General features: G+C 35.8%; 2 protein-coding genes and 1 long non-coding RNA gene across 5 annotated transcripts; 2 read left to right on the top strand and 1 right to left on the bottom strand.

The window, feature by feature from the left end:
- The first annotated feature begins 56,403 nt into the window (after window positions 1-56,403).
- LOC131045281 (uncharacterized) lies at window positions 56,404-60,302 on the top strand. The gene is made up of 2 exons (XM_057978839.2): window positions 56,404-56,765; window positions 59,933-60,302. Exons 1-2 carry the CDS (start codon window positions 56,609-56,611, stop codon window positions 60,082-60,084), a joined length of 309 nt encoding a protein of 102 aa, XP_057834822.1. The 5' UTR covers window positions 56,404-56,608; the 3' UTR covers window positions 60,085-60,302.
- A 37,409-nt stretch (window positions 60,303-97,711) lies between these two features.
- Window positions 97,712-131,186, top strand: LOC131045287 (uncharacterized). Its single transcript, XR_009105789.1, has 2 exons — window positions 97,712-97,810; window positions 130,815-131,186. It is a non-coding gene; the product is annotated as an uncharacterized LOC131045287 (long non-coding RNA).
- On the bottom strand, window positions 99,220-137,543 carry LOC131045286 (uncharacterized). Of its 3 annotated transcripts, none has more exons than XM_057978849.2 (7): window positions 137,348-137,543; window positions 137,031-137,109; window positions 136,675-136,801; window positions 133,370-134,273; window positions 100,951-101,026; window positions 100,585-100,644; window positions 99,220-100,438 (listed from the first exon to the last, which is right to left on the bottom strand). In XM_057978849.2, exons 3-7 carry the CDS (start codon window positions 136,740-136,742, stop codon window positions 100,014-100,016), a joined length of 1,533 nt encoding a protein of 510 aa, XP_057834832.1. In that variant the 5' UTR covers window positions 136,743-136,801; window positions 137,031-137,109; window positions 137,348-137,543; the 3' UTR covers window positions 99,220-100,013. The 3 variants fall into 3 exon arrangements, with proteins under 3 accessions (XP_057834832.1, XP_057834833.1, XP_057834831.1); XM_057978850.2 differs by having other exon boundaries at window positions 136,675-136,797; XM_057978848.2 differs by having other exon boundaries at window positions 136,675-136,797; window positions 137,031-137,543.
- Window positions 137,544-144,179: the final 6,636 nt, after the last annotated feature.

The raw sequence follows: 144,179 nt of genomic DNA, 5'->3' as shown, positions 1-144,179 counted from the left end.
AGGATAGACACTTTTCATCTCTATCATTGACTAGAACAGGAATAGAATTGCCATGTCATCTTGTTTTCACTGAATTGAAGAAGAATGCAGTATTCTTGTCCCCGGCTTGAAGCCAATCAATACAAACTCTCTGTTTCCAATAGATTTCCTCCCTAAGATCCCATTCCTCTAAATCCTTGACAACCCTGTCTTCCTCCCTAAGCAAGGCTTCAGACAAACCATGCTCTCTTATTTCCCTGGTAATGTTATTCAACACTAATTGAGCAACTTTCTTAGCATGAAAAATATTCCTGAAACATTGGCAGTTCCACTGTTTAAGCTTAACCTTAACAAATTGCAGTTGCTTGGCAAAAGTGTACATAGCAGTGCCAAAGGCTGCCCTCCCTGTCCTCCACCACTCCGCAACTTGATCTTGCAAAGAAGGATCTCGCAACCACATAAGATGGAATTTGAATGAAGGAGAGCGAGCAACTTGAGCTGAAGAAGACACCAACTTTATGGGCCAGTGGTCCGACCCTCTCTAGTCAAGAATCTCTGAACATTTGGACCACCCCCCACCAACCCAAAAACTAGAAACCAGAAAGTGATCCAACCTCTCCGCAATCCAATACTCCCCTACCCTCCTGTTGTTCCAAGTGAATAGACCATTACCAAGCTTAATATCAACAAGATGCAATGAAGATATATTGTCCCAGAGATGGAAAGAAGAAGGTTCCAGCTGCATAACACCACCCTTCTTCTCACACAACTCTAAAATAGCATTAAAATCTCCCGCCATAATCCAAGGATGAAAAGGGAATAGCCCTCGTATAAAAAAAATGTGAGATCATAAATTTTGCTTATCCTGAAGATCAGTGGGGGCATAAATGTTAGTAAACAAGACATATTCCCCAGTCTCAAGGCTAGAGGCCACCCTGGGCAAAGAAGATTTGGAAGCAACCCACAAAATAGGACAAATCCTCAAGGGGTTCCAAAGGGAGGTCACCTCTCCAGAGGAGCCAGTTGCCCCAACACACTGACACTCGCCTCATCCCCACACCCATCATACTTTCCACAGAAATTTTAGTTTCCTGCAGGAACAAGAAATCAAGAGAATGACTCCTAATAAATTCCCGAACAACTTTTTGTCTAGGGTTGTTGTTCAAGCCCCTTACATTCCATGATAGCATGATCATTTTGAAAGATTGGAAAAGAGAGAATCCAGAGTCTTTACTAACCCTGACTCAACAAAATTCTCCTCCATCAATTTGATCTTATCCAAATCCTTCTTTCTGTCAACCTTCGAATTCTTCTCTAAAGCACCTCTCTTAATATCTTTCTGATGAAGACCCAAGTGTACGGAGGTCTTATTACTCTTAACCCCAGCATGTTCCAATTTCTGAGTTGTCGAAGAACCCTCCCCCCCAGCCAAATTTACTTCTGCACCAGAAGTGGTTCCCAACTGGACCACTACTAGTTGATCCATCTCCATTTGTTGGCTTCCAACCACTTGCAGAGTCTGTGTAGAGTCCCTGATCACGCTACCTGAAACCACCCCTAAAGCACCTTGATCCAAAGAGATTAACCCCAGATTCACTTCTTGTTGGCTAAGGTCATCCAAGGCTTCGAATCTGTTAAAGGTATCCTCCTCCCAACTCTCTTGCAAGGACCTCTTTTGTCCTCTATTCCTATTATTTATCTTAACTAAGACAAAACCATCAGCACCCACTACCTCATTCGACATAGCAACCTTTCCTTTATCAAACTCATCTAGGTTATGGGTTAGCTGTTGAGGTTGGCAGACCACTAGTTTATATCTGGGGCACTTGCACTGAAGATGACCATACTCATGACACAAATGACACCAAAATGGTAAAGTCTCATAATCCAACTAATGAACCCAAGAATAAGAGCCCGCACACATATATATAACATCTAGTAAAGGTTTACTAAGGTCAATTTCAACACAGATACGAGAGAAATTCATTACCTTTATCCCCAGGGTTTGCGTTGAAGATCCCACTGGCTTCCCAAGCAGTGAGGCAAGCATCCGCAACACATCCTCCCAACAACATTTGACCGAAAAACGCGGTAAACAAACCCACATTGGAATGCTATTTTGGGAGCTCCTCCAAAGAGTTAAACCCCGCATGCCAAGGTTTGATGAACAACCCCACCTGGTTGTAAAAATGTGGGCCTCCTTCAAAAACCCTATTGCAATCCTCCATGCAGTTGAAAGTAACCATGAAGTAGTTGTTTTCCAGCAGCATAATCTCCATTTCCCCTTCCAGTGCCCAAGTCCTCTGCACCCAGTTTTCCAAAAACTGCAAAGAAACCCTCATCCAAAGAAAACTGCAATATAGCGAGTGTTTTGAAAAGTATTCAACATCTTCAGCTATCATTTTCGGAGGAATAACCAACCTCGGCCTCTCACTGCATCTCTCCAGACATCCATTAATCTTCGTAATCCGAGAGCCACCAGCACTACCAGACCCCGAGTCTGAGGAAAAAAGGTTATTATTAAAAGTCTTCATACTTTGGGATGGGGATTTTGATCCCACCGCAACATGAAAATCCATGGCAGGAAGTGCCTTCGAGGCCTCACCACCAATACTCGACATTGGGCCTCACACAAAAAATAAAAAACACACCCAACCCAAAGGGGCAAGCAAGAAGACCCAACAACCAAGGCCACACCCCTCCCAAACACCCCTGAAATACAGTGCCAACCATAGCCCCCTACCCCACTTTCCAACCACGGACCCACAAAAGAACCTAACCCCCAGCCACGTGCAGCACAACCCCCGCCCACAGCCCACTGATCAACCCCTAGCACCCGCAACACCACCCCTCCCTGCACAGCCTCCACTGCCATCCCCGCGGTGTACCAACAAACTATCGGTCGCCCATGAGCTAGGGCATCAATGTCCTAGCTCGACAACCAGCAAGCTCCCGCACGCACGACATCCTGCCATTTTGTGGTTGGATCTTTATTAGTCTTTCAATATTATTATTTTTATCACCACTTTTCACCGTATACATTTTGGCACGCTCGGTGGGACTCTTGTCCCTTCTATTTTGACATCTTGTTTGCATATTTTTGTTTATAAAAGTTGTAGGTTCGATATTGTGATGACTCTGCACTTTTCTGCGTCTACGATAGATCTAATTGCGTTTGTGATTTATTCCTATGCCTGTGATGAATATTTCCGTGTTTCTGATTTTGTTGTCATTTTACAGATTTGTCATCCCGAAGTCGCGTCTGTGTCAGATCTAACCACGTTTTTGACCTATTTTCGTGTCTGCATTTTGTTTGGCTATGTTTCTATTTTGCAAGGTTGATTTTTTGTTTTGCAGGTTGGGATTTTCGGAAGTTGCGTCTATGGTGTTTCTTTACGTGTTTATGTCTAGATCTTGCGTTTGGGCATCTCTGTTTCCGCATTTTTGTTTTATGTTCAATTTTGCAAGTTCAGGTTATCAGAATCACGTATGTGTTCTCTGCCTATGCATCTGCATCATCTTTTCGCATCTGGGTTTGGTATAACTATGTCTGTGATTTTTCATAATTACATTTCATTTTATTTAGGGTTTCCTAGTTTATTTATTCTTTTAGCTAACCTCTCTTGATCAGACTGACGAAGTGGTGTAGCTATTTGAAAAGGAGATAAACGTTTGTCGAAGGCCCCTATTCCACAAAGTAATTTTGGATTTCTAAAAATTTACCTAACTTGTGTGCTTGCGGGACAGGTATCATTTCAAAACTCCTAACAAGTTTGGTGTAGGACCTTTGGCAAAGATTTGATTTTGAAATTGCTTGTTTTGTCTTCTTTAGTCTAGCAAACACTTCAATTGGTGCTCTAAAACTAACAAGTGTCTTTTGTGTCTTGGGCAATAGGCTCTTTTTGTTTTACCTCTTAGAGGATCTGCCTCCCGAGTAGCCCATAAGGCCAAGTGAGAGGGAACGACCCAAGTGGTAACGGGCTAAAGCCAAGCTCTTCCAAGCCACTATAAATAAAAGTGTTTGTGACGAATGTTGCAACAGTTGTTACATGCTGCTATAACGACATTATGACTCCCCATAAACCCTATAGAGCGTAACCTCTATAGGATGGGAGGCCTTCCAATTAATGGAGTGTAACACGTTGTTGATTATAGCCACTCGAACGGATGCCCTTATTAGACATCTTTGTGTTAGAAGCCAAAAACCTTCTAGTTGTTGGTATAGGAGGTCGGACCTCTGATGTCGTCTCACATTCTTACGGTTCTTAGTAGAGATACAAAGTTCACCATGGGGAGTTTTTGTGGGGATTGGTGCCTGGCTGCCCCGAAGAAGTGAGTGTCATGGAGGGGAGCTAGTGGGGTCAAGCATCTAAGTATCCGCTCTGAATAAGCGTAGTTGGGAAACCAAGTGAGATACAACAACTATTGTCCTAGCCAGCCTTAGCATTTGTGCTTGTCTTCATTATCAAAGAATCAATCAAACATTTTCAAGCAAACATTGTGTCTACCGTGTTTTCCAACTACATCCAAAATAAATAAGGACATTTCACAATCATTATCACACTTGAAATTGAAACACTATCCTTTTTGGACAAAAACACTTTTAGACATTGGGTCTTCACTGGTTTGTTGTGTTTTCTTGCCACTAAAAGTCAAAACATTGAGATTTGGTCACATTCAACAACTTTACAATTGGATAGAATTGTAAAACATTTTCAAAACAACGTCTATGTCAGTTTAAGCTACGTCTATGTTGGTAAATTGTGTCCGTGTAGAGTAGAATCACATCTAGGTATCAGACAAATTTTTTGTCACATTTACCAAAATAAAAACTGTAAAATTGCATTTGTGTTGTCAAAAACTACGTCTTTGTTGGATTTCCGCATTTGTGCAAAGCATAATTGTGTCTGTGAATCCCAAGCTAAAAAGTATTATTATCAATAGAAGCCACGTCTGTGTTTATTGTAACTGCATCTGGGATTAGAAGTCACATCTCGGTTTATTAAAACTGTGTCTGTGTTCACAGCTGACAAATTATAGAAAATTGTCAAGAGAAAAAGGACTTAAGTTTTCAGACTCAAAGAGCTTCTAAGGCTACTTCTTATAAGGCTTCATTTTTCAATCAACCTGTCTAGGTCACACATAGTCAACCATTTTCCTTCACTTGCATTTCCCTCATACATATTTTCTAAATTTGAGTCAAAAGGTTACTTTGATTGTCCTCATCACACTTTGCAAACATACTACAACATAATACTAGGTGATTCCCGTATCAAGATCTATCATCGTAGGGTCTCATTTGGTCTTCTTGAGTCAAGGTAAACTTACCTCATCAAGAGATCCATCATCTCTTTGGAAGCCACACCTTACTCTAAAACATACATACTTTGGTCTTACACTTTTGGACATTGCAAGTTTACTCTAGATTCATCTATATTTCATACACCTCTTGGTCTTCCATAGTATTTATGTATTTTCATCCTACCTTTCATTTTGGTCAAGACTTTAGTCCATGGTTGAAACCCATTCACAAAGGTCTATAAGGGAATTCAAAGAAGCTTTAAGGTCTTTAAACATGAGTACCTGTGAGTTTGATGGAGACAAATTTTACAATCCATTTGACAATCGCAGTAATATACCAGATAATGACAATGACAATGCATCTATGTATTTTGCAGAAGTCGAGGAAACTATTATGGAGGCCCATTTTAACAAATTGGTTCAAGAGATCATGAAAAGGGATAGACAATACTTCTTCCAAGTTATGGCACAAAGTGGAACAAGATTACCCCATGATTTTGATATGTCACAAAATTTGGAGGATGATCCAAATCAAGCAAATCAAGCTAATAAAAGGCTTAGGAGGCCTAATAATGATGGTAATAGAAGAGAGCATCTCATGCTTGAGTCACCTTCCTCCTATTTCAAAAACCTAAAATTTCAAACACATACACTCATTCTCATGCCAGTTATGATAGAACCTCTCATGAACAACCCCGAAGTCAGCCTTTCCCATGGAGAAGAACTACCACTACACATGCTCGTGATGATACCCAAGATCATACCAATGCATACAATTACACTCAAGCAAACATTCAAAATCATGACATGAGGAGACCCCGTGTCAGATTTGGGGGCAATATTCAAGATCACTCTTATGATACCTCCTATCCTCATGGTCATGACATGTGTCGACCTAGACCTAGTGCTCCTCACTATAATACCATACCTAGTGGTCCATATGAAAGCTATAATTGTGTCCCTCCTCCATATGAACACATCTATGATCAATACCATCCATATATGCATTATATCCCTCCTCCTCTTCCCAGTGGCTCAGGAATGGGATTAGCTCAAAGAGAAAAGACACCACCCAAGAATGATTTGCAATAACAAATCAAGGATTTGCAAAAGAAAATGGTAGACATGAATACACCAAAGCAACAGTACACAATGAAAGATATATGTCCTTACCCATTTGATAGAAGCATTCCAATGCCTCCATTTCCTCCACATTTTGTGACGCCAAAATTTTACAAGTATAGAGGCAAAGGGGATCCTAAGGCACACATAAGATATTTTTCCATAGCTTGCATTGAGGCAGCAGCAGATGAAACATACTTGATGAGATTGTTCTCACAAAGTTTAGGTGGACAAGCTATGGAATGGTTCTCCCAACTTCCACCTGGAATCAAATCATAGAGTGATCTAGCAGAGGCTTTCATACAACACTTCTCATATAACATCGAAACGGATGTTTCAGTAACTACCTTGTGCAATACTAAGTAGAAAAATGGGGAATCTGCTTCATTTTTACAATGATGGAGAGGTCTTGCTAGTCGATGCTCTTGTGATATTCCACAAAAACAAATGGTAGAAATGTTCACTCAAAACGTCAACAAGGATATTGGATATGAGTTAAGAAAAGTTTGTTTATCTACCTTCAAGGAGGTCCTTCAAAAAGGATTGACAACAGAGAAAGTCCTTATTGAGCAAGGTGTCATTAAGATATTCAAAGAGAACAAAGAGGAATCAAATGGGAAAGACTAACCTCATTTTTGGAACAAGCATAAGAACACAGTCAATGACGGGGTAGTAGATGCAAATGTTGTGAAACCTAAGATAACTTTTCTTGGTGCAAGCCCATCCATCTCAAGCAATCAAGTGAACAATCAAAGGCAATAAAAACCTCAAAGGAAATACACTTCGTTGGGTAAACCGATTGAAACAACATTTAAGAAGTTAGTGGAAAACAAGCTTATAACAATTCCAGATAATCCACCATATTAGCCAAAATTAAAACCAAATTGGTGGAATGATGATGAATATTATGAGTATCACAAGAGCAAAGGGCATTTAACTAGCAATAGTTGTAGATTGAAGAATATTATACAAGATCTCATTGACAAAGGTGACATAGAAGTGGATGGCCATACCTCCAATGAAGAGCATGCGATGTTTAAGGAGCCATTTCCTAAGCATGAAAAGGGAAAAGCCAAAACTACAGATAATCAAGCTAATTGTACAAAGACACCCTGTAATTATGATTCTACTATTAATCACATTTCAATGGACAATATTGTTAACCATTATCATAAAGGACAAAGCTTTAGAGAGCTCTACCCAAAGGAGTAAAGTTGTTTTGAAAGGCATTGGATCATCTTCTTCATCCTCTAAAGATGAAACCTCTAAATGTAATGTCACAACTCATCAAGGTAAAGTCACCTTGCAAGGCATTCCATCTAAGACCACAGCTTCATCATCTACCAAGAATGAGTGTGACCTTGTAGATGAGTTAGGGAAGACATCCGACCTCATTTCTATCCTTGAGCTTTTACGCATATCCCCTTCACATAAAGCCATTCTTGACAAGACTTTGAGAGAGACTGATAGTTCTGATACTTAATGTAAGTACAGATCCAATAACCAACAAGATGAGAGGGGAGGGGTGAATCATACAAACTTAATCTTCCATAAAAACATCAGATTCAACCTCGGTAACATATACTTCAGTAATATAACCAAAACTGCTAAACATGCAAACTCAAAAGCATATAAACATCATAAACCTCATAACACCAGATTTAACGTGGAAACCCAAATAGGGAAAAACCACTGTGGGATTTCGGACCCACTAAGAAATATACTCTTCTAGAGTATGCTCCGTTAAAAGCAAATCCTGTTAAAGATTACAAACACATTGCTAGATGTGACCCGGTTAAGGGATTTCCCTCAGATCTGTTAGGATCTTCACCTTGTTAGAAGTGACCTTGTTAAAGGATTTCAAACACTCAATCAGAATGTCACCTTGCTAGAGGGTTTTACAAATAAGACTATTAAGTCCACTCGGTTAAGAGATTTTCTGTCACTTTCACAAAATAACAGTAATAAAAATCTATCTGCAACTTCACATCTAAAATGCTAAAGCAGATTCTTATTTGCTCAATACAATCTAGACATAGAACTAATCTTGTCCATCTGCTGGGCTTCTATACTCTGTTATTCAAACAGGTCTTCAAGCTTTTGTGCTTGGTAATCACTATGTAGCATCCCTGTGCATACATTTGCTCGCATACATTGTTTATCAATAGTTCCCTATTTATAAACAATTCGCCAACCTCTTAATCTCCTTGATCACATTTCCCATGATCAATCATAGCCATCAGATCTTCAAACTTTGAACAGGTTCAATGTATCCTTCGATCTGAAAACATTTTACCCTGCCTTGGAACTTGCATACATTTCTTGGAACTTGTGCTAGGGTATTGCGGTTCAATCTAAGCTGTAGATCTTCATGCCGATTTTCCTTTGCCATAGATTCATTAACAAACTTCATGCATGACATACCAATCATTTAATCAGTTCCAGCTCATCAGCTTCCTTCATTAAATAACGCATGTAACCATTTAATGTATTCTGTTACAGCTCGGTTACAACTTGGTAAATACTAAACTTCACTCGGTAAACATTCTGCCTTCATTAACCGATAGCGATAACCTTAGGGTTTACCGACTAGGTTCCTTAGGGTTTACTGACTAGGTTCTTTGCTCGATAACATAGTATAGTATTAACCTTACAATTTACAACATATGTATGATGTTAAAACAATCTAAACATCATGATCTCATCATTGTCTGACTCGGTAATAGTTGCCCATTGAATACCTTATTCATCCCCTTATTCATCATATTCTTTCTGTGTCTTTTACCAACATCTTTATACTCTTCAAATCTTACTTCTCAAGATATGGCAACATCATACTGAATTAGAAAATCAATTTCTTGACATCAATGACAAAATAATAATATCAAAACAGTAAACATCCTTAATCAGTTATTTCCATAATCATCAACAACCTTCTCAATATCCTTATTGAAATGCCAACAATCTCCCATTGTCTGTTATAATGCCAAATGTCAATAATCTCCCCCTTTGGCATTGATGGCAAAACCAATTGATTTGACCTTAAAAAGATTCAGATTGTTGTGATTCTGAAATGCTGAAATGCTCTCTTGTTGTCAACAGACTTCTCCTATTTTCTTCAATCTTCTCCCCCTTTTTTCAATCTTCAGTTTCAGTCTTTTTAATCAGTCTTCTCCCCCTTTGACAATAATGCCAAAAATTAAAGAACTAAAACATAATTTCTTCCTGTAGGAAGTGATTTCCTACTGTTGTGTATCAATTGAATCTCAGTCAGAGCATTTTGTCTTCAATTCCTATTCCCTGTATTGTATCCTGCATTATTTCCTGCACACCTTTAGAAAACATCCTAAAGTGTGTAAATCAGCATCAACTCTTAAAAGATATTCGATAGAGTCATTGAATTGATGCTTTCACCTAACTCGGTTAGTGAGTAGAAGATAGGGGTAGGACCCCTAACTTACTTTTGAGATATTCAAAAGTGTCCCTTGGTAGTGGCTTGGTGAAGATATCTACTATTTGTTCCTTTGTGCTAACATATTCCAACACCACTTTCTTCTCTTGAGCTTCTTCTCTAAGATAATGATATTTGATAGAGATGTGCTTTGTCTTAGAGTGCATAATAGGATTCTTTGAAATGTTAATGGCACTAGTATTGTCACAGAATATAGTTACTGGCTTGGTAACTTTCTCATTTATACCTTCCAACAGTTGTTTGATCCATGCTATGTTGGTACAATTCAATGCTGCAGCAACGTATTTAGCTTCTGTTGTTGACTGTGAAACACATCCTTGTTTCTTGCTAAGCCAACTCACTAGTCTTTCTCCTAAAAAGAAAGCTCCTCCACTTGTGCTTTTCCCGTCATCAATGTTGCCTGCCCAATCAACATCAGTATAAAATTTTAAATCAAAATCATTTCCTTTCTGATATACTAAGCCATAATCCTCTGTGCCTTTCAAGTATCTAAAAATTCTTTTGATTGTTGTCATGTGTGTTTCCTTAGGATCTGCAGAGAATCTTGCAACTATACCTACTGCATGTGCTATGTCTGGTCTGCAGTGAACAACATATTGTAGCTTTCCAATCATGGATCGGTAAAGTGTCTCATCAATAGATGCAGATTCATCATTCTTTGATAGTTTACAGTTGGTAGTCATAGGAGTACTTACTGGTTTTGAATCCTCCATTCCAAATTTCTTCAAGATTTCCTTTATGTACTTGGATTGAGTAATGAAAATCTCATTTTTCATTTGCAATATTTGTAAACCTATAAAATACTTTATCTCACTGATTAATGACATCTCAAATTCTTTTCTCATTTCATTTCCAAAGTTCTTACATAGAGAGTCATTTCCACAAAATATAATATCATCAACAAATATGGCTGAGATCAGTATTCCATTTTCATCATTCTTCATGTACATATTGCTATTCTCACTTGTCCTTATAAAACCAATCTTAATCAAATAAGAGTGCAATCTTTCATACCATGCTCTAGGTGCTTGTTTTAGACCATATAATGCTTTGTTCAATTTACATACCTAATCTTTATTATTGTCTTCAACAAATCCTTCAGGTTGTTCAATAAAAACTTCTTCTTCTAATATTCCATTCAGAAATGCAGATTTGACATCCATTTGATATACCTTGAAGTTTTTGAAAGCAGCATATGCCAACAATGTTCTTACTCCTTCAAGTCTAGCCATAGGTGCAAAAGTTTCACCATAATCAATTCCTTCTTCTTGAGCATAACCTTTGCAAACTAGTCTTGCTTTATTTCGAATGACCTCACCTTTTTCATTTAGCTTGTTTCTGAAAATCCACTTTGTACTGATTACATTTTTGTCCTTTGGTCTTGGGATTAGTGTCCATGTGTCATTCTTCTTGATTTGATCAATCTCTTCTGTCATAGCATTTATCCAATCTTCACTGTTAAATGCCTCTTTCACTATTCTTGGTTCAAATTCAGATATCAGACATGTGTTTTGTCTCAGTTTGTTCCTTGTCATCACTGGATCATCCTTATCTCCTATAATTTGACTTGGTGCATGATGTCTTCTAACATATTTGGCTAATACAGGCTCGGTAGGTTCTGTATGATCTTCTTCATCACTCAGTAACCGGATATTTTCTTCAACAGTTTTCTCGGTAAAACTTGTCGGTTGAACATAGACAAATTCATCATAATCTTCTGGTTGTTTGGAATTTCCTTCATCATTTCTTTCTACAAATTCGTCAATTTTCACATTTGCACTTTCTACTATTTTGTTAGATGATTTGATCAGACATTTAAATGCTTTGCTTCTAGAAGAATAACATAGAAATGTTCCTTCTTCACTTTTCTGATCAAACTTGCCATTTCTATCATCTTTGTGTACATAGCATCTACTTCCAAAGATTTTAAAATAACTTACATCAGATTTCTTGTCATACCAAATTTCATATGGTGTCTTCAAAGTACCTTTCTTCAGTTGTACTCGGTTCAGGGTGTAAACTGTTGTGCTTATTGCTTCTCTCCAAAATGTTTGTGGCACTTTCTTTTCAATCATCAGGGTTCTGGCACAATCCACAATAGATCTGTTTCTTCTCTCAGCTATTCCATTCTGCTATGGAGTTCTAGGTGCAGAGACTTGTCTTTTAATACCATGATCATTGTAGAATAAGTTGAACTCATCAGATGTAAACTCTCCTCCTCTATCTGATCTAAGACATTTCAGTTGTCTTCCTGTTTAATTTTCAACTCTTGCCTTGTACCATTTAAACATTTGAAAAGCTTCTGATTTTTCTTTTAAAAACATTACTGACATCATCCTTGAATAGTCATCCACAAATAATATGAAATATTTATCACCATAATAACTTTGAACTTTCATAGGACCACAAAGATCAGTGTGCACAAGATCTAAAATTCCCTTAAAAGTGTAAGACTTACTTGTAAAGCTTGATCTTGTCATCTTACCCATCCGGCATCCTTGACACATAGCATTCTCAGGCTTTTCAAGACTCGGTAGACCTCTTATTGAGTGCTTCTTACTTATTTTGATCAGATTATCAAAATTTACATGACAAAAACTTTTATGCCATAACCAGGTATCATCTATCTTTGCATACAAACACTTGTTCTGAGTTGAGTCAAGGTGAAATGTGTTACCTTTTGTTTGTGTCCCGGTAGTAGCTAACTTTCCATTCTTGTCATGAACTTTGACAATTCCTTTCTGAAATTCTATTCGGTAACCTGTATTGTTTAGTTGTGCTACACTCAACAAATTGTATTTCAAACCTTCAACCCAATAAACATCACTGCATCTTGCATTGTCAAGAAGTGTTATAGGTCCTTTACCTTTCACCGGACATGGTGCATCATTACGAGATCTTACATAGCCTCCATCATAATCTTCTAACATAACAAACTTGTGTTTATCACCTGTCATATGATGTGAGCATCCACTATCTATGATCCAAGAATCATTAGTATTTATGTGAGATATTAGGGCTTTTTCTTCATACCTTTCTTCATCTGATCCATCTTTGATAGCCACATAAACTACTTCCTCTATATCAGTTTCATATGATTTATCATCAATGGATTCCTCATCAGCTATTAAGCATGTCTTTCTATCTCTTCTTTTGAAGTCTCGGTGTCCTCTGTAATGATTGTCTTTCTGTCTATCATCTCGGTAATCTCTCTTTTCAGTAGATTCTTTGTCAGGACAGTTAGAAGCCATATGTCCTATTTTATCACAATTGAAACATTTCAAAGGTAGTTTTCCTTTATACTTACCTTTGCCTCTCGGTAACCTTCTGGCTAATAGTGCTTCAAACTCTTCCTGCTTTCTAATTTCCTCATACAGTTTGTGTACTTCTTCCATGTTCTTATGAAATCTTTCACTTGCTCCACTATGATCCCCTTCAAAGTACTTATACTTTCTTTCATTGTAATCATTAGATTCATCAAGATGAAAAGAACTAAATGCATATTCAACTTTATTTACCGAAGATCCACTATTATCAAAGTTACTTAACTCAAATGCATGTAGCTTACCAATAGTAGCATCTAAAGATACTGGCATAGTAGGTACAAACCTCAATTCATTGATTGCAGATATTTTGATTGCATAAGCTGGTAGAAGGGTTCTTAACAACTTACTTGTTATATCCTTTTCTTCAATAGTTCCACCTGCTCCTTTGATTTGATTGACAATCTCCTTTAGTCATGTATTGTACTGAGTTATGTTCTCACCTTCATTCATCCTCATAGATTCAAGTTGTCCTCTTAGACTATCTACTTTTACTCTTTGAACATGTTCATCTCCTCCATATACTGATATGAGCTTATCCTACATAGCCTTTGCATCATTGCAGCCTTCTAGATCATTAGACTCTGAGTCGGTCAATGCAGATGTTATTTCAATCATTGATTGGGTATGTTCTTGCTTTGCCTTTATCTCTTCCATTGTCAATGGATAGGTGCTCGGTGTGATGAAATCATTCTCCAGATAATATACAACATATTCTCCAACTCCTGATAGGTGCAACTTCATCCTTTTCTGCCATGTAGAGAAACTTGACTTGTTCAGCTTCGGTGCATCCCTCTTATACATCTATAGATCTTTGCCTCAAGTACCTTTAAACTTTTCTTCCGTAGTCCAAAGCTCTGATACCAATTAATAGTTTTGATACTTAATGTAAGTACAGATCCAATAGCCAACAAGATGAGAGGGTGGGGTGAATCATACAAACTTAAACTTCCATAAAAACATTAGATTCAACCTCGGTAACATATACTTCAGTGATATAACCAAAACTACTAAACATGCAAACTCAAAAGCATATAAACATCATAAACCTCATAACACCAGATTTAACGTGGAAACCCAAATAGGGAAAAACCACTGTGGGATTTCGGACCCACTAAGAAATATACTCTTCTAGAGTATGCTCGGTTAAAAGCAAATCCTGTTAAAGATTACAAACATATTTCTAGATGTGACCCGGTTAAGGGATTTCCCTCAGATCTGTTAGGATCTTCACCTTATTAGAAGTGACCTTGTTAAAGGATTTCAAACACTCAATCAGAATGTCACCTTGCTAGAGGGTTTTACAAATAAGACTGTTAAGTCCACTCAGTTAAGAGATTTTCTGTCACTTTCACAAAATAACAGTAATAAAAATCTATTTGCAACTTCACATCTAAAATGCTAAAGCAGATTCTTATTTGCTCAATACAATCTAGACATAGAACTAATCTTGTCCATCTGTTGGGCTTCTATACTCTTTTATTCAAACAGGTCTTCAAGCTTCTATGCTCGGTAATCACTATGTAGCATCCCTGTGCATACATTTGCCCGCATACATTGTTTATCAATAGTTCCCTATTTATAAACAATTCGCCAACCACTTAATCTCCTTGATCACATTTCCCATGATCAATCATAGCCATCAGATCTTCAAACTTTGACCAGGTTCAATGTATCCTTCGATCTGAAAACATTTTACCCTGCCTTGGAACTTGTGCTAGGGTATTGTGGTTCAATCTGAGCTGTAGATCTTCATGTCGATTTCCCTTTGCCATAGATTCATTAACAAACTTCATGCACGGCATACCAATCATTTAATCAGTTCCAGCTCATCAGCTTCCTTCATTAAATAACGCATGTAACCATTTAATGTATTTTGTTACATCTCGGTTACAACTCAGTAACAACTCGGTAAATACTAAACTTCACTCGGTAGACATTCTACCTTCATTAACCGATAGTGATAACCTTAGGGTTTACCGACTAGGTTCTTTGCTCGGTAACATAGTATAGTATTAACCTTACAATTTACAACATATGTATGATGTTAAAACAATCTAAACATCACGATCTCATCATTGTCTAACTCGGTAATAGTTGCCCATTGAATACCTTATTCATCCCTTTATTCATCCCCTTATTCATCATATTCTTTCTGTGTCTTTTACCGACATCTTTATACTCTTCAAATCATACTTCTCAAGATATGGCAACATCATACTGAATTAGAAAATCAATTCTTAACATCAATGAAAAAATAATAATATCAAGACAGTAAACATCCTTAATCAGTTATTTCCATAATCATCAACAACCTTCTCAATATCCTTATTGAAATGCCAACAATCTCCCATTGTCTATTATAATGCCAAATGCCAACAGAGACTTTTATACCCACTGATCTGAACATGGACCAGTTTCAAGCCATGATGGGATACCTTTATGTTCCGCATAGCCTCACAATCACATAAGTCGATGATGCATCTGTAACCCAGCCTCATAATGCACCTCTACATATTGAATCCTTTCTCCATAAAAATCGAATAAAATGAGACTTGATAGATGGAGGAGGAGATCTGAACATTTTTACATTGAACACTATTAGGCAATTGGGATATTCTGAACATTTTTACATTGAGCGCTCATCCAAGGGCACAGTCACCTTACCTCTTAGAGTTCGGCTAGTGACGGAGGATGTGGTTTGTCAAGTCCTTGATTTAGATCTCACATACATCATACTTTTGGGATGACCATGGATTCATGATATGAGAGCAGTACCATCAACATACCATCAATGTATCAAATTTACTTACAATGGAGTTGAAGTAACAATAAAAGGTGATCCAAATCTATTCATATATGGCAATAACCTGCGACCAAGATCAAAGATAATAATTCCAATTAATAGAGAAGCAACTACATCATCAGCATATGTGGATCTAGAATCCTTGAAAGCTTCCTCATCAAAGTAATCATAGATCAAAGAAAAGTTCAAGATTAAAGACCTGGGATATGGTAAATATATCTTTCATGTTAATAAACTCCCACTATCTCCTAAGGTATTCAATCGACATGAAAAATCTATAACAATTTGCAAGGAATTGGGTGTGAACCACCTAGTGTTGTGGCTACTAAGTCTGAATACAAATCTCCTCTAGTGGTGCAAGCAGCTCTTGATATCAATAGTCTTAAGAGTGGTTCCAACAAAGAATCTGTTGAATATATCATCATCCCTCTTCAGAACTCATATAACCTTGCCATTTCATCCACTCATTCCATTTCCACTCCTCTCCTAGAATTGGATCGACAAGAATTACAAAAGCCCTTACTTATTGGGGATAAAAAATCAAGCTTTGAAAAGAAAAATCTGAAAGTCAAAAATAAAGAAAAGTCCTTTAGTCCAAATCAAAATCAAAAGCTATTGGACTCAGCAAAAATCAAAGTCAAGGATAAAAATCCTATGAAGAAAAACAACAAGAGTTGATCTCCCCTAATACTAAAATAAGTAGGGGCAAAAGTTCTAATATTTCAAGTCAAAAAGAATACTTGTTGATCCTAAGTATCCATCATGCCATGCTACTTTCACTTATTTTCGCAATCATAAGCCTTCATAACTCATCCACTTGTTCCACACATCCATTCCCTTTTGGCGATACATCACATCAATGGGCCTTTAATGGAACTTCCTTGAAGGACTTTGTTATCAGAGATGCCCAAACTTCTTTAGGTGACACGCATATAGGCGAACGTAGTCCACACATTAGTTATTCTACCTTAGTTCCTTCATAAAGGAAGACAATAAATGGAGCAATACATCATTCAGTCAAGGAACGTCAAAGCTGCAATCATAAGGTAAAGCCTCACACATTTAAGGTGGTGACTTAGTTCTTAGAGAAAATCCTAAGAATCAGCAAGACAGAGAGAAGAAGGGCAAGTTCGAGCCTAATTGGCTTGGTCCTTATGTCATCAAAGTATTCTATGGATCAAGTGCATATCATCTCTCAACACCAGATGGACAACCTTTGGAGGATCCTATCAACGGCATGCACCTTCGCAGGTTTTACACATAGCTCTTTAAAATATCCCATTGTCAAAAAATAAAAATAAAACATAAAATAGAAAAATTGTTACTTGGTGAAAACCTAGCAAACAGGTGCCTTGTGACACAAAAAAATTGAAAAAAAAAAGAAGTAAAGAGAAATAAATCCGTCCAACGGTGAAAACCACTTTGGTGGTGCCCTGGGCAAGTACCATGGTGAAAAATGGGTTACTGACGCCATGTGTACAGACATTGCTCCTCCCTCCTTCATGATTCAATCTCATCTTTTCACTTTGCACACACTCACAGTCTATCCATCCATAATAAATTTACCCATTCCCATCATGGCTTGTTATTGATCTACCTAATATTGGTTAGTCATAAAAACCTCTCCTTTTTCGCCCTTACTTTCCATAATAAATCAAGTCCAATCTATAACTAGGGCAAAAATCCCAAATCTAGTGATGGAAGTGGTACCCTGAGCATCACTTGTTTTGAGGAGCATCATCTTTTCGTTCCTCCTTTTCGTGCATAGTCCGTAATAAAAGATCACTTGCACTGCCAATCCGCAATAAAGTTTTATTCTTCTTCACAATAAAGTAGTAGTTTCAGATGAGACACAAGAAGCAGTGGGATTTCAACAAACTTTGGGAATAACATGGTTTTCAGCGTTATCTGTCATTTATTAGGAAACAACATTGTGACCAGATCAAACATGTTAATATATGTGGCAAGAAGCACAAATAACTTGAAGATTTCAATGTGTGTTGGTGTCAAGTCTTGGTTTTCTTTTGATTTTATCTTTTGGTGACATATCTTTTAGCTTTTCTGGGATATCTCTGACTAGAGATTATATCTCTAGGATGTCTTTGACTATAAAGGCGAGGATGGGATATGTTCACCTATTGTTTTGTTGTTTGTGGATTGTCTCTTAGTAATGTTATGACTTGTCCAAGGGTATGAGGACATTGTGAATCTAGTGTGAACTGGGGCATTCCTTGTTTGTAACTGTTTGATCTCCATGCAAACAGGTACAATGACTTTTTGGGTCAAACCTATACCTCAATTGTCATAACCTATTTGCCATATTAAAGCTCAATGATGATAATAGCACAAGATTCTCTTTCACTTCCATATCTTCTACCTTCCATCCCCCTTCCTTGATTGACCTCCATTGTCCTTCTTGAGTCTGTGTAGCCTGCTATCATATGATTGAGTATAATGACACACCAAAAAAATCTGCATTTCATATAGTTTTAATCTGTATCATTACTTGTTTGCACATAATACACATGCATTTAGAAATCATGAGAGCATCACAACCTGCACACACTACTGATTAGCATCTAATAATTAGCATTTGCATTCTCATATAAAACATAAAAAAGAACAAAAATATTGCATTTCATCATGTACATATTTGCATCCATATCATAAGCATCATAAAATCATCATAAAGCATATAGAACGTCACATAGGAAAACATGCATATAGTTGTCACAAGGATGGATCATCTCATATATATCAAAATAATAAAGTGTCATGATACAATGATGTCAAAATATCTCATATGGCTACAAAATCACCCAAAGGTGTTTGCATCATCATACAAAAACTGATACAAAATGGGATCGAAGAGAGCTATGATGAAGACCCTCCCTCAAAGCCAGGTGGCCTCGAAGGAATCTAAACTCCTGAAGGACCAACCCCTAGATCATCTCATATGTCCCCTCCTTCAGACCCTGTGGGACCATCTTTTCAACAAAGCAGTTAACAGTCTTGTGTTTGCCCAAATCTCAGTCATATACATAATGTGTCTCAATCCCATCGCCTTTATCACGGTGTGGTCCTCAATAGTTAAATCTATTTGTAATCTTTGTGTCATAGAGAATCTCTCTCTAGACTCAATCTGGGGTAAGCACTCCTGCATACTGTATATGGTGAAAATGGATAACAACAATATTGAAAGGCTAAATGAATTCAACCACAAAACCCTAGCCTAACAACAACAAAGATCCACCATAACATATGAAGATTACCTAAGACAATGCAAATCAAATGAAATCACAAAGATTATACCATCACATGTCCAATAGGGTTTGGATCTCCATTCTTCCTATCTCCATTGATCTTGCTTGATATATTTGCTCTTAGATTTTATGTGCACAAGAGCTCAACGAAGAACGGAATGTGGTTGCTAGTAGGATCGTAGTGTAGTAAAGTGTATAAGATTCCTTAGAATGATTGATTAGGGTTTGATAATGAAGGAAGCATCTCCTTATATAGAAGACACTATATGAAATGGAGGGATAAGATTGAGAGGTGTAAAAGGAGGTCGGCTATGATTAGAGGGTAGGTAAAAGAAATAATAAAATAATGAAAGGGGTAGGTAGTGTATGAATTAAGAGATGAATGACATGTGTCATGGGTAGAAAAGGTTAATGAATTAATTAAATAAATAAAGATTTATTTAATTAATAGAAGAAGTGGGATAATTAAATAAATAAGATATTTATTTAATTTAGGAAAAAGGATAATTTAAATAAATAAATGTATTTATTTAAATGAGAAATAAGGCTAGAAGAGGATAAATGAATTAATTAAATAAATAAAGATTTATTTAATTAATAGAAGAATTAAGCTTAGATAATTAAATAAATAAAATATTTATTTAATTAGACATGACAATTTTGGGTGTCTACACATACAATAAAATCAATTGTGTCAATCCTAGTGGTACTCATGTTCATCACATAGAGTTGCTTATCTTATCCTAGCCTAGCCTAGTGGTACCTATGTCCATCGCATGGTGTTGCTCATCAGGCTCTATCCTAGTGCTTATGTCTATCACATGGCATTGCATCCTAGTGTATATGTTTGCCACATTGCACTATATCCTATCTTTCTAAAGAATTCTCCGGATTTTATCAATTCAATGGCTTATCCTATATTCAGCTTAGCAAACCTTCCTGTTTAGGGCACCTGTTGAGTGAATCCTCTCGGTAGTTTATCCAATTGGCAACGTATGTTTATCACAGAATTGTCAATTCTAGCCTTGTTTTCAGTTTATCTTCCCTAGGACACCTGTTTGAGTGAATCCTCTCAGCAACTTATCCAATTGATAGTGTATGTTCATCACAAAACTATCATTTTTTGCCTTTTAAGACATAGACACGATTACATTGATTCCTCTTGAGTCAGTTTTTTTCCTATGTGACCTTGTCACCCTATCTTGTCAGTCTTTTCTAGCCTTTCTTTCTTATCGAGAGATTGTCTGCGATCTTTTCAAACATTTTCATCCAATCTCTCGAGGGAGCATATCATTCCCATCATGGGGCAACTTTGTATCAATTTTTTTTTCTTCTTTCAGCCAACACGACAAGCTGTATTGTCTCAAAGAGGGGCAAAATATAGACACCTAAAATTGTCTTGTATAATTAAATAAATATTTATTTATTTAATTATTTTATCCTAAGTCTTCTATTAATTAAATAAATCTTTATTTATTTGATTAATTCATTTATCCTCTTCTAAGCCTTTCCTCATTTAAATAAATTCTTTTGTTTATTTAAATTGTCCTTTTCCTAAATTAAATAAATATTTTATTTATTTAATTATCCCACTTTCTTTATTAATTAAATAATTATTTATTTATTTAATTAATTTATTAGCCTTTTCTACCCACGACACATGTCATTCATCTCTTAATTCTTCTCTTACCTACCCCCTTTATCATTTAATTATTTCCTCTACCTACCCTTTAATCCTAGCTGACCATTTATCTTTACACCTCTTAATCTTATCCCTCCATTTCTTATAGTGTTATCTATATAAGAGGACGCCCTCTTCCTTTTTAACCCTAATAGTCTAATCACCTAATGACACAATCGATCATATGCAATCAAGCCTTCTTGTGATCAATCTATCAACCATATTTTCGTTCTTTATTGAGCTCTTGTGCACACATAAAATCTGAGAGCAAATATATCAAACAAGATCAATGGAGATATGAATAAATGGAGATTGAAACCCTACTTGACATGTGAATGGTATACTTTATTTTATTTTGTTGATTTGCATGATCTTAGATATCTTCATTTGTGTATGGTGGATGCTTTTCATTGTTAGGCTAGGGTTTTGTGGTTGGATCTTTATTAGTATTTCAATATTATTGTTTTTATCATCACTTTTCACCGTATACAATGATAAACATGTAAGAGTGATACCATGTATGCAAGTTGTTGGAACATTATAATTGAATCGTAAATATGGCATACATATAGCATAAGAGCTAGAAAACACAAGCATGAGACATAGTTGAAAGAAATGAGATTGAAATGGAATGTTTCCTAAATTAATGTTTAGAGAGACATGCAATAGAAATAGATCTTATAATTCCAAAAACATAAAACCTACATACAACCACATAGAATCAAGATGACATGGTTATTTACACTAGAAAAACTCTTTTGAGAAAAATCGAACTACAAAAGGAGTTGTGATGCATTATTTAGTCACCAAAAATACTATGGTTACAATATAATTAGTCATTTAGTATTGACTCCCTTGCCACACCAACTCTTTTTAGAATAATTTTGGCAATTTAACTATTGATGGTGATTTTAGCATGACTAACTCCAAGTAAAATGATAGATCACTTAATTCCCTTGTAAAGCAGTAAATTCTAGTCCAAGGTTCCTTTTCAATCAAGTCTTGACCATGTTGAATAACTAACTGGCCTATGTGATCAATTAATGAGGGGCATTTGCTAGTAAATGAAATTTAGACAGAGACAATTAGTCAAGATACCTAGGTCTAGTGGGAAAAAACTAACTTCAATACTTTGAAATGTAGATCTATAAATGTCCTTAAATTTTACTCAAACAATTGATACAAATCAAGAAATATCTTGAAATTAATTTCAAATCTAGATCTATTCTAACTTATCCATAAAAGAAAGATCAAAAGGTTTCAAGGTTAAGAAGATTAACACTTAAAATTTGTACAAACAATGATAAATCACATTCTTCTCATATTTGAGTGATTAAATGAGATCTTGACAATACCAATATTACATCAATATTTCATACAATTATTCATAATGCTAATGAAAGTATCTGAGAAAATCATAACATAAGATATTTCAAAGTGCATGCTATCAAAGGTCAAAATATTTGATGTGTAAACTTGACACAGTTCGATGAAAATATCAATCAAGAAACATAGATATCATCTAGGTATTCACTTTTAAAGAAATAGAGGAATGCACGCTATCATTACCATGATCAAAAAATTGACAAAAAATGTAGGTATGATCCTTTGATTAATGTCAAAATTTACAAAATTATAAAATTCGGTGGAAAATCCACACTAAGTTTGTATAGCTTACTAAAAATATTCAATGTCTAACCCCTAAAATTATCAACTTTTAGGTTGGTTTACTAAATATTTAAAAGAACAATAAATTAAAATAACTAACAACTTCCTATTCACTAAATGATCATGCAATTTCTGGAAAATGTTCCAAGAAAGTATTGATGGCTTTATTCAAATCACACATTTGGACCCTTGCACTATTTTACTTGGAAAAGGTTGATCGCCCCATCTTCTCTTACAATTCTTCAAACTCTACCAACTTTTCTTGGAATTTTCGGATACCAATCTTAATCTTCATCATTTCGTCTATGGATTACTCATATATTGGTTGGTGAAGTGAATCTACAAATTCTTTTATCATTCCCATTGTTGGTCGTACTACAAAAGAAGTTTCCCAAAATATGCAAGAAAGATCTTCAATCAACTTTTCTATTTTAGCCATGGCCTTATTTATTGAGCATCTTCGCTTACTTAGCTTGGAATTACGCCTCTTGAGATTTTTAATTATTAATTGGCTTGCCTTAAACCATTCCTTAGGCAATTATTGATTCTCTTTAACAAGAACGGTTTATCTAATGAGATCAATGGAAGAAGTGGCTTTTAGTTTTTTCAAAATGGGGATAAAATAATCTAATATGAGAATATCTTCATCAATTTGTTATAAAAATGGTGTCTCAACCTTGCAATAATAAAAGGTTACTCCTAATAAATGAGTGCAGGGGGTCGCAAGGGGGGGTACCCCTCTTGTGAGGTCTTGGAGGGGTGGAAACACCCCCAAAAGCCACATTTTTTTTTATAATTTATCATTGTAGATATTGACTATTTATCATCAAGTCATAGATCTAATGTGGATATTTTGTGTTCTTTGCTTGCCTTATAAGGCAACCTTATTTTATGGTTGCAATGTATTATGGTTGTGCAAATGTACTCTAAGATTCTTATAGTTGTTGAGTTGCCTCTAGATCTCCATTGGTAATATTCCTATGCGAAGTATATATTTATTTTTATTTTTCTTGAGTTTTTATAATTGTTGTAAATATCTCTAAAGTTTTTCATAGCCCTCCTCTCAAGATTAGTGTTGGAAGTTTTTCAGCTACCTTATCTTCCTTTCAAAATTTTAGTCTCCATGTAATGTGTCAAGCTTGCCTCGTCATTGATGTTGTGATATGCCTTTAATGCCTTTTTTATCACCCCGCTCTCAAGTGCTTCCAATACTTCTCTCCATTTTTAACTTGTTGGAAGAATCCCTTCATGGTATGGATGTTAGGCATCCTTATTTAGTGTTCCCATCAAAATTAGAGTTGGTGCAACAGAGTCAATAGTAGCGACCAGATGATTATTTAACAGGACATTCTTCCTACTTGAGCTTTAAGTCCCTCTTTTGTATTTTCATTTTTTTTCATACACTCAAGTATAGTATAAATAGCTTATTACAAAGACCTTTTATCTTCCTCTGTAGTCTGACCTTTATTCTCAACACTAGGAAGATCATCATGTACCTAGGAGTCAATACTTTCAATCCCCAACTCTTTCTCCAACTCATTCATTGTTCATCAACTCCTTCAAGTTGACTCACTTGTTCATGGTGGTTAGGTGAACGTGCAGGTGTTTTGTGTGGAGGAGAAGGATGAGGAAGTGAGGTAAATGGAGGAGGTGAGTGGATTTTTGGTAAGGATTTCCTTGGAGAGGATGGCAATGGTGAAGGATGAGGTGGAGAATTATGAGATGGAGAGTGGATGGGATAATCATGGGGTGGAGTGTCAATAGGAGAATTATAAGGTGGAGAATATCTAAGAGACTCCCTCGTAGGAGAGGATGATGAGATGGAGATGGAGATAGGGACATAGTTAGAGGAGTGACTTGAGGATGTTTCCTCTTCTTCCTAATGAGTGGAACTTTTTCTTCTTCATCATCATCTTCAATAGACCCTATAATTACTTTCTTTGACCTCTTCCTTCCAATGGAGACAACTTTATCTTCTATCCTTTTCTCCTCTTGTTGTTGCACCAAAAGATGTAAGGAAAGAAAAACACATAAACACCTTCCACCATTTTAATTCAATGGAGAGTGTAGCAGAGGTAATTTTCAATTTCAGATTATAGTCGTTAAGATGCACATTAACAAGATAACAAAGCAAACAAAAGATCCACACAGACATAGAGAGAACACATAATTTATGTGGGAAAACCCTTTTGGGTGAAAAACCCACCACCAAAGAAGAATCACTTGTATTACAGTAAAATGTCTATTACATACAAGTTAAAGATTATTCTCTTTCAGGTGAATATTCATAGTCTTTGTTCTGACAAGATTTATCCTTCAAACAAAATTTGACCACATATACCACATAGGCAACAAGAACAACGTTCTGCAATTCTGCATCCAACAGACCACCAACTTTCAACCCAGTCACCCTTAGCATCTGACCACTCAAAATTAGTCTTTACCAATTTCAGGTTTGTAAGGCAATCATCTCTCTGACCTTAGTTATAGATTTTTCTGCAACAAGTTATTCAAATCCCTCACACATCTTGCTCTTAGTCTCTCTATTGCAACTATTTCTTCAGATGATTATATCTCTGCTCAAGAAAACAGTTCATTTCAGTTTCTCACCTTCCAACTGTCAAAATTCTCAAGGTGTCGATAACACACCATGTTATCTCCATGCTTCCTCAGAGTCGTTCTATTTTGGACCTATCACCAACAAATAGCTCAGAAAATCAAACGAGTCACATCGTGGTCCCACCATATTTCATGGCTTATCGACAACTACTCCAACACGGACCAATCACCGACTTTCAACTTAGCATGTCAACACGAGTCAGCCGTGGTCCCCACCAAGACTATCTTATCAACTTATCGACATATCGCTACCTGATGGAAGTGTAACTCACTAGTTATCCAAGCTTTGTTCCACCCGATCTTTGATCCCCGATAGTGGTCCCCACAAAGACCAAGTCTTGACATGAGTCAGTCGCGGTCCCACCAAGATCATCTCATGGCTTATGAGAGAGAGATACAACTTTGAAAGTCTCCTTGAGAAGTCTTATTGAATTCCAATGTTACGCCAATATCCCCTTGCTTGTCGCCAAGACTCTACAAAGTCTTATCGAACATTGACTATCGATGAGTAACCATGCCTTCGGCAAACTCCTTGAAGTGTCTTATCAAATTGTCAAGTTACATTGAAAAGACCTTAGCTTATTGCCAAGACACAATGACATCTTATCAAAACTGGTCCTCCATCGGCAAGAGTTAAGTCTTCGACATCCTTCTTGAAATGTCTTGTCGAACCCTTAAGTCATACCGAAAAATAACACTTCGCCAAGACATCTGCAAAGTCTTACCGATATCTACTTATTGGCACAAAAGAGAACTTTGGCTAGCTTCTTAACATGTTACGACGAACACATATGTCACATCAAAATCTAAATGGTCTTCATTGGCAAGAGTTAAGACTTCACCATTCTCCTTCACAAGTCTCACTGAACACCAAAGTCTCAACGAAAAGATTGCTCGTCGCCAAGACTGAAGAGAAGTCACATCGAAGTGGGAACTCATTAGAAAAGACATGGCTTTAGCCAACCACTTGAAGCATCTTACCGAAAACCAAATCTATACTGAAATCCCTACTCTGCCAATAACACGAAGGTTATTTACTCTGAACTGCTCACTGTAGGAACACAATGCAACTTGACCGAGATTTAAATTGGTGAGTTTGAGGCACCTATTCTCAACAAAAGACACTGTAGTTTTCTTACTTTTGAGTCTTGGTATATGGATCTATCATTACTTATGGTACAACTAACCACTACTTGGATGAGAAACCACCATGTTCATAGCCTTGTTGTCAATGGAAGCATCTTCTCGAATGGAATAATCAACTGTGTATCAACTAATAAAAACTTCTTTGTATTATGAACAGGATACAACAACTTTCCATCTTTCTCCAATTCTTTGAGGACTTTTCCCAAATTAATTACTTTTGTGATGTTCAAGTATAATCTACAGTAACCCATGATTTCAATTTTATATTCATCTAATCAATTGTCTCAATTCTTCTCTAAAGTAGGCTCATGTTTATAATATGCCTTGATGATTGGGATAATCTTCCCTATGAGATTAAATTTATAGCTAATGTCTCTTGATAGGTCCATGAATAAGTGGGGCATTTCAATTTAAGAGGATTTAGCTATATATGTGTTTGCATAGGAATATGCCCTAACCTTGGTGGGAAAGGAATATGCAAACTTGTGTTTGTTGACTATCATTTTGTGAATTATTTATACCTTGTTTGCATAGTTCCAACAAGATTAATTTATAACTAGGTTACATAAACAACTTATGAGGTGCTTCATGAGAACTTTCTACCCTACTGTATGTAAAGGTCTTACACTAGATGTACCAATTCCCCTATCTCTTCAACTTAAATGGATACTGAAGAAGTTGAGAAATACAACTTCAGAAATCCCTAGAACACCTGCAAGCAAAATACCTGTCCCAAGAGGAGAATGGAGGAAAAAACCAATAATGGCTCTGAAGAAGAAGATTATCATTCAGAGAGGGAATTAAATAAAAAGTACAATACAATCATTATAAAAGGAGAATATGCAACCTTAAAGGTGTGCAACCCTAAATAAACCCTAAAGGGATAATGTGTATTTAATAATTAGAATATTTATTAAATAGCTACAATATTATTAAATGCCTAAGTTTAGCTTAAGCGTAGAGGATAATAGACTAATAATTACATAAATAATTATTAGCTAATGCATGATAACTCTAACACCCCCCCTTAAGATGAACTTAGGGAGTAGCTAAAAAACTAAATGCATGAAGCGAAAATGCAACTACAAGATGAAGGCAAATTTGGGTCTCGACAACAAAGTCTGATGAGGTACCCAAGTACAAAAGATCTCTCAGAACTGGAGAAAAGGAGAAAACCTCATGGGAAAAACTCCTCTCCTAAAGAGAGAAATACAAGTGAAGGACTGAAGAAGCCTCCAAACAAGAGAATGTTCTAGAAAATGGGAACAAAGGATGAACATGAAGTGTAGTACCCCTACTAGTTTGAACTCATTAGACTCACATTTTATTATTGGTTGTTTTCAGTGGATACATTACCATGATATATTATTCAGATTTTTATGACATTATGCTTTATTTGGAGATGAAATGTATAATTTATTTGCAATATTTCAATATTTGTGATTTATGGCATTTTATGGATTATTGCTATGTACTGACATTTTACTTTATCTATGCAATGTGTAATTATATGTTGTGTGTTTGCGAGTGTATTGGATGCAAGGGGACGATTTTCCTTCACTCATTTCGGTGAGACAGGAAACGTCGCGATTCTCCTTCATCGATGTGTATGCCGTGTTTTCTATATTGTATATATATGCATGTGTGGTTCGGTGATGCATGATATTGCAGGTACAAGTACTGGGTAGGTACTGGGTATCGTCTCCACCTGGCTTCACAGGTCTGAGTGTGCCTTATATTTTTCGATGGAAGTGAAGGAAATAGTAATTGACCCTATTTTTACTCAATTGCACTCGTATGAGTGTCGTCAGTTGGTCGTCTTGTCAGTTAGTTCGGTCTTTATATTTTGTCATTTTATCTTTTATGGGAAATTGCTTCAGATTTGTTTAATTTGAGTGTTTTAGTGGATTTAATTAATTAATTACTTAAGTTTACGAAATTATCTCATTATTGTATTGTTTATGCATTGAGATTATAAATTTAGTTAATTAAAGAAATTATTAAATTAAGCTGCATGGTATTAGAAATATATTTTTATTTTAAAAATAAATTAGATTAATTGTATTTATTATTTTCTAAAGTTATAATTCAATAAATGAATAAAAGGATTAATTAGAATTAAAATATTGTTTTAATTCTTTATTTAGAAAATTAATTAATGTGTATGAGAAAAGAAAAGAAAGAATAATGTTTTTTAATTATTGCATGTGATAAATTTAGAAAATAAAATAAAAATTACTATTATTCTAAATTTAGGTTTTTTGTGAAAAAGCTATTGAACCTGGAATTTTAGTTTAAATAGGGGTTAGGTCTTTATTTTAGTTACACAAGGAACGGGTCAAGAATTTAGGTGAAGAAATTTATTGGAAGTTATTGAAGGGATTAGGGTTCTTCTACAGATTTCTTCCAAGAAAGCTATACCAGGTTGGATGAATTCTTAGTTGTGGGTTTTTCGTAAATATTTCTATTTTTCTCTGATTGATGTGTGTGTGTAAAGTTATTTTTAAATACAAACCCTCTTCTGGTGAATTCGAGTTTTGTTTTAAAATCCATGCCTGATGTGTATTTCTAATTTATGGAAAGTATGTAATTTTGAGAAAATTAAGAGAAAATATTATAGAAAATTTGTCAAGATTTTAGGATGCATGAAAATTGCAAGATTTGTGAGAAAGGGTATTTACCTGAGAAATGGTTTTAATTACCGTAAGAAAATAAATTTAATTACACATTAAATTTATTTGGGTTAATTAAATTTAAAAATATATATATATACGAAGAAGGATTAAATTCTGTGAAAATGAAATTATTGGAAAAATATATATATATTTTTATTTTACTTAAATTCTATGAAAATGGAATTATTGGGAAAATATTGTTTTTTATTATTACTGTTAAAATTTTATTAAAAAATAAATATAAAAAATAAATATAAAAAATAAATAAATTAAAAAAAAAAATTAAAAAAATAAAATAAAGGGTAGGGCATACTACCTACGGTAGCATCCACTACCGGCGGTAGTACACAGTACTACCAACGGTAGCAGTGCTACCTATGGTAGCAGTGCTGCCTATGGTAGCAGTGCTGCCTATGGTAGCAGTGCTGCCTATGGTAGCAGTGCTACCCGACGGTAGTACTAGCTACCGTGCTAAGGACTTTAAAACAAATTTTAAAGTGTTTTTAATTTTTTTAAAATTAATTTATAGCCCCTATGCGTACTGAGGTATGACTGTTTCGGGTTTCATACCCAGCGGTTGGATAAATAAAATTTATTATGTATATATGTATATAAATAGATATATGTGTATTCATATATGTGTTTATATATATATTTATATATTACATATGTTTTTCTTATGGTAGTTATTATAATATTTTAAATATTATTTAATTACAGTTTGGAATGTTTCAGGAATAGAGCTTATAATTTTTATAAAAATGTTGAAAATACATTAGGAGAATTATTTTTATTTTAAATCTTTTTGGACAAATGACAAGAAGGATGTTTTTTTATAAATAGTGGTATTTTCTTATTATTGGAAAAATCTTTATTTGCTACTAATTTATGCTTTGACTATTTTAAGAAAAGATTGCTTGTAATGGGATCTTGTGTAAATGATATTTTCAGTCAAGCTTAAATTTCATGGGTATTCTGGTTGAATTGTCATTGTGTCCTATGTTATTATTTCTCCTAGACCAGGTGTTGTTGTATAACCTATTTGATATGAGCCATTGTGTGTTTTTGTCCAAATGGTCAATCTTGGGTTGGTATTTGTGTATCCTTCACCTGTGCTTGTCAGGATTGTTTATGGTTGTCTGATTCGCTATAGAGTTCTTGTAGAGAGAAACATTTCCTGTTAGTGTCCTAGGAGAGAAAGTGGCTTTCGAGTGGGGGTCGTGCCCGAAGTGGATGACAAGATAACCCGTCGAGAGTTAGTTAAAAAGTGATAACCTAATAATTGATTAGGGGGTGGGTAGATTAAATATTAATTAAGATAAATGTACCTCGTGCATAGGTGAGTGCTTGTACAAGGCTCATAATGTTACGAGAAGGCCTGGGATGGCAAACTTACCACCTTGTCTTCACAAAAGGATTGGTAGGGTCCGCATGAGACTTAGTTGGAACCGGAGGCTCGGGAGAGGTTACCAGGAGAAACCCGAGGATGGGGGTCGGGACCTATGGAGGCTGTACCATGGTAACCATCAGGCTATGCGATGACACTCTCTTCTTAGAGTCACTAGTATTTTGTGAGTTGAGTCACATGGATGTTTGCAGAGTCTTGTAGTCCTTTCGTACTTGTCTTACTTTGCTTGCTTGAGGGTTTTCTACTATCTCCTAGCACGGTGGGGTGGTTCCATTTTGGGATCACATGGTCGGGTGGTAGTGCCACTTCCCATCGGATGTTTTGGATTGTATCTTCAGGTGAGGAAAGGCTTTGTTGGTGTTTCTTGGTTCATGGTTTATGTACCAGCTCTTGTTCGAGATCATTGTTCAGTTGAGACCTTGTGGTCATTGTATCAGACTCTTATGTAACCTTGATATTGAATCTTTGTAATCAGTGGTATTTTTGGAAGCCATGTATTTATGGATATTGTAATATTATTATGTCAGTGAAATGAATGTTATTGTTTTGATCTTATGTTTAAATGGTTTATGGGAATTGGATACATTAGAATACTTTTATTTCTTTATTATGAAATTTGGATGTATGTGTAATTTTAAACTTAAGTATTCAATTTATCTAATTAAATGGATTAACTGTGGTGTTAATATAATCTACGAAATTAATCTTCGTCGGTTACCCTTAGGATAACATATGATAGACTTCCACTGTGTTGTTAAACGTGCAATGGTTTAAGTTAGTGCACTTAGTCTTTAACAAAAAAATAAATTATTTCACCCTTTTGTTGCCTAGTTGTGTTGTTTTCCTTTAGGGTTCCTAGCGGGGCATTACATTTGGTATCACAGCCAAAGTTTCAACACTAGGTACTCTAGGTTTGTAGTGTGCCTTTCAGTTGACCATCTTTCTTAGGTCATAAATGTTTGTATCTCTCATGTCTTATCCTTGCTATTGATCTAAACCATTTTCTCTTTTATGGTACCAGGTCATGGCTAAGAAAGCTAGAGGAGGTGGTCGTACAGGTGGTCGCAAAGGAGGTAGAGGTGGAGGATGGGGCCGTGGTTCTAACCATCATAGCCCTTCACCACCACCCACTCATGTGAGTGTTGAGCCAGAACAGTCAGTTCATCAGGAGTAGGAACAATCTGTTCATCAGAACTCTCAGCATGCAGGAGAACATGTTTCTGAAAGGGAAGAGCTGAAACAGATGTTTCGGGAGGTTCTGGCTAGGTTAGGCCAAAGGCCTGAGTTTGAGCAACCTATTCATGCTTAGGTTGAGGAGCCGCTTCAACAGGTTCCAGAGGAAAGAGAGAGAGAGAGATCACCAAGGCGAGGGGAGATTCCAGCTGTCTGAGATCCACCTTCCTTGGGTCACATAAAGGACTTGATGAGGTCCAATCCTCCTTACTTTGATGGTATGGGTACTGGTCTTGAGGCAGAGACCTGGCTTATCGGCTTGGACTAGTGTTTCGCTATGTTTCCATACAACAATAACACCAAGGCAAGATGTGCTATTATGCATCTAAATAAATTTGCTTCAATCTGGTGGAGATTAGAGGAGGAGAAGATCGGTGTATGCATTAACACCATCACATGGGAACTATTTCTGGAGAGATTCAGGGCATGATTTCTCTCACCCCAGTGGAGGCAGACTCAAGCAGATGAGTTTTATGCCTTGCGTCAGTATGGGATGACAATAGACCAGTATGAGCATAGGTTCTATGAGCTCAAATAATACACCAGAATTGGTAATGACGAGGCTATGCTTGTCCAACATTTCCTAAGAGGTTTGAACGACTGTATCACTGGAGGTGTGAGGGTATTTGAGCCAGCTTCAACGGAGATAGTTGTCGCAAAGGCCAGATTAGTTGAGCTGAACCTTAGTCAAGCACTTGGTGGTCAGACAAGTGTGCAGATAGGAAGTGCACCTACCAGTGGAAATAAAGCTCGGGGAAATCAATCCCAGTCAGCTGCACCATTTAGAACTCCTCAAGAACCCGCTAAGAGTGGGCAACAACAGCAGCAACAGTCAAAACCAAAATAGTTCCAGGGTCAACAAGGTGGTAATTCTCAGTATAAGAAGGGTAGGAACTGGCAGAGGGGCAAACAGGGCCCTACAGGGCAGGCCTCGCAGAGTGCATCTTACGCCCCTAGCCAGGGAAGTTTCCAGCAATCTAGTGGACCGACAGGTAATAGAGGAGCTTGCTTCTCTTGTGGGTAGTTTGGTCACAGAGCTGCACAATGTCCTCAAAATGTCCACAACACAGGTAGTCAGAGGCCAAAAACATCTGAACCTATAGTAGGAGATGCAGGGAGGTCCCATAGAATATTTGTAGCGGTAGATGACCGCCAAGTTGATCATCAAGGTACAGTCATTGAGGCAGCAGGTATGTTGTATGGAACCCCTATCTCTATACTTTTTGATTCTGGAGCTTCTGATTCTTTTATTTCTTCATCCATTGTGGAGCAGTGTAGACTTATGTCTGCCAAGCAGGCGGATAGGTGGCAAGTAGAGTTGGCTATAGGTGTCCGTGTTTCTGTAGATGCCTTTATTCCCAGTTGTGAGTTGAAAGTAGGAACCATAGTTACTTCAGTTGACCTTTGGGTTATTCCTTTGGGATCTTATGGAGTTGTATTGGGGATGGATTGGCTATCATCTCATAGTGCTCATGTAGATTGTTGCAAGAAGACAGTAGTGTGTTTAGATGACCTTGGCAGAGAAGTGGAGATTGTTGGAGTACAGAGGCTGATATCCTTGCGTATGATCTCCGCTATGCAACTTAATTAGTGCATGCGTAGAGGATGTCAGCTTTTTGCAATCACTCTTGAGGAATTGGATGAGTCAGAGAGGCGAGAAATCACTCTTGATAGTCATCCTATTCTTAGAGAGTATGCAAATGTGTTTCCATTGGATATTCCTGGTATGCCTCCGAAGCGAGATATAGAGTTTCGTGTTGATTTGGTTCCTGGTGCAGAACCTATTTCGAGAGCTCCATATCGGATGACTACTCAAGAGTTAAGCAAGTTGAAATTGCAGATAGAAGAATTATTGGCCAAGGGATTCATTCGTCCTAGTGTTTCCCCTTCGAGTGCACTTGTTATCTTTGTTAAGAAGAAAGATGGTTCTCTTCGGTTATGCATTGATTACCGACAGTTGAATAAGGTAACCATCCAAAATAGATATCCATTGCCTCGTATAGATGACCTTTTTTATCAGGTTAAGGGAGCCAATGTGTTCTCTAAGATTGACTTGAAGTCTGGATACCATCAATTACGCATTCAGGATGTAGACATTCATAAGACAACATTTCATACTCGTTATGGTCACTATGAGTTCACAGTGGTGCCATTCGGGTTGACGAACGCGCCTTCAATTTTCATGAGCTTAATGAATGGGGTTTTTTGCACCTACCTTGATCGTTTCGTCATTGTATTCTTGGATGACATTCTCATTTATTATAGATTTGTGGAGGAGCATGAGGGTCACTTACGTCAGGTACTACAGTTCTTAAGGGAAAATCAACTCTATGCCAATTTAGCAAAGTGTGACTTCTTCTAGACTGAGGTGAACTATCTTGGTCATGTGGTTTCGAGAGAAGGTATATCTATGGATCCTTCAAAGATCCAAGCCATTATTGATTGGCCAGTGTCGACCAATGTTTCAGAAGTTAGGAGTTTTATGGGTTTGGCTGGATATTACTGTCGCTTTGTTGAAGGCTTTTCCCAGATAGGACACCCGATTACTTCTCTTCAGAGAAAAGGGAAGAAGTTTGTTTGGTCAAAACAGTGTGAAGCAACTTTTAAGACCTTGAAGGAACTCCTTGTCAGTGTTCCAATTTTGGCAGTCCTTGATCCATCTGGAGATTTTATGGTATGCACAGATGCCTCTTTGGAAGGTATAGGTGCAATACTTATGCAAGATGGACGTGTGGTTGCTTATGAGTCTCGCAAACTCAAGAACCACGAGTTGAACTATCTAGTTCATGATTTAGAGTTGGCAGTTGTAGTTCATGCTTTGGTTTGATGGCGGCATTTCCTGTTAGGGCGTCGGTTTGAGCTGCATAGTGATCACCGCAGTTTGCAGTATATATTCACACAGCCAAACTTGAATGCTCGACAACGAAGATGGATGGAATTCTTCTACGAATATGATTTTGAGGTTCGTTATATTCAAGGCAAAGAGAACGTAGTAGCAGATGCTTTGATTCGTAGGCGGCATGAAGTTTCAACATTATCCCTTGGAGTAGACTTAAGAGAGAGAATTCTTGGAGTTCTTCCTCAGGATACTTGGTATCAGGATGTTAGAGCTGTGATAGAGTCCGGAAGGCCTTTAGAGGGTAGATTTTCTGGGTATAACCTTGAGGCAGATGGACTTCTTCATCACCATGGACAGATCTATGTACCTCCTTTGGAGGGTCTTTGTGTTTTGATCATGACTGAGGCCCATCGTGCACCTTATTCGGCACATCCACGTGTCAAGAAGATGCACGCAGATCTTAGACAGATTTATCATTGGGCGGGTATGAAACATGACATTGTTGATTTTGTGTTGAAGTGTTTAGAGTGTCAGTGAGTGAAGGCAGAGCATCAGCACCCAGCAGGGCTTTTGCAGCCTAATCTAGTACCGGATTGGAAATGGGATATCATTTCCATGGTTTTCATTGTTGGTTTGCTTGTCTCTTCACATCGTCATGATGCCATCATGGTCATAGTTGATAGATTGACTAAGGTTGCTCATTTTGTTCATGTTCGAGCTTCCTACACAACATCAGTGGTGGCACGAGTCTTCTTAGAAGAAGTAGTGAGATTGCATGGGATTCCAAGGCAGATCATATCTGATAGAGATCCTGTCTTTACCTCAGCATTGTGGACCTCACTACAACATGCTTTGGGGACTCAATTGAATTTTAGTTCAGCTTATCATCCAAAGATAGATGGTCAGACAGAGAGAGTGAATCAGGTATTAGAGGACATGCTTAGCATGTATGTGATGGACCAACAATCATGTTGAGAGGACTATATATATCTAGTGGAGTTTGCTTATAACAATGGATATCATAGCTCCATAGGTATGTCCCCCTTTCAGGCATTATATGGTCGTCCTTGCTGCACTCCTTTGAGTTGGGATCGGTTAGAGGACAGGGTGCTTATAGGACCGAATATTCTTCGGGAGATGGAGCAGCATGTAGATAGGATTCGTGAGCATTTAGTAGCAGCAAAGGATAGACAAAAGAAGTATGTAGATGCTCATAGGGTAGATTGTCAGTTTTCTATTGGCGATCGTGTGTTCTTGAGAGTGCGTCTGCGGAAGAGTTTGATCCGTTATGGAAAGGGATCTAAGTTGGCGCCTCGGTTTGTTGGACCTTTTGAGATCCTTGAGAGGATAGGACCTGTTGCCTACCGTCTTGCCTTTCCACCGAGTCTATCCCGCATCCACGATGTCTTTCATGTTTCAGTTCTTCGACCTTATCATCCAGATGTGACACATGTCCTTGATTGGAACTCTTTGCAGGTCGAGGACGGGCAGCTTTCCATGGAGCCCGTGCGCATTCTTCAGCGTCGGGATTTGATCCTCAGGGGTCGTACCATCGACCAAGTAAGGGTCCTATGGGACACAAATGATGAGACCTCGACGACTTGGGAGGATGCAGCGAAGATGAGAGAGTTATATTCTTATTTGTTTTAGGCTTCCAGGAGTAAGCCTAGTTTTGGGGGGGAGAATGTAGTACCCCTACTAGTTTGAACTCATTAGACTCACATTTTATTATTGGTTATTTTTAGTGGATACATTACCATGATATATTATTCAGATTTTTATGACATTATGCTTTATTTGGAGATGAAATGTATAATTTATTTGCAGTATTTCAGTATTTGTGATTTATGGTATTTTATGGATTATTGCTATGTACTGACATTTTACTTTATCTATGCAATGTGTAATTATATGTTGTGTGTTTGCGAGTGTATTGGATGCAAGGGGACGATTTTCCTTCACTCATTTCGGTGAGATAGGGAACGTCGCGATTCTCCTTCATCGATGTGTATGCCATGTTTTCTATATTGTATATATATGCATGTGTGGTTCGGTGATGCAGGATATTGTAGGTACAAGTACCGGGTAGGTACGGGGTATCGTCTCCACCTGGCTTCACAAGTCTAAGCGTGCCTTATATTTTCCGATGGAAGTGGAGGAGATAGTAGTTGACCCTATTTTTACTCAGTTGTACTCGTATGAGTGTTGTCAGTTGGTCGTCTTGTCAGTTAGTTCGGTCTTTGTATTTTGTCATTTTATCTTTTATGGGAAATTGCTTCAGATTTGTTTAATTTGAGTGTTTTAGTGGATTTAATTAATTAATTAATTAAGTTTATGAAATTATCTCATTATTGTATTGTTTATGCATTGAGATTATAAATTTAGTTAATTAAAGAAATTATTAAATTAAGCTGCATGGTATTAGAAATATATTTTTATTTTAAAAATAAATTAGATTAATTGTATTTATTATTTTCTAAAGTTATAATTAAATAAATGAATAAAAGGATTAATTAGAATTAAAATATTATTTTAATTCTTTATTTAGAAAATTAATTAATGTGCATGAGAAAAGAAAAGAAAGAATAATGTTTTTTAGTTATTGCATGTGATAAATTTAGAAAATAAAATAAAAATTACTATTATTCTAAATTTAGGTTTTTTGTGAAAAAGCTATTGAACCTAGAATTTTAGTTTAAATAGGGGTTAGGTCTTTATTTTAGTTACACAAGGAACGGGTCAAGAATTTAGGTGAAGAAATTTATTGGAAGTTATTGAAGGGATTAGGGCTCTTCTACAGATTTCTTCCAAGAAAGCTATACCAGGTTGGATGAATTCTTAGTTGTGGGTTTTTAGTAAATATTTCTATTTTTCTCTGATTGATGTGTGTGTGTAAAGTTATTTTTAAATACAAGCCCTCTTCTGGTGAATTCAAGTTTTGTTTTAAAATCCATGCCTGATGTGTATTTCTAATTTATGGGAAGTATGTAATTTTGAGAAAATTAAGAGAAATTATTATAGAAAATTTGTCAAGATTTTAGGATGCATGAAAATTGCAAGATTTGTGAGAAAGGGTGTTTACCTGAGAAATGGTTTTAATTACCTTAAGAAAATAAATTTAATTACACATTAAATTTATTTTAATTAAATTATATATATATATATATATATATATATATATATATATATATATATATATATATATGAAGAAGGATTAAATTATGTGAAAATGGAATTATTGGAAAAATATTGTTTTTTATTATTACTGTTAAAATTTTATTAAAAAAAAAATATTAAAAAAAAATAAATTAAAAAAATAAAATAAAGGGTAGGGCATACTACCTGTGGTAGCATCCGCTACCGGCGGTAGTACACAGTACTGCCAATGGTAGCAGTGCTACCAGCGGTAGCAGCTGCTACCTACGATAGTAGTGCTACCGGATGGTAGTACTAGCTATCGATGGTAGCAGTGCTACCGGACGGTAGTACTAGCTACCGGCGATAGCTTAGGCTACCGTGCTAAGGACTTTAAAACAAATTTTAAAGTGTTTTTATTTTTTTTTAAATTAATTTACAACCCCTATGCGTACTGCGGTATGACTGTTTCGAGTTTCGTACCCAGGGGTTGGATAAATAAAATTTATTATGTATATATGTATATAAATAGATATATGTGTATTCATATATGTGTTTATATATATATATTTATATATTAGATATGTTTTTCTTATGGTAGTTATTATAATATTTTAAATGTATTTTAAATATTATTTAATTACAGTTTGGAATGTTTCAGAAATAGAGCTTATAATTTTTATAAAAATGTTGAAAAATACATTAGGAGAATTATTTTTATTTTAAATCTTTTTGGACAAATGACAAGAAGGATGTTTTTTTATAAATAGTGGTATTTTCTTATTATTGGAAAAATCTTTATTTGCTACTAATTTATGCTTTGACTATTTAAAGAAAAGATTGCTTGTAATGGGATCTTATGTAAATGATATTTTCAGTCAAGCTTAAATTTCATGGGTATTCTGGTTGAATTGTCATTGTGTCCTATGTTATTATTTCTCCTAGACCAGGTGTTGTTGTATAACCTATTTGATATAAGCCATTGTGTGTTTTTGTCTAAATGGTCAATCTTGGGTTGGTATTTGTGTATCCTTCACCTGTGCTTGTCAGGATTGTTTATGGTTGTCTGATTCGCTATAGAGTTCTCGTAGAGAGAAACATTTCCTGTTAGTGTCCTAGGAGAGAGAGTGGCTTTCGAGCGCAGGTCGTGCCTGAAGTGGATGACAAGATAACCCATCGAGAGTTAGTTAAAAAGTGATAACCTAATAATTGATTAGGGGGTGGGTAGATTAAATATTAATTAAGATAAATGTACCTCGTGCATAGGTGAGTGCTTGTACAGGGCTCATAATGTTACGAGAAGGCCTGGAATGGCAAACTTACCACCTTGTCTTCACAAAAGGATTGGTAGGGTCCGCATGAGACTTAGTTGGAACCGGAGGCTCGGGAGAGGTTACCAGGAGAAACCCGAGGATGGGGGTCGGGACCTATGGAGGCTGTACCATGGTAACCATCAGGCTATGCGATGACACTCTCTTCTTAGAGTCACTAGTATTTTGTGAGTTGAGTCACATGGATGTTTGCAGAGTCTTGTAGTCCTTTCGTACTTGTCTTACTTTGCTTGCTTGAGGGTTTTCTATTATCTCCTAGCACGGTGGGGTGGTTCCATTTCGGGATCACATGGTCGGGTGGTAGTGCCACTTCCCATCGGATGTTCTGGATTGTATCTTCAGGCGAGGAAAGGCTTCGCTAGTTTTTCTTGGTTCGTGGTTTATGTACCAGCTCTTGTTCGAGATCATTGTTCAGTTGAGACCTTGTGGTCATTGTATCAGACTTTTATGTAATCTTGATATTGTATCTTTGTAATCAATGGTATTTTTGGAAGCCATGTATTTATGGATATTGTAATATTATTATGTTAGTGAAATGAATGTTATTGTTTTGATCTTATGTTTAAATGGTTTATGGGAATTGGATACATTGGAATACTTTTATTTCTTTATTATGAAATTTGGATGTATGTGTAATTTTAAACTTAAGTATTCAATTTATCTAATTAAATGGATTAACTGTGGTGTTAATATAATCTACGAAATTAATCTTCGTTGGTTACCCTTAGAATAACATATGATAGACTTCCATTGTGTTGTTAAACGTGCAATGGTTTTAGTTAGTGCACTTAGTCTTTAACAAAAAAAAATTATTTCACCCTTTTGTTGTCTAGTTGTGTTGTTTTCCTTTAGGGTTCCTGGCGGGTCATTACATGAAGAACACCACTGAAGCATAAAGTTGCAAACACTGTCAAAGAATAACTATCGATCTAAAGAACCTCCACTAAAATAGAAGATGATCAGGTAGAGAAGATTGTGATCTGCATGAGTGCCCTCAAATAACACTACTTGAATCAGATGGCAAACAAAGGCAAACAATTGAACTCGAAGATACAGATGGCAAAAACACCAAAGTATGAAGATCTAATCAATCGAAGATGGAAGGTTGCCTCCAAAAATAGGAATGAAAGAGTGTCCATATGGTAAATGATCCATCTCGCCGAAATGCATAGGTAACCAGCCATTGCATCCGCCTAATACATAGGAACAAATAATGAATACATAGCTCACTCCAATGAACCAAGGAAGCATTAGAACCAACAACCAATAGGTGAAACCCCTCCATAATGTTGAGAAGGGAGAGGTGATAGGTGCACTAAAATTGAATGCGAAGAAAAATTGCATGACGAAGAACTAGGAACAACGAGAGTGCCATAGAAAGTACAAGCACACTAGTGTCATGGAAGGAACACTCACTTGACACACATCATGAGGCTAATGTCATGGAAGGAACACTCACGTGACAAAGGTAGATAGCAAACAAAGGAAAACATCAAACCCCCCCATGACACTTTATAATAGAGTGCGAGTACAATAAGGCACAAGATGTGCAAGATCCCAAGCATGCAAGGCATAGTAGCACTTTATCTCAGTGCGTTTGCAAAAAAGAAAATGCTTACAAAATGATGTATACAATGCTCAAAGAAGACAAAAGGCTGGAAATACATGAAGAACAATCAACAACAAGTCATTCCACCCAAACAAGAAGTTTCCAGGAGCTCAAATGTCCAAGTAATTCACCAAAGTGTGAAAACAAAAAATAAAATATACCTAGAATAAAATCTGGAAAAAGTGCATGGATGGTTGTGAAGAGCTCTGAAACACCGTCCCAACGCCGCTGGAATCGTGAAAAAAATGGAGAAACTAGTGAAAAGTTATGAGCTCAGAATTGAAAAAGGCACCTCTGACTTCAAATGGATATAGAATGTACTAGCAGAAAAACCAGGTGATGGAACCCACAAATATGGAAAGTAGACGAAACCAACTTTCCAATGATATCTCGTTTGCCAAAGAATGATATCGTATGCCCAAGTTATGGCCAAAAGAAAAAAAACCCCTCTTTTAGGGCACAAAGAGGGTCATAGCCTGGCTAGTATGTTGTTTGTACCACTGACATCAACATGACATCATGCTGATGTCAATAGAATATTCCCTACCTGCTGGAAAATGGATCGCCTGAAAAACGCGTTGGAAAAAAAATCTGGGCATTGCATGTTGTCGGAAAAAATCACAGTCATCAGGAAAAAGAGGTTGCGTTGGAAAACAATACCCTGGTCAGAAAATGATGGCGGGGGGTGGTGGCGGCAATAGGCAGGAGGTCGTAGTTGCATGGTGGTGGCGACCGGGAGCAGTAGGTGGCGACTGGGAGGGCGACAGGTGGCTGTCGGGAGGGCGGTCGTGGATGGCGGTGACGATGGCCGAAAGGCGGCAACGGACAGCACGGGGGCTAGAGATGGATTGGTGGTGAGGAACCATGGCTGACTTAAGGCACTAGGGCCGAAGGGCAAGGACCACGACCTACTGCGGGGCATACAGACTTGCAGAGGCCGTCGACCCCCCCTTTTATGTGCTTTTTTTTTCAAACAAAACCTTTTTTTTTTTAAAGGTTTTTCACAAATTTTTGTGCATATTCAGCCTGGGTATTGCCATAAAACTGCCTTAAAAAAAATTAATAAATTTTATTTCACGAATTTTGAGCCAAAATTGGGCAAAAACCAAAAAAAAATCTCCAGAGGCTAAAGTTGTCCAAAATGGACAAATTTTATATGAAAATGGGGGTTTTTGGGTGTTCTGAGCTCAACAGTGAGATCTGTTTGAGCCCAAAATGCCCAGAAACAAAAAATCTCCACAGATGCAAATAAAAAAAACTCTGAAAAACTTGAAACCCTCCTCCAAAAAATCTTTTGAAAAATCAATAACAAGTAGCAGCAGATGTAAGCTCTGATACCATGAAGAAGTTGAGAAATACAACTTCAGAGATCCCAAGAACACCTGCAAGAAAAATACTCGTCACAAGAGAAGAATGGAGGCAAAAAACAATAATGGTTCTGAAGAAGAAGATTATCATTCAGAGAGAGAATGAAGTAAAAAATACAATACAATCCTTATAAAATGAGAATATGCAACCCTAAAAAAACCTTAAAGGGATAATGTGTATTTAATAATAAGAATAATTATTAAATACCTACAATATTATTAAATAATTAAATAAATAAATAAATAAATATTAGCTAATGCATGATAACTCTGACAGATACCCTCTTGGGCAAAAGTACAAACCTGTGTCACACTTTTATAAAGAAAATGACCAACATAAACGAAAAAAATTAATTTCAACCACATAAAAATGACCTTTATGTTTTGGATTTTACTTTTCCCCTTTTTCTTCAAATAAATAACTTATATATTTAGTACATGGAAAAAAAATTATTTTTCAATGAATACTTTTTTGTAATAGCATTTTAAAGTCAAACTTCATGAGAACATCATAATTTTCATATGATGGCAATTTTTGTCTAATTTTTTTTTATCATTTTCAAGAAATAAATTATACTCTTTTATAGAGGTTTCTCTCCTCTAGTGCACTATATATATTTCAAAAAAGAATATGTTTTAATATTTTATCAAGGAAAGGGAGTTGGTCATTCAATTCCAACTCTCTGGTAAAGTATATATTAAGATGTGCATTGAACCCTTTTTAAGATTCCTAGGTCATATGGATAATCGATATTTGTATTGTCCACATACTTTTTCTATCATTTTGGTTTGAGAGGAAAGGAGGAGTGGAGGGAAACCTCTTTGAAATACTCCTTGCAGAGGCTGGCAATAATAGGGGAAATTAGAGAATATATAAAAAAATAATCTATTTATTCACATACCATTTTTATTTCTATCTACTATGGTATAAAATTATTGGGGAAGACAACTCTTTCATGTAGCTCCACTTTTTTTTTGTGGCAACCTCAAACCAATGGGTGGAGACAATATAACCAAACATTGTAAACTCCAATCTATTTTATTTGTTTTATTAGGAAATGTGTGTTAATCTATATACATCCTACATGATTAAGTGTCCCCCTAATTGGAGTTAAAGGCTCTCACCATTGGGGGCTATGGGGATGGGGGTGAGGAGTGGGCAATGCACTTGAAAAAGGAATTGGTCATTTTTGGATGTTATTCATTCTTTTCTTACCCCATGATTTTTTGTTCCTATGGCATTATAAGTCTACCTTTTTGATGTGTCTATTAATATTCATAGATATTTTAATGGTTGTGATAATTTTTAGGCATTGTTATGCTATCATAATTGCTTTAGATCTCTTTTTGGTGACACTCATATAAAGACAAACTTTGTAAGTTTATCGTAATCATTGGTTAGTGAATACCAAATTAAATTGCTTTAGAGCATGGGGTTTTTCTCTCATAATGGTTTACCCTATGCAAATCATTATGTTATGGCATATTTTTGTGTTTATTTCCATGTATTTATTTGATATATTTAATTTGTGTACACATACATCCTCTCATAAATTGGTGAATGAAGCATATTTTATGCCTCTACTTAATTTCATTTGGTATAATAGCTTGATCACCTTGTCTCTTGGGTGTTAGGGACAAGTCTTTTGTTCTAATTTTAGTTTGAAAAAAGAATATTTTGTTACAATGAAATGGCTACCATGTCTAGAATAGAGATGGATTGGTTCACTGGCACTAACTTTGAGATATGAAAGCTCGAGATGGAGGATACACTTGTAAATAGATATTTACGAGATATTGTAACCAAACCTAAATCCAATGTTACAACCTAATTAAGGTCTATTAGGAAAAAAGGTAAAGGGCTTCATTGGGATGTACTTGGTAGCTTCTATTTCTTTTGTTTGAATGTAAATGAAGAAGCCACCACACAAGATATTTGGAAGACTTTAGGAGAATCATACTAAGCTAAATTTTTTGGTTAATATTTTTTTTTTCCTAAGGAAAAAGTTATACACCTTAAGAATGGACGATGAAAGTTTTGTTGCCAGAAATTAGAATGCGTTTAATGTGATTATGACCTACTTGTTCTTTGTAGGAATAAGAATAGAGAAGAAGGATCTTTTCTTGATAATCCTATGTTCTTTGATAGATTTATGGGATAAACTAGTGATGGAAATTAGGAGAAATGCCTTAAAACTCAAAATGGATGAGGTAGTGTGTAGTACCCCTTCTCGATCAGACTTTTTAGACTCATGTTTGACTTTGGTTGACTATTTAGTGGATACATCATTGTAATATTTTATTAAGACTTTATGCGATGTTATTACATGCTTTAATTTGATTTGTAGTGTATGCTTTCATGCAATATTTCCTTATTAATGTTAAATGTGATTTTATGGATTACTGACATGGATTGACACATTTACTTTATATGTGCGATGCGTTATATACATGTTTCGTGTTTGCAAGTGTATGGGGTGCGAGGGGATGATTTTCCTTCACACACTTCAGTGAGATAGGGAACGTCATGATTCTCGTTCATCGGTGTGTTTGTCATGTCTTTTATATATATATGTCTATATGTACGTGTGGTTCGTTGATGCAGGACATTGCATGTACAAGTAACGAGTAGGTACGGGGTATCGTCTCCACTTGGTTTCACAAGTATGAGCGTACCTTATTTATCTGATGGGAGTGGTGGAGATAGTTGGTAGACCCTATAATTGACCCACAGTTACACTCAAGTGAGTGTCGTCAGTCAGTTGTCATTTTCCCGTTTGACTGATATGTGAGTCTCGATTCTTTGGCATTTTCATTTTGTGAATCACTGTGTGGTCATTTCTCGTTTTGCATGCTTCCAGTTATTTGGAAAAATTAAATTTGAGTGAATTGTGTTATTTTTGTGTTGGTGTGTTTAATTTAATTAATATGCCTTTGTGTTTATTGTTTTAGTTAAATAAATGGAATTGTTAAATTTAAATGGTCAAATTGCATGTTATATTTGTACAAATAGCTGTATTAATTTATTTGAAAAAGAAATAAGTTAAATTCTATGCTATTAGAATTTTTAGTGTAAATGTTGAGTTAATTTCATATGGGGAAAATAAAATAAATAAAAAGTAATCCCTATTGACCTTGTTTTTAGCAATTAGATTTTAATTTTTAATTAAAAAGAATTGAGTCATGAGAAAAAGGGAAAATTACATTTTACTTTTAAAAATATTATATTGCTATTGGTTGAAGAAAACTTTTAACCTAAAAGTTTAGGTTAAAAATATTTTCCTATATTACCTGTGAGTAGGAAGTGAAAGAGGAATTTTTGGAATCCAAAATTTGGAAGTAATTTTGGAGTAGAAATCTGGATTGTGGATTTGGTGTACAGGTTGAAGCTCATCTCTAATTTTCTCACAAGAGTGCATTTAAGGTTGGGTAGATTTTACTCTTTCCTTTTTGTTACAATTTTTTTTTAAATGTTTTGAAATCTTCCTATGTGTGTGCTTGGAAATTATAAAATCTTATTGGAAACTCTAAATTGAAAGTTTGGTTATGGAAATTGAGTGATTTTTACTTGAATTTTATCAATCCCCAAATCAATATGTAAATGGTGAAGAAATTGTCCAAAAATCTAGTTGCCTATGTGCTTTCAAGTGTATGGTTGTAAGTTTTTATTTGTTAAAAATCAGGGGGTTATGCTGGCAAAATTTTGCCAATTTGCCCTCCTTGTGTGAATCAATGATATTCCCCATGTGTGAAGAAATGAAAAGACTGATTCAATCCCCTCTATTTTGCTTAAATTTCTCATGAATTTTGCCCAAGATCTTTTGATTTGGGTCTTTTATGCTTCTATTAGTTAACATAAAATTTTGTTTGAAGAAATTTAAAAAAAAAAAAGATTTGTTATCCTCTATGAAAACAGAGTTTTATTTTTATTTGTATAGAAATTTTATAAAAAGTTTATTTTTTTATTTATTTCTTTTATTTTCTATTAAAAAAATTAATGTTAATTATTAATTATTAATCATTAATAATTACTATATATATATATAATTACTATATATATATAATTTTTTATTAATATATTGATAGTTTAATAAATTGATTTATTTATTAATTAAATGGTACTGTGGAAAATGTTAAATATTAAATGATTTAATTCATTAAGTCCTTATAATTTGATTTGCTTTTTTTTTCTTTTAAAGAAAAAAAATAGGGTTAATTGATATATTTAAAGATAGTTAATTTTAGCCTTATTAGACTAATGGCGGCTTCGTATTTTCTTAAATAGGGTGGTTGTGTTTTCTGTAAATCTTTAATTTTGAACTGCAAGTATATAATGATTTAAATTATTTTCAAAAGATTGTTTGAATTATGATCTTAAGTGATCTGGCATTTGTTAGCAAAGAGTTTGATTTCTTGCAATTCTTGTAATGGTTTAGTCGTCCTGTTGTAGTGTTGTCATGCTCTCTTGATCGAATATTTTCCTTATAACCTTGTTGGTGTATACCATGTTGTGTTGTGTTTCCAAATGGTTAACCCAGGGTTAGTAAGATTGTTTTTTTTGTCACTTGTGTTTTGTCGTGATTATATGGTTGTTAGTGTCGTCATAGGGTTCTTGTAGAGAGATCGTGCTTGTGTAGTGTCCTATGGGAGAGCGACTTTTGAGTGGGGGTCGTGCCCGAAGTGGTTGGTTGGATAACCCCTCGAAAGTGAGATAATAAGTGATAACCTAATAATTGATTAGGGGGTGGGTAGTTCTTAACATTACATAAGATATTGTACCTCGTGCATGGTCGATTGCTCATATAGACTCAAGATGTAGTGGGAAGGCCTGGAATGGTAAACCGACCACCTTGTTTTCATGAAGGGTTGGTAGGGTCTGCATGAGACTTGGATGGAACCAGGGGTTCAGGAAAGGTTACCAGGATAACCCAGGTTGGGGGTCGGGACCTATGGAGGCCTACCTAGGGTAACCATAATAAGCTATGCCATGCCACTCTCTCTTTAGGGTCACTAGTGTTTTGTGATGCGGAGTTCACTTGGAGTATTGTGGAGTCACACTTGTTTTGTCGAACATGTTTTGCTTGTGCTTGCTTGAGGGTCTTCTGCTATCTCCTAGCACGGTGGGGTGATTCCATTTTGGGATCACATGGTCGGGTGGTAGTGCCACTTCCCATCAGATGTTTATGTTCGTGCCTTCATGCGAGGATTGGCTTCACAAATATTGCCATGGTTCGTGATTCTTGTATCATCTCATGTTGGAGATTTATGTATTTGAGACCTACGTAGTCATTTGTATCAATGGATTATGTAACCTTGTATTTGGTAAGGATGTAAATTTTATATGTATTATTGGAAAGCCATGTATTTGATGTATAATGTAATCTTAAGTTATGGATGTTTATTATATCAGTTAACTTTATTCTTTGTGCAAATGCTTTATTGAAGAGTGATATATATTGTAATACCTTCAATCTTTAAATGGTGCAATCTGTTATATGAATATAGTTTATTATGATCAATGAGTAATTGATGGTTAATTGGATTAATCTTAATAATGGGATTTAAACTTTCGTATAATACTTCGTTGGTAACCCTTTAGGAATTCTTGTGTTATTCTTCCACTTGTGTAATAAATGTGCAATGTAGTAATTAAAGCACTTAATGTGGTTTATACTTTAAAAAAAAATTAATTTCACCCTTAGTTGCTTAGTTGTGTGGTTATTCCTTTGGGGTTCATGGCGGGGCATTACATAGTGGCTACTTTACTATTAGAGGAGATAGATCAAAAATATTTTGAATATACTAAGGAGGCCCTAGCTATTCATGGATGATCAAATGAAAAAGGTAATAAAAGGGATAAGATGTTAAAAATGAATTAATAATTTAGTATTTTTAGTAGGTGATATAGAATCTTCATGGGTGGCATTGGAAAATGTTTCCAAGTTTGGAACCACCTTTGGTTAGTGTGTGCAGAATTATGTGTCAATCAAATTAAATCCTAAAACCACATCAATGAGACTAAATATTGAAAGCAAATAAGAATATGAAACTCAAATTCAACCTTCTTAAGAGTGTCTCATTGTCCTCTATCTCCAAGGATTTATTTAGCCATGTTTGCTCTCAGATTTATGCACTAGTGACCTTCAAAATGACAACCTAGAGAATGAGATTGAATTCTAAATGCAAGAAATCATTTCTACAATTGTATGATGCTAAGCTAGATGAAATGCAATTTTGGTGAGCTACGTGATGTTAAAATACTATGTTACTTTATGCTAAATGATAATGCTATGCTATAATAGAAAATGCTTAAAGATTACTACAATGTTAGAAAATGCTAATATGATCTTAATGCTTAATGACTAATTATTGACTCTACTTAATGACTAATTCTCGACTCTATACTCGATTTGTGCAAATGAGAGGTTTATTTATTGATTTTCCAAGGCTCATGTCGTAGGTGGTAGAGATGAGTGGTTGAGATTAGATTTGAGAAGATGAAGAGCTAGAGATGGAGAGGTTAGAGAGAAAAGTGGATATTGCTCCCTCAAGAGAAACCAAGTGATAGGTGGAGGATGGAGAGAAGAAAGGAATGCCAAGTGTCCTCTCAATTTGTTGAATTGGTTGAAGATATTTGATTAATTAAATATTTGAGAATATTTAACTTGTCAATTTGTTGCAAATGCCATGTGTCCCTAAAGTTGTTGAACATAATTGATTAATTAAATATTTGAGAATATTTAATTTGTGAGACACATGTTGATGTGGCATGATAGGACAAGTTGGTTAAATGACGTGGAAATGATTTTAGGATATGAAGAATAAATTGTCATGAATCATATAAATAAATTAAAGAATTTATTTATAGACAGAGGAATTAAACCTTATACATTAATTAAATAACATGTATTTAATTAATTTTCTCAAGCCAATTTTTGGTGTATACATTTTGCCCCTTTTTGAGATGATGTGTTTTTGACATGTTGTTTCAAAGAAAAATTCGATTTGATTGCCCCAGATGAATATTCGATTTTTGACTACAAATGGATGCCCTCTTGGGAGATCAATTGAGAATTTTTTTTATTTTTATGATTTTTTTAATTTTTCGATTTTTTATTTTATTTTAAGTTTTTTCGTTTTATTTTTATTTTTTTTCTTTTTTTTTGGATTTTTGAAATTGATCTCTTGATAATTTTTATTTGATTATTTGAAAATTCATGTGAGCACACCACACATGCATGCCCCACATTCCTCATTGCGGCACACCCAGGTCTTACATCTCCACTAGGTATATAAACTCTTGGGGTCAACTCTCCACCTCATTTGCACATTTGTTTGTAGTGAATAGAGCATTTGAGAGAAGAATAGCTTGGAGAGAGAGAAAAATGGTGCCACCTTACCCCACTCACCAATTCGAGAGGGTTCCTCGATTCAAGCAGCTAGTAGCATATGGACCTCCGATAAGTGGATTTCTAACGCTTTGTGATTGAAATTTTTTTTATTTTTGAGACTAAACATTGAAAGCAAATTAAGAAAATGAAACTCAAATTCAACCTTCTTAAGAGTGTCCCATTGTCCTCTATCTCGAAGGATTTATTAAGCCATGTTTGCTCTCAGATTTATGCACTGATGACCTTCAAAATAACAACCTAGAGAATGAGATTGAATTATAAATGCAAGAAATCATTCCTACGATTGTATGATGATAAGTTAGATGAAATGCAATTTTGGTTCTACATGATGTTAAAATGCTATGTTACTTTATGCTAAATGATAATGCTATTCTATAATAGAAAATGCTTAAAGATTACTACAGTGTTAGAAAATGCTAATATGCTCTTAATGCTTAATGACTAATTCTAGACTCTAGACTTGATTTGTGCAAATGAGAGGTTTATTTATAGATTTTCCAAGGCTCATGTCCTAGGTGGTAGAGATGAACAATTGAGATTCGATTTGAGGAGATGAAGGGCTGGAGATGGAGAGGTTAGAGAGAAAAGTGGACCTTTCTCCCTCAAGAGAAACCAAGTGATAGGTGGAGGATGGAGAGGAGAAAGGAATGCCAAGTGTCCTTTCAATTTTTTGAATTGATTGAAGATATTTGATTAATTAAATATTTGAGAATATTTAATTTGTCAATTTTTTGCAAATGCCATGTGTCCCTAAAGTTGTTGAAAATAATTGATTAATTAAATATTTGAGAATATTTAATTTGTGAGACACATGTTGATGTGGCATGATAGGACAAGTTGGTTAGATGATGTGGAAATGATTTTAGGATAGGAAGAATACATTGCCATGAATCATATACATAAATTAAAGAATTTATTAACAGATAGAGGATTTAAACCTTAGACATTAATTAAATAGCATGCATTTAATTAATTTTCTCAAGCCAATTTTTAGGCGTATACAGCTTGTTTTGCAACATGGTTTCGAAAACCATTTATGTTTTGTCAACTTGTTTATTTCTCTAATTTGGTACTTAAGGAAATGCTATCTTACAAGAATTCATAGGTATACAAGTGTTCTTAGAATGCTACCAAAACTGTCCAAGTTTATTGGTGAAACACTCTCATAAAGATTTGCATTTAAAGTGTAATTATATAATCCTCTTTTGGATTTGACAATACATTATGCAAGTTTTGGAGTGTGAGGTTTTTCTCTCAAAGGGTTTTCCATGAATATAAATAACTGTGTTATTATATATAATTGTTCATCAATTTAGGAATTGATTTCTCTACTTCAGTAATAATTTTTAATTTTTAATTTTTTGAACATCACACCCTTCAAAATTAGTGTAACAAGTTATTTTGGTATACCTTACATCCCAACAACATAAACTTGGCCATCAAACTTTATTAGCTGATAAAATAACAACTTCCTAAGTCCAAAAAAGACATCTGACTTCTTAGGTCTATCATCGTAAATAATTTAATATACCTTTTAAAATTTCATTGATGCTTCTTAAGCATTGCAACTTCTTATAATCATTTCCTTAAATGTGTCATAGAATTTATCATAAATTATTTTCACATCTTATAATATCATAAGGACATTAGATACATTCTTACAATTTTTCACTCATTCTAAGATAGTCAATACATGACCAAAAGTACCACCTCAAAGTGGGATGTTGCTCTATTTCTAAAATAAGGATAAAATTACACACACAAGGATGACAAAAAAACCCATAGACAATGAATTCACACCTCTATTATATGTGCACCAATAGTTGGGTGCACACATGTTTGCACAAAAAAATGTATCAATTGAAAACATAGTGTATTTTCAACTTGTATACACCACTATTTTCTCGAACGTGTCTATTCTGGCTCCAAAAAGATAGTATGGATTGACTAACATGCGTGTTAGTCGCGTGTTTTACACCATCGATTTCGCAATTAATGACTGCGATTGACTAACTTATCACTAACACGTTGTACGAAAGGTCTGTTTTGGAGCCAGAATAGCTTCAACCATTTTCTCGCAATGAGGTAAAAGCACGTGATAAGTAAGATATGCTAGTGCATTACAAATATAAATATATATTATAAATATTTCAAGGTCTAAGATGTAGGAGATGAGAAACCCCATTTCTCAAAAAATAATTCATAATGGATCTCAATTGGTTAATCAATTGGGTATTCAAAAAAAATATGCTAAAAAGGGATAAAGTGGGTAGTGGTTGAGGGTGGATAAAAAATGTAGAATGGAGAAGCCATGTATATTAATAAAGTGGAAGTAACATTGAAGAGAAATTTTATTTCATCAATGCATTTATGAACACATTGGTCATAACCAATGTTACGAACCTTAGCATCAACATATAGATAATTTTGTACACATTGGAAAGAAAATGATGAAATCGATTAATATGCCAAAGCCTTTGAATAAATGAAACCAAACTAGAATGAAATCCGTTTTCTCCTCAAAGTATCAATAAAACTAGGATACAAAATGCCTACACCTATTTAAGCCCAAAGTCTTATGATTACCATGAGTGGAAGAAAGTATGATATAGTAAAAATATGCTCCAATAAGTCTCTTGCATTTATTTTTCCTATGTTGATGCATATACCAACCTCTTATTTTTCAAGGTGATGGAGTAACTAGACTCATTTTGTTCTTGTGACAAACTTTGTTCAATAAATTTATTTTTATATCGAGAAGCTTTCCAAGGTTCTCAACTTAAATTGTGTGCTTTCTCAAATTCAAATTGAAGAAATTAGTTAATTACAGTTGTTATCTACTTCCTTATCATAATACAAAATAGTTACAAGACAATCTCAACCTCCTTGTTGTAACTATGTGTTGTTGTGGTTGTCATTGATGTCATACTTGTTCCAGATAGTCATTGGTCCAAAAAGTTTGTGGTGCAGAGATATCTTGTTGTGTTGATGTTGCAGTTGTTCTACAAGTTGTTTTGGAAGTGTCCAGGTCCAAAAAGTGTTGCTGATGTTGTTTGTTATTGTTATCTTCTTTGGATATAGTTTTGGTATCATGAATATGATAGTTTTGTGGTCCGAAAACATTGTTGTGTTCTATAGATGTTGTGGCATTATTCATAGCTGGTTGTGATACTCTATGCTAGACCTATCTTTGGGCCTAGATATGATTTGTGAAAGGTAATTTGACGTGTTATGAGTCTTGTCATAGCGTGTGGAGATCCGAATTTTGAGTTATTTGCATTGGAGGATATGTTTTGATTGTTAGTTGCTTATATGGATGCACACTGTGTTGGTGTGATGTTAGTTATGTTCCAATGATTGTGGATCGGTGATTTGATCTTTGGAAGATGTGTTTTGGTCCCCTCTTTCTCCTAGAGTGGATCAACATGTGTGTTTTTGGTTTGAAAGTTATATTTTGTTTCAGGCCGACTTGGTTCAAGCTTTGATGATCTATCTTATATATAAGGAATGTATACATGATTGAGTTGTGTGTGGAAAGTGAGTAGAACTATGAGAGTGGGAAGAATTGTGTTCGAATGATATGCAAGCTGTCTTGAGACTGTGGTAGAGATATGAGACAGAGTGTTGATAGTTGAGGTCTGAGTTGTGTGTGTTGATGTTGGTCGCTTGATGCAGAGTTCAAGGACAACTTCATGATCGAGAGATCCTTCTTTCCAAATCATTTTTGTATCTTGCCCTATTGTAATTATATCTTTAGGCTTTGCAAGTCCCTTTTTATATCTTGGCCCAAGAGTAGTTAGCCTTGGTTTGCAAGTCTAGAGTAGTGAGCTCTTTTTATTATAGTCTGATACACATAGTGGATATATTTTTGTGAGAAAGTGCTCATTGTGGTTTTTCCCTATTTGGGTTTTCCACGTAGAAAATATTGGTGTTCATTTGTTGGATGTGTTGTTGATTACTTGTTTATGTGCTACATTAAATTATGTAACTACAACCACGACATTCACCAATAAATTATTACATAAGAAACATCAACATATTATAATCCAATGAAGTACCATATATAAAATCTAGTCATAGTATCCTTACTTCCAAATTTAATTGCACTCAAGAAGTGGTGAAATATCTAGTAATATGTGTAAAATTGAAAATGGATAAATGTATTTAAATTGACATGTGGATGTTTTAAAAGATTCCAATATCAAATAGTGGATGTGTGGCTAGATGTGTCATAGCTTGTTTCGTGCATTTCTAGATCTATCTCATCTTCCTAACTACCATCATTTCTACCATTCTTATCTGACCATGATGGACACTCACTCAATTAATGGTTCATTAGTAGAATTATTTTTTTTCAATCATTTTTCCTTTATCTTACCTGATTGGGAGACAATCAATAGGTCATCTAATTATTCTGTCCTTCCTTTCTCATTCATGAAAGTATAAATATTTTCCATACTCTCATCATTCCTTTATTGGAAGATATTCCAACAAGGCCCTCAACTGAATTTATCTTTTGTATTTTCACCTTTTTAGTCCTCTTATGAGGAGCTCTCTTCTATTTAGTAGTTTACTTAGTAATTACTAGAAAATTTACTTTCTAGGGCCCATATCAGACTTGTCTTGTGCATCCAAAGTACACCTTGGTGTGGAGCACTCATCTAGACTGCAAGAACATATAGATTTGCATATCAAAATATGATATGCCATAGAAGCTCTTAGGGAACAAAACTTCTCTATATTCTACCAAGAGCTTTCATTTGATATCTATAGGCATGATTGCAAGCCCTGTAGTTTGCTTACTTTTCTTTTAGCTTAAGTTTACACAAAACCAACTTATGAATTAGAAAGGGAAGTTAGGATAGAGGGATGGATAATTTACTACTGACTAATTTACCAAAAAATGCATCTTACAATTGGCTATTTATAAAAAAATATTTTAGTCATATAGTTGCAAAACAAGTTATACTAAAAGATAATTTGAGGTGCAAAACAAGTGAATGCCAAAATGAGATGTAATATTTTTTGGGTCCACACATATAAGTAGTCAAGTAGTGGTGTTTAGGTTGTAAAACATAGTATGTTTCTCAATTGAATGTATGGTTTTTTTGTGCAAACATTTGTGCACCTTAATTATTATAGATTTTGACTCTTAAATGACATAGGCATGCACATGTATCTAGAAAACAAGTATAATTTCTTTGTGGTTTCAAAGGTCATCTTCAAGAGTAAGAATCATATCATTGAATCATATGCCCATATGAAAAATATATTACTGAGATTATAAGTATGACATATAATAGGGTCACACCTTATTTGTGACAAGGCCCAATGGCACAAGGTGAGCTAGTCTCGAGAACAAGGGTCACTATATAAACTATATTACCAAGACTATAGGTGCCATAAACCCTCCTTTATTTGAAGATTTCTAGGGTAAAAGGTGAAACCCTATTGTCAAGACATATTGTTTTAATAATCATTTTGATGCAATGCTCTTAATCTTCCACCTATTTCCTTAAAAATCTTCTTTCTATCTATTAGAGATTGAAATTAGGATATAGGATGACTAATTTACATATGGTTGTTCTTAGTACCAACCCATTTTGTGGAAATAACCCCTTCCAATTTTTTCACACTGCTTTGCTAGGGCAAGAATCCAACTTCATATGGGAGGACAAGTTTCTTTCATGTTTACATGGATCAACTCTTTCAATCTATTGCTGCTTTATTTTGATGTGGATTGTTTGACAACACTATGAGAAAGGTCTAATCTACTTCAATTCATGACAATGGTTGTTATTCCAATAGAGTTGCAACTAGCCAAGCCTAAAAAGATGTCAAAAAGTCTTTCTAATGAAAAACAAAGGTCAAATTGATTTCATAAGCATGTGCTTATGATTGAATCATATACTCTTTTTCATTTGGAAATAAGATTCATTATGCTCTAACTATTACATTGTATGGATTGGTAATGTATTTTAGTTTTAGCATTGCACTAGTAGGCTTGGTAGCCATTGCTGATGCTTTCTTGGATGTGGATTTACAACAAAATGCACTTTACAATTGACTATTCACAACAAAATAATTTAGTCATGCTTTTGTAAAACCCTACAAAAAATCTTATTTTTTAATGTTGAAGAAATGCAGAAGCCAAATAGAGAGTTGCCAACACAAAAAGATTAAAAGTACTCATATGTTTGCAAATCATGTAAAAAGGCCAAAGAACAAATGAGTCAAGGTGCAAAACAAGTCAATTTGAAATTGAAATAATATTTTGGGTGCACAAATGTTTGCACAAAAAAACATTTGCGGACCTAAAATATTAGAAATTTTACAAATAAATGGTTATTATTTTTTTTGTAAAATCTCACTATATATATATATATATATATATATATATATATATATATATATATATGTTGAATAAATGTTGAAGTCAAATAAAGAGATGTTAGAATAGAAAGATTAGTAGTAACAATAGTCGAAGAAGAAGATGAAGAAATCCTTTATAGAACCTACTTTGTACAACTTGCTATTCTTTCCTTTATGCCCCTAAGTTGGTCTAGTGGTGAAGAGCTTGTACTCTTGGAAGAAAAGTCACAAGTTCAAATCCTCTAGGGGGTAAGATATGTACACCTTGTTTGTAGTCTAGTAAGGTGCCTCTTGCAAGGAGTACGAAGTAGTCCCATATTACTTAGCAAATATAGAATATTGACTCAAAAAATAGAATGTAAGATATGATATGCCAAAATAAGAAATATTGACTCAAAAAAATAGAATGGAGGATATGACATGACAAAGTAGGGAGCTCAATTAGTTTGAAAAAATTGGTGAGCAACATGCTTTTTGAAAAAAAAAACAACAAAATTAGGGGAGAGTGTTATAAGGGGGGCAAGATGGAGTATGGTGATACATTATATTGATAAATGCATTTTATAGGGACAATAGCCACGCTCTAGAGAGTGGATGGATTTGCTTTGTTCTTTTGGCATTCAAGAACCCCAATTTCCCCACATTCGCTCATGTGAGTATTTTAGCAAGGATAAGGACAATTTTTCAAAGTCGACACACCATTTAAATAATAATTTATCAAAACTGTATAAGATCGATGAGACACGGTAAACAAAAAGCTTAGACAGGGTGGGCCTCAGTTTGGGCTTTTATTCAGATTAAATTCTCCAGGAACTGAATCGGGGTCAAAAGAAGGAAAAAAATAATAATGGCAAACCAAGCTAGTCGATGGGCTTTAAGGTTGGTGCTGCTGGTATTGATTTGCGTTGTAGCATTTTATGTTGGAAGACCTCTCTACTGGAAGCTCTCAGCTACTCTACAGGAGGTTAGGGAGAAGAACTATGATGCCAAGGCCGTGAGGGATGGTAGGATTTTCTAATCTCATATTTTAGCATCTTTCTTCTTTTTCTTGTTTATTTCCTTCTTCGCTTTGCTGAAGTTTTCATAGATCTGGAACCTTTTTGTTTGTAAATTCCATTTGAGATCTGGGCATTTGATAAGAGTACCCATTTTTTATTTGTATAAGACTGTGTTAGTGGTGGTCTATCCATTCCTGAGGGTAATTGACTCCACGGGTGGGGTTCTACGAAAATGCAAATTTTCCGCAGAGAGTCCAAGTCATGATCTTGATTGCCGAAAATTTCGGACACCCATCAGAAGAATCCTTTTAACTGCATGGAGATCGGTACTTATTATGTTGATTAATTCTGTCGGTGGGGTTTATTTGAAATTATATTTTTTGCCAGATGAGGTGAAATCATGACCTCGAGTTTAAGTCACAGTTGTCGATGAGAATAAGTTTCTTGGAACTGCATACGGTATAGAGCTTGGCAATATTTGGGTCACATTTATGGTTGTGTACAGTAAGTTTGAGTCATATTTAAAGGTTTGTAATCATGGTTCACACTAAATAACATTTTCAAGATTTGAGTTATGAGTGATTCTGTTGTCGCTGTGATGTGATCCTAGGCTATGCTCTCACGAGTGTCCCTATCGCATTAACATCCCAGCCACTTAGTAAAAGAATATTATTATCCAAAACAAGGAAGATTTGAAAATAATCTGTAGTTTCTTTTCTAATTAGTTGATCGCTAAGTTACCTGATAAACTTTAGAAACCAGGGAACTTGACTGAGGAACGAGAAGCTCTACCAATCTCTCAGTTCCAGCTCCTTCATCTATTGGTGACTATGTGTGAATGTGATATTAAGTTCAACCAACTGTTAGAAACTGAGTATCAAAATTAGGTAATAAGTTGTGTGATGCTGTTGCGTAGTTAGATCTGCTGTAGTTCTAGTTAAATGGTAATTTTTCTTTTCTTGAATTCTCAAAATACCAGCATATGCTGTTGTACTTTTGTATTAAATCCTATGAATTAATTAGGGCTTCATTTTGGTATCATGAGAAGCACTACCATTGTCCAAGTACCAAGACCTACATCTCTTGGTGAATACATGTAAATATGATATCAAGTCCAACCAACTGTTAGAAACTGAATAAATCAGTTAATAAGTTGTGTGATGCTGTTGTTTAATTAGGTTTGATATAGAACTTGTCAAATGGTTAAATTTGTTACATGTCGTATTTCTTGTATAGAGGCATAATCAAATCATAATGATGAATAAATCATGGTTGTTCCATTACTTTGGTATAAGAGCAGGTGCAAAAAGTCTATCTGAGTCTGCAGCACATGCACGTGTGCTTGTCTTTGATTGATGGGCATGTTGGATGTGTCCATTGATTTACTACTTGGTACCAGTATTTGCAGCTGCTTTGTATGCTTGTTAACTAACCTTGCTCTGATAACACATTCACCAGGCTTTGCAGTTGCTTTGTATGCTTGTTAACTAACCTTGCTTTGCTTCCATGTTACTTTTTGGGACCAACAATTCTGGACACTTCCATTAATTTCCCAATTTGCAGCTGCTTGTACACTTCTTGACTAACCTTGCTTTGACCGTGTTATTTTCTGTGTGCTATTGATTCTGGACATGTCCATTGATTTCTCACTGGGACTAGGCTTTTCAGCTGCTTTGTGCACTTGTGGACTAACATTGTTCTGATACCATGTTATTTTCGATGGACCAGCTGAGACTGAAATTTAGGACTTCCCATGTACATGTTAGGGTCCTCTGCCACCGAGCTGCCTGTACTCTTTGACTGGGGCTTTTTGGTAAGTTCCATATTATGGTTCAGGTCTAGTTCATTTCTCCAATATCAACTTCCCCATGGAAGTGGCATGTCGAAACACAAAAGGGAGTGTGAAAATAGCAGAGGGTATGGAGGATGGGGACAAAGAACAGGGGTGGAGAACATCTTCTTGTAGAACATAGATGCAATATAAGCGTGGTTTTATCCATGAACTCCCAAACCCTGTTTCAAAATGGTGGTGCGGATCTTTGAATCCCATGTCTACTGGTGATTTGTGACAAAACTCACTTATTACATCAGATTGTCAACTTTTTCATGTGGTTAACTTGGGACAAAACCGTTCAGGGCCTTATTCTACAAGGTCTAACCTGTTTGACATCAGGAGCAGTTAACATACATTTCGAGGTTGAATATATTTGCACATCTGATCATACAAAGAAAGTTTGTTGAATTGTATCACAAGTTTAATATTTTTTGTTTGTTGTTTTTGAGCTCCTAAATTCTACAATAATCGATTTTTTCCAGAGTGGCCAGATACGCCCCTGCCCCTCCTGGGCGCTTGTATCCCTGTATCCAATATGGATAGGATATGGTGTGGATACACCTTGGATACTATACCCACACATTGCCCTAAAACCTTGATTTTCCAACCATGCCTGCTACTGTGTGATTTGATTTTTTAAAAAATTTGACATAAGTCTTCCTAACTTAATTTAAATTTTTCGACCATGCAATTTTTTTATTTTTTTCAGTGTAAACAAAACCTACACCAAATGAGGAAGACAAATGAAATGTTTTTATATTTCAGTGACCTATTTTTTTGGGTTATCTTCCAATACAACTTTACTATTTTTTGCATATTATAAATTGTTAAATATAATTATTTATGTAGAAATTATGTTTCTAAATTGCTTTTAAAGTATTGAAAACCTCTTTTAATAACTTAGAAAATTGTGTTAAATATATGTGTATGTGTTTCTTATGAATGTAGTATACAGCCATATCCATATTGGGGGTCTTCAAAAGTGGCCATGCCTGTATCCAATACCGTTTCCGTATCTGTATCTGTGTCTGTATCTGTGTCCATTCAACATTGATTTTTTCAAATGGCACCTTTTGAAAAGAGCTGTGACTGGCTTATTTGTGTTTGCGGCATGTGTTGTTGTGGTGAGGATATTTTAAGAATATTTGTTTGTTGGTGACACCATTTTTCACTATATGGTCTTTTGTGATTGAAGTTTGGTGCTTTAGGATCTGCTGTTATCTGTTCTCACATTACAGATTGTATCGTCTGGATCTTAATTTTCTGATGTTACTATTTGTTTCTACTATTAAGTACTGGTTTGCTACATACTCTGTTTGTTTTCGTCTTGTTTCAACAGGCATTACACAGCTAATGTATTCAGCTCAGAAATCGGTGGGATGGTTCAATGACGAGTCAGATGCAGGAGTGAATGAGAAATCAACCAAGAAACTAGCTAAGAAGGTGGACAAAACCAAAAAGGCGAATTCTCGGAGACTTGCTTATTTGTAGGTAGAAATCAGGGAATTTTACTTAGGGCAAGAGGCTTAGAGAATTGGATTGATTCTAAATGGGAGAGGGGTGCTGTTGCTTTTTGAATAATGGTGGGGGTAAGTAGTTTCTATTTAATGGCTCTTAGAACTGTTGATTTTGTAAACAAGGATAAACTATATGATAAATGTAAAGCTCTAATAGTATATATTCTTATGAATGCATAAAGCTTGATTATATTTAAAATCTTGTACTTGAAACCTTTTTTTGCATTGCCATTACAAAATGTACTTTAGTTGAACATGTTAAGGGGTCTCAACAAACGATTTTAAGTAATTTAGAGATTTACCATTAGTATGCTAAACAGTCCGATCACATAATTTTGTGTATAGATTTTGTAGGGCATTGAGCTTTCTTTCAGCAAAAAGAGCAAAATAGTTGAGGGGAATATAGCTGCTGCTGATTATTTTCACTGGCCAAAGCTTTATCTATCTTTCGAGTGATAAGAGACTTAAAATTTAAATGGATCATACTATACTGGCACATCTGTCCACTCTATGGAATGGCAGAGGATTACTCCAAAAAAAAGGATAAATTTCACGTTATGTAAAGTGTATGGATGTGCCAGGATGGTTGATTAGGATTTTAATCACTACTCAGTTTGCCACAAGAGTCCATATTTGAGTCGGCACTCATTTTCTTTTTACAATTCTTGTATGTGGCTCCATAATGCGTTGGGTTGGTAGCATTACATTCATTCTGGATGCAACTGTAGTAGTGCATGCTAGGGGTGGCGAACTGTGTGAGCTCCGGGAACTCCTCTAGTGTCCGGGGCTAAAACCTAGATTAATGTAATAAGGGTATGCAAGTGTTGATTTCTGAGCGTCACCTGCTAAAAAAGTATTTTATCTTACAGAAAAGTTTAGACTGGCATTGCCATGGGACATATTATTTGGGAATTTGCAACTTATTATGAATGTCAAGCACTCTGTTTACCAGATTTGTATTCACAATTTCATAATTAAATTAAAGCCAAAACTTGCAATCGATGAATTGGATTCCTTCAATGATAATAGGAGGAAATGCCTTTCCTTTTTCTGTGCCTTACAAACAGATCATAAGTTGAATGTTAAACGTTGTCCTTGAGCTGAATATCAGATTCCTTTTTTCTTCAGGTCTCAATTCTATCTTAATTCATGTTACAAGTTCTGTAATATCCAAGGCTGGTAGCACTATATACATTCCAATATAATCTATTTCTTCCGGAGGAAGAATAGACAACAATTTGGTCTGAAATGTTTGCTGGGGGTTATATTCTAAAGTTAATTCGACAATCTACATTCTAGGAATCACAAACTGTTTGAATTTAGATCTAGAAATGAATTTTTTCAAAGGATTTGGATTTAATGCACTTCTTTTATATAGTCACTCAGCTTTTAACAAAGGGGATCTTTAAGTACTTGACCTTCTATTACATTTCTGAAGTATCAATATCTGGAATTTCTCTCATTTTAATTCACCTTCTGTGGGCTGTACTATAGGTAACTCATACATTCCTTAAAGACTCGCCTCATTAATTCTTTCAACACCATATGGAACAGCAGTGAATCTTTGGAACTCAGCCATTCTGTTGAAGAGTGAGAAGTCGGGACAACGTAGAGTATACTTACAAGGGTTTAACGAGGGAGAAAGAAAGCTTTAAAGCTTGTTAACAAAGACATAACAAAGAACTGATAATAGATTTTCTCAGATCTCAACACTAGGGTGAAACCCTACACAGACAAACTCTTCGCTCTCTAGATGACTGATTCAAAATACTTTACCAAAAAGATAGATACATTGATAATGGCTTCCCAAAAGACTTATCAGAGGTTCTGATACCAAACTTATAATTTTTAGAGTTTTAGAACAAACAGCAGTGGAGGCTGTAGGTCGAATTGGCTACTGCTTCTAGCAGACCATTTCTCACATGGTTCTGCACTAATCATTCCACAAATTAGAGATTTCTTCAAATATGCTGGTACAGAACATGTCAATCCTGATCATCAGTTAAGTCAAGATGTTGTCACATGAATTATTGCCAAGCTAAAGTTAAAGTAGGAATCTTTCTTTTCCCCACGATTACTGTATGACAGTGATCTCTAAGTTGCCATAATTTTTGAAAAACAGATAAAATTCTTCCTAAAGGGATTACCAGAGATTTTATGCGTTAACTGGAAACGAAAAAAATAAGTATCAGGGTCATGGAAATTGGCACTATGGCTCTACCATTTTTCAGTAAAATTAAATAGCAGCAATGGGCTGGCAAACTTAATTGTTATTTATATCATGTATTATAATACAGAGTTGGATGATAATTGAATGAAATAGTAACATCCTATAAAATATTTCTGCATAGATGAGTCTTTGGTGAAATTTTTAAGTCACTAAAAATAGTAGTCACATGACCCAAAAATCTACCTTAGAATGCAGCAAAAACCAGAGTTAGCTGTCAGTGTGATTTTGTATGTTCTGATTAACAGCCAAATTAGTTGCCAATATGATTTACTGCCCTCCTATAACCCCGACATGCCTCTATAACCCCGATATGTTAAATATTAAAGCACTGTAACTGCAACCTTTGGATAAATTGGCATGCACCAAAAGTTCCGCAAGAGCAAAATAATACTAATCCTTGTTTAGTTCAGGCACGGGGAATAATTTTGGTACTAAAATAACTGTTTATATAGACTCTAGTTTTCTTTGATAGTCAAACTTGCCAAAAATGCTCATATTTTGTTGGTTGCCCATTAGAGGAGTGCTAGTATGGTTGCCTCATGCAGTATGCAGCAAGGAGTTTTTTTAACAATTCATAAGAGGGGATACTAATGGCATCATTGGGCCTTCTAATGAAACAGATTTCTATAAACACCTTCAATATAGTAGTGGAGTTGTTTTATCTCCAATTCTTGGACAAACATTTATCACTTTTCTTTGTCACAGCTACTGCAGACAAGAAATTTCTCACTATCTTTTATTTTATTTTATGTTCTTTTTCTCCTGTATATAAACCTCCTGTTATGTGTGACCATTATCCCCTTAATCCTCCATGACTCTATCTCGTCTGTTATTGTATTTTAATTTTCCCTAAAATACATTCAAGGGCATCCTTATTCGCTTCATTTGTGTTCAGTATCCTTGTAACCCCATTTTTCATGTCTACACCCGACGCTTCACTAAAATCAAATCTAATTCTGCGTCAATCCTCTTTCACATTGTACTATCTGTGTCCATCATGCCCTTATTATCAGACTTGAACTATGCTCGTTTCTCTCATGTCTCTATTTTGTGTTGAACAGAACAATTTTTATGTGGTTTTGATTATTGTAAACATACTTTTCATCCATGCAAAACCTGCCTAGCTTTTTATTCTCTCATCTAGATACATGCCTATATGTGAAATTTTAAGTGTCCGTATACATTTCATTTCTATGCATCTTTTCTTTCTTTTCCAGTTTCCATCAGAGAGGTCTTGATGTTACCACCGACCGGTTTATTCCTATAATTTCTGTACTGACTGTCATCTCAGCAAAACGCACTATTTATCCACCATCCCTTATGATAATTTTGGCGGAAAGGTGGTTTAGTTTTTGAAGAGCTATAAATCTAAAATAGAGTATGGCAAGCATTTACACAACTAATTGTTATCGATTTTAGATCGGTGATGTTCAAGCCAGAATTTACCCATAAATGATGCTTTTATGCTGACCATTTTTTCAATTGAATGAAGGTTTGAGAATTTTCATTGATTTGCATATTTGTTTGTTTTATTTGCTTGTCCTAATGACAAATGCGTATGCCCATGCTATTTCTTATTTAGTTTTGTATCTATTATGAAAAAACAACTTAATAAATTTACTTATTTTTAAATTATTTTTAAAGAGGGGTAACGCTTTTGACCTGGAGCTATGAATTGGTGAGGTCACAAATGGACGATTTCATCCCCAGTTAAACATTCAACAATGTCATCCCAGTAAGGTTTGAACCTTTATGTGTTGGTTAACAGATCTGTCTTTTTAAAGTAAATGATTTCAATGACTTTATTTTGGCTCAAATGCAAAGACACATCGTTATCAAACAACTGAATAAATTATTAATTAATTGCTTAATAAATGAAATTATATTCTCACAGAAAATAATAATCAGACGTTAATTTAAACACACAGACTCAGTCATCAACATCAATAAACTTCACATTCAAATTAACATGCACACAGCCTTGTCAAACCCTTCAAAATGAGCAAATTTTTATTACTTCCTCCTGATCGTGTCTCGCTATCACGCTACAATTCGATGGGGATAAAACATTCGGACCCTTTCAATGTCTTTTGTTTGCATATTTAAAGTTTATATAATTAAAAGTTTTATACAATTAAAACATTATAAACTTTTAAAGTTCAAATAAAACATGTGGCCATTAGTGAGGTGGCGAGTTTGGTGAACCCTCATCTACTCTGTCCACAGGGACTTGTTTTGCAGCTACTACTCTCGCCCAAAGAGCTTTGTTGTCATGGATGTTTTCAAATCTTAACAGTGAAATTGGCTAGATGGCCCTCATACCATGATAGAGGTGCACCAATTCTTCCCAACTTCTTCATGTTATCTTTGCAAAAAGCTTTCTCATCTGACAATGCATCTATAATCTTCTAAAATTCCTCCTTTAGTTCATCTATTGTTGCATCACGTGCATTGTCTTTCTTACTCAATCGACATTCAATTTTTGAAAATTTCTTTGAGGAGATCAGCATGAACATGGTTGCATTCTTTTAATATCTCCTTGATATTTTGCTTTAAGGAGTTCTTCCACTCATGATTTTTCTCCACATGATGCGTTTGGGGTCATACCTTGGACAATTTGCTTTACTGCTATTTCCATGTTTAGGATTTTTTTTTAGTTCTTGATCAACTTGCAACTAGAGATTCAGTATTTATGGCATTTCTCATTAAAATTAAATCATCACACTTTTTTGAGTTGCTTAATAAATGTAGGCCCTTTGGTCTTCAAATCTTTCATTCCTAAGTAATTTTGCCATAAGAGCTATCCTTTTGCACCTTATTCACCATCTCTTTCGCAGCTGGGTCAAAAGAGGCACTTGCTTGACTGATTGGTTGAGGTGAGGGATCCACCAAAGAATTCAAGCAGCTGATGAGCAATTCCACAACTTTCTTCAACTCATTTTTAATTTGTTTAATTTTCATGTAGAAGCTGTTGCCTGAAAAGTATGTACATCCCCATCTTTACTATGGGGTCCCAAATGAGTCCCAAATGAATTTTGTCAAGTTGTAGTCAGTTGTTGTAGCGTGACTTGGTTCCTCTTGAGCACATACATGTGCAATCTCTAAAGAAATGCCTTGTGCCATTGTCTTCCATCAGCCATGATGTGGTCTTCAACTTTTTGGGCTTAGGAGTCCCTTATAGTAATTGCCCCACAATATTATCATCAGGCAAACTTATTGGCACTAATTTTATTTTTTATTTTTTTTACATGGTGTTCTCCAATCACGAAGGAGAGGAAGGAGTACCTATGGCTTGAGTATTTGATTGAGAATCAAGAGATGAAAATTGCAAGGCTCTTCTCAATGGAGGTTTTCTAGTTACATTTTGTAAATTAAAAGGAAAAGGAGGGGATTTACCCTTTAGAGCATCTTATTGTTTATATTTTGAGGACTTTGAGAAGAGTCAGGCTAAGTCCCAGATGAATCAAGATTGATCTCTTCTACCTCTACTTGTTCATTACTTTTTTCTTGCTCTTTGTCCTTATCCTTCTCCACTTATTTCTCTACCTCACTGCGCTTAGGTGGGCCATCCCCACATGTATTTTTAGGGCTTTTCCTTTTCTCAAGAGGCTCTTCTCCATCTCCTCCTCCTGTCGGTGTAGATACCTATTGGGTAGAGGGCAAGACAATGGTTGATGAGGCCTTTGCTTGACTAGGATTACCCCGTCCTCCTTTTTGCCCTCCTTTGGTATATAACTTTGAGGCTTCAACCTTTTTCTTGGCAAGACAAATTTGAGTCCTTTTTAAGACTATGACAATTCTCGTCTCAAAGTCCTTTGGTTCCTTGAGGTTCCAATCTATTGGCAAAATGGGTTGCATTTGCATATGGTTGACATAGATTGGATTGTCTAGATTTGATTCATCATCATCAATGTCATAATTATCTCAATTGAGCTTGAAAGTTACAATTTTCTTGAGTGTCATCTTCATCCAATTCCTTTACCAAACATCATAATTACCAATGTTAGGAAATATTGCTTCAAAAGCAATTTCATTTAATCTATTTTCTACACAACCCAGGAGAGAAAAACATGCATACAAGCTTATAGAATAACCATCATGCATAGATCAAGTAGAAAACCTTGAAGAGGAAAAAACCTAGCCTCCAAAAGCATCCATACTCCATCTTATTATTCACCAATAAATCAATATTCCATGTGTCTAAGCATGAATGCACACATCCCATGCCATGTTTCACATATGCAACCCTCATAAAGACTCAATAATGGCAGCCCACTCAACCAACCAACTTTAATCACCAAGCATGTGCTTGCTTATATAGAAGCAAGCTCACACAAATACAAACAAGTGGTAAAGTAAAACCATGTGACTCAAAACCATTGACCCTACATTTAATATCAGGTACTAAGTTTTCATTTTATTAATATTTCTCCAATGTTAAAATATAATATATTTCTCCAATGTAAAACCCACATTAAATATATTCCCTATGTTACAATACAACACAAAGTGGCCCCAAGAATGATAACTCCTAGTGATGCACATCCATCTAGGTTCCCCTGGGTGCACCACAAAAGATATATCATGTCTACCAATCAATGCTCATATCAAGGAGTGATAAGTAATCAAAACTTGAAGTACTAGGAACAATCACAATGATCCATACACAAAACCCAAATAGCCACATACTCTCTCACAATATGTCACCACCCACCCAATCGTGTACCATGAATCTCATGGAAGAAACTATAGAATAAAGAGAGGAAACCTGCATAACATAACATGTCCTACCAACACTTCAAAGAAGCAAAACACACACACACACACACACACACACACACACACACACACACTGTAATGCCCGCCAAAATACCCTAGAGAAATAAACCAAAATCTACTAACAAAAAGAGAGATTTTATTTTTTCTTTTAAGATAACCATTACAACTATGCTATTACTAGTATTTATTAATGCAACGTTACTACCATTATTCATCAATGCATCGCTAACTATATACATGAATACATAAATCAACAAGAATATAACCATATAATCATATTATGCAAGCGAAACATATATTTAATCATTAACAAAACTACATAATAAAACCATATAATGCATCTCCATTCCCTAGGGTATCTCGAACACCACTACTTGATATTAAACTAACACATCACATATCCATCTAGAACACCATATACTATCATCCAACTAAACATTTACTTCCCATCCAACTATGATAAAACATTAACACATATGTATAACTCTATTCCCTTTCATACTCTTTCTAAGGTTCATTTTTAAGTACCAATTGAATATTTCTAATACCCGTCTTTACTCATTTGAACACTTAACACATCATGAAACTAAATGTATTTATCCTTCTTTTACTAATGGTATTCAATTATTTTCTTAAGCACAACTCATCAAGAATACTATCCATAGCCATATGCAAGATCATAGCAACAAGTACTTATCTACATCCAAATAGAATTCAAATATACTAAACAGGTTCGAGAGTCGTACGATTCTACAAGAATAAATACAATCTAATATTTCAATCCCCTAATTTAAACATAGGATTTCATTCTCAACATGATAAACATATATGTATAACGTGAACCACATACCAATACATCATCTTATAACAATAACAATAGCATAGTTCTTCTATATCAAGTTCATTTACATAAGAGCACATGGAGCAAGCTCATAGTCTCTTTGCTACATCCCATCTTAATAATACAAGTTACATAGACACATATTCATATTCCTCATTTACAAGACATCGTAATATGGTAACATCTCTAATACATAGAAATCAACCAAAGGACAACTGTATAATAAAGAGCCATATTTCCATATGAATCACAACGACTCCCTTAACTTCCATATCTCAAGATATCTAATATTGGAGATTGACATCTTTCAAATCAAGACATATATGATAATTAACATTATCACTACTATCCACAAAATTTACTCAAGACATAGCATACATATCTCTAAATCATTTAATTCCTTTCTAATCAAGAATGACATCTACAATTAGAATATCTAGTTACAACAATCTTATTCAATACATTTCATTCAGAAATCATCTTACTACATGTTCTATAATACATGATATCAATTCTAATTACATGAATATGCTCCAAGAATCCAAGCTCATGATGAGATACTATAGATCCAAATCCACGCACACTAACATCCAAGAAGAATATCCCAACGGTAGAAGACATCAAACCACCCGACCATGTGGAACCAAATGGGAACCACCCCCTGTGCTAGGAGATGACATAAGGTTCCAACTCACATTCAAGACCTAAGATGACACCTAACAACCATAAGATACAACATGACACTACAAGACTCCAACATAAGAATATAACATCAAAATACATCACATGGCTAAATCAAAACAATCAACCTCTAGAGGCATAATTCAACAAATCAAGACTTATGGATAATGGACTCATGTGGGGTAGAGTGTCATCACATGCTAACCTCATGTGGCATCCGTCTCCACCTTGGAGTTACTCAAGGGAGATCGGGTATACCGCTCCAACGGTCTTCCCAATCTAGGATCCCAAAACCATCTCCCTGGGTCCATCCAATTGGGGCATACAACATCATATTCTTAATTTTAATTAGGTGAATTCCTAAATACCCAACCTACTAATTAATTATTAATAATGTTATCACTTGCAAATTAAACCATAAACTCTTCATGTGGTTCCATAAGTCTAGATCCCCTTCCTAGAGATCTAGTACTCATAACCTAGGTCCAACACAAGCAAGAGCCCACTCTCCCAAACACGAATCAAGACCATAGGGTAAAAAACATAACAAGGTACATCTTACAACAACATGAAACTCAACATGGGAAGCATCCAAAAGTCAATACAAAACTAATACAACTGAATCACAAAGATAGCCATCAACATACAACCAATAGCCACTTAACAAGGACCAAGCCATAAGCTCGTAATGCAAAACTGCAATAATAAAGAGAGCCTCAAGAATGCCAAATACACATAAATAGGGGAAATACATGAATCCAATAATATAGAATGATCCTCCACAGTGAGGCACAACATAACCTCTCGCGGGAGCTACAATTAACCATCCTCAACAATAAGGAATCCCTCAACTTGCTGAAGCAACATATCAAAACCTCAATGGACAAGCACAACTTGCCAGAGCCCAAATGGATTCACACATATCACAAATAAATGACATAGTGCCCCAAAATCATCAAACATAACAAAACAAGCCTCTAGAAGTAGAGAAATCAACTGAGGGACTCAAAACCAACCTAGAAATCTGTTGACACTACTTTGGCGCTATTGAAGTCCATAGTAGCACTATTGTAACAAGGGACCAACTCACGAAAAACAGAATACAAAGATATTCAAATTTGTCCAGATTCGGACACGAGCCTTACAATGGCATAAATACGACCAAGAAGTCACTAAAAGCCAATAAGAAACCAAAACAAAGCCTTGTTAAGGCCAACAATACAACCCATCCAAGAAATCTAACTTATACTAGCAATAATTTGCATAGAAAAGATTACAAACATAGCCACTCCAGATCCAATCAAACAAAATGGACACAAGACAGGGTATGCAACAACAAATAAACCTCACAAAACCAACCATTATTACAATGCATTCACAAGCAACTTATAATCAACATATTAACAACACAAATGCCCTTTTTCGACAATACAACACACACAGATTCATAAAATCATATATAAATATTTTCCCCAAAATATTACTCCCAATTACTGATAATAGAATAATCATTCATTCCCAAATCTCCCCAAACAATCTTTTAGTAGTCACGAAGAAAACAACTCTTTTCAAAAATTAAAATGCAAGAATGGAAAAAGATCTCCAACTTAGAAGTAGAGTGATGGTAATGCATTCGTAGAAGAGAAAAAATCCAAACCAATAAGCTTTCCAAAATTCAACCCAACCAAACAATTCTCCCTCCAAGCAATTCTAGAATCCAAAAGTCGCAGAAAGATATCCAGAAGCACACACCCACAAAAATGCTCACAAAGCCAATAAATAGAATCTCATTCAAAACTACAAAAAAAATTGCCAATCAAAATATTCCAATAAAATATATTCTATACCAAACCTTCCACCAAAAATCGAGGTAAGAATATAAAATAATACTATTTACTTACCCTCAAATCTCAACCAATAAAATAATAAGGTAGGTATAAACATAATATTTAATTACTCAATTAATAACAAGATAATGTAATAATAATATAATAAACAATAATAAAAAATTAGAGTCCAATAAAATAAATCAAAGACAATATAAATAAATGCTCCAATTAAATATAAAACCACAATTAACATAAATAAATAAACAAATAACTAAATAATATTATCCTCACAATCACAACTCCCAAGAGGGCCAATCATAACAAGGGGTAGGTATACGAATAATAGCAAATAAATAAAACAACAATGCAAATAAACAAATAAATAATCAAAACAATAAATAATTAGATAAACAATAAATAAATAAATAAATAATCATTAAAGAAGATAAATGTGTAGACAAACATAAATACCCATCCAGTAATGAATATTTACTATTTTTTGATTAATAAACCCACTAGCCAACAATTAATTAAATTAACATTTAATTAATTTCTCCTCAACCATTCTCCTATTAATTAAATAAATTATTTAATTTATTTGAATTAATTCATTATACCAAATTCAAATCAATTAAATAAATAAATCCTATTTATTTAATTTAGTCCCCTTTCCTCTTTTAAATAAATAGTAAACATTTATTTAAAATCACTAAACAAATCCCCCCACTTGCATTCTCCTACAAATGCAAGTTGCAACTACAATTGAAATAAATTAATTTTATTTTAATTAAAATCTTATTTTTCCTCACTCACCAAACCCACTTGCAATCCTAAATCCCCTTCTGGACTCTTCTAACCATTCCTAATTAGCCTAATCCCATCCCCTAATTATTGTCACATTCCTAAGCAACTTGAAGTCACTTCTCAAAGCCTTCAAAGTCTTTGAAAAACATTTAATGCTTTATGTGTTCAACAAGCTAACCCCTAAAGTCTTCCAAACCACTAATGACTCTTACATGACTATTAATGGCTCTTACATAATCATTTATGGTTAAATCCACTTGCTCCCATGGTTAGAGACTTTGCCTCTAACTCAACCCTCATTTAACCCATGGGTCTCTTTAAACATTTATTGCTTTGACCATGGTTATTCCCACTAACTCTTGCACAAGAGTTTATCCATTGGATAAAGGCATTATTCCTTGAATAATGAATTTATTCATTCAACTCAACATTAACCTTACCTCCCAAGTTAACCCTCAAGTCATGTCAAACATTTAATGCTTATTCCCTCTCCTCTCAACCCATCTCTTGTTGACATTTGTCATCCTGGGATTGGGTTGAAAGTGTTCACATGGATCTTAAGCCCTTCAATCCTGACCCTTGTTGAGATTACTCAATCTCAACCCTCCATTGCTCCATTTTACCTATAAATAGAGCTCATTTCTTCATACTCCAGATTCTGAAAACTTGTATGCATTTAACCTATAGTGAATTTTAGAGAGCATTTAGCATAAGTATTTACATTTACTTTTTTGGACTAAAATCAACACTAGATTAGATAATATCTCATTTTAGCTTGTTCATGTTTGCATTTTCATGAACTTTTATTCACAATCTTGAACCTCCATAAGACACCATAATAGTGCAAAAAGCTACTAAGAGCTACACTCATTTGGGAACTTTGAGAGGAGAGGAACAAGGGAGGAGAAGCTACAAGCATGGTGGAAGACATTTGGAGATGTCTTAGAGCATTTATTTTCTTTGTTAAGCTCTCTATTTTGCTTTTAGTGTCTCTCTTGATATGCTTGCTTAGGATAGTGTTTGATTTCTGATTTTCTAACACTAACAATTGGTTTCTTGCTTGTTTGTTGGTGTTTGTTATCCTAACCATCCTTTTTGCAGTGCATCATAAAAAATAATCCAATAAATCAAAAGCTCAAATAATAAATCAAAACCAATATAAATAAATAATAAATAGCCAATAAATAGATGAGCCAAAAATAAATAAATAGATAAACAATAAACAAATAATTAAATATACAGATACATATAAATGCTCTAGCCAATATAAGTTAAACTCAATACTATAAATATCTCTCACATACATATAAAATAATCAAATAAATAATAAATAAATAAATGGATGTGCTGATAAACTTAAATACTCAACTAATATAATTCCACCAATTAATTATTAATTAATTATAAATTCCCATAAAACAAATATGTATAAATATATTCTATTCGTACTAACCATTATTTTATGATTTACGACAATGGACTATATGTAGTAATTGATTAATTAATTTCCACAATTCCAAATTACCAACAAAATATAAATCCATAAAATAAACATTAATGAGTAATAATTTTCCAATGATGATAATAATCACATATTAATATTAAATATTAATGTCATCCATTGATTTAATTTAATATTTATAAACTATATAAACCGATTAATTATTAATTAATAAATAATCACAAACTCACAAGACAACTTGACATAAGGTTGAACAATATACCACATGACACATACCACCAACTCAAGCCAAGACACTAATTGACAAGGGTATCAACTTAAGCCTAGAGTATGAGAGGGAAACACATGCCATCTCCAACAACTTGCTATTGGGATAAAGACACACTCAGACTTGTGAGACCAAGTGGAGTCGATGTCTTGTACCTGCAATCTTGTATCCACCACTAAACACAATACAACATATATACAATACATATACATCATAAATGATCAAGCAAGTGATAGAGAATCGTAACATCATATCGTGCTCAAATTGAGTGGTATGACATCGTCTCTAATCACAAAGACAATAGAAGACAATCACAAACATCGTAGCATCAACACAGTCATCATAATCATAGAGTAGGGTTAGCGTAATCATAATGTCATCAAAATCCCATAAGAAATACAATCCACCATGAATAATGATCAAATATAGATCCATCATCATATCCAATACAATCATGAAATAGGGTTAGTACATAACATGATACCATCAAATCATCATAAAGTAGACCAAGCTAGATTAATATATTTCTTTGATGTACAAAAGACAAGATAAATCAGGAAGGGTCACTACATCACACACACACACACATGCACACACACGCACATGTTAAGTAACACTTAAAAGCTTTGTCAATTTATATGCTTGTTGGATTTGCATAAGATGGTTGCACATATATGTATATATAATTGATAAATCATTAATATACACACACACTTGAAGTATAATAAAGAAGAAATAATAATCAAAACAATACAAGAAGACTGCAAGCATGATAAAGCCAAATTTCTCAACAAAACTGAGAGCAACCATACTAAACAAGATCAATGGAGATAGGAGGACAATGAAGACAAGCCCATGGAATATGTGAATGGTATAATCTAATTTAGTTTATTGTTTTACATGTTCTTTGGTTCTTCATTGGTTTTATGTTGGATTTCTTTGTAAGTCTAGGATTTTAGTGTTTGAATTCAATTTAGATTTACAATATTAGAGTATCCAAATTCAACATAAACAAAAATTAATTCAAATATTACTCAACTTAGTCCTTCAACTCAAAATTTAGTTAAAACATGCAATTATAATCAGAAACACAATATCAAGAAAGGAATTAACTAATCAATTACTGGAAACAAGATTTGCTCTATATTTTATGCGTAAAACCCTAACTGTCTCTGCAAGTTTGCTAAGACCTCAATTTAGCAATCTCTCATGAATGGCAGAACTTCTATGACTTGAAAGGGTCTTGCAGATTCTCTTATTAGCTTGGAACGGTTACTACCTCAACAACTTTAGCCATTTCACCATTAATTCCAGCTCATGTGTGAAAGGTTTTTCATATTTGTAACCATTTGTTGCCTTTGAATGCATGACGTTGATCCACAACGATTGCACGAGAATGAACAACTAGGACTAAAAGATCAGACACCTTATATCCTTCGTTAAGCCATGCCACTATCTTGGGCCCACCCTGGAACACATCCTTGTCATGTAATATCAAAGGCGTGACTAAGACCTGGCAACTTCGATGCTCCAAGGCTCCGCTCCAATCAAACTGCTCCACTACACTCGGAAGTGCCTCAAACTTTCAAATGGGCTCATCATGCATGGAATGAGCCGCGTGCTCCAGAGGCCTATTAGCTCTGACATGTCAGAGGGTTTTGGAGACCTTCTAGTTGTTGATTTGGTCCTTTAGGAAATGTGAAAAATGAAAATGCGAACTTGAGGATAAAAAGGAACCGAACATGCAAGTCGCTAGGAAAAGGGGCTGCTAACTGACGAGACATTGATGACACGTAGTCAAATAAAAATTGGGAACCTTCTGTTGTTGGTCACCACTAAAACATAAAACAAGGGTAAGGACTAAAAGACATATTGCAAGCCAAGGGTTTAGGTTTAAAGAACTTCCATGGTTTAAGACAAAGACCAAACTAGAAATGCAAAGGACAATTCAGGCTCGATTTTGATGTACTGCCAAGCTCCTCTTCCTAAGGGAAGGAAACTTGTTCAATGTAAGTGGATCTATCAATCAGAATTTACAACAGATGAGTCAATTGATAAGCATACGACTCACTTGGTAGCAAAAAGATTCTCTTGAATTCTTGAGATTGACTACTATGAGAATTTTGCACTAGTTGCTAAGATGAATTCCATTCAACTTTTCCATGCTATACTTGCAACACATTGTTGGGAAGTTCATTAGATGGATGCAAAGAGTACCTTTCTTCATGGTGACCTTCAAGAGGAAATCTACATGGAGGAGCTACAAGGGTTTGTTCAGGATCCCTCATTTGTGTGGCAATTTCAAAAGTCTAGATTCATGACCTCAAATAGGCTCTTGGAGCTCTGTATGCCTAGATGGACTTATTTCTTCTAACAGTTTGTTTCACTCGATGCCATTTTGATCCGAACATATACATTTTATATTAGGATGACACTCTCATATTTTTGGTTCTCTATGTTGATGATTTGTTGATCACAGGGAGTCACTCATCTACCATCAAGACAGTGAAAACTGCTCTACATGATAGATTTATAATGTCAAACCTAGGTCTTTTGCATTACTTCTTGAGACTAAAGTTGCTCAGTCATCTTGAGGTATCTTCCTTAGACAACCAAAGTATGCACTTGATATTCTTTCCATATTTTGCATGGTTGATTGTAAGCCTACACCAACTCCATTTTTGTCAAGGGTCAAACTTGAGGCTAAGTGTTCTTCACCCTTGGTTGATGACACTTTATACTAGTAGCCTTTTGGGAGTCTCATCTACTTGACTCATACGAGATCCAACATTTCATATGTTGTGTAAAATGATCTTTCAATTCATGTAGGAGCCACATGAGCTACATTAGAAAACAACTTAGTGGATCCTCCACTACATTCAAGGTGCCCCCAACTATGTAATTCAATATGAAACAGACATGCATATTGAATTGGTGGCATATACAAACTCGAATTGGGCAGGTGATTCTTCGAATAGCAAGTCTACTTCAAGATATTGCTTCTCACTTGGTTCCAGTCTAGTTTGTTGGTCGAACAAGAAGTAGTTTGCAATCTCTTTTATCAATTGTGGCTAGTATCAAGGCGACCAATGAGGATATCTGGCTTCAAAATATTCTCATTGAGTTTGGTATTCCATTCAAAAATCCTACCATCATCTTTTGTGATAATCAGAGTGCTATATAGATCTCAAGAAATCCAGTTCATCACTAGAGAATGAAACACATTGAGATACATGTGCACCACATTCGGGAGTAGATTTGGGAAGTTATCATTGATCTTAAGTATTATTCTACATTGGAGAAGACTACATACATCTTCACCAAACCTTTCACCAAAAACAAGTTCCTTCATTTCCAAGTTTTTCTTGGTGTGTAACAGTCATCTACTTCAAGTGGGGCTTCTTAGTCCCTCTCTCTCTCTCTCTCTCTCTCTCTCTCTCTCTCTCTCTCTACTTTGTTGGGGGCATTTTATCTCTCCATTTAGGGGGGTATTCCTTTTATTGGGGGCTTCTTCTTTTGGGGGGGGGATCTCTATGTACATGGGCAACAAACATAGCCTCATTTGTTGGGACCCATCTTTTCATCCACCTAAGCTATTCTTAAGCGAGGTGTTAGTGTAGGTTTTTTATTTTATTTATGTTAGGGGTATTTATTTCTCCTACACTTTATTTAAGCTTGCTTAGGTTATTAGGAGTGGTTAATACGAGGACACATGATGAAATACTTCAATTACACGTGTCACTCTCTCTCACACATAGGTAATTGAGTTACACCACCTCTCATAATCACTATTTTGTCATTACCTAAGTAGGTTATTGAGTAGTTGGGTTTCTCAGCCTCTTTTAGCTTTATGTGCGACCTTTCATAACTCCTTTCCTATCTTCAAGTAAAGAGTTTGTGCCACATGTTTTGGCATTTACCTAGTAGATAAAACCTCCCACTTTTATGGGGAGTAGGAGATAAGCACCTCTTGGATATATATGCCCTTATTTTTCTATGTATTCAACATTCTCCTCTCACCTTCACTAGTTTAGTGATAGCTCAATGAGAGTAGTGAGAGTCTTCTACAATTTCTCATCTTATCTCTATTTTTCTCTATTTCATATTTCTCTTCATTCAACCATTTTGATCTTTAATCATCTATTCTTGGAGTTGCATGTCTAATGATCAACATTGAATCCTGGCATGATTCTCCCTTCGCATAGAATATAACAAAATTTAATTTCTATATCTAAAATGAATGATTTAGGGGTGCATGCTACTTTTGAAAAGAGTGGTTGCTAGAGGGTAATAGATGTGGCACCCTATTTATACTTGATGCTTCTACTTTATATAACTCTATTAATGTAAGTGATAGCCCTATATATTGTAAGTTATGACACCACAAAATAGGTCTTATTGTTGAAAAGGGTCTCAAAACCCTCATAATTAAAAATATGGTTCATGGTTTGCTATGTTACTCTAATGATTTTGATTTTTGTGAACATTGTGTGTATAAAAAGAAAAATATAGAAGTACTAGGGCTAAACAACTTTTGGAGGTAATTCATAGTGGTGTCTTTGGTCCTATAAATGTACCATTTATTGGAAAGTATAGACTACTATGTTTCCTTTATTGATGATTATTCTAGATTTCATGGGCTTACTTTCTAAAGTAGTTTTTGTTTTGTTTTTCCTATATTTATATAATTTAAAATAGTTTTTGAGAAACAAGCAAATAATGGTGGTGAATTTTATTCTAGAGTCTTTGATGACTATTATAAACATGCAAGAACTCTTAGGTAAAAAACAACTCCATTACCCCACAACAAAATATAGTGGCAGAGGATGGGTAAGACTTTAATGGGTAGAGCTAGAAGCATATTGATTAGTACAAAGATTGAACAATGTTTTTGGGTTGTTCAAGTAGTTCAGACTAATTGTTATCTAGTTGACAAGTCACCTACTTCCGCTCTTGTTGATAAAAATCCCTATTAGGTATGGATATTTAAACTGTTGGCATTTGCATGAAGATTGCATTAATGATATGTTATGTTGTCATTGATGTCAATTGAACTGGTAATGATATTGTTGTAATATTGTTACTATAACCGGTAGGAAGAATTTGTGAGGAGAACCAGTAACCGGTGTAATGGTGTAAACCTTATCTATTGTTGTAACCAGTAAACCCTGTATGCGGGAAAAGTGGGTCGATAGAATTCAATATGTGAAAATATTCTAAAAGGACTTGTCCACGCACACACACAGGACTTCTTGGTGCAAGCTATGGAGTCATGACGTATAACTCAGCTTCCCAAGGTTGGTCCCATGGTTCTCTATCCTACAATGTCCCTCAAACCAATGTTTTTGCTCTCAGATCACTGAGCAAAAGGGTTTAGGGATGGCAAATGCAAGAACGAGGGATGCTTTGATAGATTTTAGAATGAAATGCATCTTAAGCTATACATGATCTTAGAAATGCAATAAACTAGATGATAAGATTGACAAGGTTAGTATGAGTACTATCCTATCATGATATATTTAGTCTATGATTGAGCTAAATGATAAAAAAAGTATTCTAAACATGCATATTTAGACTAATTTCTAGTTAAAGAGAGGCTAAAATGATGAGCATAAAAATGATATATGAAAGCTTGAATGTATTTGAGCATAAGTGTGATACTACAAATTTTGAAGGATATTTTAAATGGAGGAATGAGAGCTCTATTTATAGCAAAAACAGGGCAATGGATGGTCAGGATTGAAAGATTCAATCAAGGGTTGAGTTTGAAAGTTGGGGATCCATGTGCACAATTTGCACCAATGAAATGGTGACAAGTGTCAACATAGGGTTGGGTTGAGAGAAGGGGTTGGAGGCATAAAATGCCTGAGAAGACCTTATGGTTATCTAGAAGGTAAGGGTCAAGCCTAAATTAGGCTTACCCATTGGATTAAGAGTTAATCCAAGGATAAACCTTTGTGCAAATGATTTAAGAGATAATCATGGTCAAAGCATTAAAGTCCTGATGATACCCTTGGGTTGGATGAAGGTTGAGTTAAAAGAAATAATTTAACCATGTAAGAGGGTTTGAGTTAACCATTAATGGTTATTGAAGACTTTGGGGAATTAAGTGGTTGGAGACTTGAAGCCTTTAATGGTTATCAAAGACTTTGAGGCTTTTAAAAAGTGACCTCCCTTTGCTTAGGGATGTGACAAAGTTTAGAAGATGGGTTAGGCTAATTAGAAACGATTAGAAGAGTCTAGAAGAATTTAGGAATAGGTTTTTAGAATGCAAGTGGGAGATGTAGGATTTTGCAAGTGGATGGAGGGATAATAGGATTTAATTGAATTAAATGATTTATTCAATTTGGTTGTAATTTGGGGAGATTAAATAAATTAGATTTATTCAATTTTAGGATAACTATTTAATTAAATTTGAATTTAATTAAAAGTGGATAGTGGGAATTTAATTGAATAAAATGATTTATTCATTAAATGGGCATGGTGAATTTAATTTAAATAAATTGAGTAATTTACTTAATTTAAATAGAAGAATGTGGGTAATTTAATTAAATTGGATTTAATTAAATAGAGAAATGAACATAAAATATTCATTTAGGAATATGGTCATTTTTATACGTCTACAAACCCTACCAGTTGTTTTTGTTAAACCCTAACCGATTAAGGTTGTTGAATTGGTTATGTTGATTTATGATCTGATATTGAGCGGTAATGATGGTGACACGTATGGTCATTGTATGAAGACAAGTTCAAAATGTTTTGGCCCATTGTTTGTCTAGGGAATCAACAAATGTATTGCATCTAATGCAAAGCGTGTGATGAGTTACTGAGCTCGATGAAGTAGTAATCAAGGAGCCATTGAGGTTTTCTTGATTGATGTGTAGAGATTGCTATGTAATCCAATAGTCATACTTGAACCGACTTGTTTGTAATCTCTATGAGAGAATTAGGTTTTTGTTGTGTTACCGACCTGATTGATTTGTTTATAAGGTCGATGAAGTTGTCTAGTTGAAGGTGTTGGCAGAGATCAATTGAGTGTGTGGTTGCCGAATCGGATGATGAGTCTGCAGTTTGAGTAAAGGCAGATAGGAGCTTAAAAGGATCTGATCAAGTAAGTGCAGTGCTATTCAGACAAATCAACAAACTCCTGTTATTTTCTAACAATTACAACAAAATTTAAATCCCCTAATTGGGTAAGCCCTAACAAGCTTGGTGCTATTCAAATCCTCTAGCAAGCTAGTCCATTAGCTTGGATTTTCAAATCCTCTACCAAGGTTACTCCTTACAGGGTATTGCTTCTAACAAAGCATTTGTAGTCAATCCCTTAACCGAGTGATTCGTAACAGGATTAGTCCTTATCAAGACTTTTGTAAAGCTTTAACATGCTTGGCTCCTAATAGAGCGAACTTCAGAAGAGTTCAGATATTATCTCGTGAGTCTCATCTCACCATGGTTTTTACCTATTTGGGTTTCCACGTCAAAAATTCTTGTTTCATGTGGTGAATGTTTTTGTGGTTATGATCTTATGGTTGATTTGATTAACTACTTAACTATTTTTGATAAGGCATGATAACCAAAAGCATTGAGAAATGAAGTATGTTGACATATGATAAAACATTTGGATGTTTACAAGTTTAATGATGTTTACTGTTAAGTTGTTGTAACAGTCAACCGGTTTTCTTATGAGTTTTCATCTTGAGAGTGGTATTTCATTGATAAGTTTACTTTGTGTGATTGAGATTGAGATTGGAAAAGTTTGTATCAGTTTTTCTATTTACTGATTCACCCCCCCTCTTAGTAATCTACCAGATACTTATTCTTTCATCATACCATCAATTGGTATCAGAGCGTCTCAAGTCCTCTAAGGTCTAAGCCTAACAACTTGAGGTAAAGATCTGTTAGATCATGATGAAGAAGGAAGGTCCGAAGTTTAACAGAGAAAACTATAGGATATGGAGCGACAAAATGAAAATTTACATCAAGAGTCTGGGAAGCCAGTATTGGGATCATGTAGATACTAAGTATATCGCACCCATTGGAATTCTAACTGATGATCAGAAGAAAGAACAACAAGAAAATCATCAAGCATTAGAAGCTATTATCAGTTCCCTGTCTGATGCTGAATATGTAGATGTTCATGGTCTTGAAACTGCATATGAGGTATGGAAAAAACTTGAAGAGATTTATAGCAGTGATGAACATGTTAAGATTGCTAAAGAGGAGAGTCTAAGAGCAAAGTTTGATGACACAAGGATGGCTGAAGGTGAGAACATCCAACAGTATGGTCAAAGGATAAAAGAGATAGTCGGTGAAATTAAGAGTGCAGGAGGGAAAGTGGAAGATGCCACAATGATCAGTAAGGTACTGAGAACCCTGCTACCGATCTATGATATTCGAGTTGTAGCTATTCAGGAGCTAAAGTCCATTGACAAAACTAAGGTAACTCTTGACTCCATTATTGGCAAGCTTACTACTTTTGAATTAATTGGTTATGATGGTAGTGTATAGAAATCCGAGCCTGCATTTAGAGCTTTTGTTTCTAACCCATATGTGAGAAAAAGTAGAGATACTAGTCACAGTTATGAATCCAGATCCATTAGAGAAGCTAATGATGAAGATAGTTTAGTGGAGCTTGAAGCATTATTGACAAAGAGGTTGCCTAGAGGCATTGGTAAATATATAGGTAAATTACCTTTGAAATGTTTTGCATGCAACAAGATTGGCCACATAGCTGCTAACTGTCCTAATGGTAAAAATGAACACAAGAGAGATAAATTCAAGAAGTATAAGGGTAAAGGTAAGAGAGACTGTCTTATTGTTGTTGATAGTGGTATCACTGATGAAGAATCTGATGGTGATGCTAGTGAAGATATTGTGTTTGTAGCTATTAAGGAAGAGATGTCTGACCAGAAGGCATTAGTATCCAGGATGGATAACTCTAATGATTGGATCATTGATAGTGGTTGTTCACATCATATGACCGGTGATCGGAGAAAATTTCTTTCCCTAAAGGAATTTGATGGTGGTGTTGTTATATTTGGCAATGACTCACCCTGCATGGTTAAAGGTAAGGGAGTTATTTCTCTTAATGGGAAGAGTAGTGTAGATGATGTCTACTAGGTTGAAGGTCTAAAGCACAATCTTTTGAGTGTGGCACAACTCAATGACAAAGAATATCCACTGGAGTTTAAAAATGGTATGTGCAAAATCTTTGACAACAAAAGTGAATTGATTGCAACCGAGAAGCAAACTAAAGGTAACCCGTTTCACCTTAATCCTAAAGTTAGCAACTGTTTAATTGCAAAAATAGATGATAGCTGGCTTTGGCATAGGAGAATTTATCATACAAACTTTGATAACATTATTAAAGTGAGTAAGTCCAAGACAGTGAGAGGTTTGCCTCAGTTTGACAAACCAGTTAATGCTCTTTGCAAAGAATGTCAGTTAGGGAAGATGACTTCTTCAACTTTCAAGAGAAAATCTTTTTCAGTAGAGAATTTGTTAGATTTGGTCCATACAGATCTTTGTGGACCAATAAGAACAAAAAGTATTCAAGGTGACAAATATTTTATGATCTTCATTGATTATTGCTCAAGGATGATGTGGGTCACATTCTTGAAGGATAAGGCTGAAGCTTTTGGTAAGTTCAAGGCATTCAGGGCCTTAGCTGAGAAAGAGAGCGACAAAAAGATAAAGTGCCTGAGGACAGATCAAGGTGGTGAATTTACTTCTGAGGAATTCACTAGGTACTGTGAAGAGAACGGTATCAAATGACAACTTTCTGCACCAAGGATGCCACAACAGAATGGTATCGCAAAGAGGAACAATCAGTCAATTGTCAAAGGTGCTAGGACAATGTTGATACAAGGAGTTGTAGCGAAAACCTTTTGGAGAGAAGTTGTTAGCACAACTGTCTACACTATGAACCGAGTTCTGGTGAAGAGAGGTAAGGACAAGACTCCTTATGAATATTGGTATGAAAGACCACCTAATGTTAGCTATTTTAAGATATTTGGAAGGAAATGTTTTATTAAGAGAGGTGATTACATTAGCAAATTTGAGGCTAAGAGTGATGAAGGTATATTTCTTGGCTATTCCACCAAGAGTAAGGCCTACAAGTGTTTTGACAACCAGACACAGAGAATTGTTGAGAGTGCTGATGTTCGAGTGGATGAATTTCCCGAAGTATCAAAAGGAGCCCATTCAGAGAAAAAGGATGAAGATCCTTGCATTTTGTTTTTGGAACCAGAAACTATGAAATCTAAAACCGGCAAATCAAATTCTAATGCACTTGTTCAACCAGAACAGATAAATTCAGAAGAAGATGATGATAACGAAGAAGCTAAACCCAAAGATAACGATAATGTTATTCCTAGATATGTGAGACTGAATCACAATCCTGAACATATTATTGGGGATAAGGATGCTGGAGTACTAACTAGAAGAAGAATCAGAGAGAATTCTTGCATGATCTCCACTATTGAACCAATAACTGCTAAGGAGGCATTTGGTGATGATCATTGGGTTAAAGCTATGGAGGAGGAATTGGATCAAATTGAGAATAATAACACTTGGACCCTAGTACCCCAACCGGTAAATAAGAATGTTATAGGTACTAAATGGGTATACAGGAACAAGTTGAATGAAGATGGTGATGTAGTTTGCAACAAGGCAAGGTTGGTTTGCAAAGGTTATGCGCAAGAAGGAGAAGACTATGGCGAAACTTTTGCACCAGTAGCAAGACTAGAAGGTGTCAGAACTTTACTTGCATTTGCAGCCCATAAGAAATTCAAGGTCTACCAGATGGATGTTAAGTCTGCATTTTTGAATGGGATATTGAAAGAAGTATACATAGAGCAGCCAGATGGTTATGCTTTGACTGATGAGAAAGACATGGTACACAGATTGCATAAAGCTTTATATGAATTAAAGCAAGCACCGAGAGCATGGTATGAAAGGCTTCATACACATCTGATGAAGATAGGCTTTCTGAGAACCAGTGATGATAGTAACATATATCTCAAGTCTGAAGGAGATGAATACTGGTCAGTGAAGTATTTGCCGATGATATCATGTTTGGAGGTAATGATGTCATGAGCAACAATTTTGCAGATGAAATGAAAAATGAGTTTGAAATGTCTTTAGTAGGGGAAATAATATTTTTCATAGGCTTACAGATACAACAAATGAAGATTGGTATTTTCATTACATAGTCTAAGTATGTGAAAGAGGTTTTGAAGACATTTGGCATGAGTGAATATAAACCAATTGGGACACCAATGGTTACAGGTTGCAGGTTGTCTACAAAAGATGAATCTAAGTTTGTCGATGAGAAGGAATACAGGTCAATGATTGGAAAATTGCACTATGTTGTTCACAGCAGATCGGACATAGCTCATGCTTTTGGCATAGTTGCTAGATTCTAGAAGAATCCTAAGGAAACACATCTAATAGCAACCAAGAGAATTTTTAGATACCTAAAAGGTACTGTTGACTATGGATTATGGTATCCATATGGAGGAAAATTTGATTTGAAGGTGTACACAAATGCTGATTGGGAAGGAAATGTTGATGACAACAAAAGCACAACCGGTGGAGAATTATTTCTTGGAGGAAGGCTTGTTTCATGGAGTAGTAAAAAGCAGAGTTGTACTTCACAATCTACTGCTGAAGCTGAGTATGTTGCAACTTATATGAATTGCACACAAGCTATTTGGATGAGGCACATTTTGGAAGGTTTTAAGATGAAGATTTTAGAACCTATAAAGATTTTATGTGATAATACAAGTGCCATAAATATTTCCAAGAATCTTGTTTTGCATGCACGAACCAAGCGCATTGAATTGAAGTATCATTTCTTGAGGTAAAAAGTGCAGAGCAAAGATGTTATCTTAGAGCATGTTTCTACCAAGGAGCAGCTTGCAGATATTTTTACCAAACCTCTACCTAAGACTACATTTGAGTATCTTAGAAGTCAACTAGGGGTTGTACCCCTTCATGAGGTTAGTTGAGCATGATGTTGATAACATCAATCCCTAAACAACTTGCAAAATTTTACAAGGATTGGTGTAGAAGTGGATGTATTCCACAGGGGGAGCATCAAGTTTTAGTATGTTGTTGATGCATAGTGAAAATTTGACATTACATGTTTTACTTTCAATTTTGCATTGCTTTCAAAGGGGTAGAAGAATTATGTGATTATGGGAAGGAAAACTAGTGACAAGCTGAAGATATGGAGCACATGGTGAATACTTGGTAATGTAAACCAAGATTCCTATTCACAATCACAACAACAATCAATGGTGTTGATAATTGTATTGCCATCAATGCCAAAGGGGGAGATTGTTGGCACTTGCATGAAGATCGCATTAATGATATGTTATGTTGTCATTGATGTCAATTGAACCGGAAATGATATTGTTGTAATATTGTTACTGTAGTTGGTAGGAAGAATTTGTGAGGAGAATCGGTAATTGGTGTAATGGTGTAAACCTTATCTATTGTTGTAATCGGTAAACCCTACCAGTTGTCTTTGTTAAACCCTAACCGATTAAGGTTGTTGAATTGGTTATGTTGGTTTATGATCTGATGTTGAGCGGTAATGATGGTGACACGCATGGTCATTGTATGAAGACAAGTTCAAAATGTTTTGGTGCGTTGTTTGTCTAGGGAATCAACAAATGTATTGCATCTAATGCAAAATGCGTGATGAGTTACTGAGCTCGATGAAGCGATAATCAAGGAGCGGTTGAGGTTTTCTTGATTGATGTGTAGAGATTGCTATGTAATCCAACGGTCATACTTGAACCGACTTGTTTGTAATCTCTATGAGAGAATTAGGTTTTTGTTGTGTTACTGACTTGATTAATTTGTTTATAAGGTCGATGAAGTTGTCTAGTTGAAGGTGTTGGCAAAAATCAGTTGAGTGTGTGGTTGCCAAACCAGATGATGAGTCTGCAGTTTGAGTAAAGGCAGATGGAGCTTAAAATGATTTGATCAAGAAAGTGTAGTGCTATTCAGACATAGCAACAAACTCCTGTTGTTTTCTAACAATTACAACATAATTGAAATCCCCTAACCGGGTAAGCTCTAACAAGCTTAGTGCTATTCAAATCCTCTAACAAGGTAGTCCATTAGCTTGGATTTTCAACTCCTCCATTGAGGTTACTCCTTACAGGGTATTTCTTCTAACAAGGCATTTGTAGTCAATCCCTTAACCGGGTGATTCCTAACAGGATCAATTCTTAATAGGAATTTTGTTAAGAAGCTTGGCTCCTAATAGGGCGAACTTCAGAAGTGTTCAGATATTATCTTGTGAGTCTCATCTCACCGTGGTTTTTACCTATTTGGGTTTCCACGTCAAAAATACTTGTGTCATGTGGTGGATGTTTTTGTGGTTATGATCTTATGGTTGATTTGATTAACTACTTAACTATTTCTGATAAGGCATGATAACCAAAAGCATTGATAAATGAAGTATGTTGAGATATGATAAAGCATTTGGATGTTTACAAGTTTAATGATGTTTACTATTAAGTTGCTGTAATAGTCAACCGGTTTTCATATGAGTTTTCATCTTGACAGTGGTATTTCATTGATAAGTTTACTTTGTGTGATTGAGATTGAGATTGGAAAAGTTTGTATTATTTTTTCTATTTACTGATTCACCCCCCTTCCTGTCAGTAATCTACCGGATACTTATTCTTCCATCATACCATCATAAACAACCATTTGTTTCTAATTTTAGCATTTTTTGGTAATGAGGCATATGTTTATGTTCCTAAAGAAAAATGTTCTAACCTTGATTTCAGAGCTAACAAGTGTGTTTTTTTGTGCGTTATGGTGAGAGCATTGAGGGTTATAAGATTTGAGACCCTATAGCAATGAAAATGTTATATTTTAGGTATGCAATTTTTAGGGAGCTTAAAGAATTAAAAAATAATGAACAACCTCATGTAAAGGCTAACAAAATAGTGCATTTTGATATGAAGGTTGAACCACAAAAAGATACACATGTAGAAGAACCACAAGAAGATGCACATGTAGAATAACATGATGAACATGATGGTGAAGAAGGATTAGAACAAAACTATGAAGAGTAACAACCAGGGCATCTTTTACACCTCTAAGAAGATTCTCTAGACAACATAAACCAATTTTTAGGCATGGATATAGTGTACTTGATTTTCATTGTGTTATTTCTTTATCTTGTACTAAAAAATGAATCTAGATCTATGAAAGAGACCTTATCTTGAAATAAGCATGAGTCTTGGTTAGAGGAAATGAAAGATGAAATAAAGGCCTTAGACAAATGTGACACATGGGACCTAAGTGAGTTGCTTAAGGGGAAGAATACCATTGGATGCAAATGGGCATTTAAAAAAAAATAGAGTAGATGGTAAGTTGGAACAGTACAAGGCCGATTAGTGGCAAAAGGTAACTCCCAAGTTGAGAGAGTGGATTTTGGTGAGATTTTTTCTTCCCATAGCTAAACTAACCTCCAGTAGATTCCTTTTTATCTATTGTTGTTGCTTTTGATTTAGAAGTAGAGCAAATGGATGCTGAAACAACTTTCTTTCATTGGGATTTTGATGAGAAAATATATTTGTTCAACAACCTAATAATTTTATTGTGAAGGGACATGAGCACTTGCTTTCTAGGTTAAAGAGATCTTCATATAGTTTGAAGTAGTCACCAAGAATGTGGTATCATAAATTCAATGTCTTTGCATTTAATCATGACTTTATTAGAAGTGAATAAGATCAATGTGTTTATTTAAAACTAATTGATGATTGATTAGTAATTATAGTCTTATATGTTGATGATATAATATTTATTGAAAATGATAAGGGAATGATTAGGGAGATTAAGGGTAAATTATTTGGTACATTTGATACGAAAGATTTAAGGGTTTGCTAAACATATCTTGGGTATGGAAATCAATAGGTATCATGTTAATAGAAAATTATGGTTAAATCAAAAGAAGAATGTTAGCACTATTTTGCAGCATGTTGTCATGCATGATTGTAAATTAGTTGGTATTCCCTTTCTAGTTAGCACCATGCTATCTCTAGAACAATGTCCAAAAACAGATAATAAACTTGAAGAGACATATAAAGTTCCATATTCTAGTGTTGTAGGAAGCCTTATTTATGATATGGTCTATACAAGACTTGATATTACCCAAGCAACAGGTGTTCTTAATAGATTTATGACAAACTTGGTAAAGAACATTGGACTTATGTGAAAAGGGTTTCTAGATATTTATGTGGAACTTCTAACTATTGCATTTATTATCATGGATCTTATGATATGAGTAGGGCGATATATTTACAAGGATTTGTTGATTTAGATTTTGCTAGTGATCTAGATTATAGAAGGTCCATACGTGGTTATGTATTTTCTTTGTATAAAGGAGTAGTTAGTTGGATGAGAAAATGACAACCTATAATTGAATTGCCACTATAGAAGCAAAGTACATTATTCCAACACATTCTTTTAAGTAGGTAGTTTGGTTAGAGGGATTGTGTTCAGGTATTAGCTTTCAATGTAAACAAGAATTATATGTGACAATCAAAGTGCCATTTATTTGGTTAAAACCCAATGAATCATGCTTGCATGAAGCACATATATATTCAATATCACTTTGTTTGAGAAATGGTTTAGGGTGGTAGAGTCATTACAGAAAGTAGACACTTTAGAGAATGTTACAAATTCTCTTACTAAATCAATACACACAAAAATTTAGTTCTTGTAGAGAGACCATGGGCTTTACTTCTTATAAATCTTGATTTATTCAGTTTCTCTTTATGCTTTTTGCAAAGTGTTTGATAAGCAAGAGAATGCTGAGTAAATGTCTCAAGCTTTCTTTGACCATATTTGCATTTAATTATTAATTAACAATGTGTAATTATCTCTTAGTTTCCTTATGAGGTGTTATTTAATTGTCAAATAAAAAAGAGCATGGAAATGGGGAAGTTAGATGTGAGCTTGGAGAAGACAAGGAAGGTTTTTTAGTTTGGATGAGCACATTACAAAAAGGCGGATAAAATAACAAGTTGAAAGATGTAGTTTCTTATTTTTGTGATTTATGCCTATATGGTTTTAGACACCATTCATGATTTGTGGGTTTTCTCACACTTACATATTTAGTGCTCGAGTTGAAGGAAAAAAAGTTAATTTATAGGTTGTTAAAGAAATAAAATGTTATAGTGATTCAAAGAAAAGTTGTATTGATATTACTCATTTGAAGGATTGATACAACTTGTTTTGGATCTCTTTAGGTGTGGAGGTTTTTGCCAAAAGGTTTTCTCAACATAATTCTTGAGTTATGATTTGCATTTATATTATTGTTGGCATTTTGCATATAGATTGCATTAATGATATGTTGTCATTGATGTCAATTGAACTGGTGAATGATATTCATGATATTGCTGATGTTATTGTTGTTATTACTATTGTCTTGTAATTGGTATGATAAACCTTGAGGAAGATGTAGTAAACCGGTATATGGTAGTTTGTAAGTTGAACCGGTGTAAAGGGTTAAACCTTTCTATGTTATGTAATCAGTAAACCCTACTGTTTATTTTCTATTAAACCCTAACTGATTAAGTTTGTTGGTTTAAGATCTTATGTTGAGCAGTAATGATGGAGACACATGTGCTCATTGAATGAGGATTATTTCATATTGATTTGGTGCATTTGTTAACTTGGAAAGGAGCAAAGTGGATTGCATCTAATGCATAGCGCGTGATGAGTTACAAAGTCCGATGAAGCGGTTATCATGGAGCAGTTGGAATTTTCTTGATTAATGTGAAGAGATTGTTATGATTTCTAACGGTCAAGATTGTACTGACTTGTTTGTAATCTCGATGATGAGAATTAGGTTTTTGTTGTGTTACCGACCTAGTTGATTTGTATTTAAGGTCGATGATATTGTTTGTTAAGTGTTGGCAAAGTTGACAAGATTGGTAGAAACCAGTTGAGTGTGTGGTTGCCTGACCGGTGGACGGATCTGTAGTTTGAGTAAAGGCAGATTGAAGCTTAAGAAGGATCTGATCAAGTAGATGTAGTGCTATTCAGATAGATAAAAAAAACATGTTGTTTTCTAACAATTACAACAGAAATTGAAATCCCCTAACCGGGTAAGCTCTAACAAGCTTGGATACTTTCTAAATCCTCTAGCAAGGTGGTCCATTAGTTTGGATTCTCAAATCCTCCAACGAGGTTACTCCGAATAGGGTATTGTGCTTTTCATCAAGGCATATTTGTAAATCCCTTAACCGGGTGATTCCTAACCGAAATAAGTTCTTAACATGACTTATTGTAAAAGATTTAATAGGCTTGGCTCCTAATAGGGCAAATTTTAGAAGAGTTCAGATAGCTATCCTCGTGAGTCTCATCTCACTGTGGTTTTTACCTATTTGGGTTTTCCAAGTACAAATATTTGTGTCAAGTGGTGAATGCTTTTGTGGTTATGATCTTATTTGTTGATTTGATTAACTACTTAACTATTCTGATAAGGCATGATAATTATGAGCATTGAGATGAGAATATGTTGACATATGATTAAGCATTTTTTATGCTTACAAGATTGAAGTTGTTTACTGTTAAGTTGTTATAACAATTAAACTGGTTGATGTTGGTAATCTTTGAGATATTATCTCGACTGAGTTACTTGTTGATAAGTTTACATTTGAGTTTGGGAGTTTGTATCAGTTTACACCCCCCCTCTTAGTATTCTACCAGATACTTATTCTTTCATCATACCATCGATAATCTATTACCATATATGATGTATTGCTATTTTTTTTATTTAGATGCACTCAATTATCTACATATTTTCATTGTAAATTTTTTATCCTTTTTTTCCAACAGTTCAATTTATCAAAATTTTAAATTCCCGATGGATATATATCTTTGTTGATTAGATTTAATCATATATTTTGTCTAAATTTACTCTTTTATTGTTCTATTTTCAACCTTCATTGACAATTGTTGGATGCAAAGAGAATGACCAATGGTAGAATCTATTAGTTATTGTTTCAAGTGCAAGAGAAAAAAACATTGACATCATAAAAGCATAGGAAAAACAAGAAATTCAAAACAAATTATAGTAAAGATTGATATCATAATGTTTTTTCCTTTGCATTTGAAACAATAGTGAATATATTCTACTATTGGTCATTCTCTCTACATCAAATAGTTGTTGATGAAGGTTGAAAACAAAATAATATAAGAGTAAATTTAAATAAAATAAACAATATAATCTAAATAGAGAAAATATATGTCCATAAGGGATTTAAAAAACTGATAAATTGTACGTAAAGGCAACCATGATGTCAGTGAATATGTTTGCGGTTACATACAAGAGGAATATTTAACAGTCACCAATTTACACAATGCAAAATGATTCAAATTAATTCTCAAAGAGTTTTTATGTACACACTATGGCATTGGACCATATTTAACAATCACCAATCTCTAACTATGGCATTGGACCATATTTCTTCAAATGCAAAAGGTTGCCAACTTGTTTTACTCTCACTTCATGCCAACCACATGCATTTAGAAATCAAATCAAATCTCAAAGAGTTTTTATGTACACACATAGCTATGCTACCACACTATGAACACCTTTCAATGTATTTAGAATCCTATATAGTTAGTAGCTTTTTTACTTAAAATTAACTTGGCTCAATAGATATTGAATTATAAATGATTATTAATTATATAACTAATATATCTATTTTTATTAAAAAAAAAAATCAAATATTGAAGTCATGCAATTTCTACTGTCTATAATGTTAGCTTTTTTCAATTCTAGTTTGCATTGTGTGTAATCTTTTTCATCATCAATACTTCAGATCAACTCACCTGGATGAAATAAATAGTTAGAGAGTACAAATGCATTTACACTCTCTAATTATTTCTTTCATCCCGACTATAGATCGTAGTATGATCCAAAACACTGACGACGAAAATATCATACACAATGCAAATGTAATGTCCCTCATCTGAAATAGGATTTAATAAATAATAATAATTAAATTGAAATATAAATAAATAAATGAATAATAAAATATAATATACTATAATTACAAGATAATTAAGTTTAATGGAAAGTCAAGATGCATGCTATGAAGAGTGGTGACTCCCTCAAACACGAGATATGAAAGGGAGAAGAGTTCATAAAAAGAATGGAGCATAGGAATTAAGGAATGGTAAATGGAAGAAGAAAGTTTGGGAAGGAAAGAAGGAAGTGATTTTCTCAAAAGGGCAGAAATAATGAAGGGTCATTACTTTTTTAAAGGGTGATAATTGTGAAAGGTTGTGCCTCTTCCCAAAGGGCAGACATGATGTAGAGGCGTGACTCCTTCTCACTTGAAGATATAAGAGAGAGGAAAAATTCAATTAGAGAGGAGGTAGGAAAGAAGAAGGGAATAAAAGGAAGTGGCATTTAATCTAAAATTAGAAGTGAAGATCAGATTTGAAAGATAAGACACCAAATATAACCATGAAAGTAGCGAGTATGAAGGGGTAGCACTAAGAGTTAATAAAGAACATCAATTAAGACTAGTTAAGGAGCAATTAATAAAATGGAAGAGACACCACTCTTGGAAAGAAAGGAGGTCACTTCAAAAGACATAACCCTTCAACAAAGAAGAATGATATTTAAGGAGAAGAAAGACATCAACCCAAGCATCATCAAACCAATAAGAAGATCAAGCGATCTATTCAAGGAAGTATCACACTTCATAACTGATTTCAAAATTAATAAAGACAAGAAGCCAATAGACTTGATAATAGTAAGGATCTAAATCAAGATTTAAAGTGGGAAGTTTGCATTTCTTACATATACTTCATACCTTGTTGAGAATTTTAGGGCAAAATAGAAAAAGATCCCAATAGGGGACATTACAATTGGTATCAAAGTATCAATCTTGCCAGCCTAAGGGATTGAGAATAGTTGATACAACTTATCCAAAGAGCTCAAAGGGCCTTGAAAAGAGAAAGTAAGAAACTTGCATCCACTAATAACCCTACATCCAAAAACACAATGAATGAACAAATGAGCAATGAATTGAGGACCTTCATGGGAGTAGAAAGGTGGGGTCATGCTCTCTTTTTGGCTTTAAGTGTCTTATGAGTGACAAGGTGGGGTTATGCCCCCTTGCCGACTCATGGAAGCAAAAAGTTGGGGTTAGGCCCACTTTTTGACTCTAAATGGCTTATGAGTAGCAAGATGGGATTTAGGCTCACTTTCTGAATCTAAACAAATTTGGGCATAAGGATGGGGTTAGGCCTACTTTCTAGCTCAAAATGGATTATCGACAAAAAGATGGGGTTAGGCCCACTTTTTGGCTCAAGATGGATCATGGGTAGAAGGATGGGGTTAGGTCCACTTTCTGGCTCAAGATGGATTATGGGTAGAAGGATGGGGTTAGGCCCACTTTTTGGCTCAAAATGGATTATGAATAGAAAGATGGGGTTAGGTCCATTCTTTTGGTCATAATGGATTATGAGGAGAAATATGGGGTTAGACCCACTTTCTAGCTCAAAATAGATTATGAAAAACAACATTGGGGTTAGGCCCACTTTTTGGCTCAACAAAAAACATGGGATCTAACAACACATGTATTTGCATGTATACTCTGTGTCTACACATATTCATGTGTATACTTCATGTCTTTATACATATGCTCTATGTCTGATATATTCATGTGTATACTTCATATTTTTATGTGTATGCTCCATGTTTTTATGTGTATGTTGTGTATTTGGTTCATACTTGATGTGTTTTCAACAAGTTTATCCCATGTGTGTTTGCAAACCTATTTCATATTGGGAATCAATTTGAACACTCCATGATCATTGGTTGAGGACAAGCAATCTTGGATGAGGTGGACTATAATGTCCCTTTTATGAAATAGGATTTAATAATAAATAATAATTAAATTAGAATATAAATAAATAAATAATAAAATGTTATATACTATAATTACAAGTTAATTAAGTTTAATGAAAAGTCCAGAGGCATGCTATGAAGAGTGGTTACTCCCTCAAACATGAGATAGGGGAGAGGGACCAATAGGTGAGAGGGGTCCAATACATGCTATAGTAGTTGAACAAAATGGGACCAATAGTGGTGCCCTAAAAATGTCATGTCATTTGATTATCCCCCAAAAAGTACCTCTAAAATTCAAAAAATAACCAATCATGTGATGCCACATCAACACACAAATAAACATGACTTAGTGCATACCTTTTGATCTTATCACAATTTGGGACCATTTTGGACACCTTCAAAAAAATGCATGTTGATGTGGCATTGTGTTTGGCCATGTGGACTTGAAAATGATTTTTTTAAGTAGGGGACTTGACAAGTCAATTGATATACAAAATTGAGAATAATTTAAAATATATCCACATAAGATTGCGAAAAGCATGAAGTTAGGGTGCACACTTATAGGGCCCTCTCCCCTATAAAAGGGAGAAGAGTTCATTTGAAAGAGGAGGGAAGAAAGGGGAAAAATAATGGAGCATAGGAATTAAGGAATGGCAAATGGAAGAAGAAGGATTGGGAAGGAAATAAGGAAGTGGTTCTCTCAAAAGTATAGAAATAATGAAGGGTCGTGACTCTTTCAAAGGGCGCTAATTGTGAAAGGCTGTAACTCTTGCCAAAGGGTAGACATGGTGGAGAGAAATGACTCCTCCTCACTTGAAGATATAAGAGAGGACAAATTCAATTAGAGAGGAGGTAGAAAAGAGGAAGGGAATAAAAAGAAGCAACATTTAATCTATAATCAGAAGTGCAAATTTGATTTGAAAGATAAGGTAGTAGATATAACTATGAAAGCAATGATTTTGAAGGGGTAGCACTAAGAGTTATTAAAGGAATATAATTATTACTAGTTAAGGGGCAACTAAGAAAATGGAAGAGAACCACTCTTGGAAAGAAAGTAGGCCACTTCAAAAGACATAACCCTTCAGTAGAGAAGAATCATATTTAAGGAAAAGAAATGCATCAACCCAAGCATCATTGAACCAAGAAGAAGATCAAGTGATCCATTCAAGGAATCATCACACTTCATAGCTGATTTAAAAATTAATAAAGAGATGAAGCCAACAAACTTGATAATAGTAAGGATCTAAATCAAGATTTAAAGTTGGGAATTTGCATTCCTACATATACTTTATACCTTGTTGGCAATTCTAGGGCAAAATAGAGAAAGATCTCAATAGGGGACATTGCAATTGGTATCATAGAATCGTTCCTACATGCCTGAGGGATCAAGGATAGTTGATGCAACTTAGCCAGTGGGTTCAAAGGGCCTTGGAAAGAGAAAGGAGGAAACATACATCCACTAATAACCCTACACACCAACACAATGAGTGAACATATAGGAAATGAATTGAGAATGTTAATGGAAGCAGAAAGGTGGGGTTATGCCCTCTTTCTAGCTCTAAGTGGCTTATGAGCGACAAGGTGGGGTTAGGCCCCATTTTTGACTCATGGAAGAAAAAGGGTGGGGTTAGCTCCATTTCCGACTCATGGAAGCAAAAGGGTGTAGTTAGGCCCACTTTCTAGCTCTAAATGGCTTATGACTAGCAAAATGGGTTTTAGGCCCACTTTCTAACTCTAAATAGATTATGGGTAGAAGGATGGGGTTAGGACCACTTTCTGGCTCAAGATGGATTATGGGCAGAAGGATGGGGTTAGGCCCACTTTCTGGCTTAAGATGGATTATGGGCAAAAGGATGGGGTTAGGCTCACTTTCTGGCTCTAAATGGCTTATGACTAGCAAAATGGGTTTTAGGTCCACTTTCTAACTCTAAATAGATTATGGGTAGAAAGATGGGGTAACGACAACTTTTTGGCTCAAGATGGATTATGGGCAAAAGGATGGGGTTAGGCCCACTTTCTGGCTTAAGATGGATTATGGGCAGGATGATGGGGTTAAGCTCACTTTCTGGCTCAAGATGGATTATGGGCAAAAGGATGGGGTTAGGCCCACTTTCTCACTCAAGATGGATTATGGGCAGAAGGATGGGGTTAGGCCCACTTTTTGGCTCAAAATGGATTATGAGGAGAGAGATGGGGTTAGGTCCATTTTCTAGGTCAAAGTAGATTATGAGCAACAAGGTTGGGGTTAGGGCCACTTTTTGGCTAAAAAAAAAAATCTAACAATATTGTATTTTGTGTATATTCTGTGTCTATATATAGTCATGTGTATACTTTGTGTTTTATATATATGCTCCATGTCTGCATATATTTATGTGTATACTTTTGTTTTTATGTGCATGCTCTGTGTTTGGTTCATACTTGATGTGTTTTCAACAAGTTTATTCCATGTGTGTTTGCAAACACATTTCATATTGGGAATCATTTTGAATACTCCATGATCATAGCTTGAGGACAAGCAATCTTGGTTGGGGTGGACTGTAATGTCCCTTTTTTGAAATAAGATTTAATAATAAATAATAATTAAATTAAAATATAAATAAATATAATATAATATAATATAATATAATATAATATAATATAATATAATATAATATAATTACAAGTTAATTAAGTTTAATGAAAAGTCAAGAGGCGTGCTATAAAGAGTGATGACTCCCTTAAACATGAGATATAAAAGGGAGACGAGTTCATTTGAAAGAGGAGGGAAGAAAGGGGAAAAAGAATTGAGCACATGAATTAAGGAATGGTAAATGGAAGAAGGATTGGGAAGGAAACAAGGAAGTGGTTCTCTCAAAAGGACAAAAATAATGAAGGGTTGTTACTCTTTCAAAGGGTGCTAATTGTGAAAGGTTGTGACTCTTGCCAAAGGGCAGATATGATGGAGAGGTGTGACTCCTTCTCACTTGAAGATATGAGGGGACAAATTCGGTTAGAGAAGAAGTAGAAAAGAGGAGGGGACTAAAAGGAAGCAACATTTAATTTATAATTAGAAGTGTAGATCTGATTTGAAAGATAAGGCAGTGGATATAACTATGAAAGCAATGATTATGAAGGGGTAGAGCTAAGAGTTATTAAAGAAAAACAATTAAGAGTAGTTAAGGGGTGATCAAGAAAATGGAAGAGACAACCACTATTGGAAAGAGAGGAGGCCACTTCAAAAGACATAACCCTTGATCGTAGAAGAATGATATTTAAGGAGAAGAAAGGCATCAACCCAAGCATCCTCAAATCAAGAAGAAGATCAAGCAACCCATTTAAGGAAGCATCACACTTCATAATTGATTTTGGAATTTATAAAAGGAGGAAGCTAGCAACTAGATAATAGTAAGGATCTAAATCAAGATTTAAAGTGGGAAATTTGCATTTCCTACATATACTTCATACCTTGTTGGAAATTCTAGGACAAAATAAAGAAAGATTCTAATAAGAGACATTACAGCAATCCAAAAATGAAAAAAAAAACTAAAATTTAAAATATGTTACGTATTTGAATGACAAGTTATTCAAAAATAAATCTTTAATTTATATTTATGCATTTCAAAATAAAATAAATAAGTCAATCAAATAAATATTGATATAAAATCAAATTATTTTTAATCAAAAGAAAAAACGCATGCAAATTCAAGTTTCTAAATCAATAGAATAAATATCAGCCGTTCATCCTCTCACAAAAATCAATAAATTAAACTCATAAGTATCATCTCGTCATATTACCACAAAATCAATTATTTTTCAAATCATAAACAGACGCTGCAACATCTTGCACGATTTTTTGAACATGGCATCCACAATTTGCCGTATGAGCGAATCTACTTGACAAAAAAAAAATCTTCATTGGGTAAGTGAAATATTGTTCTCTTCCTCTATTGCTCAATCTGAAATTTACGTTTCAATGTTGAATAAGAAATAGTTTGTTTCTGCTTGCATGGTTAGCTCTGGGTTTTAGTGTTTACAATATGCAATATTAGAAAATATTCTATTCATAATCAGCAGCACTGCACCTGACTAATTACCATCTACCCAGTCATTTGACTTTACTTCTTGATCATGAAATCATCTATCTGTCTGCAGTATTTTCTTGAAAAAACACGTCTTAAGCCTTTTTCCAATTTTTTTTTTTCCAATTTTTTTGCAATATTGATTATGAAGTGTCATGATATCCTAGTTATGTGAGAATCTAACTTAGCAAATATAATTCGGGCAATGTCTCGTTTTGTGACATCGGACAAGATCCTCTACCTACAAATTTCACAATCCTGGGTAATTGCTTATCCTCCAGATAAAAACATTTGAATTCAGCCCACCTGTTACCGGTTGGCCTTTCTCAAATTAACTAGGTGTTAGAAACTTCTATTGTGGTGCTCCTCTCCAGAAAAGCCAAATTTTGGCAAGACGTGTATATATTCTTACTTGCAGCTCAATATTTAGCATCCTTCCATCACTTGGCCTAGTAATATCTTAATTCGCACAATGCAACAAATTTCCATGTTTTATTTTTGTAGTACTCAAAGTTTTTAATAGCTTTATTTTTTCTGACATGTGACATACTTAACCCTATCTCGACGGCCTTGTCTCAACTATCATCCTCATAACACAATAGCATTGTTGTGAAATGCAACAATCTTGCCAGTTAAAATTGCCATGATGCAACAAAAGATTTTATCTTTTTCTCTGTGCATGATCCATCCCTATTCAATGCTTGGACACAGAACAAGTACCGAATCATTAGCAATGGTTGTCATCAAATCTGTAATCAATCATCCAGCTACGTATGCCACACCAAACAAAATGCTCTTGACACCCAACCAGGTGCAGTCATAAATATAAATTTTTGGGTGCACAATATTGAGTGCCGGTGTATCCATTAATTTGGAGGATGGATGGATGTTATTCAACAGATAGATCTACTGCAAAGACTTAGTTGATTGACTTCATTTGTGAATATTTATATAAGACGTTACACCGATGCTTATCCATAAGAAGCTTTATCTTTTATGAAATCATATTAACTACTTGAATGAGATTCTTGCTAGTTAAACTTAATGATGTTATTCTAAAAACAGAATGATGTACTAGTTAAACTTTCAGACTTTAGCAGACAATGGACATCTGAACTCAGTGTCTTAAAATAAAATCTTCAAAACCATTATCCTACGTACAGTAACATAACTTTTAAAAGACCAAAAAAAGCCTATCGAAAGACCTCTAAATAAACGAGTTAGAGAATTTCGTAATCTGGAGACAAAGTTGTTCCAAGACAGTGCCATAAAATCTTTATCATTGAAACCTCAGATAACATTTTCTCAAAATATCATTAACATGGAGGCTACCTCCAAAACCATGACAGGCACTGATAATTTTGCAAGGGACTTTTGAACAGAGTATTTGGGGACCAGATGCAAATTGAAATTATCAATGTGGCTGCTACTTTAAATAAACAAGGCACTAAGGTTTTGTTTTGCCTTTACAAAATGGAGGAAAAATGTAACATCCCTGTAAATTATAACTGCCCTGACACAAATCTTCTCGACATTCATTGACAGTACATTTAAGATTTGCATAAACTCAACTGCCATTCATCTGCTTCTCCTCAGGTTCTCTAGAGCAACATAAAATGGATTGTTTAAAGCATCCTTGTTCCCATTTTCCAGTTGCTTGGTAGCCAGAATCCTTCTAAGGAGGCTCGTCTGCCAGCTATTTTGACCAAGATCCCTGAGCAATTGATGAAATAGAACCGTCATCTGATATCCTTGTAATTTATTAGAGAGATAAATAACAAATCTTCCTTTTGTCCAGTTGCTTTTATAAATTATCACATCCGGAAACTGTATTCCGGTTCCCTTATTGTCCCCATGAATCAAGTCTGTCATGCTGTCTAAGAGTGATATACAATTTTCAAAATTCTCTGCTTCAAGTGTTGAAAAATGTACAATTCTCTGCTTCAAGTCTCAAGACACATTCTCTGCCTCAGATCTAGTGAAAGTTCAGTATTGGACACACTTTCCATTTTTGTTCATTTAAGCATTTGCTTTGGTGCAAACTCAAGCTTTGTTGCATTGAAATGCTGGAAGCGCAAGGATAGCAATGTTTGATCTTTCTGATTGTACTTGTTCTTTCTTCTGAGGCCCTTGGTCGATGTTTGATATTGCAGATGGTTTCTTCTTCTGAGATTGCTGTCCATTTGCACCAGGTGGAAGCTCCAGTGCCCTTTTTCTATAATTAGATGAATCTCCTTGCCTATCTAACATTTTAGCTGAAATTTGTTCTTTCCCTTGACCGTTCATATCCTGCTCTTTGGAAGCAATTTTATTTCCCTGACGTGTTGCATATCTCTTAGAGTTCTCTTCTCTACATGTTTGAAAGGAACAATGAATTTGAGTTCCTTCCCGGCTGATTATGCCCTTTGCAAATTTACCTGGGCTAAACATCTCGTTCAATAAGATCTTTGATGTGCATAGCCTTGTCCCTGTAAAATATACTTTGAACTCCATTTAGTTTCATTATCGTCCTTTTTATTAGATTCTTTCAACAAATTTTTTTAAAAAGATTAAATTAATGATTTTTAAGGCATAGTTCTAGTTTCTAAAAAAGGTCTTTACATATATCATTTACCTTTTGGGAAGCTGTGTATATGAGGCCGCACGTCAGTCTTTAGTTTTGCCACTATAGAATCTGTAGGAACACCCATGATATATACAATAGCTTTCATGTCAAATGGACCATGAAAAAACCTACTATGAGATGCACATTAAAAATTAACATTTTCAGGCCCATTATTATGTGGCCAAGATTTTCAATCTGCCCCACAAAGATTAACCTAATGAGAAACATTTAATTTCACCAAAAATAGATATTATGCAAAAGTCACCATTCCAACTTTGTGTACTCATGCCACATGCGATAAAGCTATTACTGATTGTGTCCGATGTTCTCAACAAACAAAAAAATGTAGTATTCAGTGGTTGGATATAGATATACCTGATGAGTGAACTGCAAAACCACCAATAACGGGGTCAGAACTACCAAATGCCAGAGATTGTGCCTGCTGGTTTGCCTGGAAACAAGTAAAAGATATTGATTGTTTGCCAATACATCTTTACAATATGGTTGATGTATGATACTAGTACATATGTTGCTTGGACATATTTCAAGACTTTATGATCAAATTGTGATTTCGAATTAAAATTTTAAATACAGGAGATATGCTTTTGTGCATTTTTTAGCAATGTTACCAAATTGGCCAAAAAGCATAGGTTTACCCAGGTATAATTCATTTGTAGTCGGAATCAGAATTGATTTGCCTATGAGTTTGTACAGAGCACCATTTTTTGTGCACAGATTCATATGGAATCATTCATATTCTTACCCAGGCAATTCAAGCAGTACGTAACAATTTCAATCCACTTTGTTTGACTTTTGAGCATGAAAATTGCACCCTAAAACCTGAAATAATCATTTTCACTTGTGTTCTGTTGGATGAGTGCTAGGGGGGGAAAACACTACTTTTGTTTGATTCACAGTCACTAGAGTAAGCAGTGCCATAGTAAGTGGCACCACAAGTTTCCTTTGATTCTGCAGCCATTTTCACTTTTTGAGTCAGATAGCTAGTATACTACAAGAGGCAGTGGGGTTGCTTGTGGTTCTTTTAATCTACCTACATCTAATGTCATTGATAATGATAATGTTAGCCTTGATGAAGACCATGTGATGCTTATTATTTATTGTATTATTAAATATTAAAATATTGAGCAATGAATATCTATCTTGACAAATTATATCGAATCAGTATACTATATCTCAAATTTGTAATATATATAGTAGTTTTGTTTATCATATGTATGACATGTGGTATTTTGAACTTCATACCTGTTTTTAGCCTGCAAATATGTATATACTATATATTTATGATTTTTATGTCTTTTGTAAAAACATACGTAGCAACCAAAAATATTCACTGTACTAGCATAACATACCCACATAGCAGTACCTATAGCCAATTTCAATTGGGCAACTTAGTTTTTTACGATAGAAGTAATTAGATATATACTACTTAGTATTTTTAGTCTGACAAGAAAGCAAATAAAGCAGATTTATTCTTAGGCTTGCATTCTCATGAAACTTAGGAATGCTATAGTAGAATTGTGTGGACCAGAACAACAAGAGCAAAGGTGAAGAAGAAAAAGGAAGAAAGAGTTCCCAAGATTAGAGTATTTCTGAACATCTGGGATACTCAAGTTTTAAGGTTTGTTTCAAGTTCCTCAATTTTGGCTGTGCTAGTGATTTTGCTATGTTTTCCTATGTTCTACAGTAATGTTTGGATGAGGACGATGGGACACATTTTGAGGACAACAATAGAGGAGGCCCTCTTTTGGAAAGGGTAGGCACTGCAGTAATAAGTATGCCTCCCTGCTATCCCCACACTCCTCTAAACCCTCCCTGGTTAGGCCAAACATCCAAAGGACATCTGGCTGTCCATACAAACCCCTTTTGTCTATCTTTAAAAAATAAACAGTTAAAATTTCAACATACTGTAATGAAAATAATAAATAAATTATTTTTTATTTTTATTGCTGCTGTACATGATTCCATTAGAAGTGGATCACGGCAAAATATTGCAATATCTTAGATTCTGAGACCATAATTTAAATTCTTTTGGAAAATCATTGACTAACATCCAACCAATTCATTCCTTATTTTTCCTTATATCCCAGCTAACATTTCATTGCGTTTTCTGATTTTTCTGAGATTTTCCAACTTCATTGGAGATATTCCAATTTCTTCACTTTACAAGGCAGCGAACTGCAAATTTTATTCATTTTGACTACAAAGTAATCTGATATTTTTCTGCAAGGAAACAGACTGGACTGTAGGGTTTCTTGACCATGGTTTTTGGCATACATTGGTTGATTCCAGTCAAATTTGAGGGTGCATTGATCAGATTAACAACTCTTCACTCAGATCTTTGAAATGCAGGCATGAGTTTAACTTTATCTCTATTAACTGATGCTAATAAATCTTTTATTTCTTTTTTTATTCTAATAATAAATAAACTTTAAAACCCTAAACCTAAACCCTGAATTTTTTTCCAAGGTTTAAGGATAAACTTTTTTCTAAAAATGTATGCTGTATTTATTTTAATAATAAATAAAACTTAAAATTGTTTTCTCTATGACTGGTTCACTCAAAAAACAAATCTGATTAGGTTCCAGTATATACCCAGTCCAGGTCCCCTGTGGATACCAAATTCATTTGGGTAGGCTGCAGAGCGTAGCTGGGTGAACCCCAGTCCAATATGGAGAACCTGGGGTGAAACTGGGGCAAAATCTAATGCCCAAAACACCTTTTTAAGTTTTCTTTTTCTATTTTGATTTCATAGGTTGACTATTAACCTAAATAAGTCAAACATAACCCAGAAAAAGACATCTAAACACATTTAAAAACAAAAGCAAGTTGTTGCACAAGGATTGCTATGCAAGTGGTTGTTGCACAAGTAATTCCTGTGCAAGCAGTTGCCATGCAAGCCATTGTGGTTGCACAACTGGTTGCTTGCAAACCATTGTTGCTGAGCAAGTATTTGTTGTGCAGCTGTGATTTGGCACAAACAGTTGTTCCTATGCAAATCCGTTTTGTCCTGCAAATCAATTGTTTGACAAATTGACATCAAAAAAGTACTTTTTATTTTTATGGTGGTTTTGTTTATTTTATGCGTGTTATGTGGTATTTTAAAATTTAATTCCTATTTTTTTTGATCCAAATATGCATGTATTTATGACTTTTATACTTTTTGTATAGCCAAATACAATTTGTTTTTGCAGATTTAGTTGTCATGCCACATGAGATAACTTTGCATGGATATATTGCACATCAACTTAGGCTGCAAACAAAGAAAAAGTGTTATTTTCAGGCCTTGAGTGCAATGGAGGATTTCTCAATTCAAGTGGCATTTGGCAAAGAGTCAGGCCATGATGTGAAGGGGTGGTGCACTAACTACTCTATTGATGTCACCTAGCAAGGTTTTGAGGTCCCTTCAAAAGGCAGGGCAAAGAGAGCAAGGTTAGGGACACAAGTTGGATCAACTTCTTTTGAGGCCAAAGTTGAACTTGGATGATGTAGAATGATCACAACATACTAAAACCGATAAGAGTTTTTTGTGCCGTTTTCTAGAATCTAGATCATAGAGACATAACATGGTGGGGGGAACATTTACACCTTTGCACCATGTACTACACCTATAGCAACTTATGGGAGTACAAGATAGAAAAATAATGCATGAGTAGGCCAAAATGACCATTGCTAATTTCTGATACTATTCTAGCCTGCCATTCCATATTGTGAGGTCTCCATGCTAGTAAGTCCATGTTGGATGCCATTATAGTTGTACGTTCTAGGTTCAAAGTCTGCTCATACTAAATGATCAGAACAAACACGTTGATAGATGCAACTAAGCATTTGAGTAGTGTCTTTGCAGATCATTGCAAGGAGGGAGATAGAAGAAGTTGCACAATAATGTTTTACATTGGTAGACAAATGGGAGGAAATAATCAATTCCTGTTGCATCAAAGCTTGGCACTAACTATGTTTCTAAGATCAATGGATGCATCAAATAGGTGAAATCAAGGGAAGTGCTATTCACTCTATATGATGAGGTGGTGAATAGGTGGCCGATAAGATAGGACCACAATATGTGATCCAATGTATTACAATTACGAACAATGTCATTGCCTATGTTGTTGTCTGAGATTATTGTTAGACAATTATTTATTTTGGAGTTGTGTTGTGACGTATTCACACATCGCCCCATTGCAAATGGGGACCCCTACTTTTTTGCTTTCTGGGGTTTGTTTCTAGGTCTTTTAGGGTTTTGTCTATTAGCCTTTGCATGTTGAGTGTCGCCAGGGGGATCACTAGGATGGCAGGCTCTGCTTGAGCCAGGGGGAGTCAGTAGGTGCTCCAGGTTAGGGTTTCTTTGAAAGTCTCCCTCAGGCCTAGTTTTTCTCTTGTTGCTAATAGTGTCTTGTTTGAGTTTCAAGAGGTCAATGAAGCTTGGTGAGTGAATATCATCTTTGAAGATCTGAGTTGGGTCAAATTGGTGAGTGATGAAGTCTGGAATGTCATCCTGATCCTGAAATTTGGCTGTCTGGAATGTCATCCTGATCCTGAAATTTGACTAAGTCTGGAAAATTGAAGAATCCTCCAAAAACTAGATTTTGCATTATAACTCCTGGAGGTCCGAAACCACTCTCAAACATCCTGACAGTATATATGGAATATAACTTAAAGTATAAGAATCTTTCTTATACTTAAATGTTATATTCCATATATGAATCCTGACAGAGAGACCAAAATGTCAAGTTAGCTCCTGACCCATCCAAAGGGTCCAAAGCGAATTTCAATTTTGCTCCTGACCCTCCCAAAGGGTCCAGAGCAAAATTCTCCATAAGACATTCTACTTTGACCCAAACTTAGAACTAACTCATTCCCAGGCATTATTGAGGGCAAAACACTTGTTTGGATGAAGAAATGTGAGAAATGAAGTCAAGATTTGAGCCTCAATATGAATTTCGCTCTTGACCCTTCCAAAGGGTCCAGAGCAAAATTCTTGAATGACCTTATTTTCTCACTTAGACCTTGAAATAAATACCACTTTGAGAGCAATTTTACTTGATGATGGTAGGAGGAAGCCTAAGAAGTCATATTCAAGCCAAGAAAGGGAGGAAAAAGGTGAGAAATGAGCCCAAGTAGGAGATTCGCTCTTGACCCTTCCAAAGGGTCCAAAGCGAAATTCACATAACCTTCATTATCTTCCTTGTTATGGCCAAGTTTTGGACTTCTAAGGCATGGTTGGAGCTAAGTAAGTGGAAAATAGGCTTGATGGTGATAAGGAGAGGTGAATTTGATCAAGTTTGAAGGTGAATTGAGGCAATGGAGTGTGAAATCAACCTAATTTATGAATTTCGCTCCTGACCCTTCCAGAGGGTCCAGAGCGAAATTCTTAGAAGACACCCTTTCCTTCTTGGATTAGACCAAGGTCTTAGTTTCCAAGGCATGTACACCCTTTCCTTCTTGGATTAGACCAAGGTCTTAGTTTCCAAGGCATGTTGTGAAGGTTTTGATATGTTCTTGCCTTGAAAAGTGATTGAAAGCATGAAAAGATGAAGATTTTGCCTAGAACAAGAATTTTGCTCCTGACCCTTCCAAAGGGTCCAAAGCGAAATTCTTGATAAACCTCTTTTGCTTCCATGTTTAGGCCCCAAACCTTGTCCCTTGGGCAAAGAGTGGTGTATTTTTACCTTGCAAAGAAGATTGGAGTTGGAAAGATGAAGAGTCAAGCCTAGAGTTGAAATTTCGCTCCTGACCCTTCCAAAGGGTCCAGAGCGAAATTTCAAAAAACCCACTCTTTTCCCTCAATTTTGTGCCAAGTCAAGTGTGGACTAAGATGAATTAGGATTGGAGATGTCTTTGGGCATAACTTTGGGTCGCTAAAAATCAACAAATGTGAAGGAATTAAGCAAAAACAAGGATTTCGCTCCGGACCCTTCCAAAGGGTCCAGAGCGAAAATCCTAAAACCTATTCCATCCTCCAAAGTTTTTGTCAAGACAAGCCTAAGCCAAGGTGAGAGAAGTTGGGAGATGCCCCTAGGATTGTCTTGGAATGGGTTTTGGCCACCAAAAATGAAGATTTTGAGCTAGGACAAGAATTTCACTCCTAACCCTTCCAGAGGGTCCAGGGCGAAATCCTAAATAGGTCCTGTCCCTAGCCATGGTCTTTTAGCGAAATTCTCCTTTTTAGCCATGTTGAGGTCAAGCAAGTGTTTTTATGTTGAGAGATAGATCCAAAGGTGAGAATCAAGTAAGAACAAAGTGAGAGGAATGGAGTTGAATGAGGGAAAACAAGCAAGAAATGAATTCCGCTCTTGACCCTTCTAGAGGGTCCAGGGCGAAATTCTTCAAACCACCTATTTTTTCCTTGATTGAAGCCAAAACCTTGATCCCTATGGCATGATTGGAAGAAAAGTGATATATTCTCGCCTTGCAAGATAGATTGGAGTGAAGGAAATGAAATATCAAGTGAAAAACTTGAATTTCGCTCCTGACCCTTCCAAAGGGTTCAGAGCGAAATTCTCAAAATGTCATTTTTCCTTCAAGTTTGTGCTAGGCCAGGACAATGATCAAGGTGAATTGGACTTAAAGATGGCCATAGGCATGTGTTTGAATAGGTTATGAGTCCAAGAGATAAGGATTTTGAGCTAAAGAATGAATTTCGCTCCTGACCCTTCCAAAGGGTTCAGAGCGAAATTCTCAATTTCACCTAAATTGCTCATGATGAAGGTCAGGAGATGGATTCCCAGGCCTTGGTGGAGAGAGGACTAGTGTATGCTTGCCTTGGAAGCATTTCAGAGTGGAGGGGTGACAAGACTTGAGCCTAAACTAGAATTTCGCTCCTGACCCTTCCAAAGGGTCCGGAGCGAAATCCTCAAAAACTCCATTTTTCTCCAATTTTGCATCAAGCTTGATGTTGGTTGAGATTAAAGGGATCCTTAGACACGCATTTGAGCAAGTTGTGGTCACAAGTTGTGAAGATTTTGTCCTAAAATGCAAATTTCGCTCCTGACCCTTCCAGAGAGTCCAGAGCGAAATCCTTTGAAACTCCTATTTTTTTTACCCTGTTTGAGCTAGGCAAAGGGCTAGTTGTGAGATTATGATGAAATGAGGTCTAAATTGGCCAAGAATTCAAATTTCGCTCCTGATCCTTTCAAAGGGTCTAGAACGAAATTCTTATAGGGCCTGTCCTTGGGGAGAATCTTGAGCAAACTTCATTTTGATGTCTTCTTGTTGACGATTTAAGGTAGAAAATGCTATGTTAGAATGAATTTATTATGTGTCCTTAATCATCTTTTGGTTTGTTTTGCAGATGAAAGAAGACTAGGCCAAGACAAGGACGACCTCTTCCAGTCCATCGTCATCAAGGACGTTCCACAGGCAAAAGGGAAGACTCAAGGTGCTTTGAAGCGTTGGAAGACTAGGGGTGCTTAAGGAGTTCAAGTTAGCCTCAAGACCTCATTCTACCACAAGATCACAAAGAAAGGCTTTGCTAGCACTTCCAGGCAGAGGTGTGCTACCGGAGAAGAAAGACTTGACAATAAGGAAGCCTGGTCAAACAAAGGAAGTACATCATTCATCATGTCAAAAGACAGAAGAGGATCAACCAAGTCACAAGCGTTAGACAAGGTGGCATCCCAGTCATCATTCTTCCAGTCGGATTGGTCCACCTCAACATGATCAAATTCAATGTACCTAATTTACCAGAGGCGGCACAAACTTCGGTGTACCTACCCCTGCTTCCTATTGGTCCTCACTCCTGAAATGTAATTTTCTAATTGGCTAAGGAAGTTTGTTGTAACAAACCCCAATTAGGGTTTCTATCTTGTAATCCTTGTTGGGAAAAATGGTGTCTCAACCTTGCATTTATGCGAGGTTACTATTTATAGTAAGTTTTTATTTGAGCACGAAATGGTGCGAAACTCTCCCTGAAGCTTCTGGTTGGCTAGATAAGCATTCCGGTAAAGTTGCGTCGCAAGGTCACAGCTAGTTTTGAAGATGTTAAAGTTTTCATCTTGGAGGGGTGCAATAAAATGTTTAAACTTAATTTTGGGGGCTTTAGAGGCTCCGAAACGCCCTGAAAAGTTGCCGTAACCGGCAAAGCGGGTTACGAGGTGATAGAGCACTTCGCGAGCTTTCCGGCGCTTCAAACGGTTCGTCAATCGGACACCCGGTTCTCAAGTTATGGCCTTCGGAAGTTTGTACTCCTGAAATAGGAAAAATAATTTGTATCGAATACATAAATGAGCTGTAAAAGGGAGCGACACGTGTTGATGTGCGCTTTAACATGTCATAGGGCATCTAGAAGGGAGATAAGGTCGGCTACACCTTATTGGGTGGTTTTAGCCCATGGTTTTGTAATACCGTTTGACGGTTTCTTGTATTGTATCTCCTATTTATGAGGTGTGTGAGATAGAGGTTGTGAGTAAGAGTCCTATGGCTATTGAGTTGCCTCTGAATCTCTGATTAATGGTACTCCTGCGAAGAGCTTGCTCTGCAAGTATTTTGTAATCTGTTTTGATTGCTGAATAAAATATTGAGCTGCTTTTGGAGGGTGGGGTTTTTCTCCCGAAAGGGTTTTCCCCACGTAAATCATTGTGTTGTGGTATGAATGCTATTATATCTATTTCTATTTTCTGTAACTATTGTAATGATCTGAAAAAGTTTTGCATTACCCTCCTCTCAAGGTTAGTGTAGGAAGTTGTTTCCGCTACTTAACTTCCTTACAAGTGGTATCAGAGCCTGATCACCTTTGGTTTCAATTGTGGGCAGTTGGGTTTTTTGAACTAATCCAGATTTGAGTGGGAGCTTGTGCAGAAGACACTTTTTGATCTTGTTGCAGGAATATTCAGATGGCGAGTTCGTCAGGGAGAATAGAGGTGGAGAAATTTAATGGAAGTAATTTTGAGATGTGGAAGCTGAAGATGGAAGATCTGCTAATAGATCGAGATCTTTGGGATGCTGTTGATGCGAATGTCCAAAGGCCCTCAGATCCTACTGCGGCAGCTCAGTATGATGTTATGGACCGAAAAGCCAAGGGTCTAATCAGACTGTGCCTGGCAGACTCTGTTCTAATCAATGTCCATGAAGAGAACTCTGCAAAGAAGCTATGGACTAAGCTTGGTGAGATGTATCAAGTGAAATCTTTATTAAATCAAATTTTCTTAAGAAAGAAATTGTATTCCTTGAAGATGGAAGAGGGTGGACGAATTGCAGACCACCTAGAAGCATTCAATATGATTGTGGCTCAATTAGTATCCGTCGGTGTTAAGATGGACGAGGAGGAGAAATGTCAGATCTTGCTTTGTTCTTTGCCTGATTCGTGGGATTCTCTTGTTATGGCTATCGGTAGTACTTCTGTTGTTTTGAAATCTGAAGACGTGGTGGGTGCCCTACTCGGTGAAGAGATGCGAAGGAAGGTATCCATCAGTTCAAAGGAAGCCCTAACCGTTCGTGGAAGACCTAAGGAGAAAGGCAAGAAGAATGAGAAGCGCGACAAGTCCAAATCCAAAGGGAGATCGAAATCTCCTGGAAAGTCCAAAGTCATTTGCTGGAATTGCGGTAAACCGGGTCACATCCGTAAGGACTGCAAAGAAGAAAAGAAGAAGAAAAAGAAAAAGTTCGATTCTGATTCTGAGTCCGACAAGGAAGATGGCGATGCATTTATTGCGGCTTTGGCGACTCATGCAGGTAATGATGCCTGGCTAATTGACTCAGGTGCATCTTTTCATATGACTTCCAATAGAGATTGGTTTTCTGAATATGAAGGATTTAATGGAGGTAAGGTGTACTTGGGTGATGATTCACCTCTAGACATTGTTGGTCGAGGTAAGGTTAGAATCAGGTTTTCTGATGGTAGAATAAAAGGGATTAATGGTGTGCTGCATATCCCTGGATTAAAACGAAACTTGTTATCTGTGAGCAAACTGATAGATGCGGGTGTGCAGGTAGTCTTTTCTGAAACAGGATGTAAGATGATTAAGGGTGCTATGGTAGTTGCTAGAGGTGTCAGGTTTGGCACTTTGTATAAGCTTGAAGCATACACTGTTGAGTGTAATAGCACTTCTGTAAAAAGTAAATCTGCGGATACTTCACTGGAAGATTTGAAGGTTTCACCTTCAGCAGATGGAAATGGTTTTTGGGTACCTAAGGGTGCTCTTTCGTCTGAAGCAAAGTTACCTGCAGAGAAGACTATGTTATGGCACCAGAGACTTGGCCACATTGGAGAAAAGGGTCTAAGGACCTTGAAAAATAAAAACCTTGTTGAAGGTTTGAATGACTGTAACCTTGACTTTGATTTCTGTGAGCATTGCATTTATGGAAAACAAAACCGCGTTTAGTTTTACTCGAGTTCTCATAAAACTTGTGGTGTTTTGGATCTTATCCATTCTGATGTGTTTGGTCCAGTAGATGTCTCTTCGATTGGAAAATCCACATATTATGTTTCATTTATTGATGATTTTAGTAGAAGGACATGGGTTTATTTTCTAAAGAGTAAATCTGAAGTTTTTAGTCGTTTTAAAGAATTTAAAGCAATGGTTGAGTTGCAGACTGGAAAGAAAATAAAATGTTTGAGAATTGATAATGGCGGTGAGTTTTGCTCTAATGATTTTGATAGATTCTGTAAAGACTGTGGAATTAACAGGCAGAAGACAACTCCGTATTCTCCACAGCATAATGGAGTTGCAGAAAGAATGAACGGGACACTGATGGAAAAGGCTAGGAGTATGTTGAGTGGTGCTGGTCTTGAACAAAAGTTTTGGGCTGAAGCTGTTGCCACTGCTTGCTACCTGATTAACAGGTCTCCTACATCAGCTCTTGTTGATAAAACGCCTATGGAAGCATGGTCAGGTCACAAGCCTTCATTGAGACATCTTAGAGTTTTTGGTTGCGAGGCATATGCACATGTGCCAAAGGAGAAGCGAACAAAGTTGGAGAACAAGGCTGTGAAATGTATCTTCATCGGGTATAGTTATGGTGTGAAAGGATACAAGCTTTGGGACCCTGTTGCACAAAAGGTAATTCACAGTAGAAGTGTTATTTTTAGAGAAATTAAGTCTCCTTCTGTTACATTGCAGCCAGAACAGACTAAAAAAGAAGATGTGATTCAACTTCCTTCTACACTTGAAAGAGTTGAATCAAGACCCCTAGATAGGCAAGAATTTGAGGAGAGCTCGTCTAGCTCTGAATCTTCAGAAGAGGAGGAAGAACCTCCAACTCAGCTTGTTCGAAGGTCTACAAGACATAGACAACCACTTGAAAGGTATTCACCTGATGATTGGAGATGTATTTTTGCTCTGAATACTAGTGTGGATGAACCGAAATCTGTAGAAGAGGCATTAGGTATGAATGATGCAGAATCCTGGAAGATTGCTATGGAGGAAGAAATGGCAGCTTTGAAAAAGAATGATACATGGGATCTTGTACCATTGCCTGAAGGACGAAAACCTGTTGGTTGTAAATGGGTGTTCAAGAAAAAGATTGGTTCAGATGGAAGCATTGAAAAGTATAAAGCAAGGTTAGTTGCAAAAGGCTACTCTCAGGTTGAGGGTGTTGATTACGGTGAGATATTTTCTCCTGTTGCAAAAATGACATCTATTAGATTTTTGCTTTCTATTGCTACTGCTTATGATTTAGAGGTTGAGCAAATGGATGTGAAAACTGCTTTCCTTCATGGTGATTTGGAGGAAGATATTTATATGACACAGCCGGAGCACTATGTGGTGAAAGGCAAAAGTAATTTGGTCTGTAAATTGAAGAAATCTTTGTATGGCCTCAAACAAAGTCCTAGGATGTGGTACCAGAAATTTGATACATATGTGTTGAGTTTGGGATTTGAACGTTCTAAATCAGATCATTGTGTTTATTATAAATCTGATGGTGATCATTTCTTATTCATTGCATTGTATGTTGATGATATGTTATTCATTGGTAAAGGGAAAGATATGATTTCAGAACTGAAGTCTTAGCTCGCTGCTAAATTTGAAATGAAAGATCTTGGTGCAGCAAAGCACATTCTTGGGATGGAAATTAGAAGAGATAGGGCGAACAGAAAGCTATGGCTAGGCCAGAGTAAGTATGTGAATTCAGTGTTACAGAGGTTCAACATGCAGAATTGTAGACCATTGAGTGTTCCTTTTACAGTTGGAACGAAACTATCTGTTTCAGATTGTCCTACATCCCCATTGGAGATGGAAGACATGAGCAGAGTGCCTTACCAGAGTGCAGTTGGAAGCTTGATGTATGCTATGGTCTGTACTAGACCAGATATTGCCCAAGCAGTGGGAGTACTTTCTAGATATATGTCTAATCCTGGTAGAGTTCATTGGGATGCAGTCAAAAGAGTCTTCAGATATTTGAAGGGTACTTCAGAGTATTCTTTGTGTTATCATGGTAATTCAGTTGGAGACATGACTTCCCTTGATATCCATGGTTATGTAGATTCAGATTGGGCAGGTGATATTGATAGCAGAAGATCCACCAGTGCTTATGTGTTTACTTTGTTTGGTGGTGCAATTAGTTGGATGAGTAAGCGACAGGCTGTGGTTGCTTTATCCACTACTGAAGCAGAGTATATGGCAGCTACTAATGCTTGTAAAGAGGCCATTTGGCTTAAGAGACTGTGTTCGGATATTGGAATAAAACAAGGTACAGTGACAGTCAGAGTGCAATTAGCCTAGCTAAGAACCCGACATTTCGTGCCCGGACCAAACATATTGATGTTCAGTATCATTTTGTTAGAGATATGGTCGAAGATGGTAGGGTGAAGCTGGTTAAGGTGGACACTTTGATGAATGTTGCAGATGCTTTAACTAAGGCTGTGAGCACAGAGAAGTTCAAATGGTGTTCAGATTCTATGGGCCTTATGGCCCCTAGCAATTGATTCATTGTGTTGACATTCCCTTCCGCTCATGCAAGGTGTTCGACAAGTGGGAGATTTGTTGGGAAAAATGGTGTCTCAACCTTGCATTTATGCGAGGTTACTATTTATAGTAAGTTTTTATTTGAGCACGAAATGGTGCGAAACTCTCCCTGAAGCTTCTGGTTGGCTAGATAAGCATTCCGGTAAAGTTGCGTCGCAAGGTCACAGCTAGTTTTGAAGATGTTAAAGTTTTCATCTTGGAGGGGTGCAATAAAATGTTTAAACTTAATTTTGGGGGCTTTAGAGGCTCCGAAACGCCCTGAAAAGTTGCCGTAACCGGCGAAGCGGGTTACGAGGTGATAGAGCACTTCGCGAGCTTTCCGGCGCTTCAAACGGTTCGTCAATCGGACACCCGGTTCTCAAGTTATGGCCTCCGGAAGTTTGTACTCCTGAAATAGGAAAAATAATTTGTATCGAATACATAAATGAGCTGTAAAAGGGAGCGACACGTGCTGATGTGCACTTTAACATGTCATAGGGCATCTAGAAGGGAGATAAGGTCGGCTACACCTTATTGGGTGGTTTTAGCCCATGGTTTTGTAATACCGTTTGACGGTTTCTTGTATTGTATCTCCTATTTATGAGGTGTGTGAGATAGAGGTTGTGAGTAAGAGTCCTATGGCTATTGAGTTGCCTCTGAATCTCTGATTAATGGTACTCCTGCGAAGAGCTTGCTCTGCAAGTATTTTGTAATCTGTTTTGATTGCTGAATAAAATATTGAGCTGCTTTTGGAGGGTGGGGTTTTTTTCCCGAAAGGGTTTTCCCCACGTAAATCATTGTGTTGTGGTATGAATGCTATTATATCTATTTCTATTTTCTGTAACTATTGTAATGATCTGAAAAAGTTTTGCATTACCCTCCTCTCAAGGTTAGTGTAGGAAGTTGTTTCCGCTACTTAACTTCCTTACAATCCTAGCCATTGATTCTAAGTCCATCAGAGTCGTCAATCTGTAAAGAGCTCTCTATATAAAGTCGTGGCTCCTCATTTGTAAAGGTTAATAGTTAATAGTGGGTGAATAGTTAGAAATAGTGAATAGTCAGTTGATAGAATAGCAATTAGAGCAGATTAGGAGGACAAGGCAAGAAATTGTTGCCATTGATTGTAAATAAACTCCATTTTCATTGAAGTTATGGTGAAGTGTGTTGTTTCTTTGCAATATGCATGGTCTCTTGTTGAATCTTCATTTTAGATGATAGATAATTAAATTGAATGAAAGAAGTTATTGAACACACTCGCATGGAATCCACCTAGTCCAAACTACTAGCCTTTGCTGACTGTAAGCGCCTTGCGTGGTCAACTGACATAGAATGAGCTTAATCACGAGTCATAGCACCTCTGTTGTTCATGCATTATCTTGAATGGTGATCAGTATCTGATGGTGTACGATTTGGACATATTTGAAACATCCCTTAGAAGATCACACTGAGTTGGTGTTGAATTGTTCAACCTAATGGTGAGACCCAGCCCAATAGGATTCCACCTAGTCATTCATCCATCTTCTCGCATTCTAGGTCTTAGAGTAGACTTCCTGAACCTTGTATCTTTTGCCATTTCTTTATCTTCCAGTTAGTAAATAGGATGCGTGATTCCAGCAAATCAGACGTTCACGTCGTCGAAAGTAAGTCCCCTTGTGATTCCAGCAAAATCACATCGTACCGCAAAGAGCTTATCCACACGTAGAGAACCTACATATCAGAACCTTGGAGTTACTCCGACTGATCCTTTGGCGAGATCTTCAGCAGTCGAGAAACTTTGTTCAAGAGAGGATAAGGTACCTTTAGGTATTTTATTCTGTGTTCGCATGTGCATGAAAAACACATCAACAAGTTGATACCTGACTCATTCCTTATCTCAATTTGATCCTGAAAGACTCTGAGGTTTCTTGATTCAAGTGGCATTAGGCAAAGGAGTCAGGTCACGATGTGAAGGTTTGCACTAACTACTCTCTATATGTCCACCAAACAAGGTTTTGGATTTAAAAAAAAGTAGGGCAAGAGGTGAGGATGGGCACAAAAGTTGGATCGACTTGTTTTGAGGCTAAAGTTGATCACTTGGATGAGGTAGAGTGATCACAGCACACTAGAAAAAATAGATTTTTTTTTGCCTTCTAAATATGGATCATAGAGAGGTAACACTAATGGAGGAACATTAACACCTCCTTTGCACCATGTACTATACCTATAGCACAAGCAACTTATGAGAGTATAGGGTAGAAGAAGACTATGCTTGAGCAGGCCAAAAAAACCATTGCTAATTTTTTATACTAATCTAGCATGAGACCTCAACATAATGTGAGGTCTCCATGCTAGTAGTCCATGTTGGATGCCATTGTAATCGTAAGTCCTAGGTTCAAAGCTCCCTCTATGAGATGTTGAGGACATGCATGTTGATAGATGCAATTGAGGATTTGAGTAGTGTCTTCATGAATCATTGCAAGGAGTGAGCTAGGATAAGTTGCACAATAATATCAGTTGGGTGGACAAATGGAAGGAACCATACAAATTAATTTCTTTGTTGCATCAAATAGAGTGGATGCATTAAATACAGTGAGAACAAGGAAAACACTATTCACTCTATTTGATGAGGTGGTTAGTTGAGATGGGACCACAATGTGTGGTACCCATACAATGTATTACAAACAATGTTGTTGCCTATGTTGTTGTTGGAGATTACTAATGGACAAGCATCCCCATTTGTTTTGGGGTCAACACATGATTCATACTCTCAATTTAGTCCTATAAAATTGGATAGGTTAAATCCATATTGACCAAGACCAAAAGCATCACAAAATTAATCTACAATCATCTAAGGGTGTTGCTTTTGCAGATTCTTTATGGCCAAAAGATGAATTTGAAACATTCATTTGGAATGAGTGGTTATAGTTTGGCTTTGCCAATCCTATAAATGGTTCAAAATATGACAAAACATGTTATTGCCACAAAATAGAGAAGATTGTGTTCTTTTCCAACCCCTTAGTCAAAGTTCTGTGATTAGTCAATGAGGATAAATGCCTAATGCGTGACCTATATGAGGCCACAAATAGGGTCAGTAATTGAGCACAAGACAAGCAGATACATGCCAATATGGGAGGTCACCAATGGAAGATGAAATTGGCAAATGAATTGTGCCCTCCATGCTATCAACTATTTCCTCGATCCAGCATTGATTTATAGTGTCTATTTTAGTTTCAATAAAGAGGTGATAAGGGCCTCTTCCAATGCATGGAGAAGTTTTTCCCTAAATCATAAGGATTGCAATCGGTGAGCAACCATGGTAGAGTTTCCTACATACCAGCAAGGAAAGCGATCTTTTGCCACTCTGTGTCATATAAGGCAAGACCACTATGGAACCAAGTACTTGGGCAATTTGCAATCAACTTTTCCCTTGTTATCTCTCAAAAAATTTAAAAACTGTTACTTTGTTTTGAAGATTGAAAATCTCTAATCAAATATAATGTTGATAAGATTTGTTTTTTCAAAGTCAAGTAATGGAATTGTTTTGGCAAAAATGCCAAAATCAAAATTGGATGGCGATGCACATTTTGAACTAGCCACGTAACTAGTCTAGTTATGAATGCTCTTGGAATGTGTTTGAACACATACACTTAAGAAATGCAACCATTTGACTCAAAGACGAACTGATTTAATTTTTGTCCACCACAACCTTTGCCTCAAAATTAAAAAAACTTCAAAGAAAGGAAATCTTGCATTTCCATTTCTAAATTGTAATTATTGTTTTCTTCCAATTTGCAATTATAACTCTTATTTTGTATCGGGTTAGTCAAACTATTGCATTCAATTTGATTAAATTAGGGAGTGTTGAGGACAAACAACCAATTGATATTAACAAGATCGATCCTGACTCAAAATGCCTTGCTGATGTAAAGAAGCCACTTGACGAGGACTTTGATATCTTCAAGATGGCCAATATATTTGATGAAGAGCAGTTGAATCAAGTTAGGCGTGAGCATAATGTTGGAGCTTCATAATCAAGGGCTACAACTCCCTAGTGGATTGTACTTCATAGCATCTAGCTCCATTGGTTCTATTTGCTTTGTGTAGTTTATACTTTGTAGCTTGTCCTTCATATTTTGTGGTTTGTGATTGACTTTGTAGGTTCAAACTTTGAAGTCAAACTATGTGGTAACATTACATAATGTGTTGTAATCAAATTATCTCAAAATGAATTAGGAAAAAGCATATTTTAAAATTACACTCTCATTTACTTTCTCTCTCACTCTCTATGCAATTAGAATGGCTTAAATATATTTTAAAAAAAGAGTTATTTCTCTTCTTTTGTTAATTTTTCTGCATTTTTTGGGTTCTCAATATTATCCAGAGTAATTGAAATATCTTTATCATTTGGTTTGCTAAGATATTCCTAAGAAAGATATTTGCTTCTATACTTAAATCAATGAACATCGAACAATGATCTCAAATTTGTTGTGTTATGTGAATACCTAAACTTGAATCCTAGACTATCGTTCCAATGTTAGAAACATGATGGAACATCACATATATTAAAAGCCAAATCCTCCTATGTAATTTATATTTATATGCACCATTTAAGTATTATTGTCTCTTAGACCAATTCTTTCAAGTCTAGTATTATTAGCCTTGTGAATTAGGAGCATATGAAACAAAATATCTGGCTAGTATTTACTCTCGTCATCGATTATTAAACCCAAACTAGCTAGTCCCTTCTAAAACGAGTAATTATGTTTGTTTTGTCATATAAGTCGATGCCATGTACTTGCTGGTGCGATGTATCTCTAATGGTGAGAAAATGCAATAAGAAGACTACACTTATGATTAAAGTCCAGCACCTTGAATTCATTTTATAGCATTATAGGAAATGAGTACTAGCCTAGATCAACTCTTGATGGCAAGCACTTTTTACTATTAATAAGCTACATCATAAATACAATATCTCATATGCAAATTGATCCACATAATTTGTGGGTGTTGACGTGTTTTTTATGACTAAATCAGACACAATAAAGTTACCAACGATCACCTTACTCTCTCTTGATCAAAGTGCGATTGTAAGCTAAGATTGCGGAAAGTTCAAACAATCAACTCCAAGGTTCCTATGTGCAATGAATGTGACTCGGTTGATGTGATTTACTAGTAATCCAAGGGGCCTTACATACACTGAAGAAGATTTTGATGAATTTATAACTTCAAGGACAACTTCGTGAAAGATTTGGCAATGAAAGACTTCTTTTTTTAGGACTTTTTGATTTAAAATATGCGGAAAATAAATAGGAAGGGTTTAGAAATGCTATTGTAATCTAATCTAAATCTAAGAATAAGGAGACAAGGATCACTGGAGCAAAATCGAACCACACTTCGCTTCGCCAACACGGTACAACTACATGAAGGTGGTGCAATCTTCAGAGGTTGTGCAATAATTTTTCATATCACCAATGAAAGCCATCAATTTGAACAACATTCACCTGATGATCGAATTTAAGTTTACACATATAAAAGGCTCATACTAACCTTGCAAAGTTAGCAACAATCAGCTGCACACAAAAGGTATGAGCACGGATTTCACAAGCAGCAATCTCATCAAATCCCCTTCATCTAATAACTTTGAAAGCAAATCTAATCTAAGTGAAGAGAGCAAGACCATGCAAGTTGCCAAAACAAAACAAGTAATACACCATCAAATTGAACAATGTATTAAGTTACTGCTTCAACACCTTATTGCAACAATCTCAAAATCAATCTCTCCTTTACAAATGAGGGGGGGTCACCCCTTTATATAGGCCTCATGCCTTGGCTACATGCAAACCCTATTTAGGGTTTTCCCCTATAAGATTCCCCACACATGATGCAACAAGGTGGGAATCTACAATAAAAAACCATGATACCCATATACAATTAATTTCAACCTATTACAAATGGTATCCAAAATGCATTAAATGCACCACTTTCACTAAATTTTCTCAACATACAATGAATATTCCATCCATGCAAAAATCGCCCCATCATGCCATAAATGCACCATCAAATCTGCATGCGACGACTGCATGCAAAAGGAATCTGCCATAATGCTTCAATTGTGATGGCTGCATGCAAAAGATGCTCCATTAATTCTTCATGCGTTCACCCGACTGCCACTCGGTCAAAATATTCCAGCAATAAGTACGCCGCCATGTCACCTGGTCAAAAGGTCCTTGTCCAAAAATGGACAACCATTATCTCGCTCATTTATGGCATATGCAATGAATTTGGCAATGACGACCTCTAATTCTCCTATGGAGACATTTGGCACACTCTCTATCCGAAACCCTATCAAAGTAATCTCTTCCTCAGTCTTGGATAGAAAACTTTCCCAATCTTCTACCATTTCCCGTGTCCCCCGCATAGTACTAGAAAAGGAAGAAACATTTTCAAAGTGGGCCTTCGAAAACGATGCCACAAAGAAGAACTCATGCAATTGAGTCCTTAAGAAATTCACAGTCACTTCGCCCTCATCCAACCTTTTTGCAAACAAGGCCTCAATTGTGTTGATAATTTCCTCTTGTACCCTCTTGATTGAGTCTTTCAAAGCTAAAGACTCCATGTTGAATCTCTCAAAGGCTTCCCTTCCAGTGTAGACAACACAAAACCACCACGGGAAATCATAAACTTTGTCTCCTGGATTACCTTCTCGTCAATCAGTGTCTGCTTCAAGATTTTCATCAAAGCTCTAAGTCGTGGAATGGTTAGGTCCTGATAAATGTGAACGTCTTCCCATGCACCATTCGCAACTTCCAATCGGTTCAAGAGAGAAACAAGTTTGGAATGAAGGCTAGCCAGGTCTTCAATGAATTTCCCAGCTATAGTGAAAACGTCCTCAATCCACTCCTTTGAATACTGGGCAATTTTCCTAACCTCTTTAGCATCATTAATGGATTCCTTGGGAAGAGAGGAGGGAGGAATAAAAGACGGATCCTCTTCCTTGAGTGGGTGTTTGAAACTTTTAACATATTCGCACAAAGCCCTGTTTTCACTCTTCAGCCTTTTACATTTTGCCTTTAGTTTTTGCACATGTTCCTTCATAGCCAAGGAAGATCCTTCAAAGTCTTCCATCACCTGCACTATGGAAGCACACCCTAAATCAACTTCTCTGATTATATAGTCATCTGGCGTGATCTCATTTCTGTCTTTATCTACTACAGGTTCGGCTATGTGCAAAGTCCTAGATCCAAATTCATCTCTTGTGACCTTGTAGAACTTCCAGGCAGCTTTCTTTTCTGCTGAGTGATCCATTTTCCTCAAAAGTTCTTCCAATTCCCATGCTGGATCAATTTCCTTTTTTGGTTCCTTCCTCAACCTATCTTTCAGCTAATCAGGAGCGGAAATTGATTGATTCTGAATCTCCATATGCTCCTGTGACACTTCCTCCATTTCTTCAAGGATTGTTTCTATAGAACTATCCTGGTGTGGCTAATCTGGATGGAGAGGAAGTTCTTGACTTTGAACTCTTGGCTGATTAGGCCTATGTGAAGCACTGATGCTAAGAACATCTTGTGTTGGAACACTGTCAGGAAGGTTGCCTTGGAGTGGATTCGCTAGATTTTCCTGTGTAAACATTTCCACCTCCTGCATACTGGAAGAGCTAGTCGGTGATTAACCCCTTACACTCTTGCCCTTTTCTGTGGGGGTTCTTGCTGGACTTCCTGCTGAATTTCCGGTGGGTCTCTTTCTTCCTCGTTGTTCTTGGCCTTTTTGGAGCATTCTTTCCTTTACTAGGCTTAGCTTCCTTTTGTCGAACTTCTCCTTCCTCAGCTTGGGCTTGTGAAGATCCTTCTGTGGCTTCACTATGGGAATCTAGATTTCCCATAAATTGGTAGCTTAGGTGGACATTTTTCTCCTTCAGTGCCTTCACATGCCGATCAACCCACTGCTTGGTGGCCTTCAGAACTGGCCTGACTAAAATGTCTAAGTCATCCACCTCGAATTCTGACCAATTCGGCAATTGGATGGGCTGGTCTTTGATCTTTCTAAACTCTGACTGCACCACGTTTGTATCTTCTTTCACCTGATTCAGGACTTGTACTATTTCACCAATCCTGATCATGTTGAGTGGCAACGTGCAACACATTTTCTTCTTGACCTCAAGGTTGTCCCCAACACTAGCCCAAAAATCTTCCAGGTGAAATTTATGCAAAAATTATACTCCAGCAACTTTCCTGATTTTACGATATGGATCGTAACAAGACCAGGGTGTGTAGAATGGTAAATGGCAGAATGCCAATTCCTCTACCGCCTTTTCAGCTACTGCCAAGATAGGACACAACTTTGCATAGTCACCAAGGACGACAGAGAATTCGATGGACAACTTTCTTTTGTTTATCTGCATTTGATTGTAGGTTGTCAATTGTCTCATAAGTTCCAACAACACCAACTTATTTGACAGATATCTTGGCAGCTTATATGGCTGGTAGGAAAATCCCTATGTTCTGATATAAGTAAACTTTGGAAACTATAGGAACACGGCTCCAAACTTCTGTACCAAAGCCCTGGCTTCAGGTGACACTATTGTATGCAGCTGATTTTGCATCAATCTGGTTAAATACATGGTAAAAGTATCATTCACCAACTTGAATGAACTAGTGTTGGATAGGTGTAGCTGGGGATAACATTCATAAACTTTCAATTGCGCTGGCCCACATCCCATGGGCCCCCTTTCCCGATAAGCCATCAAAGCCACCCATCCTCACGAGCGGATAAATCACATAAGAGCTCATATAGAAGGATTGGGTCCTCTTTTCCTTTAGGTTTCTAAGTTGTTTGTGCACATAGTAGCTGATTAACCTGGCCCAATCCACCAATCCATTGGCATTCATGACTTCGCCAATGAAGAAAAACATCCACGTCTCAAAATTTATGGCATTTTGGAAATGTGTGCTCTAGGCCTCTGCATCCAATTCTTGTTGATAACTTCAGCGCATCTGTCAGGACCTGCATCATACACTGCCATAGCTCCATTCATAGTCCTATAGGTCATGGAATGATGTGATGGAATCCCAAAGGTTTCACCACTAGCCTCTGGAATCAAGTTGGCCAAAAGCTTACCATTCTCTACTGAAATAGTTCTTCTCTTCGGGTTGTAGTGTTTTGTGCTTTCCAGGATCAACTCCAAACATTGTATGGAAGGAGGGAAACCTGTTGCTACAACAATTCCGCTTTTAACAATCCTGGCAGCGATGGGTGATGGATTATGTCCGGCTGTCCCAAACATCCTAATCCGGAAAGGAGCCAATTGAAAGTCCCCAAATTTGTGTCGCTGATTTCTTTCCACCTGGACACCATTTTGGATTCTAGAAGGAATCCTTTCATCTCAACCTTAATTTGTGCCTGCCTGGAAATGGCTGCTACTTTGCTTGATTTTACCATTTCTCCACAAGAAATTCTTCAAGTCTGAGTTTGCTACTTTTCTCCAACTTTAACTGTCTCCAAATTCTCACGTGAGAAATGAATTGTACTTGCACGTTTATATAGAATTCTCTCACCAGCTTGCTAAGTTGGCAAAAGACCAACTTTGGCAGTATGTCATACTTTCCTCTTCAACATGCCATGCAAGCGAGACCTGCCATCATTATTGAGTTTCAAAATGGAATTTCCCTTTAATGCCTTGAGTTGTGCGTCATAATTTGGAATATTCTTTTTTTTCGTGTCGTTAACTCACCAACTTCCCATTTTGAATTTTGGAGGGATTTTTTGAAAGATTGACTTAAGATTCTTATTATCCATCCACTTGGCGAAAACCCTAGGAGAGAGAAAACTTTAGGAGAGGGAAAATTTGATTTTTCTTGAAATTTTGACTTCTCCTTGATCCAGGGAAGTTTTTCCATCGATTTTGCACAACTATTTTTTAGGGATTTTTCCAAATTAGGGTTCCAAGGTCCAAGAGAGAGAAAATTCGCTCACGAATCCAAATCTAATTTTTTTTTCAAATTTTGGTGAAATTTGATGAACTTTTTCCTGGGGGGATTTTTTCTTTCAGTTCAACCTTGACCTTCAATTTCCTTGTCTTGGAATTTTGAGTTTCAACCTTGGGCGTGGAAATTTCACCTAAGTGAAGGAATTCTCACTCTCTTGTTTTTTCCTTGACAACACCATTTTGGCGCCCTATACTTGATTTGGGCGCCAAATCACCCTGATGGAGGAAATTTTTATTTTCTTGGTTTTCCACAACCTTGTCAATTTGGCGCTTTGCTTTCATCTTGGGCACTATTTCATCATTATGAAGGAATTTTGAAATTTGTTGCTTTTCCATGGTTACCTCACTTTGGCGCTCTTCTTGGGACATGGGCGCTATTTCACCTCTATTGAGGAATTTTGCAATTTGTTACTTTTCCATGGTTTCCATGGGAACCTCAATTCGACGCCATAACTTTGACTTGGGCGCTGATTTGCTTGGATGGAGGAATTTTGCTTGCTCATTAATTTTCCACGATCCCCCTCTCCTAGCGCCCTTCTTCTTCCTTGGGCACCAAAATACATAGGTGCTGGAATTTCCCATTTTACCAATTTTCCTTAGCATCTTCATTTAAGCGCCTTCAACATTGCTTGGGCACCAGATCACCTAGATGAAGAAATTTGCACATTTTCGGATTTTCCATGACACGCTTAATTTGACGCCCTCAACTTGACTTGGGCACCATTTCTCCTTAAGGAAGGAATTTGTCTAGCTTCTTTCCAGACTTAGAAGATTTTCAACATTTTCATGATCAAGATGCCAAATCTTAGAACTGAAGGTGATTTTGCCAGACTTAGGAGATTTCCCATGCTTTCCACTTCTGGAATGTGAACCTACACTTAGCCAATTTTTTATCTGTAGCTTGCTTTTTCAAATTTTTTGGATTTAAAAATGATCAGGAATGCTCAATCTTCAATGTTTTCCTGTGAGGAACTTGCCAAAATAGACTTTCCAACAATAGGAAGTGTTTCAAAATGTTAGAGTTAGGGTAAAACAGGACGCAAAGACACTTTCTAAAAATAAAAACTTACTAAAAATAGTAAGTTTGATTTTTGGCAAAATTAGACCAATCCGGGAGGCAACGAAATCCCTAAAAAATAGGAACTTTCTAAAAATAGAAAGTTGCTCAAAATTCGCTCAAATTTTATGTGTAGGTTCCTTAGAGGGTCCTGATTCCAATGCAATGTTTAGTTTTTCCAAAACCCTAAAGGAAATGCCTCAAATTCAAGTCTAAAAGGCAAAACCCTAAAACGGACAAACATGCCCCAGAATTAGCCAAACTTGCTCAAACAAGTTGCAGAATCGATCAAACTGAGCCCCCAAACACTTGCAAACTTAGAGAATTGACGAGACTGCTGCGAAAAAACCCAAAAACCAAAACCAAAAGACCGAGAGGGCCTAAAAAGTAGGGGGTCCCCATTTGGAATGGGGTGATGTGTGATTAGGTTGCAACAGTGGGGATTTTCTCTGTATTTTCCCAGTTGAAATAATGCCTATTGCATGTTGTATGTCATACTTTTGATGTAATCTCAATGGAGATAACTGATTCGGTCCACGGACATAATACTTGAATAGTTTAATAAATTTTCAAAAAAATGCTTGAAAAGTAAAGGAAAATAAATCACATAGCAGGAAACATATCTATGTTCCAAAGGAAAATGAGAATAGGGTGGATCGTATTCACAAAAAAGAAAAAGGAAAAAGATTACATGACTCTGAAATCAGCACATATGCTCATTATTAAGTTAAGTGTGAATAATAGAAAGGATTGCTCAAAAGTTCAGTCAAATAGACATCATTAGCACATGAATCCCATGATCTTTCAATCAAGCATGGTGGGTAAGCACCAAAATAAATCTTAAGCACCATATCTCCATAGACTCTGGCAAGACTGAACAGAAGATTGCATTCTGTAGTAGTTTTTGTTGCCATTTCCTCTCCATGTAAATGAAAGATTCAGACATAATAAAACAGATATCCACTTGTTTGCCTAGTGTCTTTTCCTAATATCAGGTGATTCAGAGACTGATTTATCAAGAGCAGTATAAACTTGCATATAACCAAAATGCTCTCCATGGTGACATTTGCTTCTGATTCGACAAGTTGCGTTGTAACATTTGACGCCCCCTGCTTGTTTGATATCTTTTTGTGCTTGGCATCAGTCTCAGTTTCCTCTAGTGTATATTGACTGGCCGATTTGAAACTAATTTGAGTGGTTTGGATAGGGATGGTTCTAAAACCTGGGCAAGTTTTTGAGCAGAGTTAAAAACCAGCTAAAGGCCACTTTCAGCAATGTATTGAATGTCAGAATGATATAGAATTAGTTCATGATTGAAAGAAAGATCTGCAGAAATTCTTGGTGATGCTCTAGGACATTGTCATGAGGCTTGTGGAGATGGAGTCTTTTTATCTCTTATCAGGAAGAAAGATCTACAAAAATTCTTGGTGATGCTCTAGGACATTGCCATGAGGCTTGTGGAGATGAAGTCCTTTTATCTCTTATTGTAGGGAAGCTCTGGTATTAAAATGTTGTTGTGGAAGTATTGCTGCTGATGTGTATTCAAATGCTACCATAGTGTTGCTAAAGACTGATCACACTACTGAAGTGACTTCAGTTGCTGCTGAAGTGGTACCCAAATGTTGTTGGAAGGTATATGATGCTGCTCAAGCATGCATGTCACTACCAAACTGCACATTGGCAGGATAAAAAATGTCTTTGCTCTTTGATCAGTCACGTCTATTGATGTGCTGATCGCATGGGCAGTGAATGAGTGGAAAATCACCATATGATGTGGAATATTGGTTATTGGCAATCATATCATTGATTTTAGGTTGTGGCTGTAGATGCATGCCAGGTGGCACAGCCAATTAACTGTTAGTTTCCTTGCTAGTGACCATTGGGTCAAATAAGATAACAGTTGGGTGGCTATGTAGACAATGTCTATCTTCATGGGAGTTGAGTGGATAGAGAGGAAATAAAAGTGGGACTTTGAGGTATTCAAGAGTTTCGCTTGCCTCAAGAAGTAACTATTATCACAAAAGCTCGCACCCTTGCTAAGCTATCAACTCAGCAACCTTGTGAAACATTGAAACAACCCTGAAGAGTGGGACCTTGTGCAAGGGGGTTGAATCTCTGGAGAAGGCCGGCTTCCTTCTCAATCCAAGTGCAGGTGTTGAACCAACTCAACACTTCAAAACTAATCCCTAAGCCTACCCTAACAACTTGCAGAGGAAAAGAGAAGAGAGAAATTGCTTGAAACAAAGGGTGGTGATGCACCAAGAAGAGATAGTTCCTCTCCCTACCTAAATGACACAAGTAATTAACTGAAACACCCTGAAGATGCACAACTTTCAGTTGTATGAGTAACCCCAATGCATAGATGAAGGTTAGAATCCACTGAATGCCAAGAGGGGAGAAGGATTCCCACAAGTCACACTCAGAAAACCGGTTAACACAACATATATGAAGAGAAAGAGCCACAACATGTACCTATGATGAAGGTAAGAAAGCATACACAACATACATAGGTTGAAAGAAGGCAAGAATAGTGTTCTTCAATTAATTCGAGGTCAAAAGCCAATCTTACAGTTGCAGAAATGCAAAAGATTACAAGTCTTCAAGAGAAGTGAAGAGCATAAGAAAGCTCAAGGCAGCAGGGAGAGAACCCTTTACAATAAGGCTTAATAGCCTTATATAGAAAAATGGGTTACAATGGTGATCATGACCCCTGCATGTTAGTTTGGAGGTGCAGGGAAGTGCATGCACTTGACTTGTACATGCAAGCAACCTAGCCATACCCACAAAGGGCAATCCTGAGAAGGTGGATTGACTAACCTTCCAAAGTCAGGCATGACATAAGTCACCAAGCATGGCCCCGTACCTCCCTTGATGGAAATCCTGCCAAAAACATTAAATGCACCCCTGTGGCTCCACAAAAAAGGTGCATAAGTCACCAAAGTTGTCGGAGCATTTAAAGCTTTGAGTGTTGATCACGCTATCCGGAAGTGTTGCAAGTCGAAAGTAGTTTGGAAAACCTCGGAGACTGAGGTCACCGTAGTTGGGGAACTTCGGAGACCGGAGTCACCGTAGTTGGGGAACTTCGGAGACCGGGGTCACCGTAGTTGGGGAACTTCGGAGACCGGAGTCACCGCAGTTGGGGAACTTCAGAGACCGGGGTCACCGTAGTTGGACAAGGAACTTGGGAACCTGGGGGTTCCGGAGTTTCGGGGTTGAGGAACTAGGAACTTGGGGGTTCCGGAGTTCTGGGGTAGAAGACTAGGAACTTGGGGGTTCCGGAGTTCCGGGGTAGAAGACTAGGAACTTGGGAACCTGGGGGTTCCGGAGTTCCAAGGTTGAGGAACTAGGAACTTGGGAACCTGGGGGTTCCGGAGTTTTGAGGTAGAAGACTAGGAACTTGGGAACCTGGGGGTTCCAGAGTTCTGGTGTTGAGGAACTAGGAACTTGGGAACCTAGGGGTTTTGGAGTTCCGGGATAGAAGACTAGGAACTTGGGAACCTGGGGGTTCCGGAGTTCTAGGGGAGGAGAAGAGAAGAAAAGCTAAGGGAAGGAAGGGAACTTCGGAATCTTGGAGTTCCGAAGTAGAAAAGAAAGAGGCTAAGGCAATGAAACTCGGAACCTCGGGGTTCTGGAGTTCCGGAGAAGAGAAGGAGAGGGCCAAGGAACTTCCGACAAGGCAACACTTCAAACCATGATTTCACTGCTTTTCTCCTTGATCAACTGGGCAATGCTGGTCCATGGAACATATCTCTGATCGGTTCTCACTAATGGACCAAGGGTGTCATAAAATGACAACAGTAACTATCATAGTGGATTCAAACAGGAAAGAAGGTGTTGTAGAGTTCATGTTGTAGGAACACAGAGGAGGCAAGGGAGTAAATGTTACACTACAATACTCCAAAAGACTAATTTTGCACCTATTAGTGATGGGACACTAAAGGCATACCCTTCCTGGAGCTGTTCACCATCTTGGTTTTCCCCCACAAAGCTTTGAGTCATGTACTGTTGCTTGTGTGTGTGCTCTATCATTTATTGTTTCCTTCTTGTTATTAGAATTTTACTGCTACAGATGCTTTTAATCATTCAAAAGTAGTTCGCTGAGATTTGTCAGGGTGAGTTAATTTGGAAAACTATAATCGGCGAGTCATTAAGATTAGGAATCCAGTGACTATAGATCAATGGCAATACTATTGTTTGTCTTGTCAGTCATAATCTACTTGAGGATTGAAGATTCAGAAATTAATCTGTCAGGAACAAGATCGTTGTGCACAGAACCAAAATGATCTTTCACAGTGACACCTTTTCACTTTGAGCTTGCTGAAGTTGTGAATTCTGGTATGTTGCATCCGTTTTTTTATATCTTCTTCTGCTAAAAACCAATCTATCTTTTCTGTAGCACATATTGAACTGCACTACTATTAATATTCTTGTCATTTTGCTCAAGTGAATTGGTATTTTCATTCTAAGATTGGTTTGTCTGGAACGAGATGGTTCTGCAAGAAATAAAATTTTCTCCACAGTAACATTTTATTTTCTCTTTGGTTGTCCTTGGTGCATTGAAGCATTTTATAGCCTTTGTTAATTCAATAGCTTCTTCTGCCCAATATGATTCACTATTTTTTCTGGCATATACTGAACTGCGGTAAGAGTATGTCGTCATTCACAATTTGTTCAACTGGAGAGGTAAATGATTCTGGGTTTGATTTTTTTTACAAACAAGGCTATTATTCACAGAACCAAAATGCGCTACAGATTGACACTTTCTTTCCACTTTGACTTTCCATTTGGAGCATTTGACAGCCACTGTTTGTTGAAGATCTTCTGCTTGATATCATTCTCACCTTTCTCCAGCATGTACAAAACTGCACTATTAGCATTTGTCTTATCATTCACAACCTGCTTAAGTTCAGAAGTAAATGATTCTGAAGTTATTTTTTTCAGAATAGGATCATTAAGTACTGAACCAAAATGTAATCCATAGTGAATCTGTCTTTTCACTTTCACTTTCCTTAAGTTGGGTGTTGCATCATTTAACAGGTTATGTCGGTTCAATATCTTAGTCTGCTTGACATCATTTTCTCTTTTATTGAGATCTTAGTCTGCTTGATATCGTTTGCAGTAGGAAGCATTAATCGTTTGGGGAATTAATCGGCAAAACAAAAGTATAAGATTTTTTTCAAAAAATCGGGAAAAAATCAGATTTACAAAAAAAACATAAAAAATTGCAGAAAAACAATCAAGAACTACTTTTTTTTTTATATTTTAGGACATTTCCATAGCATAGAGATATTGTAGGCAAATAAAATAGACACTTGAACACATGAATTGTAGAAAATAGATTTTCGTTGTTTATATTCATATCGCTGATTACTATCATTTATTAAAACTGTATGTTGCTATGTGTACTATCCCTTATGTTGCTATGTGTATTCATGTATTCTGTGTGTTCTAAATGCTAGCAAAACTGTATGTTTTACTATCATTTATTCTGTATGCGTATTCTGCTATCATTTATTCACTTAGAACTGTATGATGCTAGCTTACTAAATAACGGGGATTTTGAAGTTTACTACTAAATGATGCTACGTAAACTGTGAATACTATGTATATTACTGTATATAGTATATAGTAATATACAGTAATATACATACAGTATATATACACAGTAAGAAATACAGTATATATACAGTTATTTAGCATCATTTAGCAGTAAACACATGATTTATTATACTTTGCCTTCTATTCGCTTCCCTTCAACTTCAACTTTGCCTCTTAACCCTTAGCCATGAGCTGAGTGAGTAACCTTGGAAAAAGATGGCTATTTATCGAATATTGTGGACATTTTAGGGTTTTTGTGGCGTTTATTTTTTGCGGGCTTTCGCGCAGCGCGATTAATCATGTTTTTTTTGCGATTAAAACCGGGAAAAATCGTTGAAAATCGGCAAAGAATAAACAATTTTTCTGATTTTTTGGGGGAATTAATCGGGAGCAGCGCCGATTGCCGATTAATCGGGAATAATCGAGATTTTTTCCCGACTATTGCTTCTTTGGACTTTGCTCTATTGAAGTAATATTGTAATATTTTGTTTATAATGTTCAATTATGTCTTTAGAGTAGACTTTAAGAATACTGTTTATTCTTTTCGTTAAGTTCTTATCCTAATCTTTATTAGTTGTTTATCTTATCCTTTACTCGATAAATTGTTTGTAACTCTTATTTAAGGATACTTTCACTTCTTTGTTAATATCGAATATCTTAGCAATCATTCTATGTCTTTACTTTCTGTAATATGGTATCAGAACTTGGGTTTCTAAAACCGCAGGAGTGGAGAGTGCATGAATTCTACCAAATTACACGTGACATAGAAGAATGTGTCAAAAGAAGCTGTACAGATTCATACAAAGGTTTTTGGCAAATTTTTTCAACAAAATTTGTGGATTTTTTATTAGCAGAAATTTGTGAATTTTTTAATCATAAAAATTGCAAATTTTTTTTTTTAAATCACGTTGGAATTATTGTAGAAAATTTGTGTCGACTTTTCTTAGAAATTCACATCAAATTTTGGAAAATATCGCATCGTTTTGTCAACAAAGGTTGTGCTACCCGTGACAAGGATTGGTTGCAAGCCATGATGGATATTTGGTACAATTTTTTGTTGCTTTTCATTAATATCATGGGTTTTTCACTGTTTCCAGACCTAGCTGATGAGATTTTTGAAATGTTTTGGTGATTCATAAAAAAATTGTGTCTCTTTGGTGCTGTTGAGGGTTTTACACTCAACAAAATTTTCATCAAAATTTTTGCCCAGTTTGAGACCCACAAAGAGGGCATGAGTTTTATTTTGTTGCAAAAGGATTTTTGAGAAGGCTTGCAGGTTTAGAAAATAGGGCTTCAAATTTTTCTGGTCTTTTTCCCCACAGCAGAGGGTTTCTTTATTTTTTTTTCGAAAATTTGACTTGCAGGAGGAATGGCTTCATTACACAACATCATGTTGGAAAGCAACCAGTGGTTCACTAGCAAAAAATATTACAAATGGAAGAAGCGAATGCTCATGATCTTTGAGTACAATTGTCTTGCCAAGATCATCCTCAGAATAAGTCTAAACACTCAGCCAACAGTTGCAGGTAAAGACCAGTACAAGTTTGATGAGCATAATAGAGAAGTAATAGATGCAATTCTTCTGAAGGTTCCATCAGCCAAAACCTCTGTGGAAATTTAGAAGCAGTTGTGAGATCTGCACAAGAGGTCAGATAAAGGCAGGGCCTTGTTCCTGAAAAGTATGTTGTCTCAACCATGATAGACGAGAAGATGTCTTTATAAAATCATTTGATAAAGATCAAAAACATTCGCAATCAATTGCAAGCCATAGGTCGCACAACAGAAGAAGGAGGCATGGTAGCTATAGTGCTGAAAAGCTTACCATGAACATAGAACATTTCATTGGAACACTCAACATCATATCTACCAGCGTTAACCTGAAGTTCAAAGATTTGTGCAACAAACACTTGCGGCAAGACAAATATAAGAAGCAACTTGCTAGTAGTGGTGATACAAGGACTGTGGAATAGGCCTTTACAGACAAGGAAAAGGGAAAAGGGAAGTGGCCTTAGAAGAAAGGTCATGGTAACTCAGTCATTCGTTTCATCTTCCCTTAGACAACATGGTACCTATTTACATTACTGTCTCAGAGCATTTCTTCTGATTTTATGTCCCCCAATAAATGGTGTTGCACCTTCATTTGTTTCATCTTCTCCAACCCCTTTCATTTGTCTCATCCTCTTGCAACTTTCCTTTGTTTCATTTTCTGAACCCTCTTCATTCGTTTCATCTTCCCTTAAAAGACACGACTTAGTTTTCAGCTCAGGGTTTTTACTAAGTTGCCAAACTCAACTTGGTTACAGGTACAGTACAATTTTTTTTTGAGGAAATGGATACATTCTAGACACTTCCATACAAAAAAACCATATAAAAATCATAAATCTATACATGCTTGCAGCCTAATGACAGCAATTAAGTTCAGAATACAAAATATAATGCATATGCCAAACAAAACTACCATAAATATTACAAAATTGAAACACAATATACTAGTGCAATATCAATTTATCTCAAACTTGAATGTGATGATGGATATTCATTGTTCAATATTAAATGATATAATCAGAAATTAGCATCATATGGGTGACATTGGTGTGTAGATTGATTTGTAAGTCGTTGAAAGACACAAATATTTGTTGTGTGTTCAAACTCAAGCCAAACTGCAGGCTAGGGGCTGCTTGCTCAGTAGTTATGGTGGGGTTTAGCCCTTAAGAGTATGTAGCATGTGGTTCTCAATTCTCCCCATCAAAAAGTAGAGAAAAAAAAAATATCAGCATCATATGGGTCCTCATCAAGACCAACATCATCAAATCATTGACATTAGATGATGTAGATAGATCAGAAAGACCACAAGTAACCCAACCACTACTCATAGTAAAAGTATGTTGGCTAACTCCTCAAAAAGTGAAAATGGCTGCATAATCAGAGGAAATTAGTGATGCTGCTTTTGTCAAGCAAAATGGTGTGTTTATTTTTCCCTAAGACTCGTTGAACTAAACACAAGTGAAAAAACATCAGTTTAGGGTTTAAAGTGCAATTTTGATGGTTAAAAGTCAAACAAAATGCATTGAAATTGTTGGCTGCCCCAGAATTGTCTCAACATAGCTGGAATACACAATACACTCATGAACAATTCCAAATGGATCCATGCACAAAAACTGCGCCCTGGATGATCCATGGGCCAATCAAACCTAATTCCAATTCTGAAATAAATCATAGCCAGGTCAGCTAAGATTTTTGGCCAATTCAGTATAAAGTTTTGATTATTTAGTAACTTACCTTATTTTCTGAAAGTATTTCCTTTGATTTTATGTGCCCCGATAGGCATGGTGACTTAGCTTCCACTTCAGGGATCTGCTTATTTATGTTCCTTTCTGAAAGAATTTCCTCTGATTTTATGTCCCCTGATAAATGGTGTGCTGTCCACTTTTCATTAGATTCTTCTGCCACCCCTTTGTTTGTTTTCCCTTCTTCCCTCTTTTCCTTTGTTTCATCTTCTGCTGCCTTTTCATTTGTTTCATCTTCCCTCAAAAGACACAGTGACTTGGATTCCAGGTCAGACTTTTGCTTATTTACACATTTTTTTGGAAGAAAAAAACCCGATTTAATGTCCTCTGATAACTGGTATGCTGCATGTTTTTCATTTGTTTCTTCTTCTGCCACCCCTTCATTTGTTTCCCCTTCTGCCCTATTTTCATTTGTTTTATTTTGTGCCCAATTTTCCTTTGTTTCATCTTCCCTTAAAAAACATGGTGACTTGGCTTCCAGCTCAGGATTTTTCTTATTTATGTTATTTTCTGAAAAAATTTCCTCTGATTTTATGCCCCCTGATAAATGGCATGCCCACTTTTCATTTGTACCATCTTCTTCTCTCCTTTCATATGTTCCATCTTCCCTTGGATGAAATGTTGATTTGTCTTCCTGCCCATCAGGGTTTTGATTATTAACACAATATGGTACTACAATTTCTAGTTTACACATTTCGTTGACCTGACCATGGGTAACTATATTGTCCTCTGAGATATCTATTTGTTGCTCAGATTTGTCCTGCAATTGAATAACATTCTCTTCATGTGATGGAAGTTGACTTGTTGTTCCTTGCTTCAGTCTACTTTTGGAAAGTTGTGGATGAAATGGACAGCATTTTTCAACATCTCTTTGCCGAACTTCTGCCACATAACGGCTGAAAATACAGAAGGTTAAAGCATTAGGGCTCCATAGCAATAACTTCATTCAATACAGTTCCTATACACTCTCAGATAGTTTCACTAGCATGCCTGCTTAATCCTTGTATAAATGGCAACAATGGAGTAAGAACATACACTGTTCAGTTAATTAGCCCAATCAACTTTTTTATTAATAGCAACAATGGTTTGAAAAAAAATGTCTCAGTTCAAAATGAAGAAAAAGTTACCATTAATATCAACTACTAACCAATTTAGGTAAATAGGAATAGTATACTGCACAAGGATAAAAACATGCAAGGTCACCCACCCCAAGGAGGAGGCAACTCAATAAAGCAGACTAATATAAAAAATACAGATTACGATAAAATAAGCTGACAAAGCTCATATAAACAGATTCTGAACACAGGGGAGAGCACCTTTATCAATAAGATACTAAAGAATATTTTCAATAAATTTTAATTTATATATTAGTTTCCACTGCTATCTATAACCTGGTTAGTGGGAATGAGAAAGATGTAAATATTAATTCGCACAAGATTATGCAATAGACATCAAGAAAGCAGAAAAGAAAACAAGAACAAATTATGCAAGAAGTTGACTGTAGAGGGTTGCACATGGCAAGGTTGGGCAGGAGCAGAAGTTTCTACATGAAGAAAGCAGGATAACTTAATTGATATTGTTTAACACACGAATTTGTCACTCTTTTCTGCCTAGCCCTTTTGTTCAGGGAACTTATTGAGACAAATTGTTCATCATGTACATCTGAGCTACATCATGAGATAAGGTGGGTGCATCCCCTAAGGGAATCTCACTATACAAATCCAGCAAGCTGGATGAACTGAATCCTTAAAGTTAAAATGTATTTTATGTAAAGCAATCGTAAGTAAGAGTGCAGAAAAACCCAAGGTTTGATTAAAATTACATGCCGTTTCTAAGATATAAAGTGGTAGAGTTCGACTCATATACATCAGTATTAAGTCCCGAGATCAAACCCAACAGGGGATTGTATACCAATAAGGGAGTCTAATGCATCAAACATCAACCTTTATAAATCCTAATAATGGCTTGGCTAAGACCTAAAATTTTACTTTACCCTGTTGTGGCAGGAAGCACATTTAACATCCCACATTAACTTGGACATTTAGTGTATGTGTAGGTAGATATGTGGTAAACACTGACATTTTTATAGCTATGCAACTCTTAATATAATTTGAAAGAGGAAAATTTTCCAAGTAGATAACTGCAAGCTTGAAGAAATCAGGTACTGCAAGTGAATTGTCTCTACAGGCTACTGCTATGGTGTTAGGAAAATTTTTATTGGCACAGATCCAGTTTATCGTGAATCTGACAGGCATCAAGAGGCATCCAAAGACACAAGGTGGCGATCTCACCACAGAATAGTTATAAAAAACATACTTATCAACACATACCCAATCCATGTTAAGTATTTTGTGTTAGTATTTTAATTTAGCGTCCAAAAACTAGACTAAGAGTCAAATTATTTGTAGTATTCAAAATATTGATATGAATATAGCTGGGTCACAAATGCTACAAGGAGTTTCCATATCCCAAAACTAGTTTACCGTATACAAGATATATTTTCTGTTTACAGTTGGTTAACATTAGAATTAACGTAAAAATTGGCACAAGTTTTATGCAATATCCAAAAAATTGGTAATTAATGTTGGTCAGATTGTGGTCTAGTGATTGAGATAGGGTGTCTTCCATGAAAGTAACCAAGGTTCAAGCGCCTGCCATGCTTAGAGCCTCTGTTCGTAATGTGGTATGGAAGCAAAAAACGGAATATTTAATTAATCCTTAAAAAGTGTCACACAAGACAGATGACATTTGTTAGAAACAATCGACACTTTCGATCACAAAAAGATGTGTCACTCGGTAGAGCGACCCAGAAGCAAATGGCAAATTCTAGGTTCCAACATTAACTGGTCCATAAAAAATTAGCATCGTAGCACAGACAGGCTAGGAACTCCAAGCACAGTAGTGTAGCTTGAGGACAGATGTTGGAAATAATCTAGACTTGGGACCATAAACGGACAAGTAACTCAGTGTTAGAGCATCCCATCAACAAATAAGAAATCTTAGTATTAGAAATGCAGCTCAAGGGAAAATGTTAATGTACGCTTTAAATCACGAAGGGACAAATAACTCTAGTAGAGCACCCTGGCAGCTAATGGAGGTCCTAAATTTGAAGGCCCAACTCATGTCTTAAATTCAAGAATGTGAATGCTCATGTCTGAAAATAAAATCTCCCAAATAAAAATATCCCAAGGATATTTGACTATTTCACTGACCAGCGATAATACTGTATAAGTAAAACCTGAAAAATATAACAAACTCTTGCTTTATAAATTATAAAGAACACGTATATCTGCTTACCGAATGGAAAAACCACTGAACGAACATGTTCCGCTTCTCATCTTCTGTTTTCTAACACGATAGGACATCTTATAGCTGTTATCATGTCCTTCACTCACAATGCAGCCGTATGTCCACCTAAGCCTTTCTTTAACAAAATAAGACGTAACTTTAGCCTTCGAGGCAAAATTTCTGTTCTCCACATACTTGCAGACACAAACACATATTGACTCTCCTCTATTTCGCTAATGTGAAACAAACTGATGGAAAAAATTATAAATTCACTGCTTACTTCACTCATTTGAGAGAAACACCACAAATTTTAAAGTCTACCTGACTGAGTTGAGACAAATTGATAGAAAATATCACATATTTACCTGGACGTCGGGTTTGAGTAGCATTAAAACACCTCTAGTCCGTGTTATTCAAAAACTTGTCCTATTCTTCAATCGTTCCCTGTATTTTCACAGCTCTGTCTTAAATCCCTTTGAATGCTATGTTTTTCCGGAATTTTCTTCTCTTTACTCAAAAACATGAAACATTGTGTAAAGGAGGAAACAAAGAGCAGAAAATATTGTTCCTGAGCCCCGTAATGTGGTCACGCATGTGACCGTGGGCAGATACAGCTCCGCAAATTTCCGCGCTAAATATTTATGAACTACGAGGTCTTGTAATTCCTGCAAACACGACTCACCATTTCGAATATTACGCATTTGATTACAAAATCAACTCCAGTTTCTGGGAAGAATGCAATTTTCCTGAGTAAACGCGCATGAAAGTCGAACCGGAGACCTATTGCTAAGCGCCTAGGAAAGGAAAAACGCACATCTGATACGTTGTGAGCACGATAGGTGCAACGGTAATTTTTTCAGTCCACGTCATTAGGCTGTTCTTACAACTCGGGAAGTGCTCCATTTTAAATTTTGTTTTTTTCCGAAGAAATATTTCCCTTATTGAAAAGGGGCGACCAACAATTATGGAAAGGAATCCCAACATATCAAATTGCACATTCATGCCCTTTCTCACATGTTTTCAGCCTCTTCTCTTTAGAATGTTATAAAAGTGACAAATGTTAGTGCAACATTTTTTAATATATTATATATTGAATAAAATAAAATATAAACGTAAGACTTATTAAGTTGGAAGAGAAAAACAAATCTAATCAAGAATTGTCATTATAGGGTTGAAAGAAGGAAACCACAAATTCATTTCATAAATTGAAATTGTTATTAATCTACAATTACATAATGTTCTTTGATTTATTGAAATTGATCTATGTTTTTTCAATTCTTCTTTTATAAGACTTAAGCTAAAAAGGGAGAAGCAACCTTAAAAAAAATACTAGAGTAAAGTCTTAAAGTAACAGTTGTCTAATGACATTTATTAGAGAATACAATAGAACATCTAGTTTTTTAAATGTGCATTAAAATGGATTGTCTAATAGAACTTGCAATCATATTATTATGTACACTAAAACTAAAAATAACTTCTTTCCAATTCAACTCATGATAAAAATTTCTTTTTAGGGAAGTTTCTAAAAATAATAATCTATTGCTTATTAACAAATGTGCAAGGATACCAACGCCCTTGACTCTGAGATCGTGAAGGAAGATAATAAGAACACCTCCCCTTCATCTTGATGCAGAGGATCTTGGAAAACCAATCACAACTCTAGGATCATGTTGATCCATCCATATTTTAATAATGATAACAATTCATTAGAGGCATATTCCATCATACTTCAACAATCAATCAATCAAGAAAACAAAAACTTGATCCAGGTATCAAATTTGCCAACTTGCTGTCCCTTTGGATAGACCTGTACACAGAGGTATATAAATATCTAACTAGATATAAAAAACTCAATCCCTTTAGTCAGAACCTGAATAGCTTTCTTACAAACAACATATCCCAAATTTAGCCAAATCCAACGGTTAGATTAAAAGTTATGGTCTTTTCACCGAGACCCATTTCTGTTGTCCCCAAATAAGACATGTGCATGCCCAGTCCGTCTAGGGCATCAAATATCTTTCACAAAACAAAACCAAATGATTCCAAACTAATAGAACATAAAATATTTATGGATCTAGTTTCATAATATGTAAGCCATTAAATTTTCAAATGGTTAAATCATTAGATAATCACAAACCCTTGTCTGCAACTCCATTGAAGATAGTTTAAAAATAGTTTTCACCAAAATATTCATAACTTACACAAATGTGCATAAAAATGACTCAGACCAAAATGAAATGAAAGCTGATTCATTTATCTTTCCAATGAATCTATTTTGAGGTCATAATTCTTCCCAATGAATCCGTACCAAATGCTGCAACATGACTGTTCTCAAGAAATCTCAAATCTCCAAACAACCACTTTCACCAAAACTTTCATAACTTATTCATTTATTCATTAAACTGCATCAAACCAAAAGATTGAGAAAGATGATTCATTCCACTATCTAACCATTATAAATATATAGGGTTTCCAGGCCATACATGGTCGTACAAGGCTTGGAAACAACAACTTAACACAAAACACCAATCAAAATGCAAGTTTTAAACACACCAATTTGTTCCAAAACTTTATCCTCCTTCTCTATTCTTCCAATAATGAATTGGTTCGACCAATACAACATATTTATAGACTCTTTGGTAGTTATAAACCATCCAACTACCTTTATGACCCTTCATCTTCCCTTTTACAACTTTATGTGCAATTTTTGCATTTTTACATTTTTGCAAATGTTGCACTTTTGCAATTTTCTTGCAACTTTGACACTTTTTCCTAATGACTCCCCAAATTGTAAAAACTCTTATAGACTATTTGAGATATTTTACGTTGATTTTACCCTTCCATGGGTTATTTCAACAATCTTGACCTTATAGACAAAACTGGGACCTAAAGAACAACTTTTAACAACTTTATGCAAATAATTACAATAATTGATCTTGTCTTTACAAATGGATTCATCATGAATCAATACATCATAAAAATGATCAAAATGACTTAAAACATCACTTTTCTTCTGGTGACCTCATGTTCTTGGGTGCTTCTGCACCACATCTGCCACTTCCCCCCTCATAATCAGATCTCCGAGGAGGATGGGAGGAAGTCTGAGGGCAGTCAGACTACTGTTGTTGGAGGTGAGAAGGAGGAGGTGGTTCATTGTGCAGGTTTTAAAGCTATCTCCGAGGACTTGAACGATGTGAAAAAGAAGCTGGACTATCTGGATTCCCACGTCAACAAAATTGTGAAATTTTCCCTTAAAGTCATTCACTCATTCACTCCTCGACCACTACGATGTGCCTGCTGCACTAGGAAAAAGTGAACTAGGGTGGGTTGGGAGGTGACACCACGAAGGAACTGTTTGAATTCCTTGCTGAAGATTGGACGAGCTGCTGCTCTCCTAGCACATGGGAGCTGGAAAAGATGATTAATGGGTGTTGCTTTCCTTTTTTGTTCTAGTTTTCATTTCAGGATCGGTTGGATCCTTGTTATGTTTAATTTCACTACCAGCCCTATGAGGCTTGTTAAGACTCTCTTTACTTTCTTTAGATATTACAATCTGAACAATATGCTTACTTCTAAGGATAGATGGTTTAAGGTTAGTTTCTTTTTGGTTACTTGTTGTTTAAGTTGCTATATGGATGAGATTGTTATCAATCTTGGGTTATTCTATAGCTGCAGGTGGTTTATGTTTTTGATGATTAAGATAGGGATTGGCTGACTGTCATTTGGCAGTTGTGTGTGTGTGCTGGTTATGCTCTCTCTATGGCTTGCTGTGTATTCCGAGTCAGCCCCCTTGTTTTGGCTACTTTATTATCAAAAACAAATGTGCAATCTTAGAGGACATGTTTCATATTTTTAGCACATGGAAAAAAATTGTATTTAATTGATAGGATCATAATATATTTTAGTCTATTTTCAATGAACAACACGTAATGTAAATTTTTCCAAGCTCACATTGATGTTTCAAAGCAGCTTTTGATTTTTAAATTTGAGCACTTGTTTTGGTCCAAAATTTGGAGCTAAATCTATACTTCCATATGTTATTAAGATAAGGAGTAAGAGGCCAATGAAGAAGGATTTGAATATAAACTTCTTTGAGAGAAAAATAATTGAAATAACTAAAAGACAACCATCTCCAATCCTTAAAAAAATTGCATTCACTAGGAGTACATAATTTCATAGAAAGATCTATAGGCACTAGTTTTTATACTTATAGTTTAACTCATAATGTTTTTTGATAGTCTTTTATGAAGCCTAATGAAAACATTAAAATCTCAAATGTCCTTATATTATTGAATCCCTAGGGTTCATCTCATAGTATGATGGTTAAGTGGTGGTGGTGTTGTTGTGGCTACCAAGATTCAAACTCTTGTTGGGTGATTGTGATCACAGGCTTATGTCTTTGCTGATCCAACATGCTCACACATTTGAACCTCAATATTGATTTTGGTGTTCATGCCAAGTGACTTGGTAGGCATACATGCTTATATGCCCCTCGCTAGGCTGGTGTGCTCAAGGGCTCTATGCTCGTATTGGGTTATCATTCTTGTGGGTTTAAACTATTGTGCATTCATACTAGTGATGAGATCCCACAATTGTGGCCTCTCTTGGTCTATGACAGACTAAAAATCCCACATTTATTGATTAAAAAAATAAAAATGATCAAACCCTTTTCTTTTACAAATAATATGCATGTATAGGGAAGTTAATAGCAATGAGATCAAGAAGATGCAATGAATCCAACACGATTATCTTGCTTCAACCAAATAATTTTTTGAATTATTTTGTTCATATTCTTCATAACCTTTCTTGGATGACATCCAACACGACGAGTAGTACACGTGGGTGGTAGTGAAAATTATATCAACAACTTGAACTTTACATGCTAGAGATAAGTTTTGTTACCTTGATTAAACAACTCATTTTTAAGTCTATTTAAGTACCAAACCCACATTTTCAAAAGAGACCTTAATGCCAAAGGGGTTGTTCAGATATCTAATTATCTCCTCGTGTTTAATTTATCTCCACTCTTTATGAATCCACAAAGGGATAGATGTAATGTCTCCATTCTTGCATCATACTATTTTATGAGCATTGGCCAATTTTCAAGGTTTTTTTGAAGGTTTTTAGGTGAGTGAGGAGAGTTCCAACATTCTTGGAGAGCTAGATTTAGGATTTTCTTGGTATCTAGTGGAGTTTTGGAGTTTAATTGGCTATCAAATTTTGGGTGACACTCTTTGTAGTGTTTGGGGCCTTTTAGGTTGATCTTCATAGTTTATAGAGAACACACTAATAGTTTTAGTTTCCATTTTGGCACTCGACATCATTCTTCAATGTCAATTATTTCTTAATGTGTTCAGTTTCAATTTTTTATGCCTTGGTGGTGCTTTCCGCAAAGTGGTTAGGATTATTTTATTATTTGCCCTAAAATTATAAATCAATATTTTAATATTCACCTTAGCATTACATATTATGAAGTTAAGTTGTGTCCCAAGTTGGACATGTAGGGAAATTGAAAAAGGGGGACTTAAGCTATTTTAGAACGTTAAAGGGCTTTTCTGAGGGAAAAATAAATAATTTGAGAAAAAAAAAATTGTTGTAATTCCCTCTATATAAACAGATTTTAGCTCTCATTCTATTATCCAAAGTTTACACACATAACATGATGTTGTTAGAATGAATAAAGAATTTTTTGTAGATTGATTAAGGATGGAAACCCTCATCAACACACTATTTTTTGTGGTGAAATATCAATCCTATCTGGTTTGGATGTCATTCGACCTTAGGATTCACCATTGCTTGCACAATTGCAAAACATGGGTTTTAAAGAAAGAGAATATTAAAAAAAAAATGATTACCCATTTGAGGTTTTGAGCTATTAATGGTTTGTAAAGATTTTTGATGCAATTTGTGGGTGTTTTATGGTGTTTCTATAAGAAGTTGTACAATTTTTTTGCCCTACCCATACCTTTCAAATTCTCATGTGTTGGGTTTTAAGTTCAAATTTTATTAGCAATGGTTCATTAAATTTGTCACACCTAGGCAACTAGTTTCCAAAAGTTTGCAAGTCTTTTTTTATTAGGGTTTTAATTTTTTAAAAGGATTTGTACACCCTTGTTGGTCATATAAGAATGACCATAGTGTGAGGTTATGGGACTGAATTTGTTGGAGTTAGGAGCTCATGACACTCCCTTTCATTACATCTATCTTTAGCACATCATTTGCAAACAATATTGGATATTAAAAAATAAGGTTGAAAGTATAGTTTGGAATTTCTTAATGAATTGCTTTTGCTTAAATTTGAATGGGCAAGAGTTGGGTATGAACCAAGTTAATTTTTAGACCTGTGATATAGTTGAAAATTGCTAATAAGGAGGTTTTGAGTGAATCGTCATTGTTTGCATTGAATTTTATTATTAAAGAGAGGTTTGAGGTGTTTTAGAGGTATGTGACAAAGTTTTTCTTGTTGATTGAAGAGGGGGAAATGGGATAAGGGGTTAAATGATAAAAAACATAGTGAAATAAGCAAGAAAATACTAAAACATCAAAATACCATCTATACCTTACTATTTTACCTTCTCCTTCGGATTGAGCTTGATGAAGTGGATGGATGATGAGGATGTGCCCTTGATGCTCCACTTGATGTGCTCCTTGTTTGATTTGGATGTGGATTGATCTCCTTTGCTCAACAAGATTAATAGATTTGATAGGATTTTGATAGGATTACATGGAAATGGATAGATTTGGATTTAATGAAGGATTATGAGGACATGACGAGGATGTGATAGAATAGAAGGGAAAATTAGCAGCATAAGATTAGAAGAATGGAAATGGATCAAGGAGAAATAGGCAGCATGACAATGCATGAGAAGTGGATGATTTGTGAGGAGAATAGACTCCAATTTATAGATTGGAGAAGGCCAATGGAGGGTGAAGATTGATTTGATTATGAAGGGTTGAGATTGATTTGAAATAGAAGACATGGATCAAAGGTGCCTTGGGAAAATAAACAGGAATATAAAATTCCTTGGGAAAAGGGGGGAGAAATTTGAATTTCAAATATGAGGAATTAAAAATTCCAAAATAAGGATGCATTGAGGGATTCGAAGAAATTTGAATTTCTTTGAGAGACTCAATGTTGATGTGACATGAGTGGGAATTAAAAATTGAGGGATAATGATAAACATGATTATGAGAGATTCTAGAAGGATTAATTAGGTTGAGTGGGATTAGGAAAAGTGATTTGTAGGAATCACATGACTAGGTTAATTAATTAGAATTAATTAACTGAGTGGGTTTAGAGGAAATAATTATTGGAGGGGACTTTAGAAGAATAGGGGAATAATTAATTTATTTGATAAATTAATTATGGGGCAATAGTGACAAGATTAATTAAATTGGATTTAATTAACACCAGGAGGAATAAGGATAACACAATTAAATCAATTAATAATGTTGACAGGCTTAAATTGATTAAATATTGATTTAATTAATTTTAGGTGTCTACATTTTTCCCC

This window comes from Cryptomeria japonica, chromosome 9 (assembly GCF_030272615.1).
Source record: "Cryptomeria japonica chromosome 9, Sugi_1.0, whole genome shotgun sequence".
Lineage (NCBI taxonomy): Eukaryota > Viridiplantae > Streptophyta > Pinopsida > Cupressales > Cupressaceae > Cryptomeria > Cryptomeria japonica.
This window is presented reverse-complemented; position numbering and strand designations above follow the sequence as displayed.

Bases quoted from the DNA above. Each gene is read 5' to 3' on its own strand.
- LOC131045281 (XM_057978839.2), top strand. From the start codon at position 56,609: ATGGCAAACCAAGCTAGTCGATGGGCTTTAAGGTTGGTGCTGCTGGTA. The intron at 56,766-59,932 runs GTAGGATTTTCT...TTGTTTCAACAG, and splicing joins TGCCAAGGCCGTGAGGGATG to GCATTACACAGCTAATGTAT.
- LOC131045286 (XM_057978848.2), bottom strand. From the start codon at position 136,742: ATGTCCTATCGTGTTAGAAAACAGAAGATGAGAAGCGGAACATGTTCG. The intron at 101,027-133,369 runs GTAAGTTACTAA...ACTTGTTTCCAG, and splicing joins AAATACTTTCAGAAAATAAG to GCAAACCAGCAGGCACAATC. The intron at 100,439-100,584 runs GTAAATGATATA...TATATTTTACAG, and splicing joins TATACACAGCTTCCCAAAAG to GGACAAGGCTATGCACATCA.